The 144,179-nt window shown below is 48.2% G+C and overlaps 1 protein-coding gene and 1 non-coding gene across 2 annotated transcripts; both read left to right on the top strand.

Annotated features, from left to right (window-relative positions):
* Positions 1 to 71,476: 71,476 nt before the first annotated feature.
* Positions 71,477 to 134,282, top strand: LOC123399940 (protein PGR-like). Its single transcript, XM_045094330.1, has 4 exons — positions 71,477 to 71,799; positions 92,939 to 93,161; positions 100,348 to 100,596; positions 134,022 to 134,282. Exons 1-4 carry the CDS (start codon positions 71,534 to 71,536, stop codon positions 134,151 to 134,153), a joined length of 870 nt encoding a protein of 289 aa, XP_044950265.1. The 5' UTR covers positions 71,477 to 71,533; the 3' UTR covers positions 134,154 to 134,282.
* LOC123400565 lies at positions 80,133 to 80,275 on the top strand. Its single transcript, XR_006610797.1, has one exon. It is a non-coding gene; the product is annotated as a small nucleolar RNA Z247 (small nucleolar RNA).
* Positions 134,283 to 144,179: the final 9,897 nt, after the last annotated feature.

Below are 144,179 nucleotides of genomic sequence, written 5' to 3'. Positions count from 1 at the left end.
TGAAATTTGAATATTTTTGCAAATTCCATTTGTAAAGTGATTAAAAGAATTGAATTATTCCTTATTTCACAATTTAGGGTTCTGTAACTTTTTCAAACATGGTTGAAAATAGCATAATCAGAATCCTTGAATTTTTCTGATACTTTTTCATATATAAATTATTTTCATTGGAGTTACAGATTAATTTCTATGATTTTTACAAATTTTAGCAATTTCCTGAATTAGTTTTAAACTGGAAATTCTATTTATTGCATCAGGCTGACGTCAGCAGGTCAGCCGACCTGTTCAGGTCAAAGCTGACAGGGGGGCCCCACTAGTCAGCCTCTCTGGGACTAATCCCGCGCTGACCAGCCCCTAATTGGGGTTTGACCAGGCGTGGGGCCCTCTGGCAGCGACTGAGGGGAGGGCGATTACGCCCTAATGGTCGGCCACGTCGATATCCACCGGCGGGTGGTCGCCGGCGACCAGACCCGCGGCGGAGGGCTCGCCGGAGGCGGCCTAGACGGCGCTGCACGACACCAAAACACACGCGGTTGGCAGCTACAGCATGCTCGCGAAGTGGCCGAACTGGCAGGACCAACTGGGGAGGCTAGGGTTGCCGGAAGAGGCGTCGGCGACGAGCCGGAGCACCGAGGCTCGGGCGTCATCGGGGTCTTTGAATTAGGGGGATCTACGCTCGGTTCTTAGCTGCTACGACATCTACGCGTCGTCCTGGAGCTGCTGGTGCCCTCGGAAGGACGAGCTGATCATCGGAGGGCTACCGTCGACGAGCGGCAGCGGCGGTCCTCGTCGGGATCCGGTGAAACTAGAGCTAGAGGAGGGGATCGACGGGGAAAACTTAGGGGAAACAACCGCATGCTCACGGGGAGTGCAGAGCAGAGCTTAGACGGCTCGGGGAAGGCCTGGGGGCGACGAATCGACGGGATAGGTCCGGCGGCCGGAGGTGGAAGACGACGGCGTTGCGGGCGTTGCAGGGCTCGAGGAAGCTTCGGCTTCTGCAGAGATGACCAGGGCGACGAGGCGGAGCTAAAGGCGTGCTCTGGGAGGGAATCCTATGGCCAGGGGCACGGGCAGCTCGAGCTCGAGCTCGGCTCTAATGGCGGCTGCAAGGAGGAGGAGGAGATCTGGGAAGAGGAGGAGAACCGAGGCGGGGAATGGATAGGGGAGGCTCTGGGGAGCTTATCCCCATCGTCGCCAGCGCGAGGCGGCGGCCAGGCAGGCACGCAGGTGCGTGGCCGCGCCGGAAGAGGCGGCGGCCACCTCCTGCTGCCTACTGGCGCGAGGGAGGGGACGAGCGGGGAGATGGGCCGGGCCAGGCTTAGGCGACAGGTAACTCTTTTCCTTTTTCTTCTGTTTTTTTTTCTGTTTTGCTAATTATTGTTTTGCTAATTAATTCAGCTCCAAAATAAAAAGTAAAAACTATTTTAGACCTCCTGAAATATTTGTTATAATATCCCCAACCATTTCCAAGGTTTTCAACATTTTTGGAAAATTATAGTTTCTGATTTCAAATTTTAAATTTGAAACCAGTGGCTTTTTGCATCAAATTAAAAAGCTTAAAGTGTCAAGAAAATAGTTTTCTCCAATGCTCATTTACTTTCATGATTTATCAGAAAGTTTGAACATTTCTTGAGGCCATTTTGGGTTCATTGATTTTGAACTAGTTTGAGATTTCCTTTAATTGAAATGGTGGCTAGGGTTTTGAGTATTTCCTTTGCCACTTTGTTGTTTTTGTTGAAACTTCTTAGATGCAAATGCAAAGAAGACATGAGCACAATGCTATCTTGCTTAAGGGTTAGGGATGTGACAATCTTGATTTCAATAGTGATGAGGATGATTTGTTAGGATAATATGACTTGCTTGTAGATAAAACTGGTGAATGCACTGAAAATGAACTTGCTATTTATCATGCTAGTCAAGAGAAATTAAATGATGATGATAAGAAAGAAATTGAATGACTAACTCAAGAATTAAAAACTCTTAAGTTAGCTCATGAGACTACTCTAGAAGATCACAGAGAGCTTGCAAGAACCCATGAGAAGCTACGCTTTGAGAAGCTCAACTTGGAGCAAGAGCATGAATTCTTAAAAGCAATCAATGATGATCTTCGGAAGAAGAGTTCTTCTTATCTTGACAAACGATTACTCTTGTCTAACTTTGTTCCACAAGTTAAACCTAGGAACATTAGTAACAAAGGCAAGAAGGTTTCTTCATCTAGTAACAACAATGCTAAAGCTAAATCCAATAATGTTGTTGCTAGTAACTCTATTGATTCCACTTATGATTCTCTTAGCCAAGTTACACTTGAGAAAGAAAATGTTCTATTGAAAGGGATTATAGAGAGAGGTGTCTTCAAGAGTCTTGCCGGAAGTAAGCAATTCGAGGAAATTGTGCGCAAGCAAGGAGGACATCGGAAGAAACAAGGTGTTGGCTACTTCGACGTCAACGGAGATGTTTGGGAGAAGGTCCATATCCCACTCCCAAGTTTGTTCCCTAAGAAGAAAAGTGTGATTACACTCCTTTCAAAGGAACGAACTCACAAGATGGCCTTCTACCACAAGACCATAAAGGAAAGGGAAAGCTTCAAGATGACATTGACCTATTTGAAGAAGAACCCCAAGACAAGGTCAAGTGGATTCCCAAGGATACTACTAGCTCTACCTCAACAAGTGCTACCACAACTCCAAGGATTCCCATCAATTTGGTGTGGATTCCCAAGAGGAAGAACTAGAAGATCTTGAGAGGTGAATCTGCCAATGAAATTCACTCTTATTTATTTTGGCAAGAACTATATGCAATCAACCTCAACTATATGCATTAGTTCAAGGAGTCATAGATTCCTTCAAAGGTAAGCAAGGAACAATGTAATTAATGCATCTTTGGACATTATCCCATGTGTGCTTCACTCCATGTCTAGATACTCTTGCATATGTTCCTGTTGCTTTGGGACTAACCCATGTAGGTGAAAGGAGTATGAAAACAACAAGGATTGCTCCCAACTGAAGATGATCTTCATCAACATTGAGCATCCACCACTACTTCACCTACTTGAAGTCTTCTACGACAAAACCCAAGGTTAGTTGACCCCTATTAGTGGGGATATCATATCAGGGGGGGGGGCTTTACTCTAAGACTTGAGTATAAGCATCTCCTAAGGATATGAACACATTAAAGCTTATGTAAAAGTGGTAACCCCACTTGTGCTCAACGATGAGTATGACCTATGATCAAGTATTATTACTTGGCTTCTATGTCAATATACTCATATATAAATGACTTTGTCATCGCACAAGTGCTTGATAGCTGCTAGGATGTTTGTGCATGTTCACCATATTTTATTCATATTCTTATTGTGTGAGCATATTGGTCTGCATGTGTTTGATCATTCGAGGACACCCAATTGTTGTTATTTGGCTTTTGATTTATCTTTTGCCAATTGGATGGACAAGAATGCCTAGGACCCTTCTCTAGCTATCTATGCTATCTCATCTCAAGTTGTATTCATGCTTCATCACAAAACTTGAACAAGCACTTGTCAGTCCCTCTGTCTGAAGGTGCATTCGGAGTTAGTATCGTCAAAGGCTGCCTTCCAAAACCTCTTTGAAAAACTCGGTGTGACCAACTCCACAAAATCGGCGCCATCGAGTTTTCAAAGTTGATAAGGTTTTCCTATATCGGTACCACCAAAAGCGCCAACTCGGTTACACCGTGTTTCCCTGTCTATTGACAGTTGAGGAACTCAGTGACACCGATTTTGCCATCTCGGTGACATCGACAGCGCACGGGTATATATATCCACGGACTGATCCTTTGATTTCACTTCGTCAAAACGTTCATTCGCCAAACCCTCGCTGCCCCCAAGACCCTAGTTCATCGCCTTTGTCTCCCCGAGCTCCGCCACTTCTGGGATTCGCCGACGTCGACGAAATCTACTCCGTCGTCATCGCCATAGCTGAACCGCCACCAAGATAGGGTACGGTTTGATCTCCTTTGCATTTCCTCGTCCGATTCTCACACATTGGAATCTTTATTCTTCATACCACCGTGTGCAAACCTCCTGTCCACCAGATGAATCCTTAGATTAGTAGAAGTAGGAAATTTCGGATTTGATCTGCCGCAGTATGGAACTTGGTGAGACCGAGTTTGTAAAATCGGTTCCACCAATTTTTGTTTTAGGGTTCCTGAGAAGTAACTCGGTGGGACCGAGCAGCTCTTTTCGGTGCCACCGAAAATGACTGACAAGTTCCTGTTAAGCGAGTAAGCTTTCTCGGTGACTCCAAAAATGCCAACTTGGTGCCACAGATTTACATCCTGCAGAAGATCATACCCTAAGTTTCAGACTTCAAATTTTCAAAAATATCTGAATTTTGTGATGCTCATCCTTTCTGTCTTTCCTATATCCACTTCACAAGTTTTGTTGTTTGCTGCTGAGTTTGTGCTTGCCTATCAGATATGTATGGTTAAGAAGATAGTCAAAATGACTTCAGAGAGCAAAGCATAGATATGGACTCACGCATTAGTCCAGAGAGCAAAGCGTAGATATGGACTCATGCACTAGTCTAGAGAAGTATGCTTCAGACACAAGTTCTCCCAGCTATCAGGTTTTGCCCAAGGCAGCCACCAGGCAAAGGAAGAAGCTGGTTTGTGATGAAGAGTACTCAGATTTTATGCGAGAAGAAACTTCAGCTCCTTCAAAGCTCCAAGGAAGACTGTCAGGAAAGTAATTGTCACCCCTGCTGATCTGAGGGCACCTGAATATGCTAGGAAGAGCACATCACTTTCCAGGGATGTACCTGCCAAGAATGCTGGTGTGAAGAGGCCCACAAAGACAACTGTTCATCTTATTGGGAGAAAGACTTCAATGTATGAAGACACAAAAGATGCTGAGGAAGAAGCTCCTGAGGAGATCCAAGTTCCTCCCAAGAAGAAGAAGCTGATGGCTGATGCTATGAAATATGCTCCTAAGCCTCTTGTCAAAGCAAAGAAGGATGTAGCTCCGAGAAGGACTACCAAGGACATACCTGCAGCTGCCAAGAGCAAAGGCCATGCATCTAGTGCCCATGCCGCAAAGGAGAAAGAAGATGAGAATCTATCAATTGTCAAGAAGCTCAGACCAACCCTTCCAATTCACAATCCTGCTCATCCAGTAGCAGAAGATATGAAGAAGACGAAGGATGTCGGACTATGAAAGTGGAGAGCTAACAACGATAGGGGAGACTTTCGGTGGGGCTCACAAAAAATGGCGACTCCCACCTCCCACCGCGGCGACCCAATGGCGATCTGGCACTCTAGCCGGTGTATCCTCCCTCCTCGCCGCTCCTCTGCTCAGGTGAACCCTCCCGACCCTCCGCACGTGGTCGTGCATGGCTTGCATGGGTGGTTCTACGTTGGATCTGGATTTTTCGCATGGTTTGGCTTTCTATGATGAGGTTTATCGTCACTCTGGTGTTACAGTGCACCCTATGAAGCACCGCCGCTCTTTCATCATGGTGGTTTCTTTTGGTCATCATGTGTTCTGTCTCTCGACGGACACAGTCGCTGCAGCTCTGGAATCTGTGATTGGGGGATCGGCTATTGAGTTTCATGTCTCTCAAGTGACAGACTCGGTTTTCTCCTTCAAAGTGTCCTGCATGCAAGTCGGTTTTCATATTCTGGATTTACGCTCGTTCAAGTGCTCAAGTTTTAAGTGCTTTTTCCATCTATGGGGACATGGTGGTCCTAATTGGCGTCGGGAATTTGCTCTGTGGAAGAAGCAATGTGATGCGGAATGGATTATTGTGAGTCCTAAGAGGAGAGCCTCATTAGGTCTGATGGCGATGCATTCCAGACCCCTAAAATCTTCTCTTAAATCTAGATCATCTGTTCGTAAGAAGCTCACATTCGCATCCCTCCAGCAATATGAAGTTTGCAAGGGTCACAGATGTCCTGTTTCCCACGACGAGCTACTCACGCTTGATCAGGCTGGTTATTCGGTGCCTTCTCCTGAACGTGTCATCATCTCAGCGCCATCGCCGGCAGAACTCCGGTGGACGACAGCCACGCCGCATATTACGTTCGGCATAGTTTCTCGCCAAGATTCATCCCCGGGATCTCCCGACGATGATTTTCAAATAGCCAAATTAAACGGAACTTCTCCCGTGCAACAAGGTGCTACAGCTGATCCCGCCGAGATTCATGGTATTTTGAATTTTGAGAATCACTTTTTGGTGGGAAGTTTGGATTCTGGGCCAATTTCCACGCTCATTAATGAGCCTGCTGAGGTTACCTCCTTCTCTCGGCCCGACCCTAATCCTAGGATGGATATTCCCTCCTCGTAGGAAGCCCATCTGGCCTTTAATGAACTCATTAATGGCATGGTCGAGGATATCTTTTCTTGCTCAATTTGCAACGCTCGGGGCCATCTAGCGGCCAACTGCACGGCTTCCCCTGGATTCGCTGACAGCACTGTGGGCCACGCACGATCTAGAGGAGCCTCTTTTATGCGTAATAATTGTCTTACTTGGAACTGTAAGAGACCCACCACCTCCCATGTCGCTGATATCTCGGGAACTGCTGATACTCTTGGTGAAACCGCAACGCCTGCAGCATAGTTCCGTCCTGTCTCATCGCCGTCGCATCCTCGAACTCCCTCCGAGACGCCGCCTGCCACTCCGCCACCGCCTCCCGCAATGGCGAACTTCGAGCTTAATCCTGAGTTCTTCCTCCAGCCTGGCCATAACATCATCGACGGAGGTCCGGACCGGCTACCTCGGACCTACACCATGCGTGTGGTCCCCATCACCAGACGTCATGAGCGTTTCGTCATCGCTGACGTCCACCCAGCACCTCCGGTTGACAAACTGGTCCAGGTACGGCAAGAAGTTGCTGCTCTTCTTCTTCACCGAGGGTTACATGTTCGGTCTGCCCAGCCATGGATTGAGGGCGTTGGACTATTTGAACTCCGAGATGTGGCGGAAAGCTATGCTGCGGTCCACATGGTTCCGCAGGAAGTTGCTCATAACTCTGTTGTGCACTTCCTGCGACATGATCAGGGTGTTAGTTTCCGTGGACAAGAGGGTTTTCGTCATGGCTGCCTCATGATTCTGGGGGTCCCCCTCGACTTCCACAACACTGAAGATCTCCGGGTTGCTGTCAACACCTTCAGAGAGTTCCACCATTGGGTCAGTGATGATCCTTATTTGGTTCGCTCCATCGTGTTTGCTTCATTCCGAGATGACCGACTGGTCCCTCGCAGTATCAACTTTTCTGAATATGCTGCTTGGGGGGTGCCAAGGTCTCCTGGTCTGCGTCGGTATACATCCTGGGAGCGGCGGCTGCCGAGATTCTGCCTAATGATGAGGATCCCATGCCCCTCAATGGCAACCCTCACCCACTCCCTGGACACCTCGTCCATGACAATCTGCAATTTGCTCTGCCCCCGTATCCTGCGTTGGGTTGGAATGCGGTGCCGCTGGCGCCTGAAGATCCAGTGGTTCCTGCTGCTGATGCCGGAGGTTGGGGACAGCCGCCTGCAGCCGCTGATGGAGGAGGATGGGAACCTGAAGCGGCCCCGGAAGCACCTGCTGCCGATCCTGTTCAGGATCAAGAGTCTATGGTGATTGATCAACCGAGTCCTTCTTCTTCGGACTCGGTTCATGAGCTTGTGGACCTCGACCCTCAGCCACATGGTGACATGGAGGCGGAACCTGCTGATCAAGCACCCCCGGCCCCTGACCTGGAGGGGATAGTGGCTAACCCTGTTGCCCCTGATGCTGACATGCCACCGGCTACCCAGGGCCATGATGCTGAGCCGGAGGAAGATGTGCCTGTGATGGAGGAGGCGCATGATGACAATCCTCTGGCAGTTGTCCTCTACAAACCCCCTCACATTCAGATTGACAACATCTGTGTTGGAGCTGCAAGGGTTGTGTACGGGCCTCCTCTGCCGCCAGTTCTTTCCTGGGCACGCACTTTCGATGCTCTCATGGGAGCTGCTACTTCTATGCATGTTTCTCGCCAACTGCAGATGCCAATTCTGGAGCCCATTATGATCCCCAAGCGATCCTAGGCGGCGGCTTTCGACCCTGATGCTCCAGAACCACCACCATCACAGCCTGCTAGTAGCTCTCTCTCAATGCAGGAGGTAATCCCTCTCAGTCCTTCTTCATCTGCAGAGGACTTATCTTTTCATTCTCCTGCTCCATCGAAGAAGGGGACCCGCAAGAAGGCCACTCCTGTCGTTGTCTCCTCTGTCCGTCGTTGTACTCGCAGCTCCATCAAGCGTGATGGCTTCAAACCAATCCTGCAGGAGCTGCCTGCGCACGTCCCCAAGAAGAGGAAGCCCAAGGCCAAGCCAATGCCCTCTACATCGCAGGAGACTGAGGATGTGCAAGTACCTCCTGCCACTCCTATTCTAGTGATTCAGGAGGTTGGGCAGTCATTAGGCATTGCCCGTGAGAAGCTAACGGTGGATCGACTTATGGAAGATCCAGCTGATTTCGCGCCATCGTCTGCTGATGTTTAATCCACCTATGTTAATTTGTTACTATACTGGCTCCATGTACTGTGAAACTTCTGCTTGCTCTGTCTTTTGGTTATCTGAACCTTGGTCGCACTGGCTATTACATAGCCCTGCTTTTGCTCTCTATATATTGAGCAATGGATAGTCGTTCTACGAGAAGTTGGTGTGTGCTGTGTTGGAATGTGCGTGGCCTAAATTCGGACCATAGGCAACGTGCGGTCCGTAACAAGATTGATGAGAGCCTAGCTGTTGTGGTGTGCTTGCAGGAAACCAAAATGCAGTCAATCGAGTTTCGTACAGTCAAATGTTTCTGTCCCAAACGCTTTGATCAGTTTGCCTACTCTCCCTCCAGGGGTGCATCAGGGGGGCTTATCACCCTTTGGAACTCTTCCATTCTTACTGGTCAATTAGTGGAATGCACACCCTATGGCTCGATCATCTCTTTTACCTCAAATCACACTGGTGAATCATGGACTTTAGTGAATGTCTATGGTCCTTGTCAAGGTGAAGCCAGAGATCTTTTTGTTAGCTGGCTATATAATCTTCATGTACCCACTGGGGCTAATTGGTTGCTTCTTGGAGATTTTAATTTCATTAGATCCCCTGACAACAGAAACCTTCCTGGGGCTGATGTAAATGACATGTTCATCTTCAATGAAATTATTGGGCATCTGGGATTGCTGGAACTACCCATTAAAGGCAGATCTTTCACTTGGTCCAATATGCAAGATTCCCCTCTTCTGGAGCAGCTTGACTGGTTTTTCACATCAGCCAACTGGATCTCCTCATACCCTCTTACACAAGTGCTACCCCTTGCAAAGACTGCTTCTGATCATGTTCCTTGTGTGGTCACTGTCAACACTTCCATCCCTAAATGCAACCTATTTCGCTTTGAAAACTACTGGGTTGAAATGGAGGACTTCATGGAATGTGTTCAGCAATCCTGGCTCATTCCTTCAAGGAAAACCCACATTACTGTTGTCATTATGGATAAGATGAAGCATCTTAGGCAGGCTCTGAAAAAATGACAGACAAATCTATCACAGTTAAAAACTTTTATTTCCAGATGTAATCAAGTTGTGTTGTGTTTGGATGAGCTTGAGGAGTTGAGGTCACTTTTCAGACCAGAAGCTAATTTCAGGAAAATTGTCAAATTACATTTGGAGCATCTTTTGCATCTCCAGTGCTTATACTGGAAAAAGAGAGCCACTATCAGATTTGTTAAGGTCGGTGAGGAAAACACTAAATTCTTTCATGCTATGGCTACTGAGAGATATAGGAGGAATTCCATTGCATCTCTCAAGTTAAATGATGGTTCTATCATATCTGATCATGATCAAATTGCTGCATGCTTTTGGGCATCTTTTAAGGATAGAATGGGAACTTCTCTTGGCATTAACATGACATTTGATTTACAATCCATGCTACATAAGGTGGAGGGTCTAGATATTCTCACAGAACCTTTTTCTAAGTCTGAAATGGACAAGACTGTTCAGGATATGCCCATTGACAAAGCTCCAGGTCCTGATGGGTTCAATGGTCTTTTCTTCAAGAAATGCTGGCCCATTATCTCCCCTGAGTTTTATCAACTTGCTGCTGCTTTCCATGCTGGTCAGGCTCAACTTGAGAACATGAACTCATCTTATATTACTCTGATTCCAAAGAAGAGATCACCTGAACATGTGGGAGATTACAGACCAATATCACTTACTGGGATGGGTCTCAAATTTCTGTCCAAAATGATTGCTAACAGGCTACAGGTGCAGATTGTGAAGTGTCTTCACAAGAATGAGTATGGTTTTATCAGGTCTAGGACCATTCAAGATTGTGTTGGATGGACTCTGGAGTACCTGCACCAATGCCATCAATCCAAGAAACCTATAGTCATTCTCAAGCTGGATTTTGAAAAGGCATTTGATTCTGTGGAACATGAGTTCATTTTCCAGATTCTCAAGCACAAAGGCTTCAATGACAGATGGATACTTTGGGTGCAGCAACTCCTAACTTCTGGCTCATCTTCAGTCCTGATCAATGGTGTGCCTGGAAAGAAGTTTATGTGCAAGAAAGGTGTCAGGCAGGGAGATCCCATGTCTCCACTCCTTTTTGCTATTGCTGCTGACTTTTTACAGACTCTGGTTAATCAACTGCTGGTGGAGGGTCTGATTCAGCTGCCCATACCTGGTCATGATAAGGATTTCCTCATAGTGCAATATGCTAATGATACCCTTATCATCCTACCTGCTGATAAACCTCAGTTGTTGCAGTCCAAGAAAATGCTCTTACTTTTCTCCCACTCCAGTGGATTACAGGTGAACTATCACAAATCTGCCCTTCTACCTGTTAACACTCCTCCTCAGCATCTACAGGATCTGGCAGACTCCATTGGTTGCAAAGTGGGATCTTTGCCCTTCACATACCTTGGCCTTCCAGTTGGGACAACTAAACCAAGAATCATTGATCTCATGCCACTGGTTGATAACATGGAAAGAAGACTCAGTGCTAGTTCATCCTTTCTTGCTCAGGGGGGAAGGCTACAGTATTTAAACTCAGCACTGTCTTCTGTGCCTATCTTCTTTCTATGCAGTCTGGATATCCCACCAGGCATACTGAAGTAGCTTGAGAGAATTCAAAGGCAATGTCTATGGAGAAGAAATGGGAATGATCATGCACCCTCCCTTGCTGCTTGGCCTCTGATGTGCAGGCCTAAAAATAAAGGGGGCTAGGAATTATGAACCTAGCAGTCCAGAATGAAGCACTCCTGCTCAAGCATGTTGATAAATTCCTCAATCATGCTGATATCCCTTGGGTTCACTTGATTTGGAACACTTACTATCATGACACAGTGCCTCAGGGAACTGCCCTTTGTGGTTCTTTTTGGTGGAAGGATATCTGTAAACGGCTTGACAAATTCAGATCAGTTACATATGTTCTGCCGAACAAGGGTGACTCCTTCCTGTTTTGGTCTGACTCCTGGTTGATTGGAAACTCCATTATGCCACTGGCTGCCAGATTCCAAAGACTGTTTTCTTTTGTGACTGATCCTTTCTGCATAGCTCAAGAGGTCTTTACAGCCTTTTATGATGACAGCATGCTCTCCATGTTCCACTTACCACTGTCTGCTCAAGCTTACCAGGAGCTGCTTTCGGTCCAATCTTTGCTTCAAGACCTGGATCTTGATCATCAGGCCTCTGACAGATGGGTATGGGGAAAGGATGCTAAGGCCTACACAGCCAAGCGTTACTATGCTCACATTCACAGCAGTATTACACCAAACCCTTTACTCAACTGGATCTGGAGAAGCTGTTGTACCATGAAGATTAAGATGTTTGCCTGGATGCTCATCATGGACAGGCTTAATACTCAAGACATGCTTGAACGGCGTCACTGGAATGTTTCCGACTCCAATCTCTATGTTCTATGTCACGCTCGAGTCAAGGAAGACAAGGATCACTTATTCTTCACCTGTCTTTTCAGTACCAGGGTCTAGAATTACCTGCAGATCACATGGCAGGGTCCATCCATGTGGAGTGCTACTGTTGCTGCTAAAAGGGACTTCCATAAACCCTTCTTTGCTCAGGTGGTCTTCACTACATGTTGGAACATCTAGACTATCAGAAATGCAAAGGTCTTCAACCAGGAGCGGCCAAAGTTCAGAAAATGGAGATCTCGCTTCATTCATGACATTTCCCTGTTAGCTCATAGAATTAAGGCTAGTTTCAGGGATGATCTCCTTAAATGGGTTTCCTTTTTGCCTCCTTGAGGTCTGTAGTCTTTGCTCCTCTTCCCCCTTGTACATTCTAATTTTCTCTTGTACATACTGCTCTCATATATAGGAATAAAGGAAAAAAGGCTGTGGGGGGTTTTCCCTACAGTAGCCGGTCAAAAAAAGAAAGTGGAGAGCTAATGATCCATATGTTGTTAGAAGAAGAATTGTTGTTGATCCAAGGTTTCACACCAAGGAACAACAAGATTTTTATGAGACTGTCTTGTATGACAAGAGTCATGTTGTCAGTGATATGAGGTATGTCGACTAGGCATATATAAAGGAAAATGAGAATTTCTTTCCCCATGTCCAAGAGAACCTTAGGTTAGTGGACATTAAAAAGTTTGTTGGCAAAGAGATGACCCCATGGAATGACGAGCTGATCATGCAATTCTATGCAATTGTTCATTTCTATGATGTCTCTTTAGTCTGGATGACTGATGATCACAAGTATCAAGCCACAATTGATGAATGGGCTGCTATCATTGGTGCCCCCAAGCAGGAAGATCGAGATGTAAATGTGTATGTAGAAGCGAAGCAGAGCCACAACTCAATGGCCAATATGTACAAAACAATTCCACACAAGTACTTGGCTAGTCACAAGATGGGTTCAGTGTACTTTCTGCAAGCACGCATTCCTACTACAAACACTATTCTAAGATACACCCTGATGCCTAAATCAGGAGATGAAAAGATGATTAGAGGACATTCCATCAACCTGCTGCACTTGCTAGACACCCATACCAGATTTAGAGTGATGGACTTGATAGTTGAGACTATCCGGAGAATTGTTGCGGATCAAAAGAGATCTTGTGGATATGCACCTTACATCCAGATGCTCATCAATGCCAAGCTAGGCAAGCATGCATATCTACTTGATCATCCCCATCTACCTCTTCAGCCTGAATTTGAAGATAATGAGGTTGTGATGGATGACAATGATCCCAACTCAGCTGCAGGAAGAATGGCAGCAAAGGCAACAGAGTCTGAAGCTACTAGAAATAGGCCACCTCCAGTTCCACAGCTCAGAACCCCAGCTGAGCAAATGGAATTTCTAGTGAGCACTGTCCAAGGCATGGAGAAGAACATCCAAGAGATCATCCAAAATCAGAAGAGTTATGAGAGAGTTGTGGAGACAAAATTCCACAACATGGATGTGAAGGTAACTGAGTTGACAACCATTGCCAGACAGCTTCAACATGAAGTTGACTCTGTGGAGATTCCACGCTCATAGGATGAAGATGAAGATGAAGATGATGATGATGACGAGGATGAGTCTACTAGTTTCAGCACCAGGCCTCGGTCAGCTGTTGTTCCAGCTTAGGAGACAGGTCAGACATCTTCAGCACAAGCTTCAGCACCTTCAGCACCAGATCCAGCTCAAGCACCTCGAGTATCAACTCCTCCAGCTCCAGGGACATCAGTAGACGACTTCTAGACGCTGTTTTGTCGACTCCATCACCAGCTGCCTAGAGAGACTAGTAGTTCTATGCTTTTGAACTTTTTGGTAACTTGTTGCCAAAGGGGGAGAAAGGTATAGATCATACACTTGGTGTGAGAGAGAGCTTTTGACTTTATTTGATCTCATTTGGTTTTAAAAACTCTGGTTGTTGGATGACTTTATCCTATATGTGTTATTGATCATACGTTTAATCCTGTGTGATGCTACGATATCATCTCTTAGCTATCCTTGTGATGATCACTCACTTATCTTGTTGGTGTCATGTGCATTGCTATTTTTTGTACGCACCACCAAGATGTATGTGACATGGAAGAGTAACCCATGATCCTAATTGATTGTGCATTTGCATTCAAACGCAAATTTTAAATAATGCACAAATTTTGGGGGAGCTCTTTTTTTCACATACTTCTCAAACCGTCGATTCTAATCATTGATTATATCTTTTGTCGAAGCTTTGATCGATATGTTGTCATCAATTACCAAAAAGGGGGAGATTGAAAGCACAATTGCTCCCTAGGGTGGTTTTGAAAGTGCGTTATATCGACTAGAGGGGGTGAATAGGCAATTTTTAAAATTTCATCACTGAGAAAAGTCCTCAGTCATGAACTGAGTGCAGCGGAAATAGTTCAGGATCAAATGTGGAAAAACATCTATAGCAAAGTACTCAACATGATTTCAGAGATTCAGTTTGCACAGGTCACAAGTACACGGTAAGCAAGTGAAGATTAACTCAGGTGAATAATTTGAGGTTGAGGAAATTTAGAGAAAGTCTTCAGTCAAATTCTTCAAACAGTGCAGATGAAAGTCTTCAACATACAATTGAGGAATTGAGAGAGATGAAGAAATAGAACCCGTAGCTTGATGAAGACAGTTGTTGATGACCCAATTCCAACTGATGTGACAGTTGTACGTATGGTTTGGAGCGGCTTGGTATTGAAACCAAAGGACACATAGCCCCTACCATATTCTCCTTGATCTAAGGACACACATTCCTCGCCCAACACTCGTGTTAAGTCTTCAGGGCAGACTTCCAAACCCTCACAAACTCGGCCACCCAGCGATCCACAATTGATTGCTGGATGCTCTAGACCATGACGCCTAGCCGTCTGGAGGATGCACAGTCCTCAAAGGTAACAAGGGTTGGTTCCACACAATAATAACTTCTTTAGTGATGCTCAATCACTTGGGTTTTGGTTTGGGTTTGGTGTTTGTGGTATTTCCTCACTTGATGATTTTCTCTCGAAGACTAAGGAATTTGGGTTGCTCTAAATGACTAGTGTCAGTTTCTCTCGGAGACAGTATGGCCCAAGTGCGATCAAATACCTCATGAAGATAATAGTGATTTTTCTTCACAACATTTTGAGTCTCGTTGAGGGTTTTCACAATGGAGCCAAACTGGCATTTTACCCACTTGAGATTGTGATCGACTTTTTGGTGAAAACTGAGGAGAAGCTCTCTATTAGTCATCACCCTTGGGGCAATTGGGCTTGAAGGTTCTTGACTGGCAGTGGCATCATGTGAGGAATAAGAGTCATCCTTGCGAAATTTACCATCTAGGGGCCGATTTCCTTCATCAATAACTGACTTGCCTTTGCCTTCAATGGGTTCAAAAGATTTCTTGAATAGGCGGCAGATAGCCGAGGTGATTCTGAAAGTCAGCTTGGTAGTTGATGGCGGATTTGTTCTTGATGAATCTCATGATCCAAGGCGCATAAATCTTCACCTCAAATGGTGACAAAGCATTATCGGCCAAAGTCCTCAATAAGAAATCGTGAAGGTTCATTGGGATGCCATGAATGACGTTGAACATGATATTCTTCATGATGCCTACAATATCTTCTTCCTTCTCATGCCCTTTGATATGTGTCATGGGTATAAGCCTGACAGTACATGAGTAGGGTACGAAAGTAGAGGGCAGAGTCCTAGCTACGGCAAGGTTGTATGAGTTCAGGACCCTCTACGGTGGAGGTAACAACCCTACGTCTCAGTGCTGTGGAGCTTTTGTGTCGAGTGGAATACAGGTGTTACACAATGTGAACCCTTGTGCGAGAGGGAAGGGGTGGCTTATATAGAGTGTGCAGCCCCTCATAAGTGTCCAGCCTTCAAGGGTGCAATAAGTGAGATTAAATGCATACGTTACAGGTAACGTATGCCATAAATGACTATAACTACAGTAGTCTAACGTATGACCGTTAGCCTCGCTGAGGTGGCCTCTGGCCTTCTGTGTCGACTCGCTTCTCGTCTTCACCGAGTGGAATCCAGTCGTCGAGTATAAGATGATCTTCCGAGTAATTTTCTACCGAGTGGACAAGAGGTTGTCTTAATCGAGTCGGTAGGTATCTTGTTACCTTTAAGCTAATAATGAGGTGTCCTTGGATAGAACTTATAGGTCAGGCCTATGACCCTATCCTAGGGCTATAACCCCATCATTAGCCCCCGACTGGATCGAGGTTCAAGTGGTGAAGGTGTATCTGTAAATCTTGATATAGCAGACTGAGTTTGAATGCCCTTCAAAGTTTTGCCGAATTGGATGTCGATTGTAATCTTCATCATTCGCCTTGATCAATTCTGCTTGGTACAAAATGTCTGAGTGAATTTGAAGATCCGAGTGAGCAAGCGAATCGGCGCGTCTGACAAGATCTTCTGATGTGACCAGTCAGCCTGTCAGCTCCGGATTTTCTGGGATTTGAAAATTTCGGTTGCCGCACGTTACGCAACGATGACGTCATCGCCATCAAATGGATCGCGTCGCCTCGATTCCTATGCCTCTATCTCCGCCACGTATCTCGCGGTGGCCTGCGAAGGGATAACTTGAGGGGCCACTTGCTAGTGACCCAGTCGGTTGGTTATAAAAGCCTCCAACGCTAGGATTTGGAACGACACGGTCTTCTTCCTATCCTCTGCTTTTCCTTCTCCTTATCCACCAATGCAAACCGAAGCAACCAATCTCAATAGTGCCACTATGATCAAAGGGCAAACCAGCAAGCTGGAGAAAGTGAAGAAGAAGGGCGTCGTCAAGTCCAAGAAGCAGGCTCTACCGCCGGGCTGGATCCAGGGGGATTTCCTCCCATCCAGTGTGCGGAAGAAGGATCTCCTCGACCTCGTCGAGCATGGCATACTGGCGGACAAGTCTTGGAGGTTTCCTGGAGATGAGATCGAGCCCAAGCCGCGGGAGGGAGAGCGGGTCCTCCTCCTGACCCACGTCAAAAGAGGTTTCTCTCTGCCGCCCCATCCTTTCATTCGGGGGTTCCTAAACTTCTTTGGGGCGCAGTTGCATCACTTTCCTCCGAATGCCATTGCCCACCTTTCTTGCTTTATCACCTTATGTGAGTGTTTCTTGGGGTGTCCTCCTCACTAGGGACTCTTTAAATCTATCTTCACCGTGCGTTCTCAGTCGGTGAAGAAAGTCAATCCGACTAATGACAAGACCCATGTCATCCAGTTGTGTGGGGGCTTAGGACTTCAAAAGAGAGCCAAAAGTAGCTATCCTGTCATGACCTTTCCCGAGTCGGTTCGCAACTGGCAAGCCACTTGGTTCTACTATAATGATGTCGCTTGCCCGAATATGTCGAGTGGACTCCCTCCCTTTACTTTAGAGAGACCGAGTGCTCTGAGGACGTTAGTGTCGACGAAGGAGGAGAAAGCCCAGGTGGGTCCTTTAGTCAAGCGCTGATTGGTCTGGTCCGCAACGGGGTGACAAGAATGGATCTATTAGAGACCTTCCTTGGCAGAAGCGTCCAGCCTCTCCAAGCTCGGGACCACACTATGTGGCATTACACTGGCCCTGAAGACTCCACACAGTCTCATCCTGAGGAAGTAGATGAAGACACGGTAGTGAAGTGGATCCGTGGAATAGCTGGTCCTTGTGATAATCCGATGGGGGCGAAGAGGGGCGTGCCCTTCTCTACTCAAAACCCGCCGACAAACAAGGTTAGTTCTGCTCTGTTGAATATTTTTGTGTGCAAACCGAGTGTTTTCAATTTCCTTGTCGACTGAACTTGTGGATTGCATCTTGCATGCATGGACGAACTTGCATTCTCCGGTCCCGAATGGCAACACACTCTATTTTGAGGAGGGGAGCATGGAGGATAGCGCGGAGAGCGAGGACTATGTCGAAGACAGCGAAGAGACCGAGGAGGAGGAGTCGGAGGAAAGCGAGGAGGAGGACTCGTCTCCTTCTCGCCACAAGCCCCGGTCCAAACTGCGTCATGATCTCGTGGGCACTCCGAGCAAGCCTTTGGCGTCGAGTGGCAGGAGTACCAAACGCGTCAAGGGATCGTCTGGTGAACCAGTGGAGCAGCCCGCAAAGGTGTCTAAGCCCAGCGGACCCAAGCCTCGGAAGGCTCTACCTAGAATGAGGATCGTCGTGCCAGTCACCTCTGCGTAAGTACTTGACATTCTCCTCTTATCCAAGTGAAATTTTCTTGTTGATGATGACCGAATGGAATTACATTGACAGAGTTGCTACCTCTGTAACGTCGCCACCGCAAGGGGGCGAAGACCTCATGGAGGTTGACACCGCGAACGCAGCCACTTCACAGCTAGGTATTACTGATTTTTCACTCTGTGTTACTCTTCCATGTGTATGATTTTCTGGCTGTAACTTATGGTGTTTCTGTTTGCCAGTCGCGCCTCCAATAGAGGTCATCCAACTCGTTGACGATGATCAAAGACAACCTGTTGCTAAGGTAGAACCCATTGTGTCTGAGGTGCCTGTGGCGGAGATTACTGTAACGAGTGCTCCGCCTGTCAGTTCGGTTGTTGTCACCACAACGCCGACTGGATTATAGTCGGGCGCTCCAATTGTTTCTGCTGCAGCCTCAAGATCGATGTCTCCCACCACTGTGTACACGACACGTCGTATCCATGAAGATCAGACTGGTGCCACCAAGGAGGCTATGATCCATGCAGAGCTGATGATGCAACAAGCGAAAGGAGCCTATGACACCATCTTCTCAGTGTACAACAACAATGTGGTGCTCCAAGAAAATATCCGAGTAAGTGTAATAGTAAGTTTAAATTCCGACTCACACCCACCAGGTGTTTTTGTAGAAATTTCTCTGTTTTATTTGCGTTCCAGTGGGGTCACTCCGAGTGAACCCACTAGGTGTAGTCCCTGAGACCATTGTCGAGTGCTTGCACTGGCAGGGGTCTTAATCAGTAGAGACTTTTCTTTTTGTTGATCATAGCTAACCAGAGCTGATCTGGTTGAGTTTTGAATCCAGTGGGGGCACGCTAAGTGCACCCACTGGTTGTAGTCCCCGAGACTATTATTAGTCGATAGTGAATGATAATAGTCTGAAGTACTTGAGTGTATAATCTTTTTGGCTCGTCAGGACAGACCTGATTGAGTGATAAGTCAGTGGGGTCACGCCGAGTGAACCCACTGGGTGTAGTCCCTGAGACCGCTATCGAGTGCTTGCATCGATAGGGGTCTGACAGGGAACATATCTTTTCCTTCAATCGAATGAAGTTTTTATCACTCAGAAGTGAATTTACTTTGACCATATATCACTCGGAAGTGAGATATACATCGAGTGATGTTTGTCTTCTCATTCTTTTAGAAAGCTTGTGAAGTAGGTTCTACGTATGCTACCTTGGCTGCAGAAAAGACTCAACTGGGTGCGAACTTGGAGGCGGCTACAAATGAAGTAGCTGCTTTGAAGAAAATGCTGGAGGAGAAGGACGAAGCATTGGTGGAGGCTCAGGCAACCAGTAAGAGCTTGCAGGTGGAGGTGGAGAAAATGCAGAAAGAGCGAATGAAATGGATGAACCAGTTGAAGGATATGAGCAAGAGGGCGAATGCTCAAGAAAAATACGTGGGAGACTTTGCCACCAAGATGTTGGAGTTACTCACTGGTAAGTGTCTTGTCGAGTGAATCTTGCAATTGATTATGTGTTACTTTGTTGATGACCTTGAAACTTCTCTCCCACAGAATTCTGTCAAGACTTGGGGAAGGAGACTGAGGAGGTCGAGCCCTTGCTTGACCCAATCAATACTCCACTCGGTGATGGCCCAGCTCCGAATCTGTTTCGTGTGAACTCCCGACTTGCGAAGCTGGAGAAGTACGTCATGCGACTGAGGGCGGTTGTGAGAAAGATTGACAAGGAGCTATGGCCCGAGGATGATCTCCAGCATGCCCTGGAGGCAATGAAGACTCGAATGGAGCAGATTCCTCAGCGGGTTCAAGCGTGGAAGAAGTTTGTTGCTCGGTGTGGGGCTGGCGTGGCTTTGTGTAACGCCCAAGATGCGATCCTATCCTTAATTTGGCACGAGGGCCTCGTCGGGGATAGAAGCGCATCTCGTCGTTTCGCAAGAATGGATATCGTTACAAGTACATGTACTGAAAAGATGAGATATATGGAATTGGCTTACACTCGCCACAAGCTACATCACAGTCACATCAGTACAATACATAAACATCATGAATAAGAGCAGGGTCCGACTGCGGACGAAAACAAACGAAAAAAAAACGACGTCCATCCTTGCTATCCTAGGCTGCCGGCCTAGAACCCATCCTAGATCGATGATGATGAAGAAGAAGAAGAAGCAACTCCAAATGAACAATCAACGCGCTCGCGTCAAGTAACCTTTACATGTACCTCCAACTGGCGTTGTAGTAATATGTGAGCCATAGGGGACTCAGCAATCTCATTTCCAAAGGTATCAAGACTAGCAAAGCTTAATAGGTGAGGTATGGTTAAGTGGTGAGGCTGCAACAAGCGACTAAGCATTTATTTAGTGGCTAACTTACGAGTACAAGAATAAAGAGGGGGATGATCTACGCATAGTGGACGTGAACTACTGGTGATCAAATCAATGATCTTGAACACCTACCTACGTCATACATAACCCCACCGTGTCCTTGATCGGAGAAGGAACTCGTAGAAGAGACAGTCACGGTTACGCACTCAGTTGGCATATTTTAATTAAGTTAACTTCAAGTTGTCTAGAACAAGTGTTAAACAAAGTTTCCACGTTGCCACATAACCGCGGGCACGGCTTTCCGAAAGATTTAACCCTGCAGGGGTGCTCCAACTAGTCCATCACAAATTACCACAAGCCGCATCGAAATCCTCGATCACGAAACTCGCGATCTCGTCGGACTCCTTAGTGGAAAACCTCAACTCTGAGATTACCCAAAGTTTCACCCGAATTCCGATGCACAAGATATTTCGTCAAAGGTAAAACTAATCCAGCAAGGCCGCCCGACATGTCGACGATCCCGATAGGAGCCGCGTATCTCGTTCTCAGGACACGACCGGATGGAACTAGCTACGAGAACCAAACCTCGAGTTTCGTTGTGGTGGCCCCGCACGCAGTCCATTTGGGACCAACACCATCAGCACTGGCCCCCCCTGTACTACGTTGAATTACTCCTCGGGTAGCGCTAACTCCTATGCTTTTCAGTATTAACAGAATTATTATGTTGGGCAAATATAGAACCAATGTTGGGCCTTGCCAGACCAGTCTTAATCTAAAACGAACTATCAAGGGGGTCCCCATAACAACCCCGATCGTGTTAAGAGCGCTCAATTATGGATCATAACACCGGTAGCCGAAACTAAGGGGGTAAAGGTGGAACAAAACACCAGGCTAGAAAGGCCGAGCCTTCCACCTTTTACCAAGTATATAGGTGCGTTAAATTAAATAGCAATTAATATGGTGATATAACAAGGAACCCATGTTATCACATGGAAGCAACTACACCTGCAACTAGCAATGCTAACACATGGTTAAGCAAGCGGTAACATAGCTAATCAGTGGTTTGCTAGGTTGTGAACAGGTTGAAGGTTTTCATGGCAATGTTGGAAGGCTGATATTTAACATGTGGTAGGCAGCGAGACATAACGATGGATACGGTAAAACTAGCATGGCAATGATAGTAATGGTATCTGGGGAAATGGTCATCTTGCCTGAGATCCCGCTTGGAAGAAGAATGACTCCGTGAAGCAAACGAACCAACGTAGTCGAATGGGTCCTTACATTCTGACACGCTTGCGGAACTCAATCGAGACGAAGCAACCCAGAAACAGGAATCAACACACGATATTCACCACGGCACATGCACACTATGATGCAACACATATGATGCATGATCAGTTTCAAATATGCACGGCATGGCATGGCAATTCACATCACGCAAACACTACACCTTAAGTGAAGTTCAATATGGAACGAGTTCCATATTGACGAAACTCCACATACGAATTATTAGTTCAATCTTGATTAGGTACATGACAATATTAAATGTTGGTTAAACATGGCAAGAGGTGAAGCGTAACTAAGCTATCTATCTAGGCATTTTAAATGAGGTCAGAAACGACATATAGCATATCCGAGATGACCCCACGCGTTAAATTAGCAATCTGTCCATATCTGTCCTAATCACATTTTATGTTTGTTAAACGGCAAAACAAAGTGGGCATGAGATTTTAAATGTAATTCTACTCGATTTACGTATAGAGATCATCTCCAACGGAGCTACGGATCAAAAGTTACGACCTAAACCGTTTAAACACGGCAGGACACGCAAACGAGGTAACCACCAAGTTTAACAGTTGTAATCATGCATGAGAGTTGAAAATTATTAATCTACGCGAAATTCTAGTCAAGTTACATATTTAAATCACTCCGATCCGATGCACGGTTTAGAAACTACGCTCGTTTGAAAAACAATGCTTTTTCTAAAATTAACAAAATCCCTGAAAATTGGAAAATCACACTACGTTAAAAAACACACAATGGACCGAATTGCACCATAGTGCAGTGTCCCAGGGCTGAAATTGGCCCAAGATGGATGTATGCAAGAGAGAGAAAAACCACAGCCAACAAAAAAGATTGAGGCACCCATGGGATTTTATCCCACAACCTCCTGGACCACGGAAAGATACTTCAGCCAGTGCGCTCTTGTTTGTGGTCATAAAAAACATAAGTACAACACTAGATCAACCACTACTTGCCAAAACGGATCCAAGAACCAACATACTTTCAGATCGGGGGATTTGCTCACTTCACGGGACAAAGCCCGGCGGCCATGGCGAAAATATGCACAGGAAGACCGGGATGAGCTCGAAGACGCACGAATATGGGCATGGGGGCTCGGTCTCATGGAGTTCCTGACCGGATCCGACAGGTTGTGGTGGAGCTGCTCAAACGGGGGCGCAGTAGAGCTGCGAGAACCTCCATGGCGCTGCATCAAGATGGAGATGAGACAGGAAAACACAGGCAAACAGAGGAGCTGCAGCAGGGCATCTCACTAGAGGCACAAGGGACATGCGGTGGCGGGGCTCGGCTGCTCGGGGCTGCTCGTCAGAGCTGCGGCTGGCGACCTGGTTCTGGTGCTTGAGGACGAGCTCGAGCGAAGCTCTGTCTGCACGTCTTGGGAGGCCGAGGAGCGGCACTGGCGAGGCACGACGCGAGCGTTGGAGCGGCTTCGGCGGCGTCAGGCGGACCCCCGGTGTAGACGTGGTCACGGGCGCATGCGTATGCCTCGACCCACTTCGGATCGGGCACTTGGGCAGCGGCTGCAAGAGCTACGGTCACTGGACGCGGGGTCCTGGCAACGCACGGACGCGTCCAGTAAGAGAGGTGGGAAGGCATTGGTGGATGGGGTGGAGGGGTTTTTGGATCGGGGAGGATCCCGATGGAGGAGGAGGTCGATTGGGTAGCTGGGGATTCCAAGGCAAGCAGGTGGCGGTGGGATGAGGGATTGGACAGGGGTAGGCTAGGGATTGGTCTAAGGTTAGTGTAAGTGCATCTAGTGCCCCTTAGTGATTTTGGTGGTTTGAAGACTTATAGGTTAAGTATCTAATGTGTTTATGAGTGTACACAGGATCTATAAGTCAGTGAGGAGTTTGAGATATTTGAAGAATATCGACCCCTAAAAATGTATATCTTCGGTTGAAGAAATTGGTCTGAAGCTGAAGAAATGAATCGCGAGGAATCTGCGATGAAATTGATATTCCTCATGAAGATACTGATATTGAGGAATCTGGTGTGTCCTGAAGAAAATCACTCTGAAGAATTTGAGGCATGAAGATTTACACTTTCTGTTTTATTTCCTTCGCATTTGAGTAATAGGAACACCGTACTGTTAAAGGGGATCGAAGTTACACTTTGGAATGAATTTCCTCATGATGCTCAACCCAAGACTAATCCTACCAAAAGCCTCAAGTGAGGAATACGAGTGACATGAGGGCTCTCACAGTTGAGGGTTCCGACCGTTTCGATAGCCACGCCAAGTCATTGGTCTTATCCACTCCAACGGTCATATTATTTAAGGGCATTAGTGTCAAATCATGTCGGGATGCTCCCAGGCTATAAATAGCCACCCCCACAACCACTAGCTGGTTGGCTGCTCCGTTAGAAACTGACACTTGTCATAAGAGTAACCCAATTCCTCAGAGTCTTCGAGAGTAATTCATCAGTGAGGAAATACACCATACACCGAAACCACAAACCAAACCTAGTGATTGAGCATCACTGAAGAAGTTGTTCCTGTGTGAGACTGAAGCCTTTTACCTTTGAGGACTGTGCATCCTCCAGACGGTTAGGCGTCATGGTCTAGAGCTTTCCAGCAGTCAATTATGGATCGTCGGGTGACCAAGTTTGTGAGGGTTTGGAAGTCTGCCCTGAAGACTTACCACGAGTGTTGGGCGAGGACTGTGTGTCCTTAGCTCATGGAGAATACGGTAGTGACTATGTGTCCCGGGATTGTGTGTCTTTTGGTTTCAATACCGAGCCGCTCCAAACCAGATGTACGACTCTCACAGCAGTTGGAACCGGGTCATCAACGACTGTCTTCACTAAGAAACCGGTTCTAATTCCCCAACTCCTTACTTTCCTCGTATTATGTGTTGATGACTTCCACAGCGACTGTTTGAAGAATTTGCTGAAGACTTTCTCTGAATTTCCTCAACCCCAAATTCTTCACGTCAGTTAATCCTCATTTGTATTCTGCGTGCCTGCTCACAGTGCAATCTATTTTCACATTCTTCACTCTGAAAAACTGCTGTTGTGAAACTTTGCACTTCTGATCCTTTACTGTTTTCGTTGTAAGTTAGTCATCAGTGAGGAATTTCCTCAAAAGGAATTTTCTCAGTGATGAAATTCTAAAAATCTCCTATTCACCCCCCTCTAGTCGATATAACGCACTTTCAATTGGTATCCGAGCAAGGTACTCCCTTGTTCTGTGTGATTTTGGTTTAACCACCTGGAGTTTTAGTTATGTCGACTGCAGGCATGTTTAAGGTGACTGCAGCATGTCCTACCTACGAAGGAAAGAACTTTCCCTTCTGGAAGAACAAAATGCAAATGCATCTACAAGCTATTGATAATGATCTCTATTATAGTGTGGAACATGGCGTCCCCATCATCTCTGCAAGTGTCTCTGCTGCTGATGTGAAGAAATTCAAGCAACTCGATTCTCAAGCGAAGAATATCATCTGTGGCCATTTGAGCCCAGGCCAGTCTGGAAGAGTAAGTGTTTTGGGCTCTGCAACACTGATCTGGGAGAGACTGTGCAAGGTAAATGAAGGAGTATCAACCCAGCGTGACTCTCGTGTTGATGTTCTTCGCAATCTCTTCAATCGCTTCAAGAGACATGACAATGAAAGCTGCCAAGACACCTTTGATCGTCTCAGTGACATATCAAATGAACTGCAAGCACTGGGAGCTCGAGACATCACTGATCACGAAGTTGTGAAGAAAATACTGAGATCTTTGGATTCTTCATTTGATACTTTAGTTCTGATGATTCAAGAAAGACCAGACTACAAGATGCTTGATCCAGCTGATATATTTGAAAGGCTAAATACTCATGAATTCCAGCTAGAAGAAAAGAGAGATCTATATGGACCAAGCTATTCCAGACCACGTGCACTGAAGGCTAGAGCAAATTCCTCATCTGAAGAAGAAGGCACAGATGACAGCATTGGTGACCCTGAAGAATTTGGACAGGATCTTGCAATGCTCGTGAGGAAATTCCAGAGATTTACACGACGTGGCCAGTTCGGTAAATCTTCAAGAAGAGACATGAGAAAATCAGAATCTTCATCTGAGGACTACAAGAAACGAACCTGCCACAAGTGCAAGAAATCAGGTCATTACATTGCTGATTGTCCCCGTTGGGGAAAGGAATCAAAGAAGAAGAAATACAAGGATGATAGTTCTAATGACTCGAAGAAGAAGAAGAAATCTTCAAAATCCTCATCTTCAAAGCCCTCATCACACAAGAAGACTAGTTTGAGAAAGGCTCGGGCACTTATTGGCAAGGAAATGGACTCAGAGACTGAATCAGAGGAAGGTGATGAAGAAGAGGGTTCTGATGAAGACTCAGAATCCGGACAGGCTAGTCTTGCACTGGCAACCACTTTCGTCAGCAAGTCAATCTTCAATCTTGAAGAAAATGATAGCACCATCCACACTGATGACTATGTTGATGACTTCGCTCCAACCTATTGCTTCATGGCAAAAGGTTCAAAGGTACCAAATAATGCATCCTCCTCTGATTCAAGTGACTGTGAACCTAATGATTATAAGAAACCCAGTTACAGTAAACTTGATATCATTGCCACTAAACAACAAACTGCCCTTGAAAGGCTTCAGAAACTACTAGATAAAAGTGATGATCTGTTGAATGATGAAATGAACCTTACCCAAATCCTCACTGAAGATGTGAAAAGTCTTCAGTCTAGATTTGATAATCTTCAAGATCGTTATGATACACTCCTCACTGATCATGAGAAGCTTTCCTATGAATTTCTTCAAAGTAAGCTTGATCTTGAGAAGCTGAGGATGTCTCATGATGATCTTCGTATGGAAAATGATTCATTACTAGCTCAACAGATCAGCGCTGGTCAAGTTGAATTCATTCCTCCATGTCTTAAATGCATTAAACACGAAACTGCTAATTCCTCACCAGAATCATCAAATGCTACCATTGCTACAAATTCTTCAACTGCACGTGATGTGTCCATTTCCTCACTTGAGGAAAACACAAATGTTACTAACGAAAATGCAGGGTTGAAGGAATTGTACGTGACAGGCATATACAAGAGCCTCGAAGGACATCAAACCCTTTGTGATGTGCTCAAAAAGCAGATCTTGAACAGGAACCCGAGAAAAGAAGGAATTGCCTTTGAGAGGAAATTAAATGTTGATTGATCTTATTGGAAACCTGAGCAGTATCCCAAAACCTCATGGGTTGCTGCTATTGGGCCTCCTTTTGATCCATCTAATCTAACTGGTTTTTCATGTGAATTATCCTATTCCTCAGATGAGTCATTTGACTCCAACTATAAACTGTTCAAAAATCAATCTGGTGAAGTATTTGCTCGATATGTTGGAACTAACTGCATGAATGGCCCTCCCTTGAGGAAAATCTGGGTTCCCAAAAGCTGTCTTGAAAATCTTCAGGAGAATGTCCTCATGACACCACCACTGAAGAATCTGAACCCCAGATCAAATTCCTCAGGAGGACCAAAGTCTTCAAGAGGATCAAAATCCTCAACTGGTCAAAACTATGCTCGTACCCGTGCTAATGCTTCTAACATGCAGGGAAACTACAAGGAATATGAATATGAGCGTTACTCCTCAAATCATTATGTTCATAAATCCTCAAACCAGTTCTCTGCATATTTATATGAGTACTTTAATCCCCCTACTGTTAAGAGAAGTGCATTGGCTTCAATGCCACCTTTGTCATATAGTGCTCGCAGGATGATGAATGCTTTGCCACCCCTTCAGATGTGGGTGGTGAAGAAATCGAACTAATCACTTCTGCAGGTCAGGTCTCCAGATGAAAATCATCATCTGAAGAATTTGCTGGAGACCTGACGAAATGCTTGATAGGACGCAAGCTAATGATTGATGAAATAGAAATATTTCACACATCCTCATATTTCTGTTATGATGAAATTACTGATCTGATGAAATTAATATCATATTCTTCAAATCTGAAGCATATGAGATGGTAAGCTGTACTAATTCATCTACAGGATGACAAACCCAAGAATACTGAGTGGGTTCTTGATAGTGGCTGCACACATCACATGACTGGTGATAAAAGCTTATTGATGAATATACCACTAACTCCATCACCTCTGAAGCAAATCACATATGCTCACAAAGGTAAAAGCAAGGTATTGGGACTTGGCAAAGTGGCTATTTCCAAGGATAGGCATATGGACAAAGTGATGCTTGTTGAATCCCTTGGTTTTAACCTCATGTCTCGATGCTTTGTGATCTTGATATGATTGTCATCTTTGGTAGATATAGATGTGTAGTCATCATGGAATCTGATAGATCCAAAGTCTTCGAAGGTGTAAGAAGAGGGGATTTGTACATTGTTGATTTCTCTACAGGTCCTCAACCAGCCACTTGCTTATTAGCAAAAACCTTAGAAGGATGGTTGTGGCACCGAAGACTAGGTCATGCAGGCATGAGGAATTTGCACACACTCGCGAATAAGAAGCATGTCATCGGCATCGAATCAGTCAAATTCCTCAAGGATCATCTCTGCGGTGCTTGTGAATCTGGGAAAATGACCAGATCCAAGCATCCCTCGAAGACTATCATGACCACTACACGTCCATTCGACTTGCTTCATATGGATTTATTTGGACCTACTCACTATGCCACACTAACCAATGCAGCATCTTTATATGGCTTCGTCATAGTTGATGATTATTCAAGATATACATGGGTGCATATCATAGTGTATAAAACTGAAGTGCAGGAAATCTTCAAACGATTTTATTCAAGGGCCTCGACGAACTTTGGCATCAAGATCAAACATATCAGGAGTGATAATGGAACTGAGTTCAAAAACACTGGTCTTGATGATTATCTTGATGAACTTGGTATTACTCACGAACTATCTGCTCCTTATACCCCTCAGCAGAATGGTGTCGTCGAAAGGAAGAACAGGACTCTGGTTGAAATGGCAAGAACTATGCTTGAAGAATATCAGACTCCTCATCGCTTTTGGCCTAAAGCAATCAACACTGCATGCCATATCATCAACAGGGTATATCTTCAAAAATTCCTCAAGAAAACCTCATATGAACTCCTCACTGACAAGAAACCCAATGCACATGAAGGTTTTATGCTCGGTTATGGAAAGAACTCGCACACTTACAGAGTCTTCAACAACTATCACAACAAAGTTGTTGAGACTGTGCATGTGCGGTTCGATGAAACTAATGGCTCGCAAAGAGAGCAATTGCCTTCTGATCCAGATAAACTGTCTCCTGAGGAAGCAATAAAGCTCAAACCTACTGAAGACATTGTCCCCACTGAGGAAATTGGTGAAGAAACGATCCCCATCACTGATGAAAGTCAAGAAGATGCTCCTGAGGAAATTGCACCAGAACCACTCCCTCAACCAGCTAATCTAAGGATTGCAAACGAAGTAGAACTTGACAAAATCCTCAACGTCATCAACGCGCCAGGTCCTCTCACTCACTCAAAAGCTTCACACTTAGTTAACTTTTGTGGGCATTTTTCCTTTGTATCCATCACAGAACCCTCAAAATTTGTTGAGGCTTTTCTGGAACTGGAGTGGATCCAAGCTATGCAAGACGAACTTCTTCAATTCAAGCTGAATGACGTATGGGAGCTCGTCAAACGACCAGATCCTCGCAAGCACAACATCATCGGCACCAAGTGGATTTTCCGAAACAAGCACGATGAGGACGGTCAAGTGGTGAGGAACAAGGCACGACTTGTAGCCCAAGGCTACACCCAGGTTGAAGGAATAGATTTCGATGAAACTTTTGCACTTGTTGCTAGACTTGAAGCTATTCGAATACTACTTGCTTATGTTAATCATCATAACATCATCTTATATCAAATGGATGTGAAAAGTGCATTCCTCAATGGTAAGCTTGAGGAAGAAGTATATGTTGCTCAGCCCCCAGGTTTTGGGGATCCAAAGAATCCAGACAAAGTCTTCAGACTGAAAAAGGCTCTTTATGGTCTCAAGCAAGCCCCTCGGGCATGGTATGATACATTGAAGGAATTCCTCATGAAGAAAGGCTTCAAACCTGGTTCACTCGATCCAACTCTTTTCACTAAATCATATGATAATGAGCTATTTGTGTGTCAAATATATGTCGATGATATCATATTTGGCTGTACTGACAAACGATACAGTGATGAATTTGCCTACATGATGAGTGAAGAATATCAGATGTCCATGATGGGGGAGCTCAAATTCTTCTTAGGTATTCAAATTCGTCAACAAAGCAATGGAATCTTCATATCGAAGGAGAAATACCTCAAGGATGTTCTCAGGAAATTCAACATGCATGAATACAAAGGTGCCAAGACTCCAATGCCTACCAACGGCCACCTCGGCACTGATGAAAATGGTAAAGATTTCGATCAGCAGGTATATCGTTCTATGATTGGTTCTTTATTGTATCTATGTGCATCTAGGCCAGATATAATGCTTAGTGTTTGTATGTGTGCACGTTTTCAAGCAAAACCGAAGGAATCACACCATAAGGTTGTGAAACATATTCTTCGATACTTAGCTCACACACCAACACTAGGATTATGGTATCCCAAGGGCTCAATTCTTCATCTGGTAGGGTATTCTGATTCTGACTATGTTGGTGACCGTGTGGATCGCAAGTCAACTTCTGGCACATGCCATTTCCTCGGAAGATCACTAGTTTGCCGGTCCTCAAAGAAGCAGAACTGCGTATCACTCTCCACTACCGAAGCTGAGTACATTGCTGCTGGTTCTTGGTGTGCTCAATTACTATGGATGAAGCAAACCCTCAAGGACTACGGCATCAACATGAAAAATGTGCCTCTCTACTCTGACAATGAGAGTGCTATCAAGATTGCATACAACCCAGTACAACACTGGAATACCAAGCACATCCAGATTCGTCATCATTTTCTTCGGGACCATGTCCTTAAGGGCAATATCCTCATCGACCATGTGAAGACTGATGATCAACTGGCAGATATCTTCACTAAGCCCTTGGATGAGAAAAGGTTTTGCAAGTTGCGGTGTGAGCTAAATATCTTAGAATCTTCAAATGTTTTGTAAAAACATGCACACATCCTAACACTTATGCAAAATTGATGACTTAGATGTGCAACACATGATGAATCGATTTTCTTCAACTGATGAAGTATGTCACTCTGAGTGTGAAGAAATCAAGGAAGAAATTGATTCTCAGGGCCCTACGACAATTGTACGCGGCGTCTGTAATCAACATTCTTATATGGTGGGTCACGCCACCACCCAATGTTAAATTCCTCAAGTTGTTTTTCTTCAAATGTTCTATTTCCTCAAAATGTGTTTTTCTTCAAAACAGCTATTCTTCATTGTGACGATTTATCACAAAATCTTCAAAAACACTTGATGACTTTCATTTGACTAGATAGACTGTGATTTCAAGTCCTCAACAGCATTCACTTATTGCTATTTCTTCAAGTTGATATTTCTGCTAAGTGAATGTGATCTGATCCTACTTTCCCTCTATGCTATACTCATCCAGTCTATTCAATTCTTCATATGCGTTCTACTTGAAACTTTGTTCAAAATCATCACTGCGTCCTTGTCAGCTGATGATTTTGTAACGAAAATCCTCAAATCTTCAAAAATTGTTTCTTTAATACACAGTAACTGAACCCCACTTCCCACGATCTCCACTATCTCCACCGCAGTGTTCGGGAGCTACACGTGTCCTGCGGAGACGTAGAGGCAGGGGCTGTTTGGTCCGAAATTTTCACGCCAATAGTAGTTGTTTGGCTATAAATATGTCCTTATCCCCCTCGACATACTCTTCTTCGCTCCATCGCTCTACTGCCACAGCAAACACCACCGAACCCTAGCGCCATCACTGGTAGTCTCGTCGCCGGTGAGGAAGAGCTTCACTGCCTCGACTTCTCCGTCGCCGGAACCACGCCGGAGTCGGACCATCTTCGTCCGCCGCCGTCATAGACGTCCTCTGTCGCCGGGTTAGGGTGCATTGGACACGCGACCGAAGAGCTTCACTACACACCTTTCTGTGTTCTTCGTGCGCACCTTCCAGGGTAAATAAATCCCATTTTTACCGCAAGTTAGATCTAAAATTTTACATCTTCTATGTGAAATCTGTTTTTCCTCAAGAATCGATAAGCACTTGATTCCTCAAACACTGCCTATCACCACATCATTGATGAACTATGCTAAGCATCTAAGATTTTCATGAGATTCCTCAATTGTGCGAATTTTCGGATCTGTACAACTCTAGAACCCAAGAACGGTATGCTTAGGCAAATTCCTCAACCACTGGTTATATTCCTCAACTGTCAAACTTTTCATTTTCTTCAAATCTGAGAACGCATATGACCTCTCCAAATTCCTCGCAACTATACTCTGTTCACAGGTACACACATGTCAGCTGATGAATCTCTCGGTTCTCATCACATTAACTCATTTGCAGCGTTTCTGGAAGAAAATCTTCAAGTCTCATCAGAATCCTCAAGAGTTCAATCTCATTAGCAAAATCCTGAGCTGAAGAAAATGGAGGATGACAAAAAACAGAAGGGAGGAAAGAAACTTGAGCAAAACAGAGCTGCGGATATCCCTGAGGATATTCACTTGGACTATTGCACGCCTCATGAAAATGAGACAATGGCCAAGAGAAAGATACGACTGCAGAAGATAGAACGCCGATGGGCGAAGGAATGGAAGGAATACAGGTTTGTGACTCCCAAGTATGCGAAGAAATTCGCTTTGAAGCCCCCTTGCAGACGGGCCCCACTTGAGGATCATCAAGTAGCACATCCCTCAAGCCTCAAGACCATTGATGATTATCCAGATGAGAAGGAAAAGCATCTGGCTAAGCTCAAGAAGCACGCAGAAACTGCAGTGAGGAAATTCAATGAATCCTCAGCTGCTGCCTCAGCTGCTGCTGAGACTTTTGGTTCAGAAATTCCTCAAATGCAGTCTGTACCGTCAAAGCGAAGGGCTCCAAAGCCTCAAGAGAAGTCTGCTCAGGCTTCAGTCACGAAACCCTCAGCACCAAAACCTTCAGCACCAAAACCATCAACACCAAAACCCTCAGTACCAATCTCCTCAGCTCTAAAATGCTCAGCACCACCACCAAAGCCTCAAGACAAACCAGTAAAGAAGCAAGTCATGAAGCCTATGACTGCCAGCTCCAGCTCCTCACTCCCAGCTGCAACCAGCTCGGAGACAAAGTCTTCAACACCTCCTGCGAAGACTCGGGTATCTGCTGAACGTGCAACTCTGCCAAGCCCCAGCAAAATCATCACCGTCCCGTCTACATCAGAGGGCAGTGATGAATTTTATGATCAAACACTGCAAGCCATCATCGGGAACAAGCAGGAGAGAGTAGCTCAAGCATCAGGCAGTGCCATTCCTCTGGCCATGGACCCCAAGGTCCTCCTTGACTACATCAACATCTGGTATGAGGACCCGAACAATCCACTTGATGATTTGAAGCTTCCCCCTGGCATCAGCCACATGGTGACCACTTTTATCAATGAAGCCAAGTGGAAAGAACAGCAGGCCAAGCAGGCCAAAGTTGCAAAGCTTAAAAAGGAGAAATTCCTCAAGCAGAATCTCCTCAAATTGACTCGTGATGCACTGGTGTCAACACAGGCAGAGCTAAAGAAATTGACTGACAAGTACTCCAAGCTGTCAGATCGTAAGAGTCTCAAGAGCAATTTCATCAAGCTGGCCACTAGTGTTGTTGATGACTACAATAAGAAGGTTGCACCCCCAGCACCAACTTCTCAGCCCTTGATTGAGGAGCCAGCAGATGAATCTCCTCATGATGAGGAAACTCCTCAAGCTGAGGAAGTACACCAAGAAAGCTGTGCAGATGCACCGGCTATTGAAGAAATCATCATGGAAGCTCGAGCTGATGAATTTGCTGCAGCTGATGAGACTGCCCCTGACCCAGCTGCTTCATCAAAGCAAGTTGATGACTCTGCTCCAGCTGGTTCCGTAATACCAGCTGAAGAATCTGTCAAGAGAACCCCTTCACCAAAAGCTTCAACGGTGAAGAAGATGACTCCGTCTGCATCAGACGTGAAGAAAACCAGGGCTGCTGAGAAGGAAGCCAAAAAGAGAAAGGCCTCCTCAGCAGAAGAAGAAACAGAGGCCAAGCACCTCAAAACACTTGAAGAAACTGCTCCTCTGGACCCTATGCCCCTGAATGTCGCTCCTTCTTATGAAATGATCATCATTGATGATCCAGCAAAAAAGGCAGATGAGGAAATGAAGGATGCCGCCTCTGAGGAACACACTGACGAGGAAATTCATATAGACGACAGTCCTCAACCTTTCATTCCTCAGAAAGACACTATTCAAGCATCAGCTGCACCAGCTGATGAAACTGCATCTGCCACCAAGCCAATTGAGGAAGAACAACATGAAAATCCTCATGCTGATAAAATTCAACGCTCTGAGCAAAATCCTCAAGATGAGGAACAGGCTGACCCAACTCCTCCAACTGAGCAAGAAGAAGCTATTCCTCAGCCTGATGCACACCCAGAGCAAGCCCCTCAGCCTGATGCACAGCCAAAGCAAGCCCCTCAGCCTGACGCCCAGCCAGCACAATCTCCTCAGCCTGAAGTACCAGCTGCTGAAATTCCTCACCCCGAGGAAAATGCTGAAGAAAATGCACCGGACCAAGACAATGCATTCGTCGTGCTCAACCCAGAGACTGCCATTGTTGTCTCCCCTCCTGTTCCTCAGCAAAATCTTAAGCCAGTTCAGCATCAGCCATTCTCCAAGCGTCCAAAGTTTCAAAAGGAAAATTTCTTTGAAGAACGCATGTACTTCATTGGAGAGAACCCCTATGACAAGCCTCAAATGAGGCATCTGAAGTTTTGGACTAGGACTCAGATGAACTACTATGCCTCTGTGCTATGTGGACGAAACAAGATATTCCAGCACAGGCATATTCCTCATGTTGAACTTGAAGCAATACCGTGCTTGGAGCCAGTCCTCAGTGTACTCCATGATGCTGGTTTACTCCCAATGTGCTCCGACATCTCTGACTGGAACAACGAGCTAATTCTTCAGTTATATGCCACTCTTCACATATCCGGCAACCCTAAAGACATTAACACTTGGGTGTTTGATTGGATGTCACAAAACACTCACTACAAGGCTCTTGCTACTGAACTCCTCCGAGAGATGCCTGTACCAATTCCCTCAGATGAGGCTTTGAAGCTTTATGGTGAGCCTGAGCTGCCCAATGGGATGATGGAAGTCCTCATGAAGCCTTTGGCTGAAGGAAAATCTCCGAGAACAACCTTCCTTGTCCACGAGGTCAAGTACACACCCAGATCTGTTTACAGAATCCTCTGCAGTGTGCTCGCGCCGATCATAGGCCATGATGATGAAGAAGATGTTGTAGGCCTCATGAAGAATATCCTCTTCAACATCATTCATGGTATTCCTATCAACATCCATGATTTCTTCTTGAGGACTTTGGCTGACAATGCTATGTGTCCTTTTGATCACAAGATATATGCCCCATGGATCATGAGATTCATCAGGACAAGGACAGGCATCAACTTCCACGCTGATTTCCAAAACCATGTTGGTTATATGCCTCCTATCCGGGTCAACAAGAAGACTTTCGAGTCCATTGAAGGAAAAGGCAAATCCGTGATTGAAGAAGGCAGTAGGCCCCTTGATGGCCAGTTCAGAGAGCCAGAAGCTTATTCTTCATGGGATGATATTGAGACTCGTACGGCAAGCCCCGTTCCTCCTCGCGTGATGAATACAAGAGAGCTCCTCCTCAGTCTTCACCAGAAGGTGGATCGTAATCACAAGTGGGTCAAACGCTAGTTTGGTGCCATTGTGAAAACCCTCACTGAAACACAGAACTCTGTGAAGCTCAACCATCACTATCTGCATGAGGTTTTTGATCGCACCTGGGCTACACTTGCACATCTGAAGACTCAGACTGAGCTTGAAGAAATGGACTTTGAGCGAGACTTTGAATGGTCGTGGCCTCCCAAGAAGAAGTTCAGGCCTATTCCAGTTCCAGACCTTGAAGATGGCTCCCTTTCTTCATTTCGCACTGCTGAAACTGATGAAGAACAGCTCGGCACTGCTACCGGTCCAAGGAAGAAGACTACTCCCAAGAAGCATCACGGCTCTTCCTCAACCGCCAAGAAGTGAAGACTACACGGGCGTTAGTCCTGAGTTTGTCCCTTTTTGTCACTTGATGACAAAGGGGGAGAAACTTGAGAGTTAGTCTTCAAGCGGGATATTTTTGGGGCTTATGAACTATATTTAAGTTACAAACTCTTGGCTCTTCTGAAGTTTTTATGTAATGAGTTGTGACTTAAGCCCGATGGTACTCTGACGCTTTTGAACGTTTTTCTTCGCATGCTTATTCCTCAAGTTTTAATGCACGCATGCTGGAATTCGTCAGATACCATTTGTCATCATGCATTTTCATTTTCTTCATATGATATGTTACATGTATGCATGATTTACAAGACTCAGAGGGAGATCTCCATGATATAAATCATCAATGTGCATTTGCTATGAAAATAAAATCCCTCAAGATATGCACATCTTCAGGGGGAGTCTCTCTGAATCTTGATTTCAAATTCCTCAAATGAGTATTTACACTTCATATTTTTGATCCCTGTTGAAGACTTGACCTAATTGTCATCAACCACCAAAAAGGGGGAGATTGTAAGTGCATCTAGTTCCCCTTAGTGATTTTGGTGGTTTGAAGACTTATAGGTTAAGTATCTAATGTGTTTATGAGTGTACACAGGATCTATAACTCATTGAGGAGTTTGAGATATTTGAAGAATATCGACCCCTAAAAATGTATATCTTCGGTTGAAGAAATTGGTCTGAAGCTGAAGAAATGAATCACGAGGAATCTGCGATGAAATTGATATTCCTCATGAAGATACTGATATTGAGGAATCCGGTGTGTCCTGAAGAAAATCACTCTAAAGAATTTGAAGCATGAAGATTTACACTTTCTGTTTTATTTTCTTCGCATTTGAGTACTAGGAACATCGTACTGTTAAAGGGGGTCAAAGTTACACTTTGGAATGAATTTCCTCATGATGCTCAACCCAAGCCTAATCCTACCAAAAGCCTCAAGTGAGGAATACGAGTGACATGAGGACTCTCACAGTTGAGGGTTCCGACCGTTTCGATAGCCACGCCAAGTCATTGGTCTTATCCATTCCAACGGTCATATTATTTAAGGGCATTAGTGTCAAATCATGTCGGGATGCTCCCAGGCTATAAATAGCCACCCCCACAACAACTAGCTGGTTGGCTGCTCCGTTAGAAACTGACACTTGTCATAAGAGCAACCCAATTCCTCAGAGTCTTCGAGAGTAATTCATCAGTGAGGAAATACACCATACACTGAAACCACAAACCAAACCTAGTGATTGAGCATCACTGAAGAAGTTGTCCTCTGTGGGACTAAAGCCTTTTACCTTTGAGGACTGTGCATCCTCCAGACGGTTAGGCGTCATGGTCTAGAGCTTTCCAGCAGTCAATTGTGGATCGTCGGGTGACCAAGTTTGTGAGGGGTTGGAAGTCTGCCCTGAAGACTTACCACGAGTGTTGGGCGAGGACTGTGTGTCCTTAGCTCAAGGAGAATACGGTAAGGACTGTGTGTTCCAGGACTGTGTGTCTTTTGGTTTCAATACCAAGCCGCTCTAAACCAGATGTACGACTGTCACAGCAGTTGGAACTGGGTCATCAACGACTGTCTTCACTAAGAAACGGGTTCTAATCCCTCAACTCCTTACTTTCCTCGTATTATGTGTGGATGATTTTCACTGCGAATGTTTGAAGAATTTGCTGAAGACTTTCTCTGAATTTCCTCAACCCCAAATTCTTCACGTCAGTTAATCCTCATTTGTATTTTGCGTGCCTTCTCACAGTGCAATCTGTTTTCACATTCTTCACTCTGAAAAACTGTTGTTGTGAAACTTTGCACTTCTGATCCTTTACTGTTTCCGCTGTAAGTTAGTCATCAGTGAGGAATTTCCTCAAAAGGAATTTCCTCAGTGATGAAATTCTAAAAATCTCCTATTCACCCCCCTCTAGTCGATATAACTCACTTTCAGTTAGACTAGGTGGTCAATATATAGCGAAATAGATTAGGGTTAGGACCCTCCGATTGAATCAAACGGTCGGAAATAACTAGGATAGGGAGTCCAGTGGACAACCGATGATGGTTTGCGGTAAAACGGGGTTGATCCGGATCCAACAGTCATGAACTCTAGGTTCGGGTCCGGAGAAGTTTTGGACTATGTTGCGGGTAGGTCGGTGCACTGTGCAGAGGGGCTAGGCGGGGATGAGAGGGAAAACGGCAACCCGGCGACAGAGTTTAACGATGTCACGGGCGTGTGCGTGTGTGGTTGGTCTCAAACGGTCAACAACATACACAGAGAGAACCGACAACTAATAATGAATGCAAGTTTTGAAAACGGGCGGCAACGCGGTGCCGATGCAATGTAGATGATGTGAATGATGCGATGAAGAATGCGACAAACAAAATAATAACACGGCGGCAACGTAAAAGAGGGTAATATTTTGGGGCGTCGGTCTCGGGCTGTCACAACTCTCTTACACTACAAGAGGATCTCGACCCAAGATCCAAGAATGAAAGGGGGAAGAGGATGAGAAAGCAAGAGGTGGAACTTAGTCGCTTCTTTGACAAAAGACTGAAACCAACGATCCTTGAAGGTTACAAAGAGATGAAGAATGATATGAGAAACAAGCAAGAATTCACACAAAATTTTGGCATCACTTCGGTAGGAAAAGGGGAACCAAAAATTCGATAAGATGGGAAGAACTTGACAAGATTCACAACAAACTAACTAAATTGAATAAACCATGAGAGAACATGATCTTGATAGAACAAGATGATTGACCCAAAAGAGCAACATCACAATGCCTCCGGAACAAGAGAATAGGAACTAGATCTTTGGGAGAAAAGATTGAAAGGACAATGAGAACTTCTACCGCAATTGAATGTGAGAAGCACCTAGAAGAAGGATTGTACGCAGTTGTTGGAAAGCCAACAACGAAAAGAACAAGTTTGTAGAGAATTTATGAAAACCATCTCAACAATGAGGTGACCAACCACTAACAAAACAAAGATTGCTTGGGAACCACAAGACATGAAAACTTCTTACACCAAGAGGATACATAGAGAACTTGGATTAATGGCAAGCACCACGATAGCAACAATCCATAGGAAAAAGCTTTCGGTGAAGTTTAAACTAAGATAGCTCAATGAAGAAATCATGGGTTGAAATATCTCATGATCAAGAATTGGTGGGTTTACATATTTAATTCTTGAAACAACTTCTCTTCGAGACTCCTCCACTAAAAAGAACGCTATAATACCACCTCAAAGGATAAAGGAGGAAGAATTGCACTTTGAAACGCAAGAGAAAGGATACTTGAGGTTCTCCAACAAGAATCTTGAAGAACATTTTGAGAAAGAATTAAATCCTAAACAAACCACTATGAAGAACCACTTGGAAGACTCTGAAACAAAAGGATGATAGAAAAGAATTAAAGGTTAAAAGGAATAAGATTATGGCCTTGCAAAGAATAAGATGGAACTTCGCGAAGAGAAACTTGAGAAAAACTTGACCTTCGAAAAAGAAAGATGAAGCACTTGAGATAAAGAGTTGATATCATGAGCCACTCCGGAAGAAAGATTGAAATCACTAGGAAACATGAATAATAATTATGTTAAGCTTACCCTTCATCAAGTTAAATTGATGACAAGTAACGGATTTAGCATACCACTTATTCTTCTTGAAAAGATTGAGGAGAGATATGAGCACAAACTTGAAGAAGTCTTGAAGGAGACACCGTTAAGAATTGGAATGAATGGGGATAACAAGAATGAATGGAGACATACGAGAATGAAGAGATCATGAGCCACCTAAGAGAAAAAACTTGAACAAGCACCGGAAGGAATTGAGAGACAAACGAATAGACAACAATTGAGAAGAATTTGAGGATGAAAGCTGAAAGCTCAGAACGAAGAATCTTCTGAAATGATGGCCTTCGGAGGATCAAGAATGAAAACAACTCAGAAATGCACCGGATAGCACGAAAGGGATTACTCATGATTGGGAACAATTCAAGATGATACCACAAGGCTGAAATGATGAATCTTCAAGAGAATGAACCAAGATTTGAGAGAAACACTCCTTTAGTCTTCCAAGCTGAAATGATGAGGAGAACACCACCAAGAATAACTGAGACACTCTGATGAAATTCATACTTACGTCATAGTTGAAAAGAATTAAAGATCTCCGGAAAGATTACAAGAGCCAGATAAGATCCTGGGAAAGAACCTGTGGGTTATGAGCCCACTCAAAGAAATCACTGTTGAAAAGATTGCTTAGAAGAGAGATATTGCACCGGTATAAAGAAAACTTGATGAGGTTAGCACCTCAAAATAATTGAAAGAATTGACAACAAGAAACTTCTGGGATATCTTAAACGCTCCGGATAGAATAGAGATAATTAAATAAACAAGATAGGCTGATAAGAATTTCCAACACAAGAAAGAATTTAAGGGATGAAAAGGATATGATGACACGGATAATTGAATTGATTTCACCGGAAAGATAACAAGATTGTATAAAGATGAACATGAAGCTCCTGAGAATCTTCACAATGAATCACCGGATACGAGAGAAAAGAAAAAGATAGAGAAAGCAATAATGGAATGAAATGCACTTGGATGATAAACTAATCACTGAAGAAAAGGGCGGGAGGGCGGGGAAAAACAAAGACAACTTGGGACAGATGAGAGATACTCCAGAAAGAAAAGAGAGTTTGATATTGCAACTGTTTTGGAGGATTGAATTGACTTGAAGAGAAGCACACCGGTTGAAAGGAATTGATAATAAAACTTGATTGAGCAAAAGAATATGCATTCCCATAAAACATGAGAACACCTCTTGGAAGGAGATGAATTCACCACTTGACATCGAAGCAACTCGAATTACCATATTCCAATAAAACAAAGGATGAGGCTTGCAAATTAGCCAGAACAAACTCATGAGTGAGATTCCGTCCGATATTTTCGTGGACAGGATCGCACGGGCTCAATCCTTACACTAGCCATCCTCTGCAAGGCAGTGCACACGACATACGAAGCGTCCCCGAGTCGTAGCAAGCTACAAGGACTCCTTAAGACACAACGAGAACCGTTGTAAGTCGACCGTGAACAAACAAATCCACTAGATGTCAAACCCCAACCTAACATCATGCATTTGTTGGAAGATTGTCCTATAAGTAACTACTTGAATTCCCACCTAAGAACTCCCGAAATTTCTGGTCATGCAATCTGGTCCACGGATACAAGGAGTAATATATCACACAACTCCTATACTAACCCGTCCAGTGTATCACATCCGTCAACACATAACCAGAATCTCGAAACTTCATCTATCTCAGACACTCGTAATCACAACGATACTAAGTATGGCGATACATCCGGAACTCTCTGCAACAGTACTGGGGAAGCTGGACTCCTCTCGCCACTACTAGTATTGAAGCAATTTCTAACATCCTTCGTCCTGAGATACTAAGAAATCTGAATGATAACGATGTGCTCAAGAATCCCCTGGAGCTCAACTCCCCGAAAGAAATCAAGTCAACAGGAGGTGAAAAGGCAGAACTCCGTCACATCGACATCATATAGATTCCAAAAATATCCGCGTGATCCTAATTTTTTTTGAGTGATAAGAGGAGTAGAATAAAAATTATTACGTCAAGATTCCTCACCAGAGCATAGAAGAGGAGAAAAAGAATCCTACTCTCCGATATATAACTAGACTCAATGCAGTTTTTCACTAGACTCGACTCGGCCAAGTTCGATCAATCAAGGGGGCTCCTATGTCGATACTGCTCTGATACCAACTTGTAACGTCCAAGATGCGATCCTATCCTTAATTTGGCACGAGGGCCTCGTCGGGGATAGAAGCGCATCTCGTCGTTTCGCAAGAATGGATATCGTTACAAGTACATGTACTGAAAAGATGAGATATATGGAATTGGCTTACACTCGCCACAAGCTACATCACAGTCACATCAGTACAATACATAAACATCATGAATAAGAGCAGGGTCCGACTGCGGACGAAAACAAACGAAAAAAAAACGACGTCCATCCTTGCTATCCCAGGCTGCCGGCCTGGAACCCATCCTAGATCGATGATGATGAAAAAGAAGAAGAAGCAACTCCAAATGAACAATCAACGCGCTCGCGTCAAGTAACCTTTACATGTACCTCCAACTGTCGTTGTAGTAATATGTGAGCCATAGGGGACTCAGCAATCTCATTTCCAAAGGTATCAAGACTAGCAAAGCTTAATAGGTGAGGTATGGTTAAGTGGTGAGGCTGCAACAAGCGACTAAGCATTTATTTAGTGGCTAACTTACGAGTACAAGAATAAAGAGGGGGATGATCTACGCATAGTGGACGTGAACTACTGGTGATCAAATCAATGATCTTGAACACCTACCTACGTCATACATAACCCCACCGTGTCCTCGATCGGAGAAGGAACTCGCAGAAGAGACAGTCACGGTTACGCACTCAGTTGGCATATTTTAATTAAGTTAACTTCAAGTTGTCTAGAACAAGTGTTAAACAAAGTTTCCACGTTGCCACATAACCACGGGCATGACTTTCCGAAAGATTTAACCCTGCAGGGGTGCTCCAACTAGTCCATCACAAATTTCCACAAACCACATAGAAATCCTTGATCACGAAACTCACGATCTCGTCGGACTCCTTAGTGGAAAACCTCAACTCTGAGATTACCCAAAGTTTCACCGGAATTCCGATGCACAAGATATTTCGTCAAAGGTAAAACTAATCCAACAAGGCCGCCCGACGTGTCGAAGACCCGATAGGAGCCGCCTATCTCGTTCTCAGGACACGACCGGATGGAACTAGCTACGAGAACCAAACCTCGAGTTTCCTTGTGGTGGCCCCGCAGGCAGTCCATTGGAACCAACACCATCAGCACTGGCCCCCCCTGTACTACGTTGAATTACTCCTCGGGTAGCGCTAACTCCTATGCTTTTCAGTATTAACAGAATTATTATGTTGGGCAAATATAGAACCAATGTTGGGCCTTGCCAGACCAGTCTTAATCTAAAACGAACTATCAAGGGGGTCCCCATAACAACCCCGATCGTGTTAAGAGCGCTCAATTATGGATCATAACACCGGTAGCCGAAACTAAGGGGGCAAAGGTGGAACAAAACACCAGGCTAGAAAGGCCGAGCCTTCCACCTTTTACCAAGTATATAGGTGCGTTAAATTAAATAGCAATTAATATGGTGATATAACAAGGAACCCATGTTATCACATGGAAGCAACTACACCTGCAACTAGCAATGCTAACACATGGTTAAGCAGGCGGTAACATAGCCAATCAGTGGTTTGCTAGGTTGTGAACAGGTTGAAGGTTTTCATGGCAATGTTGGAAGGCTGATATTTAACATGTGGTAGGCAGCGAGACATAACGATAGATACAGTAAAACTAGCATGGCAATGATAGTAATGGTATCTGGGGAAATGGTCATCTTGCCTGAGATCCCGCTTGGAAGAAGAATGACTCCGTGAAGCAAACGAACCAACGTAGTCGAATGGGTCCTTACATTCCCACACGCATGCGGAACTCTATCGAGACGAAGCAAACCGGAAACAGGAATCAACACACGATATTCACCACGGCACATGCACACTATGATGCAACACATATGATGCATGATCAGTTTCAAATATGCACGGCATGGCATGGCAATTCACATCACGCAAACACTACACCTTAAGTGAAGTTCAATATGCAACGAGTTGCATATTGACGAAACTCCACATACGAATTATTAGTTCTATCCTGATTAGGTACACGGCAGTATTAAATGTTGGTTAAACATGGAAAGAGGTGAAGCGTAACTAAGCTATCTATCTAGGCATTTTAAATGAGGTCGGAAACGACATATAGCATATCCGAGATGATCCCACGCGTTAAATTAGCAATCTGTCCATATCTGTCCTAATCACATTTTATGTTTGTTAAATGGCAAAACAAAGTGAGCATGAGATTTTAAATGTAATTCTACTCGATTTACGTATAGAGGTCATCTCCAACGGAGCTACGGATCAAAAGTTATGACCTAAACCATTTAAACACGGCAGGACAAGCAAACGAGGTAACCAGCAAGTTTAACAGTTGTAATCACGCATGAGAGTTGAAAATTATTAATCTACGCAAAATTCTAGTCAAGTTACATATTTAAATCACTCCGATCCGATGTACGGTTTAGAAACTACACTCGTTTGAAAAACAATGCTTTTTCTGAAATTAACAAAATCCCTGAAAATTGGAAAAACACACGACGTTAAAAAAACACAATGGACCGAATTGCACCGTAGTGTCGTGGCCCAGTGCTGAAATCGGCCCAATACGGTGTGTGCAAGAGAGAGAAAAACCACAGCTAGCAAAAAAGATTGAGGCACCCATGGGATTTGATCCCACAACCTCCTCGACAAGGGAAAGATACTCCAGCCACTACGCTGTTGTTTGTGGTCATAAAAAACATAAGGACAACACTAGATCAACCACTACTTGCCAGAACGGATCTAGGAACCAACATAGTTTTAGATCGGGGGATTTGCTCACCTCACAAGACAAAGCCCGGTGGCCATGGCGAAAATATGCAGAGGAAGACCGGGATGAGCTCGAAGACGCGCGAATCTGGGCATGGGGGCTCGGTCTCATGGAGTTCCTGGCCAAATCCGACAGGTTGTGGTGGATTTTCTCAAACGGGGGCGCGGTAGAGCTGCGAGAACCTCCATGGCGCTGCATCAAGATGGAGATGAGACGGGAAAACACAGGAAAACAGAGGAGTTGCAGCAGGGCATCTCACCGGAGGCACGGGGGACGTGCGGTGGCGGGGCTCGGCTGCTCGGGGCTGCTCGTCAGAGCTGCGGCCGGCGACCTAGTTCTGGTGCTTGAGGACGAGCTCGAGTGAAGCTCTGTCTGCACGTCTTGGGAGGTCGAGGAGCGGCGCTGGCGAGGCACGACGCGAGCGGTGGAGCGGCTCCGGCGGCGTCACGCGGCCCCCTGACGTAGACGTGGTCACGGGCGCACGCGGATGCCTCGACCCACTCCGGATCGGGCACTTGGGCAGCGGCTGCAAGAGCTACGGTCACTGGACGCGGGGGCCTGGCAACGCACGGACGCGCCCAGCAAGAGAGGTGGGAAGGCATTGGTGGATGGGGTGGAGGGATTTTTGGATCGGGGAGGATCCCGATGGAGGAGGAGGTCGATTGGGTAGCTGGGGATTCCAAGGCAAGCAGGTGGCGGCAGAATGAGGGGTAGGCTAGGGATTGGTCTAGGGTTAGACTAGGTGGTCAATATATAGCGAAATAGATTAGGGTTAGGACCCTTCGATTGAATCGGGCGGTCGGAAATAACTAGGAAAGGGAGTCCAATGGACAAACCGATGACGGTTTGCGGTAAAACGGGGTTGATCCGGATCCAATGGTCACGAACTCTAGGTTCGGGTCCGGAGAAGTTCTGGACTATGTTGCGTGCAGGTCGGTGCACTGTGCAGAGGGGCTAGGCGGGGATGAGAGGGAAAACGGCAACCCGGCGACAGAGTTTAATGATGTCACGGTGCGTGCGTGTGTGGTTGGTCTCAAACGGTCAACGACATACACACAGAGAACCGGCAACTAATAACGAACACAAGTTTTGAAAATGGGCGGCAACGCGGTGCCAATGCAATGCAGATGATGCGATTGATGCGATGAAGAATGCGGCAAACAAAATAATAACACGGCGGCAACGGAAAAGAGGGGAATCTTCTGGGGCGTCGGTCTCGGGCTGTCACACTTTGTCACTCATCAGGGTTCATTGTAACGAGACTCGGGAGGAGAAGCTGAAGGCGCTGCAGGTTGCAAACACGAAGAAGCTTCGGTTTGAAGACTTCATGGAGACCTTCATTGATACTGCAACCCGCATCATCGACGTCATCGACCTCGACACCTTCGTGGAACCTGCCAGTCCATGTGAGCCGTGAGGACGTCGAAAACTCTTGAGAAAAACATTTATTTGCCTCGGTATGCCCAGTGATTCTATAAACACTTTAAACTTTGTTCGGGTAATAACCCGAGTGCTTTTGTCCTCCGCGGATAACCTTGATTTGCGTCGGGTATCATTGATGTGCTCGTTTCGACTGAATTTGAGTTTATCTTTGTCGAATGAACTTTTCTTTTTGGGGATACTCTGGGCATACGCAAAGTCTTACCACCTAAGTGAAGCTTGATTCACAGTTGGGTTGGGGCTAAGCGAAGTCTGATTTGCAGTTGGGCGGGGTTTCGTCACTTAGGGGAATCTGGTTCGCGGCTAAGTCTCCGAGTGTGAGGGTAGCTCTTCACTCGAAGAAGTTTCTTAACTTAGGCAAATCTGATTCGCGGCTAAGCCCCCGAGTGAGAGGGTATCTCTTCACTCGGAGAAGTTTTTTTAACTTAGGAGAATCTGGTTCGCGGCTAAGCCCCCGAGTGTGAGGGTAGCTCTTCACTCGGAGAAGATTTTTAACTTAGGTGAATCTGGTTCACGGCTAAGCCCCCGAGTGAGAGGGTAGCTCTTCACTCGGAGAAGTTTTTTTTAACTTAGGCGAATCTGGTTCACGGCTAAGCCCCCGAGTGAGAGGGTAGCTCTTCACTCAGAGAAGTTATTTAACTTAGGAGAATTTGGTTTGTGGCTAAGCCTCCGAGTGAAAGGGTAGCTCTCACTCGGAGAAGTTTTCTAACTTAGGCGAATCTGATTCGCGGCTAAGCCCCCGAGCGAGAGGATAGCACTTCACTTGGAGAAGTTTTCTAACTTAGGCGAATCTGGTTCACGGCTAAGCCCCCGAGTGAGAGGGTAGCTCTTCACTCGGAGAAGTTTTCTAACTTGGGCGAATCTGGTTCGCAGCTAAGCCCCCGAGTGGGAGGGTAGCTCTTCACTCAGAGAATTTTTTTAATTTAGGCGAATCTGGTTCGCGGCTAAGCCCCCGGGTGAGAGGGTAGCTCTTAACTCGGAGCAGTTTTCTAACTTAGGCGAATCTGGTTCGCGGCTAAGCCCCCGAGTGAGAGGGTAGCTCTTCACTCGGAGAAGTTTTCTAACTTAGGCTAATCTAGTTCTCGGCTAAGCCCACGAGTGAGAGGGTAGCTCTTCACTCGGAGAAGTTTTCTAACTTAGGTGAATCTGGTTCGCAGCTAAGCCCCCGAGTGGGAGGTTAGCTCTTCACTCGGAGAAGTTTTCTAACTTAGGCGAATATGGTTCGCAGTTAAGCCCCCGAGTGAGAGGGTAGCTCTTCACTCGGAGAAGTTTTTTAACTTAGGCAAATCTGGTTCGCAGCTAAGCCCCCGAGTGAGAGGGTAGCTCTTCATTCGGAGAAATTTTCTAGACCGAAGTCAACAGATATATTCCAGTAATCAAAACTTCTGGCAAGTAAATTGCTTTAGGGACTCTTGTTCGTTACATCGTAATAGTCGCTAATCAGGCATAAAAACGCTTAAGTAGATCTCCATTCCACGCCCGCGGCTCGTCGATCCTCTTCTCCAGATTGTAGAGTCAGTAGGCTCCATTGTTCAGCACCTTAGAGACGATGAAGGGTCCTTCCCAGGCGGGTGCCAACTTGTGTGGTCTATGCTGATGTACTCGGAGCACCAAATCACCTGCTTGGAACGTCCGACTCCTCACGTGTCTTGAATGGAACCGCCGCAAGTCTTGTTGGTAGATCATCGATCGAATTAGGGCCATCTCGCGCTCCTCCTCCAAGACATCAACTCCGTCCTATCAGGCTTGTTCAGCTTCGGCTTCTGATAAGAGTTCAACTCGGGGAGAATTGTGAAGCAAATCACTCGGAAGGACGGCTTCTGCTCCGTATACGAGAAAGAACGGAGACCACCCAGTCGACCTGTTCGGGGTCATTCTAAGTCCCCAGATCACAGAAGGTAACTCGGTGACCCAAGCGCGTGCAGCGTGTCCAATTTCTCACATGAGACGAGGCTTTAAGCCTTGAAGTATGAGTTCAATCGCCCGTTCAGCATGGTCGTTGGTTTGGGGATGAGCAACGGATGCGTAATCCACTCGGGTTCCTTAGTTGGAGCAAAAACACTTGAATTTATCCGAGTCAAAGTTCGATCCATTGTCCGTGATGATGTTGTGTGGAACCCCAAATCTGAAAGTGATTTCCCTCATGAACTTGATTGCAGTACGTGCATCTAGCTTTTTGATTGGCTTGGCCTCTATCCACTTGGTGAATTTGTCAACTGCAACTAGCAAATGAGTGAATCCGCCCTGTCCTGTGCGGAAGGGTCTGACCATGTCCAAGCCCCAAACGGCAAACGGCCATATGAGGGGGATTGTCTTCAGAGCAGATGACTGCTTGTGCGACTTGTTGGAGTAAAATTGGCAGCCTTCGCAGCAATCTACAAGCTCCTTGGCCACTTCACTTGCACGCGATGAGAAGAATCCAGCTCGGGATGCTTTAGCAACAATGGCTCTGGAGGATGCATGATGACCACAGGTTCCGGAGTGAATTTCCTCCAAAATTAGTCGGCCTTCCTCAGGGGAAATGCACCACTGAGCTACGCCAGTCACACTTTCCTTATAGAGCTAATCTCCCATGACTATGAAGGCCTTTGACCTGCAGACGATCTGTCTAGCTTCATCTTCATCTTCGGGTAGCTCTCGCCTCAGGATGTATGCAATATATGGCACTGTCCACTCGGGCGTGACCACTCGAATCTCCATGATCAGATCGACAACTGGTGGGATTTCAACTTCAGTCGGATCAGATGCACTTGTAGGCTGAGGATGTTCTTCAATAAACGGATCTTCGTGGACCGAAGGGGTGTGTATGTGCTCTAAACAAACATCACTGGGCACAATTTTCCGAGTGGATCCAATTTTTGCCAACTCATCAGCAGCTTGATTCTTCAATCAAGGAACGTGATGAAGTTCCAAGCCTTCAAAACTTTTCTCAAGCTTTCTTACTGCGTTGCAGTACCAGTCATGGCAGGGTTTCTCACATCCCACTCTTTCATCACTTGATTAACCACTAGATCTGAGTCACCATATACCATCAAGCGTCGGACGCCGAGTGAGATGGCCATACGCAACCCGTAAAGGAGAGCTTCATACTCTGCCTCATTGTTAGAGGAATCAAAGTGAATCTGCAATACGTAACCAAGCTTGTCACCCTTCGGGGATATAAGAACTACGCCTGCACCAGAACCACTCAGCATCTTCGAGCCGTCAAAGAACATAGTCCAATGTATCGAGTGAGTAGGGGCTGGTTGTTGTTGTTCCACCCATTCAGCCAAGAAATCTGCCAGAGCTTAAGATTTGATGGCTTTCTTGGCTTCGAACTTTATGTCACAATATAATAGTTCCATTGCCCATTTCGCCACTCGGCCCGATGCATCCCGATTGTGAAGGATTTGTGACAATGGGGCATCGCTGACAACAAACACCGAATGATCTTGAAAATAATGAGCTACCTTCTTTGCAGTCATGTAAATCCCATATAGAAGCTTCTGATAGTGGGGATATCTCTGCTTGGAAGGAGTCAATACCTCAGAAACATAATACACTGGGCGCTGAATCTTATAAGCCTTGCCTTCCTCCTCTCGCTCGACTGTCAGGACTGTGCTGACGACTTGATTTGTAGCCGCGATGTATAAGAGGAGTGGCTCTTTGCTGTACGGAGCAGCAAGAACCAGCTGGGTGGATAGCAGAGTCTTTAACTCGACGAGTGCAACTTCTGCTTCGGGAGTCCACTCGAAGGTATCTGACTTTTTCATGAGTCGGTATAATGGTAAGGCTTTCTCTCCGAGTCGAGATATGAATCTTCTTAATGCTACCAAACACCCTATAAGCTTATGGACGTCGTGTACTCGCACAGGGCTTTTTCATTCGGACAATTGCCCCGATCTTTTCGGGGTTAACATCGATTCCTCGTTCGGAAACAAGAAAACCGACTAACTTGCCGCTAGAGACTCCGAATGTGCACTTTGCTAGGTTGAGCTTGATGTCGTACCTTCGAAGGTTGGGAAACGTTTCTGCCAAGTCGGTGAGCAGGTCGGAACCTTTGCGTGACTTGACTACGATATCATCCATGTATGCCTCCACGTTCCGACTGATCTGATCGAGGAGGCATTTCTGAATCATGCGCATAAAAGTAGCTCTGCATTTTTAAGACCGAATGGCATAGTGATGTAGCAGAAGTACCCAAACGGGGTGATGAAGGCCGTTTTTATTTCATCTGGGCCATACAGACGGATCTGGTGGTACCCAGAGTAAGCATCTAAAAAAGACAATCGCTCACATCGCGCAGTCGAGTCGACAATCTGATCTATGCGGGGGAGCGGGAAGTGGTCTTTCGGGCAGACCCGATTGATATGCGTGAAGTCGATGCACATTCGGAGTGACTTGTCCTTCTTAGGCACCATGGCGACATTCGCGACCACTCGGAGTGGTAAAACTCGCGAATGAACTTGGCCTCTAGGAGCTTAGTGATACGTTCATTTTGCATCATGTTTTCATGTTGATATTTATCGCTTCTTGGGTTGTTATTTAACTTCACTATACAATACTTATGCCTTTTCTATCTTATTTTGCAAGGTTTACATGAAGAGGGAGAATACCGGCAGCTGGAACTCTGGCCTGAAAAAGGAGCAAAGTTGAGATACCTATTCTGCGCAACTACAAACGCCATAAAAATCAACGAGGAATTTTTTCTGGATTTATAAAAAATACTGGGCGGAAGAAGCGCCACAGGGGCACCAGTAGGTAGCCACAAGCCTGCTTGGCGCGGCCACCCCCCTGGCCGCGACAAGGGGGCTTGTGGGCAGCCTGCTGTCCCACTAGCCCCCCTCTTCTGCTATATGAAGGGTTTCGTCCAGAAAAAAAATCAAGGAGGAGCTTTTTCATGGATTCGCCGCCGCCACGAGGTGGAACTTGAGCAGAACCAATCTAGAGCTCCGACAGGACGATCCTGCAGGGGAAACTTCCCTCCCGGAGGGTGAAATCATCGCCATCGTCATCACCAACACTCCTCTCATCGGAGGGGACTCGTCACCATCAACATCTTCATCATCACCATCTCATCTCCAAACCCTAGTTCATCACTTGTAACCAATCTCCGTCTCGCGACTCCGATTGGTACTTGTAAGGTTGCTAGTAGTGTTACTTACTCTTTGTAGTTGATGCTAGTTGGATTGTTTGGTGGAAGAGTTTACGTTCAGATCCTCTTACCTCTCTGGTCATGAATATGATTATGCTTTGTGAGTAGTTACTTTTGTTCCTGAGGACATGGGATAAGTCATGCTAATAGTAGTCATGTGAATTTGGTATTCGTTTGATATTTTGATGTGTTGTATGTTGTTTTTCCTATAGTGGTGTTATGTGAACGTCGACTACATAACACTTCACCATTATCTGGGACTAGAGGAAGGCATTGGGAAGTATTAAGTAGATGATGGGTTTCTAGAGTGACAGAAGCTTAAACCCTAGTTTATGCGTTGCTTCGTAAGGGGCTGATTTGGATCCACTAGTTTAATGCTATGGTTAGACTTTGTCTTAATTCTTATTTCGTAGTTGCGAGTGCTTGCGAGAGGGTTTAATCATAAGTGGGATGCTTGTCCAAGTAAGGGCAGTACCCAAGCGCCGGTCCACCCACATATCAAACTATCAAAGTAACGAACGTGAATCATATGAACATGATGAAAACTAGCATGACAGAAATTCCCGTGTGTCCTCGGGAGCGTTTTTCCTCCTGTAAGACTTTGTCCAGGCTTGTCCCTTGATACAAAAGGGATTGGTCCACTTTTCTGCACCGTTGCTACTTTTGTTACTTGTTGCTTGCTACGAATCATCTCACCACACAATCACTTGTTACCGACAATTTCAGTGCCTACAGATTTTACCTTGCTGAAAACCACTTGTCAGATCCTTCTTCTCCTCGTTGGGTTCGACACTCTATCTTATTGAAAGGACTACGATTGATCCCCTATACTTGTGGGTCATCAAGACTCTTTTCTGGCGCCGTTTCCGGGGAGTGAAGCGCCTTTGGTAAGTGGAACTTGGTAAGGAAACATTCATATAGTGTGCTGAAATTTGTTGTCACTTGTCACTATGGACACTAATCCTTTGAGGGGCTTGTTCGGGGTATCATCACCTCGAACAGAAGCACAAAGAGTTTCTCCTCAACCTGCTGCACCTACTGAAAATATTTTCTTTGAATTTCCTTCGGGTATGCTTGAGAAACTGCTGGCTAATCCTTTTACAGGAGATGGAACATCACATCCAGACTTGCATCTAATCTATGTAGATGAAGTTTGTGGTTTATTTAAGCTTGCAGATTTGCCCAAGGATGAGGTCAAGAAGAAGGTATTTCCTTTATCTTTGAAGGATAAGGCGTTGACATGGTATAGGCTATGTGATGATACTGGATCATGGGACTACAATCGGTTGAAATTGGAATTTCATCAAAAGTTTTATCCTATGCATTTAGTACATCGTGATCGGAATTATATTTATAATTTTTGGCCTCGTGACAGATAAAGCATTGCTCAAGCTTGGGGGAGTCTTAAATCAATGTTATATTCATGCCCCAATCACGAGCTCTCGAGAGAAATTATCATTCAGAACTTCTATGCTCGGCTTTCTCATGATGATCGCACCATGCTCGACACTTCTTGTACCGGTTCTTTTATGAAGAGAGATATTGACTTCAAATGGAATTTATTGGACAGAATTAAACGCAACTCTGAATATTGGGAGCTTGAAGAAGGTAAGGAGTCAGGTATGAATTTCACGTTTGATTGCGTTAAATCCTTTGTTGAAACAAATACTTTTTGTGACTTTAGCGCTAAGTATGGACTCGACTCTGAGATAGCAGCTTCATTGTGTGAATCCTTTGCTCCTCATATTGATCTCCCCAAAGAGAAGTGGTTTAAATATCATCCTCCTTTAGAAGTCAATGTAGTTAAACCACTCCAGTTGAAGAGAAAGTCATTGCCTATAATGATCCTATGGTTCCCAGTGCTTACATTGAGAAACCACCTTTCCCTGTTAGGATAAAGGATCATTCTAAAGCTTCAACTGTGATACGTAGAGGCTACATTAGAACACCTACACCCCCTGAGCAAATTAGAGTTGAACCTAATATTGCTATCATCAAAGATCTTCTGTCCGATGATGTTGAGGGACATAATATTCACTTCTGTGAAGATGCTGCTAGAATTGTTAAACCTCACGATAGAGACAAACATAGGCCTGTTGTTGGCATGCCTGTGGTTTCTGTTAAGATAGGAGATCATTGTTATCATGGTTTATGTGACGTGGGTGCTAGTGTTAGTGCAGTACCTCAATCCTTATATGATGAAATCAAAGACGAGATTGCACCTGTTGAGATAGAGCCTATTGATGTCACTATTCAGCTCGCCAATAGAGATACTATCTGCCCTGTGGGAATTGTTAGGGATGTTGAAGTCTTGTGTGGTAAAACAAAGTATCCTGCTGATTTCCTTGTTCTTGCTACTGCACAAGATAGCTTTTGTCCCATCATATTTGGCAGACCTTTTCTCAATACCGTCAATGCTCATATTGACTGTGAGAAGCAAACCGTCACTGTTGTCTTTGAAGGTGTGTCACATGAGTTCAATTTCTCCAAGTTTGGTAGACAGCCTCATGAAAAAGAGTTGCCCAGTAAGGATGAAACTATTTCCCTAGCTTCTATTGACGTGCCTCCTACTGATCCCTTAGAGAAATACTTGCTTGAGCATGAAAATGATATGCATATGGATGAAAGGGATGAGATAGATAGAGTTGTCTTAGAACAATATCCTATCCTTAAGAATAACTTGCCTGTTGAACTGCTTGGGGATCCACCCCCACCAAAGGGTGATCCTGTGTTTGAGCTTAAACAGTTGCCAGATACTCTTAAGTATGCTTATCTTGATGAAAAAGAGATATATCCTGTTATTATTAGTGCTAGCCTCTCGGAGCATGAAGAAAAGAAGTTACTAAAAACTCTGAGGAAGCACCGTGCCGCTATTGGATATATTCTTGATGATCTTAAGGGCATTAGTCCTACTCTATGCCAACACAAGATTAAAACCGATCCTGATTTCAAACCAGTTGATGATCATCAAAGGAGATTGAATCCTAAGATGAAAGAAGTAGTAAGAAAAGAAACACTAAAGCTCCTGGAAGCATGTGTTATCTATCATGTTGCTCATAGCGATTGGGTGAGTCTGGTGCATTGCGTCCCTAAGAAGGGAGGGATTACCGTTGTCCCTAATGATAAGGATGAATTGATCCCACAGAGGATTATTACTGGCTATAGGATGGTGATCGATTTTAGGAAACTGAATAAAGCCACTAGGAAAGATCATTACGCTCTGCCTTTTATCGACCAAATGCTAGAAAGGCTCTCTAAACACACACACTTTTGCTTCGTAGACGGTTATTCTGGTTTCTCCCAAATACCAGTTGCACAATCTGATCAGGAGAAAACCACTTTCACCTGCCCTTTCGGTACCTTTGCTTATAGATGTATGCCTTTTGGCTTATGTAATGCACCTGCCACCTTTCAAAGATGTATGATGGCTATATTCTCTGACTTTTGTGAAAAGATTGTCGAGGTTTTCATGGATGACTTTTCCGTTTACGGGTCTTCCTTTGATGATTGCCTCAGCAACCTTGATCGAGTCTTACACAGATGTAAAGACACCAATCTTGTCTTGAATTGGGAGAAGTGCCACTTTATGGTTAATGAAGGCATCGTCTTAGGACATAAAATTTCTGAAAGATGTATTGAAGTCGATAATGCTAAGGTTGATGCAATCGAGAAAATAACATACCCCACAGATATCAAAGGTATAAGAAGTTTCCTTGGTCATGCTGGTTTCTATAGAAGGTTCATTAAATACTTCTCTAAGATTTCTAGGCCTCTTACCAATCTCTTGCAAAAGGATATTCCTTTTGTTTTTGACGATGATTGTGAGGAAGCCTTCGAAATACTTAAGAGGGCTTTGATAACTGCACCTATTGTTCAACCACTTGATTAGAACTTACCTTTTGAAATTATGTGTGATGCTAGTGATTATGTTGTTGGTGTTGTTCTAGGGCAAAGAGTCGATAAGAAGTTGAATGTTATTCACTACGCTAGTAAAACTCTAGACAGTGCCCAGAGAAACTATGCTACTACGGAGAAGGAATTTTTAGCAGTCGTGTTTGCATGTGAAAAGTTCAGGTCTTACATAGTTGATTCCAAAGTCACTATTCACACTGATCATGTTGCTATTAAGTACCTCATGAAGAAGAAGGACGCTAAACCTAGACTTATCAGATGGGTTCTCTTGCTACAAGAATTTGATTTGCACGTTGTTGACAGGAAGGGTTCTGATAACCCAGTAGCCGATAACTTGTATAGGTTGGAGAACGTTCTTGATGACCCCCAACCTATTGATGATAGCTTTCCCGATGAGCAACTGAATGTCATCAATGCTTCACATAGTGCACCGTGGTATGCTGATTATGCAAACTATATCGTTGCCAAATACATACCACCTAGTTTCATGTACCAGCAAAAGAATAAATTCTTCTTTGACTTGAGACACTACTTTTGGGATGATCCTCACCTTTATAAGGAAGGAGTAGATGGTGTTATTAGACATTGTTTACCTGAACATGAACAGGGACAGATCCTACAAAAGTGTCACTCTGAGGCCTACGGAGGACACCATGCGGGAGATAGAACTGCACACAAGGTATTGCAATCAGGTTTCTATTGGCCCACTCTCTTCAAGGATGCCCATAAGTTTGTCTTGTCTTGTGACGAATGTCAAAGAATAGGTAATATTAGCAAACGTCAGGAAATGCCTATGAACTATTGACTTGTCATTGAACCGTTTGATGTTTGGGGCTTTGATTATATGGGACTTTTTCCCAAATCCAATGGGTATACTCATATCCTAGTTGTTGTTGATTACATAACTAAGTGGGTAGAAGCTATCCCCACTAGTAGTGCTGATCACAACACTTCTATCACGATGCTTAAAGAAGTTATTTTCCCTAGATTTGGAGTCCCTAGATATCTAATGACTGACGGTGGTTCACATTTCATTCACGGTGCTTTTCGTAAAACGCTTGCTAAGTACGATGTCAACCATAGAATTGTGTCTCCCTACCACCCTCGGTCCAGTGGTCAAGTAGAGCTAAGCAATAGAGAGATTAAACTAATTCTGCAAAAGACTATCAATAGGTCTAGAAAGAATTGGTCTAAGAAGCTCGATGATGCACTGCGGGCTTATAGAACTGCCTATAAGAATCCCATGGGCATGTCTCTGTACAAAATGGTGTACGGTAAAGCATGTCATTTACCTCTTGAGCTAGAGCATAAAGCTTACTGGGCAATCAAAGAGCTCAATTTTGATTTCAAACTTGCCGGTGAGAAGAGCTTATTTTACATTAGCTCGCTTGATGAATGGAGAACTCAGGCATATGAGAATGCCAAGTTGTTCAAAGAGAAGGTTAAGAGGTGGCATGATAAGAGGATACAAAAGCGTGAGTTCAACGTAGGTGATTATGTCTTGATATATAAGTCTCGTTTAAGATTCTTTGCAGGCAAGCTTCTCTCTAAATGGGAAGGTCCCTATGTTGTTGAGGAAGTATATCGTTCCGGTGCTATCAAGATCAACAACACGGAAGGTAATTGTCCGAGAGTTGTAAATGGGCAGAGAATCAAGCATTATATCTTAGGTACTCCCATAAATGTTGAAAGCAATATTATCAATACCATAACTCCGGAAGAATACCTAAGGGATATTTATCAGCCTGTTTCAGACTCCGAAAACGAAGAGGTATGTGATTTGGTAAGAAAACAGAGTCCAAAACTTTTCCAATAGGAAATTTTCTCCGTTTTGGAATATTTGAAAAAATACAAAAATTGGAAGTAGTCCGGAAAGTGCGCGAGGAGGCGACAAGCCTGCCCGGCGCGGGCCCACCCCCTGGTCGCGTCGGGAGGGCTTGTGGCCACCTCGTGCGCCTCCCGGACTCCGTTTTCATGCGGGGTACTCCTTCTGGTCTGAAAAAAATCATTATATATACTCCCGTTTGGTCTGACCCCTACATCACGCAGATTTCCTCTGTTTTCGTTTCGAGCCTGTTTCTGTTTTAGATCTAGATCGCTATGACTTCCCCAAAAGCTCCGAAGGACAAGATCTTCGAGAAGGTCATCAATCCCTACCTCACGGGAGTGCTGCAACACCCTCAATCTATCGAGATGCGTGAGGGGATGTTGCACATCCGTGATGTTGAGGGGCCCAAGAAGACCGGAACCATGGAGACGAGGCTCGAAGCAATGGAGCAACAAGTCTTCAAGTGCCAAAGGATGGTGGAGCATGCAACGCCAACCACATGATGATCACGGAGTTCACCAGCAAGCACAGGATTGACGCCAATGACATTGGAAACACCTCTCCAGGCTCTATGACAGGATTGATCAACTCCAGGCGGCCCAAATCTATGACCTGCAAAACCAAAACTGTGAGTATGAGTATAGATTTAAATCAATACGGTTGGCTGCATATTTGAGGATTCCGGAGACTCGTTCATCTTTCCATGATGGAGCACCTATGCCTTGGAAGATGGAGGATCAAGCCCATGTTGCAACAACTCCTCCACCATCACCACCAAAGGAAGACAACTAAACATGGGTATGGGCAATCCCCTTGGCTTGTGCCAAGCTTGGGGGAGTTGCCCCGGTATCGTATCACCATCACATCTTTTGCCTTTACCTTTGTTTTAGTTTTCCTTTTCAGTTTTCTCTTTTCTCTAGTAGAATAAAAGTCTTAGTGTTTTAGTCTTGAGTATTGCTTTGTGTCACCCCCGATGTATTCAAGCTCGTGAGCATATAATAAAGAGTGTCTTAGTTGAAGGGCTTTGCCTCTTGCCATGATCAAAAGAGTGAGAATAGAACAAAAGCATGAAAGATCATGTAACGATCTTATGGGAAGTGATGTCTTCACATATAAAAAGAATGATGATTGAAACTTGTTGAGGGTAGACAAACGTAGACCTTGGTCATTGTTGCAATTAATAGGAAGTGATAAAGAAGGAGAGGTTCACATATAAATATATCATCTCTGACACAATCTATGATTGTGAACACTCACTAAACTATTGCATGCCTAGAACTAGATGTTGGACAAGGAAGACAACATAATGAATTGTGTTTGCTTGGCTCCGAACAATGTTATATGATTAGAGATCCCTTAGCATGTGATGATTGCTTCCACCTCACATTAGCCAAACCTCCGCACTAAGTAGAGATACCACTTGTGCATCCATAAACCATCAACCCAGTTTTGCCATGTGAGTCCACCATACCTACCTATGGATTGAATAAGATCCCTCAAGTAAGTTGTCATCGGTGCAAGCAATAAAAATTGCTCTCTAATATGTATGATCTATTAGTGTGTGGAAAATAAGCTTTGTACGAACCTGTGATGAGGAAGACATAAAACTGACATACTTCATAATAAAGTTCTTTATCATGCGAGGCAATATAAAGTGACGTTCCTCCGCACTAAGAGGACACGCATCCAAACCTCAAAAGTGCATGACAACCTCTGCTTCCCTCTGCGAAGGGCCTATCTTGTACCTTTACTTTTTTCCCTTGAAAGAGTCATGGTGATTTTCACCAATTCCTTATTTCGCCTTTATCTTGGCTAACGTCATATGCTTGGGAAAGATTTATATTCATATGTCAACTTGGAAGTAAGTATTCATGAATTATTATTGTTGACATTACCCTTGAGGTAAGCAGTTGGGAGGCAAAACTGTAAGCCCCTATCTTTCTCTGTGTCCAGCTGAAACTTTGATCTCATGAGTACCGTGTGAGTTATAGAAATTGTAGAGAATGAAAGAATGATTGAGTATGTGGATTTGCTTTACAAGCTCTTATTTGACTCTTTCTAATGTTGTGATAAATTGCAATTGCTTCAATGACTAAAGGCTATCGGTTGTTACTTCTCGGTAAGGTTCTTGATCCATGCTTTACTTTGTGAAGGAATTATCACTTTAGCATGAGAGATTATGTGTTGGTATGGCTGTTCTGATCATGATCATGATGCATGCATGTTCGTATCTTGTTTTGTCGACACCTCTCTCCCTAAACACGTGGACATATTTATTGAGCTAGGCTTTCGCTTGAGGACAAGCGAGGTCTAAGCTTGGGGGAGTTGATACGTCCATTTTGCATCATGTTTTCATGTTGATATTTATCGCTTCTTGGGCTGTTATTTCACTTCTGGGTACAATACTTATGCCTTTTCTCTCTTATTTTGCAAGGTTTACATGAAGAGGGAGAATGCCGGCAGCTAAATTCTGGCCTGAAAAAGGAGCAAAGTTGAGATACCTATTCTGCGCAACTCCAAACGCCGTAAAAATCAACGAGGATTTTTTCCGGATTTATAAAAAATACTGCGTCGAAGAAGTGCCAGAGGGGCGCCAGCAGGTGGCCACAAGCCTGCTTGGCGCGGCCACCCCCTGGCCGCGCCAAGGGGGCTTGTGGGCAGCATGCTGGCCCACTGGCCCCCCTCTTCTTCTATATGAAGGGTTTCGTCCAGAAAAAAAATCAAGGAGGAGCTTTTTCGTGGATTCGCCGCCGCCACGAGGCGGAACTTGAGCAGAACCAATCTAGAGCTCCGGCAGGACGATCCTGCCAGGGAAACTTCCCTCCCGGAGGGGGAAATCGTCGCCATCATCATCACCAACACTCCTCTCATCGTAGGGGACTCGTCACCATCAACATATTTGTGACATCCTCGACTTTTGCTACAGTAGTAATCGTAATTAAGCTACAGTGATCAACCGTTAATGATGCCACGTCATCGGATTTCCATCTCAGACCCGCGTTGATTCGAGTTTGTCCGGATTTCAGATTTGAAAACAAAAGTAGAGTACGTTATGAGTTCATTGCAAATATTACAAGAATATATATGTAAAAACGAGGAAAGTATTAAAGAAACAATAATGATAAAAGAAAGAAAGAAAACTGAAAGAAAGAAATAATAAAAAGAAAAGGGAAAAGAGAAAATAAAACAAAACAAATCAAAAAAAAAAGGAACAACCCCCCCCCCCCAACCGGCCCAGCTGGGCCAAAAAGGGCCCAGCCGGCCACCTCCCGCGCCCCACCCCGCAAACCCTAATCCCCCCCTGGCGACCAGACCCCTTCCCTCGCTACTCCCTCCTTTCCCCACGCCGCCACCGCCAGCCCCCCCCCCTCGTGGGGGCCCCACCCCACCTCCACCACGAGAGGACCCCCACCTCCCTCTCGTGACCCTCTCCTCCCCACGATCCCTCTCCTCCCCACGACCTCCTCCCAGTCCCGTAACTCCCTCCCCTCCTGTCGCCCCTCTCCCCCATCTCGCCTCCCCCCACCTCGCCCCTCTCCCTCCCCAACCGGCGGCCGCCCTTCCCCCCCGCCGGCAGCCCCCTCCCCCGCCGGCCTCCTCCCTCCACCGCCTCCTCCTACCCCGGCGGCCTCCTCTCCCCACGGCCGCCTCCCTCATCCCCCTCACCCCCGGCGGCCCCTCATCCCCCTCACCCCCCGGCGGCTCCTCCCCTCTCTCCGCGGCGAGCCCCCTCTCGGCCTCCACCCCGCCGGCAGGGGTGCCGGCCACCTCGGCCCCCCCCCATCTCGGCGGCCGGCCCCTTCCGGGAGGTCCCTCTCCGGCGGCCCTCTCTACGGTGGCCGCCCCTCCCCGTCGGCGGCTCCACCTCCGGGGGCCTCTCCTCACCGGGGCCCTCCTCACCGGCTCCTCCTCGCCGGCACGTCACCACCACCGTCACCGTCACCGCCTCCACGTCCGTCTCCACCGTCAACTACGTGCGAACTCCGGCTTCACCGGGCCGTCACGTCACCGTCGGTGAGCCCCTCCTCGGGCTCCTCCCACCTTACCGTTCTCCTCGACGTCACGGTTCCGTTCCGGCAAACGGGGCCTCGATCCGTCGACGGTGGACTCCGGTAGAAGGATTCGAAGTTTGTGTTCTTCTAGGTGGAGTAGCAAAAGAACTTCTCTGTCTTTGTTAACAGAGAGATGAGAGATGAGTGTTGAGAGAAAAGATAAATGAAAAAGAATAAATGGTGTATTAGATGCGTATGTATGTATGTATGTATGAGATGTGATGTATGTATTTGTGTATTTGGGTATTTAGAGGAATACGGTATTTGCACGGATAGGTATCTAATAAAAATAAATGAGGGAATAACCTTAGGCCACTTACCGGTGGGGCCAATGCACCGCTGTCAATGACAGGGAGGCCCCACGCGATAATTAAAAATAATGTTTTCTTAAAATAGATAAATAAATAGATATTTAGTTAAAATAATTAATTAACATAATTAGAGTATGACACGTGGGTCCCTCGTTGAATTAATCTGATTAATAAATATTTAATCTTAAATAAAACTTGTGCCTATGACGTTCGGGACCCGCTGGTCAGTTGACCAGTCAAATGTGATGTCAGCCTGACATCGCGATGATGTCATATTGGAATTTTATTAAATCTTTTAAATCTGTTTTTAACTCCTAAATAATTAATAAAACTTTGAAAATTAATATTAAATAATCCGTAAGTCAGATCAAAATAATTTCAACATGAAAGTTGATCAGCAAAGCGAGACGAACCCGGATGCACGGTCCATTCGTCTGTCACGCGTCCCTAGCATAGCAAACATGGAACTTTTCCATCGTTTCCCGTGTAACCGGTAGTAGCCCGAGACCCGGGAAAATATCGTCAGATATTCTTCCGACCCGTCTATGACGGATGTTGCTGCGTTAGCTCATGTCTAGCCTGCATATTTCCATGTCATGCTTTGTGTTGCATCGGTGCTATTATTTATTGTTTCTTCCCCCTCTTCTTACCGGTAGACCCCGAGACTGACGCTGCTGCCGGGTACATCTACGACCCTGCCGATCAGTCCTTTGCCGCAGAGCAGCAAGGCAAGCAAACTCCCCTTGATCATTCCTATATCGCCTATGTCTTTCTTCCTACTGCTTGCATTAGTATTTTGCTACTGTTGTAGTTAGCTCCTATATCTGATGCATAGCCTGTTTTTGATGAACTGCTACTTTCAGTCCTGTACCTTTAATATGCTTAGTATAGGTGGAGCAGTCATCCCCTCTGACCCCGTAGATCAGTTGCCCCGCTTGTTTTCAAATCTCGATCTCTGATCGACGAGCCAGACCCGACACAGCACGTTCACCCCCCTTCGTTGTACGACGCTACAGGGATACTGTCGGGTACCGAGGGTGACACCTCGCTAAGTACTCCTGATGATATCTCTGTAGTATAGCTAGTCGGTCGTGGTTATCGAGGGTGATTCCTCTTTCACCATTCCCGATAACGTCTCTGTCGTGCCACCCCGCGAGTGTGGGACCCCCGAGGGTGATTCCTCTAAGCCCACCTTGACGGGTACATCGTTCGGGATCCAACGAGGGTGATACCTCGGATTCCCCCCCGATGTTACGACCACACAGTTACTCGACCATGTTACTGGGATCATTGGTGATTAGTTGTAAGCCGGGTGGATTCCCGTGAGACTGTGTTGCTGGCCTAATTAAAATGCTAATGGATTTGGGTATTTGATCTGGGTTGGTCGGAGACCTTTTCGCACTAACCGGCTACGCGGGAAGAATTATGGGTACTCGACGTCGCGGTATCAGCCGAAGCTTTTCAGATGCCAGCAGTGTAGCGGCGCGCGCCCGAGTGGTCCCGAGATGCATCGCGCTTGTGATTAAGGGATGCTAGGACTGATGTCGGCCGCCCACGCCACGTGCAGGAGCGTGAAGGGGAACTGGGCCCACGAACCCTTTGTGCTTAGGATTTAGACCGGCGGGCTGGCCTCTCTGATTAGTCTTAGGTGGGGCTGCGACGTGTCGATATTCCGAGGCCGGGCAGGACCCAGAAAAGTATGTCCGGCCAGAGTGTTATCGAGCGTGACGGGACATGTGGTGCACCCCTGCAGGGATGAAAATTAACTATTCGGATAGCCGTGTCCACGGTTACAGGACGACTTGGAGTTGTGCCCCGATCTTTTACAACTACAATTGTTACTTAACTGGAATTAGTTTGCCTCGGGATTGCTTCCTCGCAGGGAGTCGAGGGAGGATCTTTAGGCGTGACCTCACTTTAATATTGCTGCAACAATATAACTATTAATGTGTTACCCCTGTTCTACTCTCGTCTATTGCTGCAAGACCCTGAAGATGCTAGTCTTCGATAGGACTAGGCCTTCTCTCTCTATTCTCGCATTGCTGCAGTCAGTCCACATATAACCCCCTTCTTTGATACTGATGCATAATTAGAATAGTTCTGATGTAAGACTTGCGAGTACTTTGGATGAGTACTCACCGCTGCTTTGCTCCCCCCTTGTCCCCTTGATCCGTTTGCTGCGACCAGATGATGAAGCCCAGGAGATGGAGGTCCCCGCCACCGACGACTGCTACCCCGACGGTGCCTACTACTACGTGGAGGCCGCTGATGATCAGGAGTAGTTAGGAGGTTCCCAGGCAGGAGGCCTCGCCTCGTTCGATCGTTGTATCTTTTGTGCAAGCCTTCTCTAAGGCACCCCATGTTTTATGTCTGTACTCAGATATTTGTTGCTTCCGCTGACTCGTGTGTTTATCGAGCTTTCGTATTCTAGCCCTCGAGGCCCCTGGCTTGTAATATGAAGCTGATGTTTTCTTATTTGTGTCTAGAGTTGTGTTGTGATATCTCCCCGTGAGTCCTTGGGTTTGATCGTACGCATTTGCGTGTATGATTAGCGTACGATTATGCCGAGGGCGTCACAATATTCATCAACACCATCTCATCTCCAAACCCTAGTTCAGCACTTGTAACCAATCTCCGTCTCGCGACTCCGATTGGTACTTGTAAGGTTGCTAGTAGCGTTAATTACTCTTTGTAGTTGATGCTAGTTGGATTGTTTGGTGGAAGAGTTTATGTTCAGATCCTTGATGCTACTCATTACCTCTCTGGTCATGAATATGATTATGCTTTGTGAGTAGTTACTTTTGTTCCCGAGGACATGGGATAAGTCATGCTAATAGTAGTCATGTGAATTTGGTATTCGTTTGATATTTTGATGTGTTGTATGTTGTTTTTCCTCTAGTGGTGTTATGTGAACGTAGACTACATAACACTTCACCATTATTTGGGCCTAGAGGAAGGCATTGTGAAGTAGTAAGTAGATGATGGGTTGCTAGAGTGACAGAAGCTTAAAGCCTAGTTTATGCGTTGCTCCGTAAGGGGCTGATTTGGATGCACTAGTTTAATGCTATGGTTAGACTTTGTCTTAATTCTTCTTTCGTAGTTGCGGATGCTTGCGAGAGGGGTTAATCATAAGTGGGATGCGTGTCCAAGTAAGGGCAGTACCCAAGCGTCGGTCCACCCACATATCAAACTATCAAAGTAACGAACGTGAATCATATGAACATGATGAAAACTAGCATGACAGAAATTCCCGTGTGTCCTCGGGAGCGTTTTTCCTCCTATAAGACTTTGTCCGGGCTTGTCCCTTTCTACAAAAGGGATTGGGCCACTTTGCTGCACCGTTGCTACTTCTGTTACTTGTTGCTTGCTACGAATCATGTGACCACACAATCACTTGTTACCGACAATTTCAGTGCCTGCAGATTTTACCTTGCTGAAAACCACTTGTCAGATCCTTCTGCTCCTCGTTGGGTTCGACACTCTTACTTATCGAAAGGACTACGATTGATCCCCTATACTTGTGGGTCATCACCTAGCCACTTCCTCGTCGATTGCTTTCCTTTTCTGTGTGGCGGACCGACGCATATGTTCTTTGACAGGTCGAGCTTTAGGGTCGACCCTCAGTCGGTGCTCAGCCAGTTCCCTGGGCACACCAGGCATGTCAGCAGGCTTCCATGCAAAGATATCCCAATTCTCACAGAGGAATTGGACGAGCTCAACTTCCTATTTAGGATCAAGACTTGTTGAGATGTTGGTTGGAGCAACGGTGGGATCCGTCGGGTGAATGTGGACTTTCTTGATTTGGCCTGCCGACTGGAATGCAGACTCGGAAGCTGGCTTCTTCGAGCGCATCAGTTCGACGGGGTCTGCTGTCTGTCGGTACTCATCGAGCTCTGTCATTGCCAGCTGCTGGTCGCAATCCTGGAGCCCCATTGCAAACATTCTTCTGCCCTCTGCCGATTGCCCGTGATGGTGATGACTCCCTTCGGCCCTGTCATCTTCATCTTCAGATAGACGTAACATGGTCGGGCCATGAAACGTACATATGTTGGACGACCAAGTATGGCGTGGTAGGCACTCTGGAAGTCCACCACCTTGAACGTGAGTTTCTCTTTGCGGAAGTTCTTGTGAGAGCCAAAAATGACGTCTAACGCGATCTGGCCCAGTGACTTGGCCTTCTTCCGTGGGATCACTCCGTGAAACTGCATATTGCTCTCGTTGAGTTTGGACATCAGAATGCCCATCCCCTTCAGAGTGTCGGCGTTCATGATGTTCAAGCCACTCCCTCCGTCCATCAACACCTTGCGGAGTCGAACTCCTTCAACCAGTGGATCGACAACAAGAGCCTGACGTCCCGAGGTGGGTACATGGGTCGGATGATCCGACTGGTCAAAGGTGATAGCAGTTTGTGACCACTTGAGATATGTTGGGGCAGAAGGAGCTGCCATGTTGACCTCTCGGTTGACCACTTTTGATCGACTCTTGCTTTCGACGTCAGCAAAGATCATCAGAGTGGCATGGACCTTGGGAAAGGGGTCTTCTTGCTTGTCGTCTTCCTTCTCTTGGTCTTTCTCACTCGACTGATCATCTCCAAATTTCTGGATCAACAGACGGCACTGTCGAGTGGTATGCTTAGGCACTATAGTGTTGCCTTCTTCATCTATTTTCGTGTGGATTGCACACAGCTGATCAAGGATATCTGGTCCTGACTGCCTTTTGAATTTCTTGGGGGGATTTGACTCTTGGCCTTTCCCTTGAACTTTCCTCCTCCCAGAGTGGCTGCTTCTGCCGGCGGTGTGCGCTCCACCTTCTGCTTCTGCTTTCGGTTGGAATTGGCATCTCCGTCGACTGCCTTGCCCTTGCCGCTGCGGAGGCGGTCTTCTTCTTCCCCATTGGCATAGTGGGTTGCTATCTCCATCATCTTGCTCATTGACATGTCTCCTGTCCGACCGAACTTCAAGTACAACTCTCGGTACCTGTCGCCTTTTGTAAAGCGCAGACTGCCTGATGCTCGGTGACATTCTCCACCGTGTGGTGGAGAGTGGTCCAACGCTGGATGAAATCGTGCAAAGATTCACTCGGCTTCTGGATACAATGTTGTAGCTCAGAGAGACCAACTGGGCGCTTGCAGGTGCCCTCGAAGGTCTTGATGAACACTCGGGCCAAATCTGCCTAGCAGTATATGCTTGAAGGAGCTAGTTGATTCAGCCAAGCATGGGCCAAACCATCCAGCATCAGGGGCAAGTGCTTCATTGCGACATTGTCGTTGTCGCCGCCGATCTAAACTTCCACTCGGTAATCAGCTAGGCATGTTTCTGGCTTGGATTCTTTGGTGAACTTGCTTATTCCGGCCGCCAACCTGAAGTTGGGGGGAATATCAGCAGAGCAGATTGCTCGGCTGAAACACTCAAGGACGGAGATGACAGAGTCACTTCCACTCAGACGACCATCGTTGTATCCGTCATGGTGGGCTCGGCCTCTATCAACCCTCTTCTGAGTGATATAGTTCCTTACATCACGCCTTTGGTTGCGTTCATCGCCCACCGGTCACCTTTCGTCGTTGTGCCGGGGCGCGTACGAACCACTCCGTGGAGGAGAGCGCGAGCGATGGCGATCTTCGCGTTTGAACCGGGGGGGAAGCAGATTCTGCCCCTGGTCCCTGTATCGATCTTCTCAGCGATCTCCTCCTCTGCGATGATGGGGAGAACCCAGGCTGTAAACCGACCGAACGGTGTCTGCTCGAACGGAATTGTTGTGCAGTCTGTTGTAAGACTGAGAAACAGCGGAATTCTGCTGCTGTGTCGCCTGTAACAGGGCATGGATCTGCTCCAAACCTCTGCCCGCTCCTGAATTGGATGGCTGGATGGAGTCTGCTATCCTGGCGGCCGCAGCCAAGTTGAGGACGGGCGTGCGGAATACCTCGACGTTGTTATGATGAGAACGCCGACCAGACGCTTGAGGGCGCATATGATGACGCGCACCCGAAGTCTCTCCGTTTTCCCGCTTGTCCCGATTGGTCCTTGGCGGGCTCTCGTGTGAGCCGGCCATGAAGATCTCCGCCACAGGGCTGCAACCCTCGCACTCGAAAGAAGAGCCAGACGGATCTGACACCGAGTGGGAGGCAACACACGGAGGTGTAGTAGGTTCAATGGCCGCCACCTTCGACGAAGACGCTTGACGCGCGAGTGCATGACACACCCAACGCTGGAGCCGCGAGCGAACGGATCGCTTGTTGCGACGCGCGATGGGGAGCACAATCGACGACGGAGTCGACGGTTGACGAAGAAGAACTCCGCGGGAACTAGCGCGGAAGAACGTTGCTCCACGAACTGGAAGCGCCTCGACATCAAGAGGTGCCTCCCGAAGCCATGTCGAATCATCGGCGACGAAAACGAGTGTGCTGAAAACGATCTCGTGACCCAAGCACAAATCGTCGCCGGAAGGCATGGTGAAGGAGAAAAAACGCAAACTTGCCGGAAGTCGCCTAGACGTCTGCCCCACGGTGGGCGCCAACTGTCGTGGGTATAAGCCTGACAGTAGATGAGTAGGGTACGAAAGTAGTTGGCAAAGTCCTAGCTACGACAAGGTTGTATGAGTTCAGACCCCTCTGCGGTGGAGGTAACAACCCTACGTCTTAGTGCTCTGGAGCTTTTGTGTCGAGTGGAATACAGGTGTTACAGAATGCGAACCCTTGTGCCAGAGGGGAGGGGTGTCTTATATAGAGTGTGCAGCCCCTCATAAGTGTCCAGCCTTCAAGGGTGCAATAAGTGAGATTAAATGCATACGTTACATGTAACGTATGCCATAAATGACTATAACTACAGTAGTCTAACATACGATCATTAGCCTCACTGAGGTGGCTTCTGGCCTTTTGTGTCGACTGGCTTCTGGTCTTCACCGAGTGGAATCCAGTCGTCGAGTATAAGATGATCTTCCGAGTGATTTTCTACCGAGTGGACAAGAGGTTGTGTTAATCCAGACGGTAGGTATCTTGTGACCTTTAAGCTAATAATGAGGTTCCCTTGGGTAGGACTTATAGGTCAGGCCTATGACCCTACCCTAGGGCTATAACCCCATCAATAGGTGTGATGGAATATGACAAAATTCTGTAGACAGTTCTGGGCTCATACTTCAAGTCCTTCACCAGGAATCTAGTTCTTGGAGGTTGGCCCGGAGCCAAAGGTTTCATGAGGACTTCCATGAGCTTATTTGGCACTTCCCTTTCATCATACATTCTGACTGCATCTTCTGAAGGAATTGATATAGGAAGAGCTCATAGCAATTTTGTGGCTGGAGCTTTGTAGTGAGTGTGCTATGTCATCCAGTCCAAGACCCAAGTGTTGATGTCTTTGGGGTCACTTGAGATATGCAGTGTGGCATAGAACTGAATAATAATGTGAGTATTCCAGTCACCAACATCTGTGCAGAATGGCAGTAGCCCTGCTTCGTGAAGAACATTCAGTACTAGGGTGAGGCAAGGAATTTCCTCCATGTCACAATGAGGAATGTGGGTGTTAAGAAATATCTTCTTTCTTCCACAAAGCACAGAAGCATAGTAGTTAAGTTGAGTTCTAGTCCAAAACTTTCTGTGCCTGATACGAAGCCTATCGTAAGGGTTTTCTCCAGTGAAGAAATGACGTTCATCATAAAATTCTTCCTTCAGAAACTTTGGCCTCTTTGAGAAGGGCTGATGAGGCTTTGGTTGAAGATTATGTTGTTGATCATCTTGAAGATTTCTGGCCACCACAATTGCAGTTTCAGGATTTACCACTACAATTGCAGTTTCATCAGCAATATTTATATCTTGAGATGAGGCATTTTCATCAGGAGCTTGTTCTTCAGCTTGAGGAATTTGCTATGCTGAGTGAGCAGATGCAATTTCTTCAGCTGATGCAGCTGAATCTTGACGTGGTGCTGATTTCACATGCGAGCTCTTTTCTTCAGAGCCAGTCAGAATTTCTGTGGCTGTAGGAGTTTGAGGAATTTGAGCTGATATTGGCGAGTTTGGGTGAGCCTTTTACCAAAACTTATCATGGATAACTAGTGTGTTGGTGCCAATGTCTTCATCAGCCTCTTTTTCTGCAACAGTTATTTATTCGATTTGAGGAATTTTCTCTTTAACAGTGCGGTTGAGGGTTTTGCCTTGAGACCTGGTTTCTTCATGAGGACCTTCTTCTGAGGTGGTTCTGTAGCAGAAGCCTCAGCAACAGAGGAACTGGCACAGTTGGAGCAGCAACAAAATCCTCATTAAACTTTGAGACAACAGCCTTTGCCTTTTTCTGAAGCTTAGACAAATACTTGTCTTTTTCATCAGGATAGTCCTCAATGGTGGCTACGCTTGAAGGATGTGCTGCTTGTTGGTCTCCCCGTGGCAATCTTTTGCAAGGAGGTTTGAGGGCAAACTTCTTTGCATATTTTGGAGTGACATACCTATATTCCTTTCACTCCTTTGCCATCTACGCTCAATCCTTTGAATCCTTAGACAAAATTCGTTAGTTTCGATCGGCGCGTTGGAGTGGCTCAAACTACTCACAACAGGGTGTCACATAGTGAAAGCACAATTGCTTCTTAGGGTGGTTTTGATAATTGATCACAACATATGCATCATTGGACTAATGTGTTTTACAAGTATATTTCACAAAAGTTCAAAAGATGCTATGGCTTAAGGTTTTTGTGGAGATGCCCCTTGATGCAAGAAAGGAATAATATTGGCTCAAGCTTCAAGCTAGAAGACTCATCATTTTATATTTGTGAGAAATCAATTTTTGAGTCCATAGGAAAGCCAATACTATTAAAAGGGGGTGAGGTAGTAAAATGAACTGATTGCTCAAATGCTCAAAGTTAGTCACCAAAACACCCAGTCATTTTTTCCACATATCCACTGTGTCAAGTTCCACATTCACAAATTCGGTGTCACCAACATTTCCACATCGGACCCACCGAGTTTGAATCTCAGACAGAACCCTAGCCATTCCCATCAAAACGGTGCAACCAAAACTGCATCGGTGCTACCGAGTTTGGGTGACCAACATTCTGTTGCCAAGATACACAAAATCAAAATTTTCGAGTTTGAGTATCGGTGCCACCGAGTTTGGCCATTTGTCTGTTAGTCACCTCTTCGGTGCCACCGAGTTGTATATATCGATCTCACCGAGATTCAAAAGTTCACACCTTTAGTGCTAGTCGGTACCACCGAGTTTCCAACTTCGGTGTCACCGAGTTTGCTCTTTTGTGTGTAACAGTTGGATGTTACCCTTTCACCCACCTATCATTCATGGGAGAAGCACCGAGAACACACACTTCATTTGCATATCCATTTTCCGAGAGAGAACCACCTACTCATGTGTTGAGACCAAGATATTCCAATCAAATCATTTGAAACTTGATCTCTAGCCTCCCAAACTGCTTTCCACAAAGTCAACCTCTCCTACCCATGCATATTCTGTGAGAGAGTGATTTGTGTTGAGGAGACTATCTTTAGAAGCACAAGAACATGGAGTTCATTGATCTACCCCATCTATTACCTTTTGGAGGGTGGTGCCTCATAGATTGGTAATGTGTCGCTTGGGAGCCTCCTACTTTGTTTTGTGGAGTTGAACCAAGATGTTTGTAAGGGCAAGGAGATCATCTACTTCATGAAGATCTACCGCGAGTAAGGCTAGTCCTTCGTGGACGAAAGCCGTGGTGGGATAGACAATGCCGCTCCTTTGTGGACCCTTCGTGGGTGGAGCCCTCTGTGGACTCTCGCACCCGTTACTCTCTGTGGGTTGAAGTCTCGAGTAACATAGACGTATGATAGCGCCACCTATCGGGACCATGCCAAAAATCGTCGTGTCAACCTCATGCGTTTGATCTCCCTACCTTACTCTATTTACACTTGCATGTTTACTATCCGCTGCTATAATATTAGAACTGCATGTGTAGGGCGTACTTGACTTGTTATAATTGCCGTAGCTGCCTCTCAATTAAATTGGAAAAATGTAATTTTTTTTATTTTGTCAAGTAGTCTAATCATCTCCTCTAGACATATTTTCGATCCTACACATAGAGTACTAACATGCATATGTTAATAGTGTAAATTACTATCTTTATAATGGATAATGACATTGATCATTTCATTTATTAGTTTATAGACTCATTTTGGCTTGATATGCGTTATGTTACTCATAATATAAGTAACTAGCTAAGTTACTTAATTTCTTTTTATAAATTAGTTGCTATATTATATTTTTTATTTAGATATATCTATATGTTACTTCTATTATGGTTAGTTTCGTAGTTTTTTTTTGTGACTGTTATCCAAAGGCACTCCTGCGGGTCAACGCCAATATTTTTGTGGGGCGGCTGCGGGCTGCCATCTAAACGGCCCCCAAATCCGCGCGCCTCTCGCATCTCAGACCGCTGCTGAGCCTGGCCGACATGGCCACCTCCTCGCTCGCCGTCCGCTCGGCCCTCGGTGTCGCCCTTGCCTTTTTGATCGCGTCGGGTGCCGTCCGGCGGCGCTCGCTAGACGCCTCGGGCGGAGCTGCCGGGTTTGCCGTGATGGCGCTCCACCTTGCCTGCGGCTATAGGTACGGAGCGCTGCTGCTGGCTTTCTTCTTCACCTCGTCCAAGGTGACCAAGATCGGCGAGGACCGCAAGCGACGCGTTGAGGAGGACTTCAAGGAGGGTGGCCAGCGCAACTGGTAATGGTCATCGCATCTCCGTGTTTGGTTATGTTTCTGAGCTGAGTTATTCTCATTTTAGCTTTCACATGTCACACGGGTGCACTCTTTGTGCTCAAAAATTGCTATACAAACTAGGGCAGTGATCTGCGCCGGTGCGCCCGCCGAATAGTTTCCGCCGGTCGCGCCCCACCCGTTGGATGTCGAGCCGTGTAGCTAAACGAAAGAGAGAGCAGAAATAATGTGTTGTATTATGCGTTGATGTTACAGGTACAAATAGGCCAACGCCCCTCTCCTGGATTCTCCGGTAGAGATAGGCAGGCAGGCCATCGTGGAGAGGAGGTTAGGATCCTGAAGACTAGGAATCAGTTACAACAATAACACATGGTACATGTACAACAGTGAACACGTTAACACCCCCCTCAGTCGGAACTCCGCCCGGATGGATGTTCAGACTGGATCGGAATTCCTCAAACACGGCTGTTGGAAGCCCTTTCGTGAACACATCAGCAAATTGGGAACCGGTAGGGACGTGCAACACACGAGCTTCTCCCAAGGCCACCCGATCACGGAAGAAGTGCAAGTCAATTTCGACATGCTTGGTGCGTTGATGCTGAACCGGGTTGGTGGAGAGGTATGTCGCACTGATGTTGTCGCAGTATACAATGGTGGCGCGAGTGGCTGGTTGACGTAGCTCGTGGAGAAGCTGACGAAGCCATGTGGTCTCAGCGACTCAGTTGGCAACGCCACGCTACTCGGCTTCGGCACTGGATCAAGAGACTGTATGCTGGTGCTTAGACGACCAGGAGATCAAGTTAGAGCTGAGGAAGACAAAAAACCCGGATGTAGATTTCTGGGTGTCGGGGCAGCCGGCCCAATCGGCGTCGGAGTAGGCGATGAGCTCATGAGAAGAAGGGCGATAAAACTGTAACGCGAAGTGGGACGTGCCTTTGAGGTAGCGCAAGATCCGCTTGACTAGCTGGAAATGGGAAGAGCGGGGTGCATGCATGAAGAGGTGAAGAGGCAGGCTTGCTGGACAGCATATGACATGTCGGTCCTGGTGATGGTGAGGTAGTGAAGTGCCTCAGCGAGGCTCCTATACAAGGTCGGGATGGAGAGGGGGTGACCATCATATGCAGAAATTTTGGATTTTGTGTCGACGGGGGTGGAGATGGAGTTACAGTTCAGCATGTCTGCACGATCCAAAATCTCAAGTACATACTGTTGGTGAGAGAGAAACATGCCGGAGGCGTTGCGTGTGACATTGATGCCAAGGAAATGGTGAATGTCACCAAGATCGGACATGGCGAATTCGGTTTTAAGAGAGGCGATGAGAGAATGTAGGGTGGATGTGGTGTTGGCAGTAAGAACGATATCATCGACGTATAAGAGAAGATATGCAACCGAATTGCCATGATGATAAGTGAAAAGAGAAGTATCACACTTGGATGACACAAAGCCCAAGGAAGCAATGTACGTCCGGAAACGCAAGAACCATGTGCGGGGAGCCTGTTTGAGTCCATACAAGGACTTGTGGAGGAGGCACATGTGATGAGGGTGAGAGGGATCAATGAAGCCAGACGGTTGAGTACAATAAACCGTCTCACCAAGATCACCGTGTAAGAAGGCGTTCTTGACGTCCAACTGATGGATTGGCCAAGACTGAGCGGTCGTGAGGCTAAGAACAACGTGCACTGTAGCCGGTTTAACAACCGTACTAAAAGTCTCTGTGTAGTCGATGCCCTCCTGTTGCGTGAAGCCACGAAGGACCCATCGTGCTTTGTACCGAGCAAGGGTGCCGTCGAGGTGAAACTTGTGCCGGAAGATCCACTTCCTGGTCACCACGTTGACACCTGCAGGTCGAGGAACCAAACTCCAAGTTTTGTTCTTTAGCAAAGCATGAAATTCATCTAGCATAACATCGTGCCAATGGTGATCTTTTAGGGCAGACTTGTACGAGGAAGGGATGGGAGAAATAGTAAATGAGGTGGTGGTGGTGAGGGAAAAGAGTTTACGTGGTTGTGGAAAACCACGTTTGGCCCGGGTGGTCATTTTATGGGAGTTAATAGGAGGGGGAATAGGTACACCGGGGTGACGTGGCGGCTAAGGAGTCGTAGGGACCGAGCTGGGAATCGAAGTGGCAGGGGAATCGGTGTGGGGCCGGTCGGGCGAGCTGAGCGGGGAAGGCATGGCAGATCCGAGAGGGACACGGGGAGGTGCGCCAGGCGAGTCCGTGGGGGGCGGGGTGATGGGCGATGCGTGGGGCACGCCATCATGGGCGGCGGGCGCGGGCTTGGGAGTGGGGCGACCGGGGGACGCGTGGTGCTCGTGGGGTGGTTGAGTGCGTAGCGAGATGGAGGGAGGGCCCGCGCTGCCGTCCGTGGTATGTGCGGAGGGAATCCCGGGAGCGATCGCGCGTAAGTGGGAGCCAGGCGCTGGATCCGGTGCAGGAGGTGGGGTTGTAGCCTGCGGTGTAGGTGGCGTGTACGGAAAGGTGGTTTTGTCGAAAATCACATGCCGTGACACAATGACTTTGCGAGTCTGGAGATCAAAACACCGGTACCCCTTATGTTCAAGGGGATAACCAAGAAACACACAACGAGTGGACCTGGGGGCTAATTTGTGGGGTGTGGTGGCATAAAGATTGGGAAAACATAGGCAACCGAAAACGAGAAGGTGATCGTACCGTGGCTGAACGCCGGTGAGAAGGAAGTAGGGCGTGTGGGGTTTGGTGGTGGTGGATGGACGTCAGTTGAGTAAGTGAGTGGCGATGTGAAGGGCCTCCACCCAAAAGGGGGTAGCTTGGCATGGAGAAGTAGCGTGTGGACGACGTCATTAGTGGTATGGATCATACGTTCGGCTTTACCATTTTGGGGGGATGTATGTGGGCATGAGAGGCGATAAGTGATGCCATTGTTGGAGAAAAATGTGCGGAGAGAGGTGTTAATAAATTCGCCGTCATTGTCGCATTGCATGCATTGGATTAGAGTGTGAAATTGTGTGAATATATAAGTGAAGAAGCGTTGGAGAGTGGGGGATGTGTCATCTTTGTTGCGTAGGGGAAACGACCACGAGTAGTGAGAAAAGTCATCTAGAACAATGAGGTAATATTGATATCTAGAAAAGCTTATAACGGGGGATGTCCAAAGGTCACAATGAATAAGTTGAAACGGCGCTGTGGTACAATTATTTGAGGATGAAAAAGCTAAGCAAGGTTGACGCCCTAGTTGGCAAGAAGTACAAGGAGAGCGAGCAACATTATTACAATCTGGCAGGAAAGTGCGAGAAAGAAAATCTAGGGAGGCTTTGCCCGGATGGCCAAGCCGTTGGTGCCACAAGTCGCCGGTGGTGGTGAAGGCAGTCTGTCCGCCGAAGGAGGAGGCGGTGCCGTAGAAGGGATACAACGTGTCGGGACTACTGGACGTCATGAGCGGAGTCCTGGTGCGAAGTGCCTTCATAGAGAAACCATGAGGAGTAAGATTAACGGAAACATCATTGTCAGTAGATAATTTTTGGACAGAAATAAGGTCCTGGACAATGCCCGGGCAACCGGCTACATCTTTGTGAGAAAGATTGGTGGGAGGAAGAGTAGTGGAGCCCGTGCCGATGATGGGAAGACGATCACCATTGCCAACAATGATACTAGGAGAAAAATGCTTTGGAGAAGGACGAAACGAGGAGAGATTACCAGGATTACCAGTGACATGTGTGGATGCGTCGGAGTCGAGGATCCAATCGCCCCTCTGAGGAGGGAGCCCGTGCTGGCTGTAAGCCTGATGGAGGAGCGCGGCGTGATCCCACGAGGGAGCAGGGTACGGGTAGGGCGACAAAGCAGCAGGAGGTGTACGATGTAGACGGGCCGAAGAGCATCAGCGGATACGCCTGGGAGTGGACGCCAGGGCGCGGTCCATGGACGTCGGCGGCGTTGGGAGGGATCCACCCAGGGCGCGGTGCAGGAACGACCATGCCGTACAGCGCAAAGTACCCCATCCATGGTGGTGGTGGTGTAGAAGAGGAGCCGCGGGCACCATTGCGACCGCCACCGTGGTCGCCAGGAACATGCTCCCCGCGATCAGCGCGGTCGCCGTGATCGGACGGAGATCCGGAGCCGCCAGAGATGGTGAGGGCGGCGGAGCCAGCCTCGGCCGCACGAAGATTGATGGTGTACTCGACGAGGTCGAGACGCGAGCGGGCGACGTCGAAGGGCGGCAGCCGGACCTGATCGCCCAAGATGGTGCGAATCGTGTCACAACGGTTGTCCATACTGTGAAGTAACTGCATGGTGAGGTCGTGGTCAGACATCGGGTTACCAGTGTCAGCGAGGCCGTCCGGAAGAGCCTTCAGGCGGCGGGCGTAGTTGGACACCGAGAGGTCGCCCTGCTTCAGGTTTCTGTACTGACGAGTGAGGTGGAGATAGCGAGCGCCTTGGTTGGCTAAGAAGTAATCCTTGATGCGAGTCCACGCCGTGTACGCGTTGATGTTACAGGTACAAATAGGCCAACGCCCCTCTCCTGGAGTCTCCCGTAGAGATAGGCACGCAGGCCATCGTGGAGAGGAGGTTAGGATCCTAAAGACTAGGAATCAGTTACAACAGTAACACATGGTACATGTACAACAGTGAACACGTTAACACGTGTGACCATTGGATCTGAACAAAAAAAATCTCCTCGGCTTCGTCTTCCTCGGGTTGGATCCGTAGGTCTCGCTCGGGGTCCTCGTCGCCGCGCCCCCGATCTCCTCCGGCGACCGTCCTCGTCGCCGCACCTCCGATCTCCTTCGGCGACCGTCCTCGTCACCAGTCCCCACCCTCGCCGACCGTCCTCGTCGCCGGTCCACATCCTCTCCGACCCTTCTCGTCATCGGTCCCCACCCCTCGCCGGTTGTCCTCGTCGTCGCCTCAACCCGTGCAACAACTGCACCTGCGGTTGCAGCTCTCACCGACGACGGTTGTAGCAAAAAAGTTCAATGGTAGTAGCAAAATCGAACTATAGTTGCAGTAAAAATTCGTTGCAGCCATCGCTAGGTCGCAGGTCCACCTTGATGGATGTAGCAAAACAGTTAGCCGGTAGTAGCAAAATGCAACTACGGTTGTAGCTTTCCTTGCTGGGCAGAGCCAATTGAAGCTTTCTCTGTCTGTGGTTGAAGCTTTTTTCAGCGACGTTTGAAGCTATTTTAGACGACGGTTGCAACACTTGTATACGCGCGGGCCCGGCCATGGCGGCAGGCGACGAGGACGACAGGCGGTGGCTGGAACCGGCGATGTCGGCGGTCGACGGGGGCGGGAACCGGCGATGCGGGCAATCGACGGGGGCAGACACCGGCGATGCGGGCGGCAACAACGCAGGGCGAGCCGTTGGTGGGCTCCCCTCGGCCATGCGCCCCACCATGCGAGAGAGTCGGGCCGCCAGATCAGAGGAGATCGCACGCGACCGACCGAATGTTCGGCCGGCCCTCCGGCCGAAACGTTTCCCTACAAACTAAGAGCAACTCCAACGGGGCGACCCATTTCATCCGTCGTCGTCCGTTTGGGTCCGCGCGGACAAAAGTAATGGCCCAACGCACGGACCCATTGCCAAAACGCGTCCGCGTCGACCCATTTCCGGCCCAAATTTGGGGCTGAAATGCGTCGACGGGGACGCGAAGCGGACGCACGCGCCCTCTCGGTGTCCGCCCCAACTACCCGCGGTCAACATAATTAATGAAGGTCGCCCTCCGCGAGCCCACGCGTCAGCGACCGCGGTCGCCCTTTTTTAATCCGAGCGTGCGGTGGTGTTCGGCCTCATATGCTTCTAGACCCCCGTCCCCATCTCGCCACCTCTCTGCTACCTCGTCGGCGACCAAACCCTAGCCTGCACCCATGGCCGGCTTCTCCGCCCAAAACAAGGGCAAGTCCCCCGCCATCCATCCCCGTGCGCTCCCCCGTCGGTGTCTTCCCGTCGGCCTCGCCATCGTATCAGCGTCCCGGTGCACCAAGCACAGTGGCATTGGGAGCACCGCATCCCGTTGCCGTACCCAGACGTGACCCTCCCGCACGACTAGCATCTCGATCCGAAGAGGATCCCGGTGCCGGCCGTGCCACGGTCGGCGCGGGCGCACGCGGAGGAGGTGAGTTGCCGGCCGCGACAGCTGACGCTGGAGCAGCGGCTTAACCCGATCTATGCGACCGACTCTGCCGACTGGGAGGTATGGTTCGTGCTCGAGCACGAGGAGTAGCGCCGGCGTGGCGTGCGCGGCGTGCAGCCAAGCCCTCCGTCGCCCTCGCTCGTCGTTCGCGACGAGGACCAGGAGGTGGAGGCCGCCTACCAGGCGGCGCTGGCAGCCGCTCTCCGCGAGAGCGAGGAGGAGGACGCGGCGTACGAGGCGCAGCTCGCGGAGGCCATCGCGCTGTCCGTCGCCGGCGACTGCGTCGTGCTCCCTCCGTTGAAGACCGAGCCGCAGCCGGAGGTCTACCAGTGGACCGGCTACCTCCGCGAGTGGGTCAGCGCGTCGCCCATCTGGTTGGGCGCGACACCGCAACAGGAGGCCAACTACTTCCAGCATTGGAGGGCGCGGAGCCTGGCGGAAGAGGGCGCCGACGGCCAGCGGCAGATGGAGCTGGAGCGCCGACTAGAGTAGGAAGCGGAGGCGGAACGGCTGGAGAGGGAGGAGCGCGCCCATGCTGTGCCGCCGTCGCCACCAGCACAGCCTGCGCCGGCGGGACAGACGGCGGAGGCACAACCCGCCCCCGACATCAATATCGTCTGGAACAAGGCGTTTCCCATGGCCGGCCCTGTGTCGACGCTGATCGACCTCACCGCCCCCGATGTTGACAACGACGGCGCCTAGGGTAGCGCACTGTCTCGTATTTTATGTTTTTTTATGTTTAATTAATGTAATGGGGACGCGTGGACTCTCGCCGGCCTTCATGCCCGGCTTTTATGTTTAATTAATGTTTGTTTTTATTTTCGAAAATGTTTGCATATTTTTTTTCGCGCGTCGTCAAAATGGGTCGGGCCAGTGTTGGGCGCATGTGCTGACCCTAACGCGGAAGCGGACATTCTTGTCTGCCGGGCCGACCCAAGCGGACAAAAAAAGGACAAATGCGCCGTCCGTTTGGGTCGCTCCCTTGGAGTTGCTCTAAACTAATAGTGAACAATAACAATAAGAATCAGGTATTCAGTGTTCTTGCTAGAGTTAGGCATTCAGTATTTCTCTCTGTATAAATGTAGTACCTTAACACATCGTGTCCTAACAGCATGAAATGACTTAGGATTTGCCTGAATTGTTGACAGAACCTTTGCATCTGAGTTCTCAATTCTCTTCCTCCTACTTGAATATGTGGTTAGTTGTTCCCAATGTTTTAAAGAGCGGGCTATGCCATTTAGTGATGGCTCGGCCAACAACTATTTGAAGCCATGTCATGCTAAGTTATGGTTTGCGTGTTAGACAGGTCTTTGGTGTTCCACTTGTAACTGACCCGATATCTCTAAGGGTTCGGACTGGAACAGTTTAGAATCCTCTAGGAGTATCCCTTTCTATTCCAATCTATTGCTATAAACACGGATCCATTCTTGCCAGGAAGGCATACGTTTTATGCCAAAAATTCTCGCTATTCAGCTCCCTCGAGCGTTTCAGATGGTATCAAAGTCCCCCCCCCCCCCTAGCACATCAAGCTCCTTTCTTGCTTTGTCCTCCTCCACCACTAGACCTGTTCATACCTCGGGCCGGGCTAGCTTCCGGGCTGGGCTTGGCAAAACTTGAAGTGAAAATCCCAAGCCTGAGCCCGGCCCAGCCTGGCCTAAAACACATGATCAGTGCTGTTTTTTAATTAAAATAGTCATATTCGAGATATTATATTAATATATTATACCAATATTTTGAAAAGAATATGTAGTCATTTTGGGCTTTTGGGCCGGGCTTTGGGCAAGAAAGTGAAGCTCGAGCCCGGCCTAGATGCCGGGCCTTCGTGCTCGGGCCTCAGGGCCGGGCTGTCCATACACAGGTCTATCCATCACCCTCCCCATCCTCAACCTTAATCTCGGAAAATTTACAAAGACAATTACGTGCTATGGAAAGCACAAGTGCTTCCCCCAATCCGCGACGCCCTGCTCGATGGGTACCTCGATGGTTCCCTCCCTGTGTCAGCAAGAATGATCTTGTTAACCACAGATCAAGGAAGGTCGAGATGATAAATCTTGAATATACCCGATGCCGTGCCCAAGCTCATCAGGTCCTTGGGTTCCTCCTTAGCTCCCTCACAAAGAAAATTCTCACTCAAGTGCCGTCAATCCCCACTATGAAGGGGAATATGTCAGCGGCAAAATACTTTTCCAAGATGAAGGCTCTTGCGGATGACCTCGCATATGCAGGAAAGCGCACCAATGATGATGATATGGTGTCCTATCTTCTAGCAGCCTCGACATCGACTACAATCCATTGGTTGCCTCGGTTTTGGGGAGATCGGCTACTGACCCGGTGTGTTTCAGTGATCTGCACACACAACTTCTAAGCTATGAGACACATATGGAAATACTTCAAGGATCTGGGACCGAGAACTCCTCTGGATTCTAGGCAAATTCTGTCTCCTAGGGCAGTTGTGGAGGATCTGGCATGCGTGGTCGTGGTGGAGGCCATATCAGTCGCAGCTACCATCACGGCAGTCGTGACAATGGCCCACGACAGGGCCTACGCGGTGGTAGAGACGCCCAAGAAGGGTTATCCAAGCAGATGTGCCAGGTTTGCCTCAAATTCAGCAACCACACGACACTAGACTGTTGGCATCGCTTTGATTCGGACTATGTTCCCGATGGCGGGCGTCAAGCAAATTCGACAATGACCTCTTATGGCATTGACACAAATTGGTATATCGACTCTGGAGCTACCGATCACATCATGTCGAGCTCGGCATGTTGTCCGTACAAGAAAGTATGCTGGCCATGGCAAGTTGCGCACAACAAACAGAGCAAGTATGGAAATTAGTCATATCAGTAGCACTGCTATTCATACCCCCGAAGACAAACTCCATCTCAAAAATATTTTAGATGTCCCCAAGGCAAAAAGAAGTCTAGATTCTGCTCATAAACTTGGTATTAACATTAATGCTTTTGTTGGAATTCATCCAAATTTTTTTGTCATCAAGGATCAGGTCACCAGGCAGCCCCTTCTTCAATGTAGATGTCGAGATGGTCTCTACTATCTCCAATCATCTCCTTCATTGTCAATAAAGTAAGTCTATGGTGCCATCAAATCATCATCCACGAGGTGGCACTATCGCCTAGGGCATCCATCTTTAAAAATAGTTCTAGAAGTTGCCAACAATAATAAGCTCCCCTACTCACCTGAGTCCTATGTTGAGTCGGTTTGTGATGCTTGCCAACAAGCAAAATGATGTAGGGCCAAGCCCTTGTTTGCCCGATTTTCATGAATTAGAGGTGGATTTGAGGGGGAACAGAAAGAACACGAAAAGCTCCAGGGGGAAAACACTATTGGCAAGATCCACACACAAATCCACACAGAAGACACTCAAATCACAAGGCAAATGGATAGGTCTCAAGCATTCAAGAACAACGAAGGAAAAGATATAAAGGCAGTTCATCCAAATCTCTAGGAGAGATGGGTCTTGAATTCCTCATGGGGAATCTTATCCATGGATGGAGGTCTTGTGCTCAAAGAGCCTTCACCCCTTAGGGGTTGTTTGGATAGATGGTATATACAAAACTCAATTCCTATAAACTAGAAAAGTTATCTAACCAAATAGAATCTTGGTTGGCTATTCTAATTAATCTGCGTATATGAAGAACTTATTTCTAGGAAACTTAGAATTTCACGTTTGTAGAAAAACTACTATTTGTTGTTTTCCGAAAAACACAATTTAGCAATACTGGATCCTAGCTAACATCCTCACGCGCCACACTTTTTTCACGCCATACTACTTCCACAACTCACGGAGAGGGGAATATGAATTGTTATCCAAACAAGTAAATCGGAAGTCCAGCTTTACACTTTCCTAATCCCAAGTACTATTTCTCCTATACTGATTATTCATATTACTACTAGCAAAACAAATTTTACTAAAAACCAAGTAAAAACTAATTATGTTTATCCAAACAACCACTTAGGTGGCCTTGTACTCCAATGGAGTCTTCTCTCTCAAGAGGAATCCCACAAGGGGAGATCCATGAGCTGAGTTCTATGATGAGTTTTATTCTTAACTAACCCTAGAAAGGAGGAGGTGGAGGGTTATTTATAGTGCTAGGGGCGAAAGGGTAAGAGATGCCCAACGTCCAAAGGCAAGCGCAAGCAGGCCGGACGTCCTGGCAGGTTTTGAGCCTAGTCCAGGTCATGTTCCATAAAAAGAATTGTGTGATCGGCATATTGCAGAATAGAGAGGCCACCTTCCACGAGATGAGGCACCACTCCTGCAATCTAGCCGTCCTGCTTGGTGCGCTCAATCAGAATGGCCAACATGCCAGCAACAATGTTAAACAACATTGGGGACATGGGTTCACCCTGCCGTAGTCCTTTTTTTTGTCTGAAAATAATGGCCTACATCATCATTGACTTTGATGGCCACACTACCTCCAGTTACAAAATTTTGGATCCACTTGCGCCATTTACTGGAGAAACCTTTCATCCTTAGGGCCTGATGGAGGAAAGGTCATTTAACCTTATCATAGGCTTTTTCAAAGTCGATTTGAATACTACTGCACTCATGTTTTCCCAGTGCATCTCGTGAACAGTCTCATGCAGGATTACTACGCCATCGAGTATATTCCTTCCTTGCATGAACGTCGTTTGAGATGGCTGGATAACATGGTTAACTGAGTTTAACCTATTCGTAGCTACTTTGGTGAAAATCTTGAAGCTGGCATTAAGTAGGCATATGGCTCTATATTGTTGCATCCGCTCAGCCTCCTTAATCTTCAGCAATAAAACAATCTCGTCAAAATTCAGCCTGAATAGGTCAAGTCGGCCGGCATGAAGACAATTGAACAACTCCGAAAGGCCAGTCTTGATGATATGACATAAATCCTTATGGAATTCTGTGGGGAAGCCATCTAGTCCTGGAGCTTTGTTATGTTCCATTTGGAACACAACAACTCTCACATCCTCTTCTAAGAAAGGTTCCGTGAGGATTTCATTCTCTTCTGGGGTGACTTGAGGAATATCATCTGTTTGGTTCTCGTCAAGGGTGAAATTCCCTCATTTGGCGGTCCGAACAGAGATTTGTAGTGGTTGGTGATATACCTTTTAAGCTCCTCATGACCTTCAATCCGCCCTTCATATTGTTAGAGACTATAAATACATTTCTTTCTATGTCGACCATTGACCATCAATTGGAATTGTTTTGTATTACTCTCTCCCATCAAGATGAAGTCAACTTTGGATCTTTGGTAATATTTAATGTCCTCTACTTGCAAAAGACGGGCAACCTTCTCATTTGACTGATTTTTCAAACTAATCTCTTGTTGAGATAAGATGCACGTCTCTACAATTTTATCGAGGTCATCAATAATGGTAGAGAGGTGTCGTCTTTTCTTTTTATACATCCCATTGGTGTGTTCCGCCCATCCAGAGAGGTGTCGCTCATGGCCCTTATTTTAAAGTTCCATCTCTGAATGGGTGTACGATCAACGGCGGGCTTCTCCCAAATGTTCTTGAGTATTTCTACAAAACCATTCCGATGCAACCATCCCAATTCAAACTTAAAGGGCGTCGGGCAGATGTGTTCATAGAGTTATAGTCAAGAATGATTGGCGCATGATCTGATAGTGCCTCGATACACTCTAGGGCTCGCATGGTTACCGGAGGAAATTTTAGCTCCCATTTGGTATCCATGAGTACCCTATCGAGTTTCTCGCATGTCGATACATAACAGTTATTAGCCCAGGTGAATTGTTGTCCTGACATACTAACCTCTCGAAGATCCAAACTGTCAATCACATCATTGAATAGGAACGGCCAGTCATTATTTTTCTCTTCGTGGTACCTAAGGATATTGAGGTCCCCTCCAATAAGCATTGGGTATGGGTTATCCTTAGCTAGGTTCACCAATTCCCGAAGGAAAGTGGATTTCTGCTCATCTTGGGCAGCCCCATAGACTGCGACCAGGCTCCATATAAAATTATCCGCTCTGTTCCATAGGTGAAATTTGATATGAAATTCACCTAACGAAAAAGCCAATAAGTCCATGATTGTGGTCTGAATCCCAAGAAGGATTCCTCCGGACCTTCCACGAGCTGGTAAACTATGCCAAGAGTAGTTGAAACTGTTAGAGTTATAATATAAGTCATGTACCCTTTTGTATTTATCCCAATATATAAGGGGTTTCCTGCATATAGTCCACCACTTGTACATGTATATATACTGGCTTATGGCCTCATGGGAATACAAGTTGCTTATTCCTAACATGGTATTAGAGCTAGGTTAACTTTTGCACGCCGCAACTCGTGCTGTTGATCCGCTCCTCCTCATCATCCTCGTCGCCGGATCCCGTCCAGAACCGACTCTGCTCTCGCGGCGGTTCCCAGACTTCAGGCGCCAATCCGCTCCTGGATCTCGCCCAGCCTCGATCCGCCAGGATCCAGCGAGAAGCCGTCTCGGATCGCTCTCTGGGAAGGCTGGCCCCTCTTTTTTAGCTTCTGGTGAGAAGGCTCCGTCTCGTGTCAATCTCCACGTGAAGCCACCAGGCTCGAGCAGTACTAGTTCCTGTTGCTCTACGCCGCTGTCTGCTGTGTTCCTGTTGCTGTTTGCACGCACAGGAACCAGGATCCCATCAATCTCTCTCACGTTGGAGCAATCAATCTCACGTGAAGGCACCCTCCAGCGAGAAGCCGTCTCGTATCCAAATCCAGACGGGATCCAGATCGAGTGCCTCCACCTGCTGCTGCTCCAAATCCAGACGGGATTCCTGCTGCAGATCCAAATCCAGACGGGATCCAGATCGAGCGTCTCCTCCTGCTTTGACTTCGATCGGGACGCAAGTCGCTGCCTCGTCGTTTGTTTTGCTCCTGCCGGCCCTCTCTGATCTGCAACTCCCGTGAGTTCTAAAAAAAATGTCTGCTTCATCCGGCTACGTTGCTGTTCCTCGTTGTCCGGTGATTTTTGATGGCACTAATTACACCGAGTTCATTGGCTTCATGCGCATTCACATGCGTGGCATCCGCCTATGGGGTTTCCTTTCTGGTGAGGTCTGTTGTCCGCCATGTCCGGTTCCTCCCGTGGCTCCCACTCCGCCGACCCCACCGGCTTTTCCTGCGGATGCTACTCAGGCTGCCAAGGATGCGGCTAAGCTTGCTGATGAGGACGCTATCCGTGCTTATGATGAGAAGGTCTTGGCTTATGAGGAGGCTCTTCAGACATATCATGGTGCTCTGTCTGCTTACACCCAGTGGCTTGATGATGATGCTCGTGTTGCAGCTGTTCTCACTGCTAGCGTTCTGCCTCAGTTTGCCTCTGAGTTTCTGGGCCTTCCTACTGTGTTTGAGATGTGGACTCGCCTTCGTCAGCGCTATGAGCCCTCGGGTGATGCCTTATACCTCTCTGTGGTCCGTCAGGAGCATGCTCTTCAGCAGGTTGACTCTACTGTTGATGACTTCTATGCACAGAGTTCTGCTATCTGGCGCCAGCTTGATTCTCTCCGCAGTGCTGGTTGTCGTACTTGCCCCTGTTGCCAGGCTGTCCAGGCCGACTTGGAGTTTCATCGCATCTACGAGTTCCTGTCTCGGCTCCGTAAGGAGTTTGAGCCCCGGCGTGCTCAGTTGTTTGCTCGTGGTCGTATTTCTCTCATGGAGGCGCTTTCTGAGATTCGTGCTGAGGAGACTCGCTTACGTGGTGCTGGTTTGCTGGAGGTTCCCTCGGTGCTCGCTGCTCGGACTTTTTCTACGCCACCTGCTGCACCGACCCCTTCTCGCTCGAGTGCTCCGCCGCTCTTGCCCACTCCTTCTGGCGGCTCAGGTCGCCCCCGTCCACATTGTAACTACTGCAACAATGATGGTCATATTGAGTCCCACTGCTACACGAAGAAGAAACACTTGCGCAAGGCGCGGTCATCATCTACAGCGACTTCGTCATCTACCTCGACAGCTTCAGCCATCGCTTTGATTGAGCAGGATATTCTGAGACTTAAGCGTCTGCTCGCTGCTTCAGGTTCTTCCTCAACGGGTACTGCTGGTTCTGTGACTGAGGCTTCTCGCACTGAGCAACCACCTTCTACACAGTCAGGTACATCCCCATGGGTTCTGGACTCTGGAGCTTCCTTTCATATGACTTCTAATTCTTCCACTCTGTCCTCTCTTCGATCGCTTGGTTCTCCTGTTCATGTCCTCACCGCTGATGGTACTCCCCTTCCTGTCGTTAGTAGAGGCACTCTTACCACTCCTTCTTATTCTGTTCCTGATGTTGCTCATGTTCCTCGACTTACCATGAATTTGTTTTCCGCTGGTCAACTTGCTGATTCTGGATGCCGTGTCATCCTTGACCTTGACTCTTGTTCTGTCCAGGACCGTCGCACGCACACTCTGGTTGGGGCTGGTCCTCGCCGCCGTGATTCTGAGGGTCTTTGGGAGTTGGACTGGCTTCATGTTCCTTCTGCTGCCCACTCTATCGCCAGTTCTTCCGCTTTGGTCGCCTCGGCTACTGGTTCTTTCCAGCAGTGGCATCATCGACTTGGTCATCTGTGTGGTTCTCGTTTGTCGTCGTTAGTTCGTCGAGGTCTTCTGGGGTCTGTCTCAGGAGATGCCTCCTTAGAGTGTCAGGGTTGTCGTCTTGGCAAGCAGATTCAGTTACCATATCCACATAGTGAGTCAGTGTCTAAGCATCCTTTTGATTTAGTCCATTCCGATGTATGGGGTCCGGCTCCCTTCGCTTCGAAAGGGGGTCATAAATACTATATTATTTTCATAGATGACTTCTCTCGTTACACATGGCTTTATTTCATGACTTCTCGTAGTGAGGTGTTGTCCATTTATAAGCGTTTTGCTGCCATGGTTCATACTCAGTTCTCTTCTCCCATTCGTGTGTTTCGTGCTGACTCCGCTGGCGAGTATATCTTTAAGATGTTGCGTGGTGTTCTTGCTGAGCAAGGGACTCTCTCTCAATTCTCTTGTCCTGGTGCTCATGCTCAGAATGGCGTGGCTGAGCGCAAGCATCGTCATCTTCTTGAGACGGCTCGTGCATTGATGATTGCTGCCTCTCTCCCGCCTCATTTTTGGGCTGAGGCCGTCTCCACCTCCACCTATCTCATCAATTTCCAGCCTTCCGCTGCTCTACAGGGTGGTGTTCCTTTCGAGCGTCTTTTTGATCGTTCTCCTGATTATTCGATGCTTCGTTTGTTTGGTTGTGTTTGCTATGTTCTTCTTGCCCCCCGCGAACGCATCAAACTGACCGCTCAGTCTGTTGAGTGTGTCTTCTTAGGCTATAGTGATGAGCATAAGGGCTATCGTTGTTGGGATCCTATCGGTCGTCGGATGCGTATCTCTCGGGATGTGACTTTCGATGAGTCTCGTCCCTTCTACCCACGCCCATCTTCCTCGACCTTTTCAGTGAAGGATGTCTCTTTTCTCACTTTTCCTGACACATCTATCACACCTGTCGAGCCTTTGCCTATTCGTTCCGCTCCCTCTGCTTCTCCACCTCCAGTCGATTTGTCGCCACCATCTTCCACAGTCTCCTCGTCTAGTATGTCACCGGAGTCTACACCTTCCTCTCCGGTGACTTCTTCGTCGTCACTCCCCGATTCTACCTTGGCGATTCCTCCTTCCATTGTTCCATCTTTTCCTCAGTGTTACACTCGTCGTTCACGTTCTGTGGATGCCTCTGTGGATGTGTCGTCATCCTCATCTCAGCCTACTTATGGTTTGCGTTCTCGTCCTCGTCCGCCTGTTGATCGCTTTGGATTTTCCACCGCTGGTGCTGCTGTTCTTGAGCCGACTACTTATCATCAGGCTGTTGTTCATCCTGAATGGCAGTTTGCGATGGCAGAGGAGATTGCTGCTCTTGAACGCACTGGTACGTGAGATCTTGTTTCCCTTCCTCCCGGAGTTCGTCCCATCACTTGTAAGTGGGTCTACAAGGTTAAGACTCGCTCTGATGGTTCTCTTGAGCGTCACAAAGCTCGTCTTGTGGCTCGTGGTTTTCAGCAGGAGCATGGTCGTGATTATGACGAGACTTTTGCTCCTGTGGCTCATATGACCACTGTTCGTACACTTCTTGCCGTGGCCTCTACACACCACTGGTCTATCTCTCAGCTTGATGTTAAGAATGCTTTTCTTAATGGTGAGCTGCGTGAGGAGGTGTACATGCAGCCACCACCTGGGTATTCTGTTCCTGATGGCATGGTATGTCGTCTTTGTCGCTCTCTCTATGGCCTTAAGCAAGCCCCCCGTGCCTGGTTTGAGCGTTTTGCCTCTGTGGTGACTGCCGCTGGTTTTTCACCCAGTGTTCATGATCCAGCATTATTTATTCACCTTTCTCCTCGTGGTCGGACTCTTCTTCTTCTCTATGTTGATGATATGGTCATCACTGGGGATGACCCCGAGTATATTGTCTTTGTCAAGGCCCGTCTTAGTGAGCAGTTCCTTATGTCTGATCTTGGACCTCTACGCTACTTTCTTGGGATTGAAGTTTCTTCTACCTCTGATGGCTTCTTTATATCCCAGGAAAAGTATATCCAGGATCTTCTTGCTCGTGCTGCTCTTACTGATGAGCGCATTGTTGAGACTCCTATGGAGCTCAATGTTCACCTATGCGCTACTGATGGTGATCCCCTGCCTGACCCGACGCGTTATCGTCATCTTGTTGGCAGTCTTGTTTACCTGGCTGTCACTCGTCCGGATATCTCTTATCCGGTTCATATTCTGAGTCAGTTCGTCTCTGCTCCCACATCGGTTCACTATAGTCATCTCCTCCGTGTTCTCCGATATCTTCGGGGCACGATCTCTCACCGTCTATTCTTTCCTCGCTCCAGTTCTTTACAGCTTCAGGCCTATTCGGATGCTACGTGGGCTAGTGATCCTTCAGATCGCCGTTCACTTTCTGCTTACTGTGTTTTTCTTGGTGGTTCTCTCATTGCCTGGAAGACGAAGAAACAGATTGCAGTTTCCCATTCGAGTGCAGAGGCTGAGTTGCGAGCGATGGCTCTTTTGACGGCAGAGGTGACTTGGTTACGGTGGTTACTTCAGGATTTTGGTGTTTCTGTCACTACACCGACTCTACTCTTATCTGACAGTACATGTGCTATTAGCATTGCGCGCGACCCTGTGAAGCATGAGCTCACCAAGCATATTGGCGTTGATGCTTTCTATGTGCGCGCTGCTGTGCAGGATCAGGTTATTGCTCTTCAGTATGTGCCTTCCGAGTTACAGTTGGCGGATTTCCTGACGAAGGCCCAGACTAGAGCACAACATGTCTTTTATCTCTCCAAATTCAGTGTTGTTCATCCACCATGAGTTTGAGGGGGGGTGTTAGAGTTATAATATAAGTCATGTACCCTTTTGTATTTATCCCAATATATAAGGGGTTTCCTGCATATAGTCCACCACTTGTACATGTATATATACTGGCCTATGGCCTCATGGGAATACAAGTTGCTTATTCCTAACAGAAACCACCGGATAGGTGATTGAGGATATGCGGGTAGAAGTCACCTTTACCTTTACCGGCCTCAAAAATTGCCACAAAGTCCAAACTGTGTTCACGCACGCCATCACCGACATGTTTATGCTTAGCCAAGTCTGAAAGACCTGTGCTATTCCAAAACATGCCTCTCATGTGGAAACCCGAATCGGTGTGGAAATCTTCACCTTCTTGGGCGGGTTTTGTTTCTTTTTAGAGGAAAGTGATTTAGATTTACGCGGAGCCGCTGTGAAGTCACAAAACATGAACCCAGGTCTTCTGTCATCCAATTCAACCTCGGTAACCTCACCAACCAAGTGGAAGATAAGCGGACCATCATATGTGGATCCATTTCAATACCGTCCTCGGTTTTGGGGTTAGGTGGGGTGTTAATACACTTCACCGTTGAACGGTCAATCTCCATATGTTTAAGTACCCCATCGACAAATTAATTTCAGCATTATTCTTTCCAATAGAGATACCTGCGGTCTTCAAGCTAGTAGAAATGAGTGTATCCGAAAAGGAAAGAATTTTTTTTATGGAACAGGTACCTGGGTGTAGTACAAATTTCTCGAGGCCTGGCGGCGCATTGCCTTTGCCAGAGAATGCTTGTCAATCGGAGAAGAACCATCAACGAAGACGGTGTGACGGCTACTATGTCGAAGGGGCGAAGCCAGCCCTCCAGACATGGTGCCCTTCGGAGTTGTCGTTTGAGCTAAAGGTCTTAGCGAAATCGGCGGTGTCGCGGCAGTCCACGAGGTCGGTGAAGAGGTACGTGCCACCGCCCCATCGGAATGGTCGCGACGGGTGCAATATACATCCAAAGGTGGATAACCCGAGGGAAATATTTAATCCTTGGAAGGAAAAGAGAAAGAGTTCAAGGGTCGAAACAGTTGTCACCAAGGCATTAACACCAGACCAAGTTCACAAACAAGAGGGAAACACTCCAAAATAATGAATCAATAGAATTTAAATTTTATTGTGTTACACTTTTCATCATCTACAATGCTGCCATGTTTAAAATGGGATCAAGTTGGTACAGATTCAACTATCACTCTGTCACTAGTTCATTTTCAATGGCTAACATGCATAGAAATGGAAGCTAAATATGGATAGTTCGGCACAAAGAGTACAATGCTTTATAGTGGGGGGAGGAGGATACAAAATTCTTCTCCTTCCGTTTTGGTATCTGTGGCCAACGAGCGTTTTCAGACATTTTGGTATTTTAGGGCCACGGGAGATTAAGGTGTCATTACCCCATGATTTTCTCTCCCACTCTTTTATTATATGCGTGCAGTTAATGCTGTTGAGGGGGAATGGTTACAGGATTAATTTAGCGATTTAAGGTGGGAGTTGGCATGGCAATCCCTGAAAATTCTCATAAGAAAAAGGGGGAAATAAGTCCTTCGTTGGACGTTGCCAAAATCAAAAAGCCTCAATCGATTCCTCTCTGCCTTGGTCTTTTTGGCTAAATGGTCCAACAAACGCGAATGGAGGGAATATGGTCTTGTAGAGAAATGTAGATTGAATTCTTCGTTAGCTAGGTCTTATAGGAAAGCCCGCACTTTACTGACACAAGTACAAAACACAATACTGACGCAATGTAGTCAAACTTGCACGAAATGGCAACGGTTAGCCCAAGTCTATGGCTGTTTGGAAGCCAGTTTCAAAGATTCAGAAGTCAATGAATTCATAAGGGTCTGTCTGGAACACATGAATTTCATTGGATACAGTTGAGACGTCAAGGGCCTAATTAAACCCAAAATTTCTGAGTACCAATGCGGGCCTAAGAGGCCATCGTTTAAATGTTTGTGCTCGGTGTCAGAATTAAATACTTTTTTCAGCATGCATGCACTATCGTGGTAGTAGCACAATCCCAGTTCCACAAAAATACACCAATGTAAATTAAATGATTGTTCCCAAAACTGTTAACTTTCCACTGCTTCGGTGAAAATACATTATGAATGGTGGAGGGTGAAAAAATCCCCTCCCCCCTCCCTCCGCGTCGCCTCCGCACGGCGATTGGAGGGCCAACCCTAATCCCCGCCGCTCCCAGTCCTGACCCTCCTCCTCCCTTGCCGCCACCTGGGAGTGCGGCTAGGCGAAGCCTATCCGTCGCCGGCCATGGCGGGGCCTTCTTGGTCCTCCCATTCGGGCGCGCTGGTATGGGCCATCGTCCCGGAGCGTGGCGCTGGAACCGGGCGTCACGTCGGCGTGGTGGGCGCACCTTGTGTCGAGGCCAGATCTGGGGCCAAGCGGTGCGGGCTACAGGTTTCTGCCCCTGCCATGTCCGCGGCAGGTGGTGGTGCGACGAAGTAGCAGCTGGCCGGTGGATGGGCTGGCCGGGTTCCAGGGGCTACGACGGCGGGCGACCCAAATGGGTTCCTCGGTAAGCTTCCTTGGCGGTTGGTGGTGGCCCTTGGGATTTCGCTTTGCCGATGCACGGGTGTATGTTGGTGGCCTCGCGTGGAGCTGCGTCCACCGCCGAGGTGGGGCGACACAGGGGATGTCTGGTGCGTCCACCGACGAGCTCGGGCCACCCATCGCCAGCACAGGGGTGCGCCAGTCTTGGATGCATCCACTCCTCCTTCTCCCCCTTTCCCTGGCCGTGTATGTGTAGACGTGGCTTCACGTTGCTCGAGGCAGGATATATGCTGCAGTCTCTTCGGTCGGGTGCGTCCTTTGGCCCAAAGACGGTCACTTTGGTCGGTCTTGGGGGTGCCTGGATGCAAGGCAGCGCCCTGGCGGCGGGAGGCACGGCGTTCATGGGCGGAACTTAGGTCTCGGGTGCGGGCGAGCAGCCATGGCCATGCGGGTGGGTGGTCGCTGGTGGTTGGTGGAGCTAGGGTGTGTCGGAAGGGTGGGAGTGCCTAGGTACATCACTTGCCCAATCTGGCCGACGGCGGCGCTGTCCGTGGACGCCGTACCCTTCGTGAAGTCTCTATCGTGGTGTCTCTACTCCATGATGCTCCGGGTGAAAACTCGATCCTCGGGATCGGATGGTGGCAGCTATCAGTGGTCGTTCCCTTCTAGGAGGCACCATCTTGGAGTCCTTGCTCTGTCGGTCTCTGTCTCATCTCTCCTCAGAGGAATGCTCGTGGTGGAGGAGGTCTCCGTTGGCTCCAAGCGGGACTTCTTCGCTCATCTGTAGTGGCTTGGTAGTCGTTGGGGGTGGTGTGGCGGTGCTCGGCACCTTTGTATCTTGCCTCGGGTGTGTGTGTGTGTGTTGTGTGCGGTGGTGGCGTGAGTTTGTATCGTTGTGCTTGTTGGTCGGTGCTTTATATATAGAGCGGGGCGAAATCCTTTTTTCGGACAAATACATTATGAGTAGTTAATTTGTTTTGGCGATGTTCTTTGTGAGAGTTAGATGTGCTTGATGAAAAACCTTAACTTATCATACGTATCAGTTTTTCATATTATATTTGGTAGAAGTTAATGAATTTTGTGGAATTTCTCTTTGGCAATCAGCTTTTCTCTTTTGTAAATAGGTGACATTGCTTTGCCGACAGCATCCAATACTTTATATTTTCCCACATCTTATTATTCGTTTATGTCTTAATTCTTGAAGGATCCAAGTTCTGGCAAATAGTGCAATAGCAACTGTATTGGTTATTGTATTGGCGATAATGACTGGGGGTCAAGATCAATGCTTGGACTCAAATGGTTCAAAGGTTATAACTGGTATAATAGGTGCTATTATTGGCCATTATTGCTGCTGCAATGGAGACACTTGGTCATCTGAAATCGGTGTGCTTAGTGATGAACAACCACGGCTTGTCACTACCCTGAAGGTATGCCCCTTTCATGGTTGAGGTATCATTATAGATTCTTCCATCTTAAAACAATCACCTGTTTATGAGCAAATTGTTTTGGGCATCAAGCCAAGAACGAGGGAAAAAATGATTTAACCAAACTACACGTGGTCTAGTGATGTTTTTGAGTTATTCATGCAACTATTGGATCCCACGATGAATTCTTTTTGAGCAAGCTTGAAATATGCTTAAGGGCTTAACATTGTGAATGACCATAGAGATGATCGTAGACTGATATGCTCTGTAACACTAAGCTTCCTAGTTTTAAAGAGTCCACATTCAATTGAGGTCTCCAATTGGGATTGGGTCACCTGATTTTGACTGGGTCAACAATTGCCCAAAGCTATTTCATCCAATTCTTTATACTATACAATATGCTTCCTAATTTTTAAGGCCTCAATTATGAGGCCTTCCATTTAGAATCCGGTCAACCTGATTTTGACCGGATCAACAATTTCTCAAGGGCTCTCCCATTCAAATTTTTTAAATCCCCTGTGTTCCCATTTTGAAGCTTTTTCATTCAATTGAGGCATTCAATTTTGAATTTGGATTACAGTTTTGATGGGGCCAATGAATTTTCAAATCAATCAACATCAACCGGCCTATAAAAACATACCAATACGATGTTAAATATACTATTGGTTAGCGGATAACACAGAACCACACCACAAAAGACCCATCAAATAACCGCATTTTATAAATAAAAATAGAACACACTCCATCTCCCCCAGCCGCCAAACTAAATATTCCATCAGTTCCAAAATATAAAGGGCATTAGTTTTTTGGAAAGTCAAATTTCTTTAATTTTGACCAAGTTCAGAGCAAAAAATATCGACATCAACAATATTGAACAAAGAAGTATGTAAATTCTTTTCATGATGGATCCGATTTGATATTATGAATTTCGATATATTTCTCTACAAATTAGATCAAACTTAAAAGGTTTGACTTTTCTAAAAAGTAATACACCTTTTGTTTTGGAATAGAGTGAGTATTTTTTGAAGAAACCCAACAACACCAACGACGCAGCAAAGCACGCCCAACTCTTCTAGTACAAACTATGTGCAATGTGTGAATGTAGATTGAGTTCTAATTAGTAACTACGTGAGCCTACTCCAGATATAGAATCAAACGTTCAGTGTGTGAGGAAAATGCTCCCAAGCGGCGCTCCTACCTCTCCCGCTCATTCATTTTAAATTTCATAAACTCAAACTAGCTTGAACCTTTCATGACTCTGTAAGACACATGGCAAACAACCAAACTTAAATGCAGCTCAGTCTATTCGCCCACCTGTTTGATCAAAAACATGTTGTTCCCTCATTTACTTGAGCCTCACGTCAGTGAAAAGGCAGAGTTTCTTCATCCAAAACGATTGTAATATGTTGGCAGCTGAATAAAACAACCCTGAGTGTTCCGCAGAAAGAAGTTACCAACACAATCAGAGTTCATGGCTTCATGCACACGCCTCATCATCAGATTATCATCTCACAGATTACTAATTTTTACTACCCTGTACCTCTCCCAAGGATATCAACTGCATAATGCTCCACAGTAAAAGAAAACACATCAGTAACAGATCACATAAGTCAAATGAAACTGCAGCTGCAAAATAAGTCGAATGAAATTGAATTACAAAGGGTTTGCAACATAGTAGACAATTCTGAACACACAAGTGCTGATCTAGCTCTCAACTGCACGATCTAGTTCCATACGTAACAAATTCTCTTGACTACCCCTATTGGGGACTGGATTAGTCTTTACACCCCGTCTGCTAACTTTAGTTCCATGGGCTCAGTGCAATGGTACCTCAAGTGCCCCTCTACAGCAAGAACAATTCTTACACTTTGAGGCTTGCGAGGGTGATCAAGTACATCACCTTTATGCAGACAAGTAGTTCGCTTGCGCCCTTCGACGATGGCAGCTGTAGAGCCTGGTCCTCTTACTCAATTCTTCGCCATGTACTTATCCAGTAGTTTTTTTAAAGATCAGGGGTTACCGGCTTCATTGATTTAGGAGAAAGCAAGCGGGAAAACAGTGGGGATCAAGCGATCATGGGCACGAAGAGCGTGCTAAAAGAGAGGAAAATGGGAAAATGATGAGGGAAGAAAGACCCTCAAAATGCCTCGGTGATTATCTCGCGGCATCTCCCCCAAAAGGGGGCTCTAAACAATGTGCGCCCGCCAGCCTGCACTGCTCCAGATCGCCGCTGATGGCACGCATCATGTCCTCAATCCTTGGCGACTTAGCCCTGAAGACGAAGGCATTTCGTTCCTTCCAGATCTCCCAGGCGATCATCATCAACATTGATTTAAATCCCCTCCTAAATCTAGCCGTTGTTAGACCGATCATCTTCTGGCAGTGCTTGAGGGAATCTTGGCTGACCTCCCGTTTTTCCTTCATGGCCGCGCAACCGATCTAGGCGGCCGCCTTCTGGTAGACAGAAGTGGAGAAGAGGCAGTCCCATATGAGGTGCGTCGAGCTCTCCAGGCTTTTGATGCACGGGGGGGGGGGGGGGGGGGGGGGCAGAAGTATCCATTTGGCCACCCTCGCCGCGCAGCCGGTCTTTACACCAGAGGCTGTCTGGGTGCAGCAGCCAGGCGAACATCTTCACGTTGCCCGGGGCCCAGGCCTTCCAGACGACCGATTTGATGCCCGGGGATGCGGCATCCTGGGTTCGGAGAGCGTATGAGGCGCTAGCTGAATAGCACTGTCCTCCTCCAGCCAGCCAAGCGATTATATCTTCCTCTTGATCAGATAGTGTAATACCCGCCGTGACGCAGATCCCTAATCCATTGCTCGTTTGTCAGCGCAGCCTCCACTATTTTGTTTTTTCTTCGAGCGTGTTTGAACAGGTTTGGGAAGGCAATGCACATCGGTGCTGCTCCGAGCCACGTACTTTTCTAGAAACTTGCTAGTTTTCTGTTGCCGATCTTCACTCACGTTGCACTTGCGAACAACTCCTGCTCCCTCTGGTCACATGGTGTTGGAAACTCCATCCACGACCGCCGTGGTTTTTGCCAGGCTAGCCATAGCCATCGCAGTCGAAGGGCAGTGCCGAAACGGTGAAGATCCAGGACCCCTAACCCTCCCTTGCAATTGGTAAGCACGCTTTGCTCCATGTCATTTTGCATTTGGCACCAGTCATAGCCTCGTCCTGGGCCCAAAGGAACTGCCGACGCGCCTTATCCACCTCCTTGAGAATATTCTTTGGCACCTAGAGAATTGTCAGGGCAAAAGTGGGCAGGGCTGTGAGGACTGCCTGTACAAGCACCCATCTACCAGCCATGTTCAGAAGCTTGCCCTTCCATCCCGCCAGGCGCGAACGCACCCGATTGATGATGAACATGATGACCGACAACCATGTTCAGAAGCTTATCTACTAGTGTCCTCTTGTGCCTGATCATGAACAACTGTGTCATGTATGGGTGTGTGTGGAGCCTGTATGTTAGAAGGGATAGAGTGATTGGTGGGGATAGAGGGATTGGTGGGGATAGAGGGATTGGTGGAATAGTTGATTGTTGCTTGAGCCTCGTGTGCATATATATAGCTCTGGCCAAACGGGTCGGGTAAATGGGCTGACCCGACAGCCCGCGTGTCTGGCACGACATGGGCCCGGCCCGGCACGGGCTAATCGTGCTCGGGCCCGGCACGAAGCACGCCTCGGGCCGTGTCTGGGTCTGGAGGCTGGGCACGCGGGCCGGCATGACACGGCTCGTTTACTTTTTATATATTTTAAGAATTTTTTTTAATATATATATACAAAAATATGGCCCAATAGGCCCAAAAATAAACCCATAAGGCTAAAAAAATGCGGCCCAGCGTGCTAATCGGGCCAACATGCCGGCCCGTTTAATAATCGGGCAGTGCCTGGGCCTAGAGGCGCAGCCCACGGGTCGACACGACACGGCCCGACTAATAAACGTGCCTGGGCGGGCCGTGCCGTGCCAGGCCCGATTAGCACGGGCCGTGCCGGGCCGGCCCGTTTGGCCAGGTCTGCATATATATAGGACTACATGATCTATTTGGAGTATAAGATAAGTCAGAATACTTCCTAGTCTATCCTATGTTTTCAATCTAATCATGATACTCAACATCCCCCCGCAGTCACAACGGTAGCGACGCACACGGTGAGACTGGAGAAGAATCGGAAGGTAAGCCGACGGTCATCCCGCCCACACTCGTAATGGTCGATGCATCGCGGTAGTCGTGGCTGGAGTGAAAAACCGACGAGGTTGCTAAAGCAAGGCGATAGCCTTTATGTCGATGTCGAGGTAGCCGAGGGCAAAGGGTCGTGCAGTCGTGGTTGAGGTAGCCATGCGAAGGACGTCGTGGTCGATGTTGAATCGGGGTGGCCGGTGTCGAGAAAGTTGTTGGGGAGTCGTGGGCGCAAGGAGGCGCCGTGTTAGTCATGGGCGAAGTGGTGTCGAAGTAATGGTGCGCCGGGAAGAAGTTATTGACGATGCGTCCCGCCGGGTTTGCCAAGCCCGGGGACACCTCATGGATGAAGGCACGCATCGATGTTGCCAACACCGGGCATGCGTAGACGGACGAAGTCAATGTTGACGATGCACTGTTCTAGGCTTGCTAGGCCTGGAAACACATCGGGGACGAAGGCACGCGTCGGTGTTAACAACACCGAGCATGCGTAGACGGGGACCTGAACAAACTGTATGCCATGTCGAGGAGGCTAGCAAAGACGGACTCGACGACGGTTGCGGTTCAAACGGAGGGGGCTGATGTCGCCTGCGGTGGTCGGAGTAGATGCAGTGGTCGGGGAACATGACGACGATGCTGGCGATGAGCTAGTGCTGGACGAAGATGAAGGGGGTGGACGGGCGGCGTGGCTTGGGTGAGCGAGCTACAGTGGCGTCGAAGAAGAGTGGCGGTCCTGTCCTGACGGCGGCAGAGGCTAGTTAGGAGCGAGCGGCGATACTCGAAGTAGGCGAGGAAGAACCTGACAGTGTGACGAAGACCGGCGTGGACGGCGGCGTTCGTGCGTCGAGGGAGGTGGCGAGGCGCATGCCACGGGAAGTCGACGCTCGGGGACGACAAAGGGGACCGCGCGCTGTAGCGCTACGACCCGAAGGGGCGACGAAGCGGCAGCGCGCTGGTCGGGGCGACGGTAGGAAGGCCTTGAGGGACCAACGTGAACGGGAACAACCTTGTGCGGCAGCAGGGACTGCGTGTCGTGGCGCTATGGCCTGATGGGGCGATGCGGTGGGGGCGCGCGAGTCGGGGGCAGCCGCGGGGAGAACCACGTGGTGGTGGCGCTGCGGCCTGGCGGGGCAACGCAGTGGCAGCCCGATTCCCAATTGTTGGAGGGGCGCCCTGTACTCGGAATCGTCTTCACGGGACCTGCGGAGGCGTGCGCAACCGATGGGCCAGATCGTTAGCACGACGTAGATGAGGCGGATCGTGGGCGGGGACGTCGCTTGGTGGAGGCGGGGTGGCAGCATAGTCTGAGATGAAGCCGACGATGACGGTCGGCGTGGGACGATGTGCGGACGAGGGCAACAAGCACCGGCACCGGTGCTGCGTTGCCCGGTGCTTGACGCGGCCAACAGCCGGCCCGTCGCGGCGCAGCCTACGGCAGGCAGCAAGCCTGACGCAGTCGACGACGGGGCCAGAGAGGCAGCTGGTTGTACAGACGCGGCGGAGGCAGGTGGCAACGGAGAAGTCCCAGTCGGAGCTGGGCGGCGACGGCCAGCGCAGGTCGTGAGGGGCCGCCACGTCGCGCGAGGCTGTCGGGTCGGAGTAGAGGCCAGGTGGTCGCGCCGATGTCAAAGTAGAGGCACGGGGTCAATAGCGGCGGCGGGCGATACAAACCGATCTTAGATAAAAAACAAAAAAGAAAATGCTGATCAAAGCGACCGTAGGTAGAGAGAAAACCCGGATAAAAGGATTGGGAAAAAGACTTTCTAGGGCAGCCGGTTAGCACGACCGACGGGCGAACCCTAGGTACAGGTGGCGCGGCCCCCGGTTGCGATCATGGAGACCGACCGTCTCGGGGACGACACGGAGCGGAAGCGGCGGCGGTGGCGAAGGGATTAGAACGATCAAAGAGATGCTCGAAAGGAACGATGATGATGCTTGCACTCAGCCACATCATTCTGGACATGAGCACCAGGATAAGAGAACTGATCAAAAGTACCCTGATGATAAAGGACTCAAGCAACAGCTTGGAGATATACTCTCCAGCAGAGTCAGCACGGAACACATGAATAGGCGTGGAGAACTACGGAACACATGAATAGGCGTGGAGAACTGTGTGACTCGTGACAGCAAAACACTTATACTCCCTCCGTCCCAAAATAACTGTCTTGACTTTGTACTAGCTCTAATACAAAATTATATTAAGCTTAAGACAGTTATTTTGGGACGAAGGGAGTATATAGATAAGACCTCACCACGAGAAGACATGAAATGTATCCAAGTGTGTCGAGAGAAATCATCTATAAAGATAATATAGTAGTGACGTGTAGGGAAACGTGCTATGCAACAAAAGATTTATGCATACACGATCACACCCAGGAACACTACGAAGAGGCGGATACAATCCAGGAACACTATGAAGAGGCGGGTACAATCAACTCACCAACTAGCAGAGTAGCGGATGAAGTGTAGATTGTTGGTGAAGCGCGACCATTATCACTAGAAGATGTTAGGAAGCGTTGACCGACTGCCTGCGTTATCATTGGGCAAAAAAATGTCCCTTCGCATGGAGGTGGCAGTTTATTCGCAAGAATTGTGCCTACACCTAGAGGCAGCAGCTTCGTTAGATTTTCTGTATGACATGCCTTTGGTGTCGCTGAGTCAAACAACAATACCAATGTACTGTACCTAATCAATCGACGTTGTTTACTCACATTTAAGAGCGGAAGCTCCACAAGTGCAGTAGTATGTCCACATGATGAAATACGACTTTTAGATGGAATATAGGCCCGCATGGGCTGTATTCATTAGAACGATAGCCTCCCCGCATACAAACAAGAATATCTAGAAGGTTCATATTGCGGTTCAACCTTTCATCTTTTGCATCTCATACATGCAGATCCCAACGTATTAACCTGTTTCATCTTTGTCTCATTTGAATATTTCCTGTAAAAGTTGATAGTTTTTGTGTGCTTTTATATGTGAACTGATAATTCCTTGTATCATGTATAAGCCTGTCAGGAAAGGTACAAATGGTGGAGTGACCTTACAAGGACTTCTTGCTGCCACAGCAGGTGGTCTAACCATTGGTCTGATTTTTGTTGCTGTTGGACTGATGACAGCTGATTGTTCTTTTGATATGTCGCTTCAACAGCTCCTAGTAATACCTATCTCTGCTGCTGCTGGTTTGCTTGGGAGTCTAATTGATTCATTTCTGGGTGCCACACTTCAGTTCAGCGGATACTGCAGTGTTAGGAAAAAGGTAAATATTTCCATGACATCTTAGGTTGGAATCTGTCAGAGGCGGGGATCTCATACCTTAGCCCATTGGAGATAATTATTTAGTTAGGAAAGTGATCGGTACAGTTAGAAGATCAAGATATGGTTTGTTAGGAAAGTTAAGATTATTCTTAGGCATCAAGTCGAGGCTTCGCTATAAAAGGGACACCATGTACTACATAAGAATTATGAAACATATGAGAATAAACTAGTAAAGATCTAATCCCTGCCCCCAACCTTCTCTCCCTCTCATCCTCGGCACCATGGCTGGCCAACCAGCTCTACCCACAACCATGTCACGTTCATTGGTCTTAGAACTGGTCCCAATCCTAGCACGTGACAACTTGTGATGTCAGAGGCGTGGATCTCATACCTTAGCCCATTAGAGATAATTATTTAGTTAGGAAAGAGTTCATGTTGGATGAGGGGTCCATGGCCGATGTATTGTTGGCCCAAGTGGCCCAGGCTCATTGTGGTTGACCTAATAGGAGTATGGGGCAGTGGTCCCTTGAAAGCTCCGGGTCCAGATGGATTTCCGGCGCAATTTTTTCAGCATCACTGGGATGTTTGTGGTGAAGATGTTACAACTGTTGTCCTACGTGTTGTGTGTGTGCGTGTGTGGTGGTGGTGGTTGGGGGGGGGGTGAACAACCCAAAAACAATAAATGGTACAATTGTGGTTCTTATTCCAAAGGTATACAGTTGTGAGAGCATGACTTAATAGGAATGATAGACTACTGATATCAACCAGGAATTCCTTCTTTTTCGGAAGCCCATTCGAAGAGAACTTCAAAGTTAAGCGTGCTTGGCTTGGAGTAATTCTAGGATGGGTGACCGATCGGAAAGTTGGTCTCGGGTGCGCACGGGTGAGGATTGAGTGTACAGGAAATACTAGTGTTGGTATGTGGGGCCAGTCTAGATCCCGTCAGGCGTAACAGGGTGTTACAATTGATATCAGAGCCGACCCTCGCGGTTACACGGGCATGCATGAGTCAGGTGCGCGGGCATGTGGCGCATAGCGCGTGTGGCCCGTTGTGGCACACGACATAGCACATGTGTTGGACTGGATGCGTGCCAAGAGGGAACGTTCCTGATGGGCCGACGAGGACGTCAGTACCTTTGAGTGGGGCTGTATGTTAGAGCTTGACTTAATAGGAATGATAGACTACGCATATCAATAATGAATTCCTTCTTTTCTAGAAGTCTATTCGAAAAGAACTCCAAAGTTAAGCATGCTTGGCTTGAAGTAATTCTAGGATGGTTTACCGATCGGAAAGTTGGTCCCGGGTGCACACGAGTGAGGACAAAGTGCGTAAAAAAGACTGGTGTTGGTCTGTGAGCCCGTCTAAATCCCGCCAGGTGTAACAGAGCGTTACGACAACCCCTCCACTTTGTTGCAGTTTCGCCCCATAAGTTTATGTAAGGTTCTTTATAAGATTGCCTTCAAGGTTGTTGTTAACCGTTTGAAACAAGTACTGCCGGCTGATCACAAATAATATTATTTTGGCTTATGAGTGCTTGCATTTTATGAAAAGAAACAAGGCCAATAAATATAGGTTATATGCCCTAAAGCTTGACATGATGAAGGCTTATGATCGGGTGGAGTGGTCATATCTTCTTTTTAGGGTTTGGAGTGGTCATATCTTAAGGCAATCATGGAGAAGTTGGGTTTGTTGATGTGGGTCGTTGCCCCTTTTGACATGTCTGGCCCATGAGGCCCATCCAACCTGTGGCCTACTTAGCAGGTGACTCCTCAGGATATATATCTAGGCCATCCCTGAGCTCACTCGTGTTGTGATATAGAGTGAGGCACAGGTGGCGCAGCATCCAGGTTAGCTATCCCCTCACCTCTGACATGGTATCAGACCAGGAGGCGGCGTGCTCGCTCGCCGGTGAGGCGACGGAGTCTGGCGGTCCGGCAAGGAGAGATGGCTGCGGGCGGAGCTGTGCAGGCGCGCAAGGCGGCACGAGACCTGCGTGGCTGGTGATGGCGGGGCTAGGAGTCCCGACTGTGCAAGCTTCTGTTTTTGCGCGGGAGGAAGCAGAGGAGGTACAGCTAGCTGCGGTTTCTGAGGGTTGCTGCTGCTGTTGAAATAAGTTTCAGGTTCAGGTTCAGACCCGTCAGGGTTTTAGGTGTCGATAAAATTCAGTTTCGTCAGAGTCTTTCTTCGGTTGATTTAGAATCTCATACGGAGTCTTGTTCAAGCCTTTGCGGATATAGAGCCGATTGGATGCATGACATGCTGTGTTGATGGCCTCTGCCCAGAAGTTATATGGAGATTTGAATTCTGCCATCATTGTCCTTGCAGCGTCTATCAAGGTCCGGTTCTTCCTTTCTGCCACGCCGTTGAGGGGTATATGGTGCAGAGTATTGGTGTTTTATTCCCTCATCACCTAGAAACTTATCCAAGGTGTAGTTCTTGAACTCGGTGCCGTTGTCACTTCTAATCATCAAGATCTTTGCTTCATGTTGACGTTGCGCTTTATTAGCAAAGTTGATGACCGTTTGTTGAGTCTCACTCTTCTTTTTAAAGAAATATACCCAGATATATCTTGAGTAGTCGTCAACAATAACTAAGCAATACTTTCTGCCTCCAAGACTATCAAATGATGGAGGACCAAACAGATCCATATGGAGAAGTTCCAATGGCCTCTTAGTGTAGATAAGAGTCGTTGGACGATGAGCAGTTTCATGAATCTTTCCTTCAATGCAGGCACTACAAACACGATCTTTAGCAAAACTCATATTTGTTAGTCCATGAATATGGTCCCCTGTCAGAAGGCTTTGCAAAGATCTCATATTGACATGAGCTAAACGGCGATGCCAAAGCCAGCTCACATCAACTTTAGCCATTAAACATGTCGCAGTCTTAGTGGGTCGCTTTGAGAAGTTCACCACATAAAGACCATTTTCGACATATCCAATATAGGCTACTTTAAGAGTCTTGCTCCTCAGGAGGACCACAGTATCAAGATTAAAGAAAGTGGAAAAACCCATAATTGCGAGTTGACGAACCGAAAGTAAATTGTAGGCAGGTGACTCAACAAGCATGACCTTCTCAATAGATAAATCTTGAGAGACGACCACCTTACCAAATCCAAATACCTTTGAAGAGGATGCATCGGCGAATTGGACATGGGTGGGCATAGATGGAGAAGGATGCACATCCACCACTAAGTCCTTGCTTCCGGTCATATGATTTGTTACTCCACTATCGAGCAACCATGACATCCCACCGGAAGCAAACTCCTGCAATAGATCAAGACTTGGTTTTAGGTACCCATTTTTTAATGGGTCCTTTCATGTTAGAGACAAGGGTTGATGGGGTTATAGTCCTGGGGTAGGGTCATAGGCCTGACCTGTAGGTCCTACCCAAGGACTACCCCTCACAAAGGACAAGGCCCTTAGTCAGCTCCGACTGAATTAAGGAGTCTCCATCATCCAGTCGGTAACAGGTCCTCGATCATCCAGTCGGAGACTAGCATTCGGAGAATATCAAGCTAACCGACTGGATACCACTCGGTACATCGTAACCCCCCTGGAGGGAAATGGTCGTACGTTTCCAGGTGCATTTTACGCATTCAATCGCCACTACTCCACCCCTGTACCGGAACCGTTGTGGAGGGCAGCGTACTCTATATAAGCCACCCTCCCTCGCTGTTAGAGGGGTTAGCAACTCATTGTATTCCATATTCCCACTCGACAATAAGCTCCCCGAGCACTGAGACGTAGGGATATTACCTCCACCGCAGAGGGGCCTGAACTCATACAACCTCGCCGTAGCTAAGGCTCTGCCCATCCTTTTCGTACCCTACACATCTACTGTCAGGCTTATACCTACGACAGTTGGCGCCCACCGTGGGACAGGCGTCTAAGCGACTTCCGGCGAGTTTGCGACTACTTCCTTTCGTCATGTCGTCCGATGGAGGTTCGAGCATGGGTCACCAGATCTTTTTCGGCGCTCTCTCCTTCATCATCGACGATTCGGCGTGGCTTCGGGATGCTCCTCTCAACGTCGAGGCGCTTCCACGTCGTGGGGCTACGCACTTCCGTGCCGGCGCCCGCGGCATTCTTCTTCTCCAACAGTCGGCTCTGGTGTCGACCTGCACCGCCGTCGCGCGCCGCAGCAAGCGGTCTCGCCGTCCGCGGCTCCAGCGTTGGGTGCAACACGCCCAGTCGCGTCAGAACGCGTCTTCACAAGTGGCGGTTCTAGAGTCCGTTGTGGTTGCCCCGCGGTCCCTGCACTCAGACTCGGTTCCGACTGAGTTTCCTTCCGAGTATGCGGGTCGCGGGCCTACATCAGAATACACATGGCCAACTCCCATGAAGATCCCTGTCAAGCTGGCCGGAACGAGCACGAGATCGGCGAAACGTCCGGCGCGCGTCGTCCGCCTCGCCGTTCTGCCAGTCGACACACTCGGAGGAGCAATGTGGAGTTGTTCCGCACACCCCTCCTCAACTTGGCTGCAGCTGCCAAGATAGCCGATTCCCTCCAGCCGACTGATTCAGAGGCTGGTAGGGGAATCGAGCAGATCCAAGCCCTGTTGCACACGGCGCAGCAGCAGAAATCGGCAGTCTCCCAGTCGCATAACAGGATCCATAATAGTTCCGTTCATGCGAATACGCATCGGTCGGTTCACAGCCCTGGTTTCCATCAGCGGCACAGAGGAGGCAGCCGTTCCATAAATCACGAATATCGCCGCCGTTCACGCACCCCTCCGCGGGGTGGGCCCTACGGGCCCCGACATCATGATGATCGGCGTTCAGTCGGTGACACTTACGACCCAAGGCCTGACGCAAGAGGGCGTATCGCCCAGCGAAGGGTCGACAGGGGCCGAGCCCACCGCGATGGTCACGATATGGACCGTCCAAGTGGAAGCAGGACCATCGTGTCTGGTCCCGAGTGTTTTAGTCGAGCCATCCGTTCGGCTGACATCCCGCCCAACTTCCGATTGGCGACGGGAATCAGCAAGTTTACAGGAGAGTCCAAGCCGGAAACATGGCTAGATGACTACCGAGTGACGGTCCAGATCGGAGGAGGGGACGACCATGTCGCCATGAAGCACCTCCCTCTGATGCTCGACGGCTCGGCGCGAGCGTGGCTGGATTAGTTGACCCCCTCAAACATCTACAGTTGGGCAGATCTTGCCCGAGTGTTCATCAAGACCTTCGAGGGGACGTGCAAACGCCCTTCTGGCCTCGTGGAGCTCCAGCACTGTGTCCAGAAGCAGAATGAGCCCCTGCGCGATCTCATCCAGCGTTGGACGACTCTCTACCACACGGTGGAGAACGTCACCGAGCATTAAGCAGTCTGCGCCTTCAAGGCAGGCGTGCGGTACAGGGATCTGTACCTAAAGTTCGGCTGAACAGGCGACATCTCCATGAGCAAGATGATGGAAATAGCGACGCGCTATGCTAATGGCGAAGAAGAAGACCGCATCCAAAGCGGCAAGCACAAAACAGTCGCTGATGGAGATGGTGGCAACACTCGAAAGCAGAAGCAGAAAGCTCCGACTGCTCCGCAAGCAGAAGCTGCAGCCGTAACCAATGCCAAGTTCAAGGGCAAAGGGAAGGCTCAGTTCACCCCCAAGAAGAAGCAGTTCAATAACCCCATCCTGGACCATCCATGTCCGGTTCATACGAAGATGGATGAAGAGGGCAACCCCATATATGCAAAGCATACCACTCGACAGTGTCTCCTCCTGATCCAGAGGGTTCGGCGAAGGGCAACCGAGTGAAAAGGACAACGAACAGGATGAGGAGGACAAGGAGGATCCGTTCCCCCAAGTCCATGCAACTCTCATGATTTTTGCTGACGTTGAGAGCAAGAGTCGACTGAAGTTGGTGAACAGGGAGGTGAACATGGCCACCCCTGCCAGCCCCAAGGTCCTCAAATGGTCTCAGACTGCGATCACCTTTGACCAGTCGGATCATCCAGCACATGTACCCACCCCAGGAAGACAAGCACTTTGAGGTCGTCGACCCGGTGGTAGAAGGAGTCCGACTGCGCAAAGTCCTCATGGACGGCGGCAGCGGCTTGAACATCATGTACGCCGACACTCTTAAGGGGATGGGCATTCCGATGTCCAAACTCAGCGAGAGCAGCATGCAGTTCCATGGAGTCGTCCCTGGACGGAAGGCCAAGTCACTCGGCCAGATCGCGTTGGACGTCGTTTTCGGCTCCGACAAGAACTTCCGCAAGGAAAAGCTGACGTTCGAAGTGGTCGACTTCCAGAGCACTTATCACGCAATTCTGGGTCGCCCAGCGTAGGCGCGTTTCATGGCCCGTCCATGTTACGTATACCTGAAGTTGAAGATGCCAGGCCCGAAGGGTGTGATCACCATCACGGGTAATCGACAGCGAGCCGAAGTGTGCCTGCAGCAGGGATCAAGAATCGCCGACCAGCAGATGGCCGTCCTCGAGCTCGACGAGTACAAGAAAACAGTCGACCCCGCCGACCTGATGCGCTCAAAGAAGCCAGCTTCTAAATCCGCATTCCAGTCGGCGGGAGAGATAAAGAAGGTCAGCATTCACCCAACGGACGACACTGCTGCCCCGCCGAACATCTCCACCACCCTCGATCCTAAATAGGAAGCCGAGCTCACCAAATTCCTCCGTGAGAACTGGGACATCTTCGCATGGAAACCCTCTGACATGTGAGGTGTACCCAGGGAGTTAGCTGAGCACCGACTGCACGTGGATTCCACCGCTCGGCCCGTCTGAGAGCGCCTGTGCCGGTCCGCCGCGCACAAGAGGAAGGCAATCGAGGAAGAAGTGGCCAAGCTGCTGGCAGCCAACTTTATTCGCGAGGTTCACCACTCCGAGTGGCTCCCAATGTTGTCATGGTGCCCAAGAAGGACAAGTCGCTCCGAATGTGCATCAACTTCAAGCATCTCAATAAGGTCTGCCCGAAGGACCATTTTCCGCTCCCCCGCATAGATCAAATTGTCAATTCGACTGCGGGCTGCGAGCGTTTGTCATTTCTGGATGCATATTCGGGCTATCATCAGATCCGTTTGTATGGTCCCGATGAGTTAAAAACAGCCTTCATCACCCCATTCGGGTGCTTCTGCTACATCACTATGCCATTCGGTTTGAAGAATGCAGGAGCTACCTTTATGCGCATGATCCAAAAATGCCTTCTCGACCAGATCGGTCGGAATGTGGAGGCATATATGGATGATATCGTAGTCAAGTCACGCAAAGGTTCCGACCTGCTGACTGACTTGGCAGAAACATTCGCCAACCTTCGTAGGTACGATATCAAGCTCAACCCCGCTAAATATTTATTCGGCGTTCTCAGCGGAAAGTTACTCGGTTTCTTCGTTTCCGAACGAGTGATCGATGTACCCCGAAAAGATCGGGACCATCGTCCGAATGGAGAGGCCGGTCAGAATACACGATGTTCAACGGCTCACAGGTTGCCTAGCGGCTTTGAGCAGGTTCATCAGTCGACTCGGCGAGAAAGCACTTCCTCTGTACCGACTCATGAAGAAATCAGATAATTTCGAGTGGACAGACGAAGCCCAAGTCGCATTCGACGACCTCAAAGTCCTACTTTCCACCCAGCCGGTTCTTACTGCTCCGCTCAGTAAAGAGCCCCTTCTCCTGTATATCGCGGCTACAAATCAAGTCGTCAGTACTGTTCTTACAGTCGAACGAGAAGAAGAAGGCAAAGCATACAAAGTTCAGCGGCCAGTGTACTACGTCTCCGAAGTCCTGACTCCTTCCAAGCAGAGGTATCCCCACTATCAAAAGCTTATCTACGGGATCTACATGACTGCGAAGAAGGTGGCCCATTATTTCCAAGGCCACTCGGTGTCTGTCGTTTCTGATGCTCCGTTGTCGGAAATCCTCCACAATCGGGACGCGTCAGGCCGAGTGGCGAAGTGGGCAATGGAGATGCTGTACTGCGATATCAAGTTCGAGGCCAAGAAAGCTATTAAGTCTCAAGCTCTGGCTGACTTCATAGCAGAATGGGTAGAACAACAGCAACCGACCCACATCTACTCGGCCCATTGGACAATGTTCTTCGATGGGTCCAAGATGTTGAATGGCTCCGGCGCTGGCGTCGTGATCATATCACCAAAGGCGACAAGCTCAAGTACGTGCTGCAGATACACTTCGATTCCTCCAACAACGAGGCAGAGTATGAAGCTCTCCTCTATGGGTTGCGTATGGCCATCTCACTCGGCGTTCGTCGCCTGATGGTCTATGACGATTCGGATTTGGTGGTCAATCAAGTGATGAAAGAGTGGGACGTCAGGAACCCCACCATGACCACATACTGCAATGCAGTGAGGAAGCTTCAGAAGAAGTTTGAAGGTCTAGAACTTCACCATGTTCCTAGACTGAAGAACCAAGCAGCGGATGAGTTGGCGAAACTCGGATCCACTCGGAGACCAGTCCCGAGTGACGTCTGCCTCGAGCACCTTCACCTCCCTTCAGTCAAAGAAGATCCTTTTACAGAGGAACCAGTACAACTAAAGAGTTCAACAGATCCGACTGAAGTCGATGTACCTGCTGTGGTTGATCTGGTCATGGAGATTCTTGCTGTCATCCCCGATTGGACTGTGCCGATCATTGCATATATCCTGAGGCAGGAACTACCAGAAGACGAAGTCCAGGCCAGGCAGATAGTCTGCAGGTCGAAGTCATTCATTGTCATTGATGACCAATTGTACAAGGAAAGCGTTTCAGGCGTTTTTCAACGATGCATCCCCCCAGAAGAGGGGCAGCTGATCCTGGAAGATATTCACTCAGGAACCTGCGGTCATCACGCCTCTTCGAGAGCAATCGTCGTCAAGGCATTCAGGGCTGGTTTTTTCTGGCTGCAGGCAAACGAGATGGCTAAAGATATGGTCGACCGGTGTGAGGGCTGTCAGTTCTACTCCAACAAGTCCCACAAGCCGACATCTGCGTTGAAGACAATCCCTCTTGTGTGGCCGTTTGCAGTGTGGGGATTAGATACAGTCGGTCCATTCAAGACATGCCAAGGTGGATACACACATCTGTTGGTGGCAGTCGATAAGTTCACGAAATGGATCGAAGCCAAGCTCATCAAGAAGCTCGACGCCTCAACAGCCGTCAAGTTTGTCAGGGACATCATCTTCAGATTCGGTGTACCTCACAGCATAATCACGGACAACGGGACAAACTTTGATTCGGACAGATTCAATGGTTTCTGTGCAAGCCAGGGTATCCGAGTAGACTTTGCTTCCGTGGCGCACCCGTAGTCCAATGGACAAGCAGAGCGGGCGAACGGACTTATTTTGCAAGGTTTGAAGCCACGACTCCTGCGAGAGATAGGACATGCCGCTGGCGCTTGGGGCACCGAGCTACCTTCAGTGCTTTGGGGTCTTCGCACAACCCCGAACAGATCTACAGGACGATCACCGTTCTTCCTCGTCTACGGAGCAGAAGCAGTCCTTCCGAGTGACTTACTTCACAATGCTCCACGAGTCGAACTCTTCTCCGAAGCTGAAGCAGAAAAAGCAAGGCAAGACGGAGTGGACCTTCTAGAGGAGGAGCGCGAGATGGCACTGACTCGCTCAACCATTTATCAACAAGACCTGCGGCGTTTTCACGCGCGACACGTCAGGAGTCGTACGTTCCAAGCAGGCGACCTGGTGCTCCGACTGGATCAGCAAAGACCTTACAAGTTGGCTCCTGCCTGGGAAGGACCCTTCATCATCTCAAAGGTGCTGAACAATGTAGCATACAGACTCTACAACGTCGACAGGGAGATAGACGAGCCGCGAGCATGGAACGGAGATCTCCTGAAGCGCTTCTACACGTGACCGTCGACTGAAGCAATGTAAAGAACAAGTATTGGTGAAACAATATAAAGCAGATTGAGTTTTTTGCAGGTTCAAAGTTCTTCCGCGGTCGCAGACTCCGGCCTCAAAAAAAAAACTTAGCTGCGATCCAGAATCGCCTAAGTATGAACTTTCTTCGAGTGTACACTCAACGTCACACTCGGGGACTTAGCTGCGATCCAGAATCGCCTAAGTATGAACTTTCTCCGAGTGTGCACTTAACGTCACATTCGGGGACTTAGCTGCGATACAGAATCGCCTAAGTATGAACTTTCTCCGAATGTGCACTTAACGTCACACTCGGGGACTTAGCTGCGATCCAGAATCGCCTAAGTATGAACTTTCTCCGAATATGCACTTAACGTCAGACTCGGGGACTTAGCCGCGATCCAGAATCGCCTAAGTATGAACTTTCTCCGAGCGTGCACTTAACGTCACACTCGGGGACTTAGCTGCGATCCAGAATCGCCTAAGTATGAACTTTCTCCGAGTGTGCACTTAACGTCACACTCGGGGACTTAGCTGCGATCCAGAATCGCCTAAGTATGAACTTTCTCCGAGTGTGCACTTAACGTCACACTCGGGGACTTAGCCGCGATCCAGAATCGCCTAAGTATGAACTTTCTCCGAGTGTGCACTTAACGTCACACTCGGGGACTTAGCCGCGATCCAGAATCGCCTAAGTATGAACTTTCTCCGAGTGTGCACTCAACGTCACAGTGTGCACTTAATGTCACACTCGGGGACTTAGCTGCGATCCAGAATCGCCTAAGTATGAACTTTCTCCGAGCGTGCACTCCACGTCACACTCGGGGACTTAGCTGCGATCCAGAATCGCCTAAGTATGAACTTTCTCCGAGTGTGCACTTAACGTCACACTCGGGGACTTAGCTACGATCCAGAATCGCCTAAGTATGAACTTTCTCCGAGTGTGCACTTAACGTCACACTCGGGGACTTAGCTGCGATCCAGAATCGCCTAAGTATGAACTTTCTCCGAGTGTGCACTTAACGTCACACTCGGGGACTTAGATGCGATCCCGAATCGCCTAAGTATTAACTTTCTCCGAGTGTGCACTTAACGTCACACTCGGGGACTTAGCTGCGATCACGAATTGCCTAAGTATTAACTTTCTTCGAGTGTGCACTTAACGCCACACTCGGGGACTTAGATGCGATGCAAAATCGCGTAAGCACCCACATGCCTTCGACGATCCTATCGATCCACTCGGTGATCATACAGATCCAATCGGCAATTCTACGGACCCTCAATGAGGCTCATGCAGACGTCAAGACAACTGACATGTTCCGAATGTTTGCCTTTGGCTTCACCAAGAAACGCCAAACAAAAACTCGAGTCAAAATTGCAACAGAAGAGCAAAAGATTCGATTCAAAGTTCAACCAAAAATAGTGCCTCGGTGTGGATCAAGCTTACCCACAGCGAAACAAGAATGTGACGGCCAACAGCAGTGGCCAAAGTTTCTTACAAATCAACACTCGCATACCAAGGATCAAGTTTTCTTACGCGTCGTCTGGAGTAGCGCCAGGACTGGAGGGCTCCACGAAGGTGTCCAGGTCGATTCCGTCGGCGATGCGGGTGGCCCTTTCAAGGAAGGTTTCCATGAAGTCTTCAAATCGAAGTTTCTTCGTGTTGGCCACCTTCAATGTCTTCAGCTTCTCCTCGCGCACCTCCTTGTAATGGACTCGGACCAGGGACAGAGCAACATCTGCACCACAACGAGCTGCAGATTTCTTCCACGACTGCACTCGGTTCGGAATCTCCTCCAGTCGAGCCATCAGGTTCTCCATATCCTGCCGCGACTCATCTTTTGGCCAAAGCTCCTTGTCGATTCGGCCGACGACTTCTCTCAGTCGATTCATGAAAGGGCCAACTTTGCCCACGCGGATGTGCGCCCGGAGCAGATCCCGATTGGCGTCCTCGTCGAGTGGAACGTTCTCGACAATCGACCGCTCCACATCAGCTGCTTCAGCTTCAGCGTCAAAGCAAAAATCTGCGACAACAGGACAAGCAAACAATAAGCGCCGAGTGTGACGCGCATAACACAAGCACTCGGAAAAAGCAGGACTTACCAGCCAAACGCGTCATCATCTGCCGAGCCCAGTCGCTGACATATTTCTCCTGCGCTTTGCACCGTTTGTTCAGCACGTTCATTTGTCCCATCAGAGCAGTCCTTTGTTTCCCCATCTTCTTAACTTCCTCAGTCAGCACTTTGTTCGCTTCACGAGCCTCCTCCAACGACTTCTCTCGCTCCGCCAGAACCTCCTTCATACCAGCCATTGCAAGCAGGGCCGCATCGAGCTCACCAGCAAATTGCACCTTTTCTGCCCTGAGAGTCTCATATGCTGTTCCCATTTCACAAGTTTTCTGCCAGCAAACACCAAGGGACAATTAGAAAATTCAACAATAAAAGTCTAAGTTCTTCAGACCACTGTCGACGCAAGCAGTCGACAGCTGTCTCGGGGACTACACCCAGTGGGTTCACTAAGAGTGACCCCACTGACATGCAACTCAAGCAGGCCCGCCCTATTGAGATGCATGTTACCACCTACGCCTACGTGGCCAATACTACCCGACCTGGGTACAAATTACTCTCGGGGACTCTTACAGTAAGTGCACTCCGAGTGCCACAACTGCTCGCAGTCGGTCATATTATTTACAGACCTGACCAAAGCAAAGACAATATGTATAAAGACAACTGCCGGTGCAAGCACTCGACAGAAGTCTCGGGGACTACACCCACTGGGTTCACTCAGAGTGAACCCATTGCAAACAACAGATGCTATCCAAAAAACACCCAGTGGGTTACAAGAGAAAAGTAATTACTTACTAGGCCCTTACTCGGATATCGTCCCGTAACTCCAAGCTCCGCTGGTACAAGAAGGCGATGGAGTCGTACGCCTTTTTGACTTCTCCCGCCATCAGCTCGGCCTGCGCCATGGCCCCCTTGGCCGCTCCCACCTGATCCTCCGAGAGGTGCTGGATGTTGAACTCGACATTGGACGGGCCTGGCATCGTTGGAAGCTCCCTGGGCATCCCGAGGCCCGCTCCAGTCGGTTCAGCCGCCACTAGCGCCTCCTCAGTCGGCGGCACGTCCGCGGCGGGAGCAGCAACTGGCGGGACGGCCTCAAGGACAAGCTCTGCGGCTGCCTCAGGCCCCTCCTGGTCACCCTCATCCGCATAAATCGCCCCTGCCAGACCGAATGGCGCGAGATCTCAGAAAAAGAGAAGGACGAGACCGAAGACAGAATTCGAGACGCGATAGTATAAAACACTCGGAGTCACTACAACGCACCTGGCTGGGACGAGACGACGTTGTCCGTGTCCATGGGGTCATCCTCCTGGCACGCTGGAGAGGTGGCCGGAGAGGTGGCAGAAGTAGCGACTCTGTCGAGTGAAATCCATTCGACCAATAAACAAGAGTTCACTCGGATATCAGAAGAAATTAGAAGATCAATACACTTACGTGGAGGTGACGGGGACAACAACCCTTATCCGCGGCAGAGCCTTCCGAGGTTTGGGCCCACTTGGTTTGGCCGCCTTGGAAGACTGACCCGCAGGCTCAGCGGCAGCATCCCTGGCCCTCTTGGTGCTCCGAGCACTTGGGACCACTTGGGTAGTGGGCGGAGCACTCGAAGATGTCGGAGGGACCGAGGGAACGGCAGGCTCGTGTCGGCGCTTGGTCCGATGCTCTAATTGCGGAGGCGGCGAGTCCTGCTCTTCGTCTTCCTCCTCTTCCTTGCTAGTCTCTTCCTCCGACTCCCCGCTGTCGGAGACATACTCAGCGCTCTCCACGCTGCCCTCTTGGCTGCCTTCGTCCTCCTCCTCGTCCGGGTTCCCGTTCGAGACAGGAGAAAACCAGTTGGTCCACTTCTGCGTGAAATACAGTCGGCGACATCAAGCGACGAGCAGAGATTCAAGAAAGCGATATAACTAAAACAGATACGTGCACTCGGCACATGGTACTCACCTGATTCGGAGGAGGATTGTCCGCGCTGAAAGCCCTCACTCGCCGAGACCCCCTGGGGTACTCGCAGGCGCCAGTGATCTGGAGCACCCACGACGCCACCTTCTCCTCGGTCACGCTCAGGACGTTGGTCGTCGGAATCCTCGGTCCCCGAGTAGTGCCACATGGCGTGGTCGCGAGCCTGCAGTGGTTGTATGCGCCGACCAAGGAAAGTCTCCAGCAAATCCATGCCGGTGACTCCCCTCCTGACGACGTCTACGAGTGCGTCGACCAAGGGCTGGATGTCGAGCTTCTCCGCCTTCGTGAGCGCGAGCTGCTTAGGTGGAGCGGGACGATCAAGGCTGAAAGGGGGCAACCCTGAAGAGGCGTTCGGACAGGCAACATCTTGGCAGTAGAACCACGTCGACTGCCAGTTCCTGACCGACTCGCTCAGCTGAAGAGCAGGATAACTATTCCGACTCTTTTTCTGGAAACCTAAGCCTCCGCAGAGTTGGAGAAGATGCGTTTTATCATCCGACTGGCTGAGTCGTTTGATAGTCTGAGATCTAGCAGAGAATATATGTTTGAACAACCCCTAATGGGGGGGCAGCCGAGGAAACACTCGCACATAACGATGAAAGCAGAGAGATGGGCAATAGCATTCGGAGGAAAGTGGTGAAGCTGTGCCCCGAAGTGGTTCATGATGCCCTTAAAGAAAAGATGCGGGGGCAGGGAGAAACCTCGGTAGACATGGCTGAGCAGCAAGACGCGCTCCCCCTCCCGGGGTGCCGGCTCGACCTCATTCTCAGCCGGCAGCCTCCAAGACTTGTGGACGATCATCCCGTCCTCCACCAGCTGCAGCAGATCCCCCCTCCGTCACCGTGGAGGGGAGGAAGTCGCCTTGAATCCACCCCGCCGGCAACGGCCGCTGCCGCCGCTGAGCAGGAGCCGCCGCCTTCCCCTTCTTCTTCCTCGCCTCCATCTTGCTGGTTTGACCCTTGGTCATGGTGGAAGTTGCGAGTTCGCGGAGAGAGAGGAGGAGTGGGGAGGTTAGGTGCGCTGGAGGAGGCGAGGAGGACGAAGCAATGGCAAAAGATCCGGCGGGCGTAACGAAAAACCCTTGCCGCCGGGATTTAAGTAAGGTTCCGACTGGGTCGCTGGCAGGTGCCCCCGAAACCTTATCCCCGACCGACCGCAGCGAGATCAGTGGAGGAGTTGAAGGCGCGAGGATCGAGGCGTCAGGCGCTACTCGAGCGCGCTGGCGTCATCCCCGCCGAGCGCGCGAAAACCGAAATTTGAGGATCCCGGAAAATCCGCTGCTGTCAGTTGACTGGTCGCGTCAAGAGATACCCTGGGAGCACTCGGTTTCTGACAGTTTGTTGCACGGAGATTTCCACTCGGATCGTTGGTCAGAAAAGATAAAATGGATCGAGGCAAGCAACGCCCAAGCCAAGTCCGTTCCAGTCGGATCCAAACTTCAAGCATCGATTCGTCGTTCCAACCCCAATCCATTCGGGGACTAATGATGGGGTTATAGTCCTAGGGTAGGGTCATAGGCCTGCCTTGTAGGTCCTACCCAAGGACTACCCCTCACAAAGGACAAGGCCCTTAGTCAGCTCCGACTGAATTAAGGAGTCCCCATCATCCAGTCGGTAACAGGTCCTCGATCATCCAGTCGAAGACTAGCATTCGGAGGATATCAAGCTAACCGACTGGATACCACTCGGTATATCGTAAGGGAAACGGTCGTACGTTTCCAGGTGCATTTAGGACGTACGTTACCTGTAACGTACGCATTCAATCGTCACTACTCCACCCCTGTACCGGAACCGTTGTGGAGGGCAACGCACTCTATATAAGCCACCCTCCCTCGCTGGTAGAGGGGTTAGCAACTCATTGTATTTCATATTCCCACTCGACAACAAGCTCCCTGAGCACTGAGACGTAGGGATATTACCTCCACCGCAGAGGGGCCTGAACTCATACAACCTCGCCGTAGCTAAGGCTCTGCCCATCCTTTTCGTACCCTACACATCTACTGTCAGGCTCATACCCACGACAAGGGTCTTAGGAACCCAGATAGCCCATTCAATATCCTCATCGTAGGAACCAACAAATCTGGCATAAACATGCCCATCACTAGCACAACATAAGACATAAGAAGAATTGAGTTTGCCGGCTGTGTTAGTAGGAATGGTTTTGCCCTTCTTGAGGTTTCCATAGTCCACCTTGTTCCTGTTCGCATTCTGAGTCCCCTCACCCTCTTTGACAAAGATGTCCATGAGGGTGGGAGATCGTTTGTTCCTGTTCCTCCTTTTACCTTTTGACTTGGAGGTAAGTCCAAGTCCCTCCTTTCCTACAACACCCTTTTTAGTGCTCAAGAGGTCGTTTAGACTTTTCTCACCTTGTATGCATGCCACAAGACCCTTCTCAAGTTTCTCCTATAACTTGGCATTTTCCTCCACAAGATGTACATGCTGACAATAGGGGTTAGTTGCACAAGCATTATCAATAAACACAAAGGGAGGGTAAGTAGAGATCTCTTTGGTAAGCTTTGCTTGGAGTTGATCATGAGACTCTTTTAGAGAGAAATGAGCACCTTTCAAGACCTTGTGGGCCTTGTCAAGTGTGTCAAACTCCTCTTTGAGTCTGTCATGGCCAATCTCAAGAGCATACTTTTCAGACTTAAGCATACGAGTAAGAACAACATCATGATCTAGTTTCTTTTGCATTTTAGCGCAGTCATCATTATATGACCTCCTCAAGAGCCAAACGAAGAGTGCGCTCCTTTTCTAGAGCATTAGATAATTCGGCAATTTCATCGGCATAGTCACGACTGTGTCCCTGAAGCTCGGAGATGGTCTCCTCATGAGACTCAATGAGGTCAGTGGCCTCACCCAGTTGTTCCAAGAGAGCAACAAAGTGCTTCTTGGGTTCTCCCTTAATAGTGCACAGAAACTTGTCAAGATCATGCTCATTAAGTTCCCCAACATCACTATCTTCAACACAATTTAACAATGAAGGGGCGGAAGTAATGTTGGTCTTAATGATGGGAGTTACCTGATTGATACCTTTTGCCATGAGGCACTTGGTGATGTGGTTCTCGTTGGGGGCGTTGAAGAGAGACACCTTCTGGGGAGGTGTAGTGGCAATAGCAACAGTTGCCGTTGGCACTGTATCATCATCATCATCATCGGAAGGGTACTCTTTAAGGGCCACCATCCCTTTTGGGTGAGGTTTCTTCACAAAGTTGTTCTTGATTGGAAATGATTTGGTTTTGTCTTTGCGAATGAGCTTGCCTCCATTGTCTTCCCTTTTCTCATAGGGACATTCGGCCACGAAGTGACTCACGTTACCACAGTTATAACATGTCCTTACTCGTTATTTGGGTTTGAATCCACTCGAGTTGTTCTTGGTAAAGGAGGGTCTTGAGTTCTTCTTGTTGCCCCAGAATTGCCTTGATGCAAGAGCCATATGCTCATGATAGGCATACTTTGTTTCTTCAGGGCAGCCCTCCTCTTCCTCATCTTCTTCTTCTTCAAGCATTGCTTTTGCTTTCAACGCAAGGTTGGGTGAAGTTGTCTTTGATCGAACACGAGCAAGTGCGTTGTCGGCTGTTTCGTTCATGATTGACATTGCAATGAATTCATCCAACACCTCACTGGAAGACAAGGAGTGGAAGTCTGGCCGCTGACGAATGGCAGATGACATGGCTTTGTTGAAAGGCATGATGGCTTTAAGGAACTTGCGCTTGACCCATGTATCATCCACATCCTTGCTCCCATGATCCTTGAGTGCCACAGCAATAGCAGTCACCCTCCGATAGAGATCACGAGGGTCCTCGTCTTCCTTCATCACAAACTCATCGGCCTTATCAAGTATCACTTCATAGTTGGATCGTTGAATGCTTGAGCTTCCCTTGTACAACACCATAATATGCTCCCAACAATCCTTGGGCAAAGTGAAGGGACGCAAGTGAGGAAGATCTTCGGGTGGCACTGCAGACTGGAGGATAAACAAAGCGGAGTGATGGTATTGATTGTCTGCATCTTCTCTTGGAGTGAGGTTGCTTGTATCATGGGGATAATATCCTTGCTCGATGATTCTCCACAAGTTTGTTGAGCTGTGATTCGAATGAGACTTAATAGAAAATACCCATTTAGCAAAGTCACCTTTCACAAGCTTAGTAGGAGGACCAACAGGATTAAGACGTGGTGCGGGAACGGATCCTCCATAGACCATGGGGGGTGGAACTGAGGCATATGTTGCAGTCCCATCCTTTTCGTGAGATGAGGGAGGTCGCATACCTTTAGCCCCTTCCTTAGGGGAGTTGGCCTCCGAATCGGTGACGGTGGGTTTAACCACCATAGCCGGTTCGGGTGAACTTTTAAATCCCTCAATTAACTCTTTAAGCATGGTCTTGACCTCGTTCGTCAAGGACGTCTTGAGAACGGCCATAGCCGTATTCAAGTCGTCTCCTGTGACCGAAGTCATGTCCATGGCCTCGGGTTGCCCATGGTTAATTCCCTCTTCGCCTTCCATACTCTTCGGGTGGTTAAACCCTTAATAAAGAGACGTGGCTCTGATACCAATTGAAAGGATCGATATGGTTGATTAGAGGGGGGGGTGAATAGACAACGACCACTTTTTAATTAATCTTAGCAAGTTAAGGTAAACAACATATAGGTTCACAAATATTACGACAATGAGGTGAACCCTAATGAAGCTAACAACGAGAGCTATTAAGACGAGTAAGATATAGTCAACAACATAAGCATACACAAAGTAAAGGTTAGAGATAACCACAAGTGGAACCGATGGAGACGAGGATGTGTTACCGAAGTTCCTTCCCTTTGACAGGAAGTACGTCTCCGTTGGAGCGGTGTGGAGGCACAATGCTCCCCAATAAGCCACTAAGGCCACCGTATTCTCCTCACACCCTCGCACGATGCAAGGTACCGTGATTCCACTATAGGTGCCCTTAAAGGCGGCGACCGAACCTTTACAAACAAGGTTGGGGCAAACTCCACACAAAGCTTGGAGGCTCCCAACTAGACCACGAAGCTTCACCACAATGGAATATGACTTTGAGGTGACCTCAACCGTCTAGGATGCTCAAACACCCAAGAGTAACAAGATCCGCAAGGGATTGGTGGGGAAATCAACTTTTCTCTTGGTGGAAGTGTGGATCTAGGCCTTTTCAACCAATCCCTAAAGAATCAACAAGTTTGATTGGTTAGGGAGAGAGATCGGACACTTTTGAGCTTAGGGAGCAACAATGGAGCTTGGGAGGTAAGAGATGAGGTTCCACAGCTAGAAGAACCCTTTATATAGTGGGGGAAAAAATCCAACCGTTTTCCCACTCTCTGCCCGAGCTCCAGCGGTACTACCGCTGACCAGGGGCGGTACTACCGCCGACTAGCGGTACTACCGCTGGCACTCCAGCGGTACTACCGCTGGGCCCCTGGTAGTCTAAAAGCACTACCACCGCCGAGAAAGTCTTCGCAAAAGTACTAAGCTCCTGGAGCGGTACTACCGCTGACCAGGGGCGGTACTACCGCCAGCCAGCGGTACTACCGCTGGCTGCAGTGGTACTACCGCTAGCATTCCAGCGGTACTACCGTTAGGGCCAGCGGTACTACCGCTGGGGACCATTTTGCAAGGAGGAAAGAAACACAGTGGCGGGGGCCGCTCCAAAGATGAAGGTAAGGGAAAATATGTGAAGTGTGCGCGTGCAAAGATAGATTTCACCCAAACCTTTTCCACTACGGTTCCCCTCTTAATAGTACGACTTTCCTATGACTCAAATAAAGAGAATCGTAGAGAGCGCCGTGCTTCCGTTCCATGAATGAGGAGGCGAGTCGTCTTGTGCCGTTGACGTGTGTTATCTGAAACCTTAACACACACGGTTAGTCCTTTACGGTACTGTCATCAATCACCAAAATTACTTAGGCATAAACTATGCCCCAACAAAGGGGTATGCACAGCGCGCCGGCATCGACTTCGACGAGGTCTTCGCACCGGTGGCTCGCCTGGATTCCGTGCGCGTTCTCCTCGCCGTAGCAGCACACCATAGCTGGTAGGTGCACCACCTTGATGTGAAGAGCGCGTTCCTGAACGGCGACTTGACGGAGGTGGTGTACGTCTCCCAGCCCCCCGGCTTCGTCGTCAGTGGCGAGGAGGGCAAGGTGATGCGCCTGAAGAAGGCGCTCTACGGTCTTCGTCAGGCACCGCGGGCATGGAACTCTAAGCTCGACTACACCCTTTGAACACTAGGGTTTACTTGATGCCCCTCTGAACACGCTGTGTACACTCGCGGAGAAGCAGGCTCTCGTTTGCTGCTGGGAGTATACGTCGACGACTTGATCGTCACCGGCGGCAGTACATTGGAGATCGCCAAGTTCAAGCAAGAAATGACGGACAGGTTCAAGATGAGCGACCTGGGCCTCCTCTCCTACCTCGGCATCGAGGTGACCCAGCAGAGCGGCAAGATCATGCTCTGCCAATCTGCATACGCTGCCAAGCTGCTGGAGAAAGCGGGCATGGCGGACTGCGCTACAGCATAGGTGCCCATGGAGCCGCGTCTGAAGCTTAGCAAGACGAGCTCAAACCCGTCGGTGGACGTGACTCTATCGCTCCATCGTCGGCAGTCTTCACTACCTGGTGCACAGCAGGCCGGACATCGCCTTTGCTGTGGGGTATGTGAGCCGCTTCATGTAGAAGCCCACGACAGAGCATCTGAGCGCTGTCAAATACCTCCTCCGCTACATCGCTGGCACCAAGAACTACGGGTACGTCATCCATAGCAGTAGCGAGCAACTCGAGCTCGTGGGTTACAGCGACTCTGATCATGCTGGTGACCTAGATGATCGCAAGAGCACGACGGGCAGTCTCTTCCTCATCAACGGCTGCCCGGTGACCTGGCAGTCTGCAAAGCAGCAGGCAGTAGCTCTGTCGTCGTGCGAGGCCGAGTACATGGCCGCCTCTGCCACGGCGTGCCAGGCTGCCTGGCTCCGGCGTCTCCTAGGGGAGCTGCTGAACAAGGAGGAGGAGATGGTGAAGATCTACATCGACAACCAGAGCGCTATCCAGCTGATCAAAAACCCAGTGTTTCATGAGCGCAACAAACACATTGATACGCGCTTCCACTATATCAGGAGGTGCGTCGAGGACGGCAAGATCGCCGTCGAGCACATCGGCACCACCAATCAACTCGCCGACATTCTCACCAAGTCTCTTGGAAGAATTCAGTTCCAGGACCTACGTGCGAGGATCGGCATCACCAACATCACCAAGGACTAAAACTTAGGGGGAGATTTGTTGAAATAAGTTTCAGGTTCAGGTTCAGACCCGTCAGGGTTTTAGGTGTCGATAAAATTCAGTTTCGTTAGAGTCTTTCTTCGGTTGATTTAGTCTGACGACGGCGCGATCTGTGCGTCTGTGTCCCGAGTCCTTAGGAGAGCCGTGCGCTCGATCCAAGTCGTGGGATGGCACGAATTAGTAGGGGTCGTGGCGATAGCCGCGACACGTTAGTTTTTCCAGCTGAATAAAAGGAATAGAAGCGCAGAAAAGCGGCAAGTTGAACGCTGCACAAAACCATCGGTGTTCATCCTCTTCCATCTCTCTCTCTCGAGCCGATCCTACTACATTTCGATCGCGGGTTTAGTAGGGGTATAGCTGACAGCTGCTGGGTGTTGTGCATGACTGTGTGCGTGCGCTGAGAGGTGGCAAGCTGCTGCCAATTGAAAGCGAAAATGGTGGAGGGCGCACTGGCGGCTGCAATGGACAAGCTTGCGAACATCATGGCCGTGAAGCTGGTGGCTGGCGGTGAGAAGGCACTTGCTGATGTGGGCTTGAGCGCTGTGCAGGCAGAGATGGTGCAGAAGATGACGATGCTTGCGCTCAACCACGCCATTCTGAGCGTGAGCACCAGGACAAGAGAATTGAGAGAGAGTCCCTTGTTCAGCAAGAACACCACGCAACATCTTAGAGATATACTCGTCAGCGGAGTCAGCACGGAACACACGAATGGGAGAAGAGAACTGAGTATGAACCATGACAGCAAAACGCTTATAAATGGACAACACCTCACTACGAGAAGTCATGAAATAAAGCCATATGTAACGAGAGAAGCCATCTATGAAAATAATATAGTATTTATGACCCCCTTTCGAAGCGAAGGGAGCCGGACCCCATACATCAGAATGAACTAAATCAAAAGGACGCTTAGACACATACTCACTATGTGGATATGGTAACTGTATCTGCTTGCCAAGACGACAACCCTGACACTCTAAAGAGGCATCTCCTGAGACAGACCCTGAAGACCTCGACGAACTAACAACGACAAACGAGAACAACACAGATGACCAAGGCGATGATGCCACTGCTGGAAGGAAGCAGTAGCCGAGGCGACCAAAGCGGAAGAACTGGCGATAGAGTGGGCAGCGGAAGGAACATGAAGCCAGTCCAACTCCCAAAACCCCTCAGAATCACGGCGGCGAGGACCAGCCCCAACCAGAGTGCGTGCGACGGTCCTGGACAGAACAAGAGTCAAGGTCAAGGATGACACGACAACCAGAATCAGCAAGTTGACCAGCGGAAAACAGATTCATCGTAAGTCGAGGAACATGAGCAACATCAGGAACATAATAAGAAGTGGTAAGATTGCCTCTACTAACGACAGAAAGGGGAGTACCATCAGCGGTGAGGACATGAACGGGAGAATCAAGTGATCGAAGAGAGGACAGAGTGGAAGAATTAGAAGTCATATGAAAGGAAGCTCCAGAGTCCAGAACCCATGGGGATGTACCTGACTGTGTAGAAGGTGGTTGCTCAGTGCGGGAAGCCTCAGTCACAGAACCAGCAGTACCCATCGAGGAAGAACCTGAAGCGGCGAGCAGACGCTTAAGTCTCAGAATATCCTGCTCAGTCAAAGCGATGGCTGAAGCTGTCGAGGTAGAGGACGAAGTCGCTGTAGATGATGATCGCGGCTTGCGCAAGTGTTTCTTCTTCGTGTAGCAGTGTGACTCAATATGACCATCATTGTTGCAGTAGTCGCAATGTGGACGGGGCGACCTGAGCCTCCAGAAGGGGTGGGCAAGAGCGGCGGAGCACTCGAGCGAGAAGGGGTCGGTGCAGCAGGTGGCGTAGAAAAAGTCCGAGCAGCGAGCACCGAGGGAACCTCCAGCAAACCAGCACCACGTAAGCGAGTCTCCTCAGCTCGAATCTCAGAAAGCGCCTCCATGAGAGAAATACGACCACGAGCAAACAACTGAGCACGTCGAGGCTCAAACTCCTTAAGGAGCCTAGACAAGAACTCGTAGACGCGATGAAACTCCAAATCGGCCTGGACAGCCTAGCAACAGGGGCAACTACGACAACCAGCACTGCGGAGAGAATCAAGCTGGCGCCGCATTGCAGAACTCTGTGCATATAAGTCATCAACAGTAGAGTCACCCTGCTGTAGAGCATGCTCCTGATGAACCACAGAGAGGTATAAGGCATCACCAGAGGGCTCATAGCGCTGACGAAGGCGAGTCCACATCTCAAAGACAGTAGGAAGGCCCAGAAACTCAGAGGCAAACTGAGGCTGAACACTGCAGTGAAAACAGCTGTAGCACGGGCATCATCATGAAGCCACTGGGTGTAAACAGACAGAGCACCATGATACACCTGAAGAGCCTCCTCATAAGTCAAAACCTTCTCATCATAAGCACGAATAGCAGCCTCGTCAGCAACCTTAGCTGCATGCTTCGAAGCCTGAGGAGCATCCGCGGGAAGAACCGGTGGAGTCGGAGGAGTGGGAGCCACGGGAGGAACCGGACGTGGCGGACAACACACCTCGCCAGAGAGAACTCCCCAGAGACGGATGCCACGCATGTGAATGTGGATGAAGCCAGTGAACTCGGTGTAGTTAGTACCATCGAAGATCACCGGACAACGAGGAACAGAAACGTAGCCAGATGCAGCAGACATGTTTTTTTTTTAGATCATGTCGAGACAGCGACGAGATCAGAAGCTGGTGGCGACGGGATCAGAAGGCAGCAATGGATTGAGCCGGCGGAGATCAGGGATCGAATCGGGCACAGAGGCTGGCTGCTTGTCAAAACGGATCCATCAGGCAGCAATATATTGAGCAGCCGGCTGGTTCGATCCGCCACGTGATGCACCAGGAAACAGGAGTCCGGATCGGGACAGCAGGAAGAATAAGGGGAGGAGACGCCCGCCGCTTGATGAAGACCTGTAGGAGTCCGGATCGGGATTGAGGCGCCAGGAGGAGATACAGCTCCCCCCGATCGGACCCTGGAGGGACCCACCCTGGAGCTGTTTCGATCGGGCCCTTGCTCCCGCTGCAGAGACGAGGAGATCCGGCAGCAGATGGCAGACTCGATCCAGCATGGAGACTGGACGGCGATCCAGTGCAGGAGCAGTCGCGGCTTCGATGTGCTGCGGGCAACCGGATCGATTTGGTGCGGGCTACCGGATCTGGGAGGCCCGAGATCGAGCAGCTGTGGGATCGAGGCTGGCGACGGGAACGAGGAGAAGCCGGCCAGAAGGGCGGCGACGTGCGACAACCACGAAGGAGAGCGGCTGCGCGGAGCGGATCAACAACACGAGTTGCGACGTGCAAGAGTTAACCTAGCTCTAATACCATGTTAGGAATATGCAACCTGTATTCCCATGAGGCCATAGGCCGGTATATATACATGTACAAGTGGTGGACTATATGCAGGAAACCCCTTATATATTGGGATAAATACAAAAGGGTACATGACTTATATTATAACTCTAACATTAACCTTGTAGACCCATTTACAAGTGATGGGACGGACTCCGGGAGGAAGGGAAACAAGATCCCACGTACCAGTGCGTTCAAGAGCAGCAATCTCCTCTGCCATCGCAAACTGCCATTCAGGATGAACAACAGCCTAACGATAAGTAGTCGGCTCAAGAACAGCAGCACCAGCGGTGGAAAATCCAAAGCGATCAACAGGCGGACGAGGACGAGAACACAAGCCATAAGTAGGCTGAGACGAGGATGACGACACATCCACAGAGGCATCCACAGAACGTGAACGACGAGTGTAACATTGAGGAAAAGATGGAACAATGGAAGGAGGAATCGCCAAGGTAGAATCGGGGAGTGGCGACAAAGAAGTCACCGGAGATGAAGGTGTAGAATCCGGTGACATGCTAGGCGAGGAGACCGTGGAAGATGGTGGCGACAAATCGACTGGAGGTGGAGAAGCAGAGGGAGCGGAACGAATAGGCAAAGGCTCGACGGGTGTGATAGGTGTGTCAGGAAAAGTGAGGAAAGAGATATCCTCCACTGAAAAGGTCGAGGAAGATGGGCGTGGGTAGAAGGGACGAGACTCATCGAAAGTCACATCCCGAGAGATACGCATCCGACGACTGATAGGATCCCAACAACGATAGCCCTTATGCTCATCACTATAGCCTAAGAAGACACACTCAACAGACTGGGCGGTCAGTTTGGTGCGTTCGCAGGGGCAAGAAGAACATAGCAAACACAACCAAACAAGCGAAGCATCGAATAATCGGGAGAACGATCAAAAAGACGCTCGAAAGGAACACCACCCTGTAGAGCAGCGGAAGGCTGGAGATTGATGAGATAGGTGGAGGTGGAGACGGCCTCAGCCGAAAAATGAGGCGGGAGAGAGGGAGCAATCATTAATGCACGAGCCGTCTCAAGAAGATGACGATGCTTGCGCTCAACCACGCCATTCTGAGCGTGAGCACCAGGACAAGAGAATTGAGAGAGAGTCCCTTGCTCAGCAAGAACACCACGCAACATCTTAGAGATATACTCGTCAGCGGAGTCAGCACGAAACACACGAATGCGAGAAGAGAACTGAGTATGAACCATGGCAGCAAAACGCTTATAAATAGACAACACCTCACTACGAGAAGTCATGAAATAAAGCCATGTGTAACGAGAGAAGTCATCTATGAAAATAATATAGTATTTATGACCCCGTTTCGAAGCGAAGGGAGCCGGACCCCATACATCGGAATGAACTAAATCAAAAGGACGCTTAGACACTGACTCACTATGTGGATATGGTAACTGAATCTGCTTGCCAGGACAACCCTGACACTCTAAAGAGACATCTCGTGAGACAGACCCTAGAAGACCTCGACAAACTAACGACGACAAACGAGAACCACACAGATGACCAAGTCGATGATGCCACTGCTGGAAGGAACCAGTAGCCGAGGCGACCAAAGCGGAAGAACTGGCGATAGAGTGGGCAGCGGAAGGAACATGAATCCAGTCCAACTCCCAAAGACCCTGAGAATCACGGCGGCGAGGGCCAGCCCCAACCAGAGTGTGCGACGGTCCTGGACAGAACAAGAGTCAAGGTCAAGGATGACGCGACAACCAGAATCAGCAAGTTGACCAGCGGAAAACATATTCACGGTAAGTCGAGGAACATGAGCAACATCAGGAACATAATAAGGAGTGGTAAGATTGCCTCTACTAACGACAGAAAGGGGAGTACCATCAGCGGTGAGGACAAGAACAGGAGAATCAAGCGATCGAAGAGAGGACAGAGTGAAAGAATTAGAAGACATATGAAAGGAAGCTCCAGAGTCCAAGACCCATGGGGATGTACCTGACTGTGTAGAAGGTGGTTGCTTAGTGCGGGAAGCCTCAGTCACAGAACTAGCAGTACCCGTCGAGGAAGAACCTGAAGCAGCGAGCAGACGCTTAAGTCTCAGAATATCCTGCTCGGTCAAAGCGATGGCTGAAGCTGTCGAGGTAGATGACGAAGTCTCTGTAGATGATGATCGCGCCTTGCGCAAGTCTTTCTTCTTCGTGTAGCAGTGGGACTCAATATGACCATCATTGTTGTAGTAGCCACAATGTGGACGGGGGCGACCTGAGCCTCCAGAAGGAGTAGGCAAGAGCGGCGGAGCACTCGAGCGAGAAGGGGTCGTTGCAGCAGGTGGCGTAGAAGGAGCCCGAGCAGCGAGCACCGAGCGAACCTCCAGCAAACCAGCACCACATAAGCGAGTCTCCTCAGCAGAATCTCAGAAAGCGCCTCCATGAGAGAAATACGGCCACGAGCAAACAACTGAGCATGCGGGGCTCAAACTCCTTACGGAGCCGAGACAGGAACTTGTAGATGCGATGAAACTCTAAGTTGGCCTGGACAGCCTGGCAACAGGGGCAAGTACGATAACCAGCAGTGCAGAGAGAATCGAGCTGGCGCCAGATAGCAGAACTCTGTGCATATAAGTCATCAAAAGTAGAGTCACCCTGCTGAAGAGCATGCTCCTGACGAATCACAGAGAGGTATAAGGCACCACCAGAGGGCTGATAGCGCTGACGAAGGCGGGTACACATCTCAGATACAGTAGGAAGGCCCAGAAACTCAGAAGCAAACTGAGGCAGAACACTAGCAATGAGAACAGCTGCAGCACGAGCATCATCATCAAGCCACTGGGTGTAAACAGTCAGAGCACCACGATACACCTGAAGAGCCTCCTCATAAGCCAAGACCTTCTCATCATAAGCACAGATAGCGGCCTCATCAGCAAGCTTAGCCGCATCCTTTGCAGCCTGAGGAGCATCCGCAGGAAGAGCCGGTGGGGTCGGCGGAGTGGGAGCCACGGGAGGAACCGGACATGACGGACAGCAGACCTCGCCAGAAAGAAAACCCCATAGGCGGATGCCACGCATGTGAATGTGCATGAAGCCAATGAACTCGGTGTAGTTAGTGCCATCAAAGATCACCGGACAACGAGGAACAACAACGTAGCCGGATGCAGCAGACATTTTTATTTAGGAATCGCAGTAAACGAACAACGTCCGCGTCGATAGCAGGGTTGGAGGCGCCTCAATCTGGCGAGATGGGGTGGGATGGGGCAGCGGCTCGATCTGGATCAGGAGCCGCCTTGACCTGGAGCCGCCGCAAGACCTGGAGCCGCCGCGAGTTATGGGGTGGGATGGGGCGGCGCCTCGATCCGGCGAGATGGGGTAGCGCCTCGACCTGGATCAGGAGCTGCTTGACCTGGAACCGCCGCGAGTTAGAGCGGGGACGAGGCAGCCCGAGAAGACGCGATGGATTGGGGGCAGCAGCGGCGGGATCCTATAGGATCGGGGGCGGGAGAAGAGACCGGATCCGATCCCGTCCTGGATCGAGCTGCTCGGGAAGCAGGCAGATCTGATCCCGTCCTGTATCAAGCCGCTCGGGAAGCACCAGCAGTGGGACGGCCCGTCGCGGAATCAGCAGCAGCACGAGATCGGGCACCAGCAGGGTATTGGATTAGAGCACAAGTTGCGCGTGCGAAAAAGAAACCCTAATGCTCTAATACCATGTTAGGGATAAGCAACATGTATTCCCAGGAGGCCATAGGCCGGTATATATACATGTACAGGTGGTGGACTATATGCAGGAAACCCCTTATATATTGGGATAAATACAAAAGGGTACATGACTTATATTATAACTCTAACACATATGTGCTTTCAGCAACACGACGTGCAATGAGAGCCGCGACGATGCCTTCAAGAAGGGAACAAGTTTCATCTCCGCCGGTCCGTCCGAAGAGAGAGAAGGTTTTCACCCCGGCCAACGCTTACCGCCACCGAACGCCACACACCGCGGCTACCACGCCGCCCACACGGCCGTGGCAACCCAGCAGCACCGAGGCACGGGCTCTGCCCATGAGCACCGCGTCACCATCGCCAGGGCCGCCGCCCCGGAATCCAAGACCTTGACACCACATCACCCGAGACTCGCCGCTACTCCAACCGAAGAGACGAGCAGAAAGGTCCTCCCTTTCGCATCCCTGGTCGGCCCCCAACGCCGAGACCCAATAGGCCGGCCACAAGTGGCCTCCATCGAGCCGTCCCGCAGCACCTGGCGTGACACAAGCGCAGTCCTGCTGCCGGGTGCGAGAGGGACCGGTCCTGCAGCCGCGTGCGGGACAAGCTCGGTCCCGTAGCACCAGGCACGAGACGGGCGATGAACCGCAGCTGGGAGAAGGCCAGCCCATCGACAAAAGTAGCGACCGACCGTCGAGGAGAGGGGTCAAAGTCCGACACGGGCCGCCTACAGACGAGCCGACGCCTGAACAATCCAGCCGACCTGCCACCACCACAACTAGCACCTGCGCCTCCACGCCATGGTCAGATCCACCCGGAGCCCCGCCACCCCGCAACGGAGCAGCGCGGGCAACAGCCGCATCACCACCACTTCCACATGGTCGTTGTCCACCCGCCACCGCCGACCATCACATCTGTCGGATCTGGGTAGGGATTGCCCTGATTCGCCGCCAACACGTCCCGAGACCACCTGACCCCACGAGCGGCGCTGGGGGACGGGGAGGAGGAAGCAGCACCGGCGGGCCACGAGGACACGGGAGAAGAGCGCCGGAGCAGGGGGCGGACAGGACCCGACGCCGCCGGGCAGGGGGAGGCGCCCCGCGATGCCAGCCACCCGCGCAAGGGAAAAACCACCCGCCACCGCCTACACCACGCAGCCTTTGGCCGGCGGCGCCCTCGCCGGCGGCGAGGGAGGGGGAGCCGGGGTGGCGGCGCTAGGGTTGCCTCCTGAGGGCGTGCACAGAAGCGCCTCAGGAGGGGAGGGGTTCAGAGAGAGAAAGCTTAGCACTGAACTAGGAGATTTCCTGCTTCTGATGAGCTGTTCCTTTCCAATCAGCACTAGCAGCAGCACCAGCCACAGTCCGTCTTCCTCCTACAGCAGCCGCAGCAACCACAGCCAGCCTCCTCTTCCTCTTAATCAGCTCCAGGAGACAACAGCAACAAGCAGCTCCTCTTCCTTCACAGCTCCTCCTCATCTTCTCTGCCGCCTCGTGGAATCCCTGTTGAAGCCCAGCATCTCCCGCACGCTGCTGATTTCCTGCAAGCAGCAGTAGTACTAGATGTATCCACCACGAGTTGCAATCATGCAGAAAAAAGAACCTAAGCTCGATACCATGTTAGGGATTTATGCAATGTTGTATTATCAGGAGGCTAAAGTCATCATATATACATGTATGCAAAAGGCCAAAGGCTACAATAAATATAACTCTAACAGGTTCGACTATATCCTCTTGCAACTAGTCTGCCTTTTGTAAGTACTACGGTACCTACAACAACGCTCAAGAGTGGAGGGAAAGGCCATGGGCCGATGTAACGGATAGCGCGAACTGAAATGGGCTGTCGAGCCTAGTGTGGGCCTTGAGCCATGTAATTAAACATGAGACGCTGTTGTAAGCGGCCGAGGCGCGTGGTGGTCGGCATCGACGAATTAAAACAGAATATTCCTATCTCCTGGCTGTCTCCCTCTTCCTCTTGCTCTGGCTCTTCTTCCCTCTCTTCTTACACTACCGATTTCAAATCCAGCCCCTCTGAATCTCATCCCCCAGCTCAAGCCCGTTGCCGACCAGCTACCCAGTTCAATAGGTCGTGACAATCTGGTATCAGAGCCGTCGGTCCTCGGCGTCCCGAAATTTTTTCCCGAGTCGCCCAGCAAATCCAACGCGAAGGTAGCGGATCATCCGAGGGTTCGATCTGCGTAAATCCGGACCTGAGGTGGGCTGATTTGGGGAATAACCATGGCGACGTTCAAGCCGAATCCGCAGACGCGCTGCTTAGCCAAGCAGATGGAGGCGTTCCAAGAGAGGATGCTGAAGGCGCCGCCTTGGAGCCCACGGTTCGTCATAGGCGGCTTCACTTGTTCGTGTTGGCGTGTTCACGGTTGAAGCACCCAGATGCTCTTGTAGAGCTAGGGATGGTGTTCCTGCGTTCAGCGTCTATGTATCCTGTCTTGGGTGTGTGTGTGCGTGTGTTGTGGAGGCGTGTGTTTGTACTGGATGTTGTTGATTGTTGCTTTATATATAAAGCGGGGCGAAAGCCTTTTTCGGTAAGCAAAGAAGAGGAAGGAGTGGGAAAAGGAGAAGAAGCAGGAGGCTTGCGCTGCTGCTGGCTATTCCTTTGGTGCGTCAGCTGCTGCATCTGTTGTTGCTGTTGATTGGAGAGGGAGAAGGTGGAGCAACTGGAGCAGGTGGTGCAGCTAGGAGCAAAAGAGGTGGCGGCGGGGAGCGAGGCAGAGCTGCTGCATCAAGGTGGCGTTAAGGCAACTGTAAACTATGGTGGCGCTGAGGAGTCCGTGCAGTTGGGAGAAGAGCATGTCCTAAAGAGGACACATGTTCCAGGCGGTTGTGAGCTGCGCGAGGTAGAGGAGGCGAGGCGTTGGTTTGCTATCGACATGTGCAGCAAGTATGTGGCAGCAGGCATGTGCTTTGTTGCTTTCCATCGGCGAAGTAATGCAGGAAGTAGAGGATACCAGTCTTCCATAATTGCTGCTTACAGAACTGATCTGTAGTGGGTTCTAGACTCTGGTGCTTCTAAACATGTTGAAGAAGGTGACTTCAGGGAATTTGAGTCATATGATCAGCTCACTCCCTCTCAAAGTAACACGATATGTACCGCTGACGGGACATCACAATCTATTAAGGGTATCGGGATAGTTCAATGTACACCTGCTATTAAGTTATCTTCAGTCCTACCTGTGCCAGCTTTCCCGGTCAATCTGTTGTCTATGAGTGCACTAATTGACAACAGTTGACAGAGGAATGTGCTTGGTTGAGGACAGGCCGACTGGAAGGAGGACTGGAACTGGAATAAGACGCAGGGGACTGTGGTACATGGATCGCGAGGGGTTTGGTCAGATGGGCAGTCCGTGTTTGGGGCTATTGTGGAAGAACGAGAGTCCGTGACGATACATCACTGTAGAATGGATCATGTATCCTTTGATAGAATGTAAGTTGTTTCCTGATGTAATGCATGGAGTAGATAAGACTAAGCTGAAACATGATGCTTGTGAGTTTGCAAAACACACGAGGATGTCTTATGTGAGTGAGGGACCGAGAAGTATCCCATTCATGCTTGTTCACTCGGATGTGTGAACAAGTCCTGTGGTGTCGGTTAGTGATGCCAAACATTTATTGACTGCCACACACATGTGACATGGATCTATTTGATTCGTTTTGATGCGTCACAAGGATGAAACTTTTCAATGCTTCAAGGCTTTTCATGCCTATGTCAAAAATCACTTCATGTTCAGAAACAAGTGATAAGAAGTGAAAATGACACCGAGTGTGAACAATGTGTTTGGGACTTTCTTATCAGAGCAAGGTATTTTGCATCAAACCTCATGTCGGGACACTCCTCGGAATGGAATGGCAGAAAGAAAGAATTGACATATTCTGGAGGTTGTTCGAGCATTGATGTTTACTATAAATGTATCAAAATTCTGGTGGAGTGAAGCTATCATGACCACGACATACCTGATTAATCGCACATCATCGAGAATACTGGGTAGGAAGTCGTCTTCTGAGTTACTTTTAGGAAAGAACAGTTTCTTGGTTTCTTCCAAGCTATTTGGTTGTGTCTGCTTTGTGAGGGATCACATGCCATCTATGGACTATGTTGGATCCACGGGTTGTCAAGTGTATTTGTATTGGGTATTCTTGTGGGCAACGAGGCTACAAGTGTTGGAGTCAAAAGGAGCGGATTACCTTTGTAAATATCAGGACAATTTGCACTTCATTTTTATCACGCCTTTCAAATCATACACATAAATGGGGACCTGCAATTTAACCGTACTCGGGGCAAGCGAGCACAACACATACTGTGTAGTCTGCAGAGGATGCTGTCTCTTACCGGTCGAGCTATGTCCAGAAGAACATTATTGATTTCAGTTTCCTCAGAGCCTACATAAGTTGGGGATTTCCCAGTTTTTGACTCTGGGAAATGGGTCTGATGCTGTGTTAGTACGAGACAGGCAACCGTTCAAAAAAAAAGTATGAGACAAGCAACCGTTCAAAAAAAAAAGTAGACAAGCAACGTGATTGTTGCCCCGTGACCCTGCACATTTGTGAGAGTAATTTTTCATTTCCATTGCTGCTTAGAACAGAAGTGTGAACGAGATTATGTGATGTGTCCACATACTTATGTGTCACATGGCATCAGGTGAATTTTCGTGACCCAGATTACAAATATCTGGGGTGTATTTGGCTATTTGCCCCTTTTGAGGCTTCAGGGACCAAACTGGCCTTTTTGTCAGACTTGAGTGACCAATCTAATACTTAACCCAAGTACTCCATTCTTTCCAAATCATTGAAGTTCGAGGTTTGTCCTAAGTCAAACTATTTTAAATATGCTGAGTTTAAACTAGTTTAAAAAATATGCCAAGTGTAACATCAAATATATATAATACAAAAACATATTTCATAAAGAGTCTAATAAAACTAAAATGGTGTTCTATATTTTTCTATAGGTCAAAATTAAACAAGTTTGACTTAGGACAAAGCTAGACCTTCAATTAATTTGAAACCGAGGGAGTCTATAAGGTTTGTAGGATATGCCTATAAATTCTCTTATCGACATTAGCTATTCTGATGTGATTACTTTATAGTATATGAATAACACACATGTAGTTATAGCGTTGTTCTATTTTGGAAGCTTTGCTTTGCTGCTTCGGCAAGCATGAAAAGTGTACAAGTGTGACTCACATGATCTTGATCCAGATATCATCCAGGAATTTCAGTTTCACCATATTCAACAGTCTGTTTGTACATGTAGGTGGTCAGTAAACGGGGACCTACCGTCACCAAGATTTCTGGAATGACTATCCTTGATAATGATGCTGTTAATGCAGTGTCTGTGCTGCTAACATCTGTGATTACAGCTTATGCGTGCATTTTCTTCTTTTAGAAGCAAGGGTTTGGTTGGGTTTTCCCTGTTCCTAATACTCAATCATGTTAATGTGGATATTCCAAGGGCGGAATGACTGATGTTTACTTCAAGCAAGATGAACAATGAAGTGTTGGAAATCTTTGGCTATTTGCTGGGCACAATTGACGTGCCTGATGACGTTTGCTCCAGGCAGCTACTCCCTCCGTCCCATAATACTTCCCGGTTCCTAAATTTTTTTTAGAGATTTCACTATGAACTACTACTTCCGTTCCTAAATATAAGTCTTTTTTAAAGATTTCATTAGAAGACTACATACCGAGCAAAATGAGTGAATCTATATTTTAAGGTATGTCTATATACACTCGTATGTAGTTCTCTAGTGAATCCTTTAAAAAGACTTATATTTAGAAATGAAGGGAGTACATATGGATGTATATAGACATAATTTAAAATATAGATTTATTCATTTTTTATTGTATGTAGTTCATAGTTGAATTTCTAAAAAGATAAATATTTAAGAACGGAGGGAGTATGTATTATGGGACTGAGGGAGTACTTTGGTAAGATGAATAATTACAATATGAAATCTATACCATATGAGAATATAGTTCACGGTAAGTCTAACGGTATTGATTTGGTATAAATAAATGTTAATACTTTTTCCATAAACTTTGAAGCATACAAAGCTTGATTTATGTCAAAACTTACACGCAGAGCTTTAGGGCATCTCCAACGCCGTACATCATAAACGTTCACAAACCTCTAAAATGACGTGTTCCAACATTCTTTTGCCGTCCAACATGGTACGTCAAACGTGTACGGACGTCCCAAATCATGCAAACATGCACCAAAATCATCCATCAGATATGTGTTCGACAAGCTATCCTGCTCAAAACCCCGACCGCTCCAGCCGTTCTTTCTGTCAGTTGGGGCATCGGGGCGGTGCCGGGTGGGAAAGCACCCCTTCAGCTAGTTTGTTCAGCTCTTGTTAGCATACGCGTACAATTAACACATACACATGCCAGATATCATCAACTTGATTACAAAGTCATTTGAATAACTTCAAATATTACTGATGCAAAAGCCAAATAGTATTACCATCTATTTTCTCCGTTCCTAAACATAAGTTTTTTAAGAGATTTCACTAAAGGTCTACATACGAAGGAAAATAAATGAATCTACATTCTGAAATATGTCTATATACATTCATATGTAGTTCATTAATGAAATCTTTAAAAAGACTTATATTTAAAAACAGAGGGAGTAAAAGTCATGGCAAAAGAATATAACTTCCAATTGAAATATCATTTCAAATATCACCCACGCTTCCAAGAAGGCAAGACCATGAAGCAACACATACGCAACAGCTACCAACCATTGCGGCATTGCGTGCCCCAGCCTTGCCCCTATCTTGAATCTGAACACCGGCATGGCTACCAGCGACACCTTGTCAAGCCCCCCTCCGCTGATCCTCTTCCTCGTTGGTCCGCCCGCTGTGTCGGGTTCCGTGCACACTGTCCCTCCCGCCATCGCACATACATGTAGTTGAGGTTCGCCCGCTGTGTCGGGTTCCGTGCACACTGTCCCTCCCGCCATCGCACATACATGTAGTTGAGGTACATCCCTCCTGCCATCGCACATACATGTAGTTGATGTACAGTCCGACGCACATCGCCATGAACGCAGCCATGAGCTCCACCGTCTTGACAAAAACTGCAGCAGGTGTACTATTACCACGAAGTCCACTACACGAGGTGTACCCTCCATCCGTTGATGTCGCTGCTAACTTGTTATCTACCTATATCTGTAACCATCTTAATACCAAACAAGCAAGGGAAAATGAATCTTAAGCAAATTAATTTGTGATTAATTCTAATGCATTTCTCAAACAGACATTTGTATAAATGGAGTTAAAACCAGTGGCGGAGCCAGGAATTTTGTTTAGCCTGGGCAAACTTGAGCCTACGTGTCTGATCTCAAAATCATAACGGTAATGGTAGTTAGCGAAAGTTTATTGTAGGGGGGTGACAAGTAAACAATCTTCGCTGACAATTTTAGTTGCAGAACGAGAACAAACGACGACAGTTTTTAGACGAAAATTGCCTTCTCGGAGAAAAACGGCCATGTCGCCTGAAGAAACTGACATCTCTTCCCTCTTCCTCACTAAAACTGCCAGGTGAATGCTCGCAAATGCAACCCTCCATGATAAACGTTTACTTGTTATGGGCGTCAAATTATAATTGGGTGTTTGGATATATAACATATAAAATAGTCTCAAACTTTTGAACCACAATTCTATATTAATAATGAAGTAAAAAATATAAATACAAACATAATTTAAAGTGAACTAATATATTGTTTTCGCCCCGAATTACTTGTTGCGGAAATGGAGCATTCATTTCCCCGACAAGTAATTCGGGATGGAAGGACTATATAATATATCAATATATTGGAACCTTCAATACATATGGTCGCCTCACTTGGTTTTGAATATCAGGACGATACTCAGGAATTTGTTTTTTTTCTTTTTCATATCACACTCAATATCATTTGGATTAAATTCATCGGCATTTTTATGTGGTTGCACCGTTGCAGTGGCTCTACTTCTATTTCTGTTGTTCACCATTCACATTTTCGTTGGTTGCTCTATAGACAAAAAAAACCTGTAAAATTTAGTGATTCAAGTTAAGATTCAGCTATCAAGAGGAAAATGTCTAAATCAACAACTTGGTTCACAAAGTTGTCGTCATTCAAATGGATAATTCCCACGTACTCCCTTCGTTTCTAAATATAATACCTTTTAAATATTTCAATATAGAAAACATACGAAGAAAAATGAGTGAATGTACACTCTAAAATAAGACTATATACATCCGTATGTAGTCCATATTGAAATATCTAAAAGGTCTTATATTTATGAACGGAGAGAGTAAATACATCAAAATTGAAGCCCTAAACCTATGCATCGGATGGCCAGATCAATTTGTAATTTTACCTACCCAGTAAAGAGAGCATCAGTAGTAAAGGATGCTGATAATCAATTTGTGATTTTACTGCCAGTCATTCTCCACTATTTGCAATCGTGAGGTGAACAGCCACAGAACAGGCTAGCAGGTACGGTGGAGAGGCTGGAGCGATTATTATCGAATAAAACATGCGTTCCTCGTTTTTCAAGCCTAGGCCTGTTGCTAATTCTCATCAAGCAGAGTAGCGAAAGAAGCCCAAAACAGTTTTGCCCGGGAAACCTTGACGTACACGTGGATTTGGTCAGCTGAAAAATCGCGTCGTACAGCTTCGCCTATGCAGCGAGCCCGGGCAAGTGCCCAGGGTAGCTGGGCGCTGGCTGCGCCACTCGTTAAAACCAACAACAAATTATGAGCTGAATATGTGGGCACCATGCCACTTATTTTGAAAGTATGAACCTGAACATACCTGCAAAATGTAAATGTGTTCCTTGCACATTGACCAATGAAATTTCAAGTTCTCTTTTATATTCTCAATGCCTACTTTGCAAAGCATCACAGTTGTATTAGTGCCGGCTCCAATTCTTTGTTCAAGTTAAATGATAAGTAGAGAGCAAGTTAACTTTGATTCGTTGGGCATGTGGACGGAGAGCAATCCTCCATGGTGCCATTCCTCCTCTTGCTAAGGGGAGGGTAGCTGTAATGGAGCATTGCATCAGTACCTCTTTCGAGGGGCGCCTTTGCATTGGGTGTTTCCTTCATCGCTGCAAACCATGAGCTCACTAATGGCTTTTGCAGCGCCGGTTCTTTCTGACGAACGACAAGTGAGGATGGCATGGTGGGTGTTTTCTCAAATAGTTTCCTGTATAATGTTAGGAAGTACTCCCTCCGTATGGGTTTAAAGGGCCGGGAGCTCCAATCGATGCGTTTTTTTTGTCGCCTTGTTTCTTGCGCACAACTTTGCATGCAAACTCGATGCGTGCAAGCCATTGCCACCGAGTGCCTCATCATGTACCTTGTTTCCCGTGTGTGCAATTCCGAGGGCTGCATGCACTCCAGTGCATGCAAGCCGCCGCATGAAAGACCATGCAAAAGAAATTGTGGAGCTTTTATCCTAAAGCTGATTGTAGTGGGGAGTATCATATATTAGTATCATGCATATGATACTACATTCGTAATGCATAGTATCATGTACTAGTATCATATAATAGTTCATTTATTGTCATGCATGATACATAGTAGCACAACTTTTAATATGATACGGTATCATAATATGATACTCAATCATCTTTTTCTTCATTTAATTCTACGTCACCTCATCAAATATGTCTAGTTGACATGCATAATACTACTTATGATACTCCCATTAAGACCAGCCTTAGCTCTAATTCTGATGCACGTTTTTATAGCATTGCCTTGGTCCTGCCAAAGCTGTCTTTGGGCCTAATAAACCCGGCCGAAGGTAGTACTGCACAACGTGCTTGATCTCTAGCTCCAGTGTGGCAACCTCCCTTATCAGTTGGTTAGTGGATTGCGAAAACATAACTTTGATCTGAAGAAAATACTATACAGTTATGAATTAACAGATGAAGTTAAAATGAAAGATACATGTCGAAGTAAAAGCAAGTGTCACCTTGAGGATTGTGCTCTTATTGGATAGAGTAACTAGAGTAGGGTTAGGACCCAACACTTTCTCCATTGCGCCCGCACACTGTTTGTTGATCATCATGGTGCCTCTCCAGCTGCACAATCTGCATCAGATCATCATCATCCCATTAGACCAAAATGCCGGGTGCATCCAGCGATGGAAATATTGTAACAATTCTTTCAAGATGCAATCTCTGATTTCCTCTGTCTGTGAGCTAGTAAGAACAGAAAAAAAGGATCGGTGCCTGCCTCTTTTCTCAGGGTGTCCTGCGTGTCACTCTTGGGCTTGATTCCCTTGTGGGTTTCGCTCTGTAGATGAGAGTTTGAGTTTATACCATTTTGAAAGACACCACAAAAAAAATCTCAAATCTACAGAGAACTGGTATATGAAGCACAAGAAAAAGGTGAAAGAAAGGGGGGAACTTACCGACTTGGGTGATTAGACGCTTTCTGCGAAGGAGGTGCATCCTTGGCATTTTTCACCTCTAAATCGCTGCGATTACTCAAAGCACAAATACATTTTTGATGTGCATTTATCAACATCAATCAAAATGAGAAAAATATGATGTTTCCAACCTCTTGGAATGCTTGTGCCTGGATAGGGTATTGTATTTGTACGAGGACTTCATTGGTTTGGCCAAAGGTATGTGCCCTTTCTTCTCTAGTGCCTCCATCTCTCTCATTCTTGAAACCAACCAAGAAGTGAATGAAATCAGAAGAAGGTTACCATGGCAAGCATCAAGGTAGAAGTGATCAAGAAGCAAACAAGCTTCTGCCAAGACACGAGGAGAGAGAAATGCAACAAAGAATACAAAATAAATAAATAACAACTCATACAATTTTTCTGGCGGAGTGTTCGGAGTTAATTGAAGGCTCGAGCAGTGCAGAAGTGGGAGAAAGAGAGTTGAAGGCTTGAGCAATGAAGAGGGAGGAGTGTGGGAGAGAGGGAGAGGGAGCACCCACTTGACTGAACAACAACAAGGTTATACACATGCATGTTCACTAAGACGACTTAACAATCCTAAGTTCCTAACTCCTAAGCTAGTAGCTTTGCATATCCTAGTTTCAATTATCAAACTTCATCACTTCATATGGCAGTCACCAAGCTAGCGTGACGTACTAGTAGAATAGGATGATATTCACCGAGTGTTTATGATTACAAAGTACATGCCTTATATACACAAGTGGGGAGGAGTGCCCGGGTTAGATGGCACGCAGGCCGTGGGTGCTACGCCTCCTAGAACTTAGGCATGACTAACCAACGGTTGTTACAGATAAGGATTAAATCAGTTCAACACCCCCCTCAGCCGGAACTCCATGACCGTGGATGTTGAGGCTGGATCGGAACTCATGGAACACCAACGATGGTAGACCCTTGGTGAAGACATCCACGAACTGAGATGTGGATGGAACGTGGAGGACGCGGACGTCTCCCATGGCGACGCGATCACGGACAAAGTGTTGGTCTATCTCGATATGTTTGGTACGTTGATGTTGTACCGGGTTGGAGGCGAGGTATGATGCACAGATGTTGTCACAATAGACCACGGTGGCACATGACAGAGGGTGACGAAGCTCGGTGAGAAGTTGGCGTAACCAGCAAGATTCAGCGACACAGTTGGCTACACCTCTGTATTCGGCTTCGGCGCTGGATCGGGAGACGGTTGCTTGTCGTTTGGAGGACCAAGAGACGAGGTTGGATCCAAGGAAAACACAGAACCCAGAGGTGGATTTCCATGTGTCCAGACAACCAGCCCAGTCGGCGTCGGTGTCGGCGACAAGATCCAAGGAAGGGATCGGTAGAGCTGCAAACCGAAGTGTGAGGTGCCCTGGATGTAGCGCATGATACGTTTGATGAGCTGCATATGTGTGTCATGTGGTTCGTGCATGAACAAACAGACTTGTTGCACGACATAGGAGATGTCGGGTCGTGTTAGGGTTAGGTATTGAAGAGCCCCCGCGAGACTCCTGTAGTATGTGGGATTGGAAAGAACACGACCGTGGGAGAGTGACAGTTTGGAGCTGGTGTCAACCGGTGTAGAAACCGGTTTGCACTTTAACATGTCAGCACGCTCAAGGACTTCGAGGGTGTATTGCTGTTGGCTGAGAAAGAGACCAGACGCGATGGGTGTCACATTGATGCCTAGGAAGTGGTGGAGAGGACCCATGTCGGTCATGGCAAACTCGGACTTGAGAGAGGAGATAATGGTGGTAAGGGTGGTGGTAGTGTTGGCGGTGAGTATTATGTCATCCACATAAACGAGCAGGTAGGCAATGGAAGTACCGCGGTGTAGTATGAAGAGGGACGCGCCACTCTTGGAGGCTTGGAAGCCGATGGATAGTAAGAAAGCCTGGAAGCGGAGAAACCATGTGCGAGGTGCTTGTTTGAGGCCATATAGGGATTTGTGGAGGCGGCAGACATGATCCGGAGAGGTTGGGTTGACAAACCCGGCTGGTTGAGAGCAGAATATGGTCTCATTGAGCTCACCGTGAAGAAAGGTGTTCTTGATGTCAAGTTGATGGATGGGCCAAGAGTGGGAGGTGGCAAGACTGAGGACGACCCGAATGGTTGCTGGCTTGACAACAGGGCTGAAGGTTTCGTCATAGTCGACTCCTTCATGTTGGGTGAAACCGCGAAGCACCCATCTAGCCTTGTAGCGAGCCAGGGAGCCATCCATGTTAAACTTGTGCCGAAAAATCCACTTGCCGGTAACCACATTCACACCTGCAGGCTTAGGCACCAAAGACCATGTAGAGTTATTCATTAGAGCATTGTATTCATCTTGCATAGCCTGGCGCCAATGGGGATCTTTGAGGGCGGATTTGTATGTGGGAGGAATGGGTGAGATAGCAGGGGTGGTTGTGTCAGCTAAAAATAGGCGACGGGGCATGGAGAAACCAGCTTTGGATCGGGTGGCCATGAGGTGGTTATTTTTGGTTGGTGCAACTGGGCGAGCACGTCGCGGGAGCGGACGAGGCGGTGTGCATGGCAGTGGGGATGTCGAGGAGGATGCGGTGGTGTCAGCTGCAGAAGTGGTGGATTGGCGAGGCGCGCGGAGCGAGGAAGATGCGGGCGCAGGGGAATGAGCTGACGCGGTCGACACGGAAGGTGGGCTGCTATTGGTGGAGCCAGATTCGGTAGGCGGGGTGGTGGGCCTGGAGCTGCCGGCTGGTGCGTGATCTGAGGCTGGCGGACGCGTGGGAGCTGGCGAGGACGCGGGGGAGTCGCGACACGTTTGGCGCGACGTGCATGGGGAAGAGACCGAGGGCGGGGGATCTTACGGAGGCTGGTGATTGGTGTACGAGGGCGTTGGATCTGGTGCGGTAACGGATAGCGGGGTAGGTGGGATACGCCCTCCTGGATTTTCTGCGAACAAAGGATCTGGTGGAGGTGTGTATGGAAAACAGGTTTCGTCAAAGACGACGTGGCGAGAAACGATAACGCGACGAGTGGCTAAGTCGAAACAGCGATACCCCTTATGTTCGAGTGGGTAGCCGAGGAAGACACAACGAGCGGCATGTGGAGAAAGTTTATGTGGCATTGTTGCGGTGGTGTGAGGAAAGCAGAGACAACCAAATACGCGGAGGTGGTCGTACGAAGGGTGGACGCCGTGGAGAAGGAAGCACGACGTGTGGTCCGCAATGGCACGTGAAGGGCGGCGGTTTAGGAGATATGTGGCCGTGTGGAGAGCTTTAACCCAGAAGGGTGGGGTGAGGTTGGCTTGAAAGAGGAGTGGACGGACGATGTCATTTGTTGTTCGTATGAGACGCTCGGCCTTGCCGTTCAGCGGAGATGTGTGTGGGCAGGAAAAGCGGTAGGCGATTCCGTTGGAAGAGAAGAATGTGCGGAGGGTTTGGTTGATGAACTCGCCGCCGTTGTCGCATTGCATAGCTTTGATGATGACGTGATATTGTGTGTGAACAAAAGAGAAGAAACGTTGTAGGGTAGGGGATGTGTCGGATTTGTGACGCAGCGGGAACGACCAGGAGTAGTGAGTAAAGTCTTCCAACACAACAAGATAATACTGATATCCAGAGAAGCTTACAATGGGGGATGTCCACAAGTCACAATGAATGAGATCAAAAGGGGCACAAGTTTTACTAAACGAAGAAGAAAAGGGTAAACGAGGTTGCCGTCCTAGTTGATAGGCGGTACATGGAGGTGTAGGAGCCTTATTACAATCGGGAAGAAAATCTTTGGCTAATGTGGAGAGGGAATGTGCGCCAGGATGACCGAGTCGATGATGCCAGAGTGCGGAGGAGGCGTGGGCGAGGAGCGCGGAGGCCGGTGAAGGTTTGTTTCCACGGAAGGGTAGAGGCCGTCGTTGCTAATGGAGATCATGAGAACCCTCCGTGTTTGAAGATCCTTCACAAGGAAACCACAGGGGTAAAATTCAACTGAACAAGAATTGTCTTTAGTGAATTTACGTACGAAAATGAGACTGGTGATGACGGTGGGGGAAACGAGGACGTCGGTGAGACGGAAATCGTGGGGTGGTAGAGTGGTAGTGCCGGTGGCGGTGACGGGAAGGGATTATCCATTGCCGACTAGGATGCGAGATGGTACATGCGATAATGAAGAACTAGACATGGAAAGGTTACCTGGGTTGCCGGTGACATGAGAGGAGGCGCCGCTGTCAAAGTACCAGTCTGTGGATGGGGTGGCGGGGACGCCGCCAGAGCTGTAGGCGGCGTTTAGCATGGCGAGGTGATCCCACGAGGGCTGCTGGGTGGGGAAGTAGGGTGGTGTCGGCGTGGAGTGGAGCACGGGGTAGGCGTGGGCATGTGATCCAGGTCGAGGGCCGAGCACGCCGGCGGAGTTGGGCGGCACCCAACCTGGACGAGGAGGCGGGATGGCCATGCCATACGGGGCGAAGTAACCCGTGAATGGAGCAGCCGTAGGATGGGACGGCGGGGCACGACCACCAGAGTCGTGACGGCCCCGTCCACGACCACGGCCGCGACCACGGCCGTGGTCACCACCATCGCCGCGACCGCGTTGCTGTTGAGGAGAATGCGGGTGATGCAGAGGCGGACGGTCAGATCCGCGGTCAGGGACGCGGTCGCCAGTGGAACGCCCGCCCGAGCCTGAGGCGATGTTGGTGGAGGAACTGGCGCCCGGGAGGGCAAAGGCAGAAGCACTTTCCTCGGCAGCGCGGTGCGTCATGGATTCTTTGGCGAGGACAACACGGGAGAGCACCGTGTCGAAGGGGAGCCCTTGATCACCAAGAACGTCGCGGATGGTGTCGAGGCGCTTGTCCAGGCCGTGGAGGAATTGTGTGGTCAGGTCCACCTCGGTGATGGCGTAGTCGATGTCGGCGAGGCCGTCGGTGAGGAGCTTGAGGCGACGCGCGTACTCGGTGACGGAGAGGTTGCCCTTCTTGAGGTTGCGGTATTGGCGGTTGAGGAGCATGAAGCGGGCGGCGCGGTTTGC

Source organism: Hordeum vulgare, chromosome 5H (genome assembly GCF_904849725.1).
Source record: "Hordeum vulgare subsp. vulgare chromosome 5H, MorexV3_pseudomolecules_assembly, whole genome shotgun sequence".
In the NCBI taxonomy this organism is placed as follows: Eukaryota; Viridiplantae; Streptophyta; class Magnoliopsida; order Poales; family Poaceae; genus Hordeum; species Hordeum vulgare.
The sequence above is the reverse complement of the archived record's forward strand: the minus strand, read 5'-3'. Positions and strand labels throughout refer to the sequence as shown.

Excerpts from the sequence above, each read along its gene's own strand:
- LOC123399940 (XM_045094330.1), top strand. The coding sequence starts at position 71,534 with ATGGCCACCTCCTCGCTCGCCGTCCGCTCGGCCCTCGGTGTCGCCCTT. Across the intron at positions 71,800-92,938 it reads GAGGGTGGCCAGCGCAACTG|GATCCAAGTTCTGGCAAATA; the intron begins GTAATGGTCATC and ends TAATTCTTGAAG. Across the intron at positions 93,162-100,347 it reads GGCTTGTCACTACCCTGAAG|CCTGTCAGGAAAGGTACAAA; the intron begins GTATGCCCCTTT and ends ATCATGTATAAG.